The 144,179-nt window shown below is 45.8% G+C and overlaps 1 protein-coding gene across 1 annotated transcript; it reads left to right on the top strand.

Annotated features, from left to right (window-relative positions):
• Positions 1-44,733: 44,733 nt before the first annotated feature.
• On the top strand, positions 44,734-99,003 carry Fndc1 (fibronectin type III domain containing 1). The gene is made up of 24 exons (XM_042689758.1): positions 44,734-44,920; positions 48,200-48,286; positions 48,752-48,820; positions 57,737-57,943; positions 60,515-60,613; positions 61,393-61,510; positions 63,568-63,755; positions 64,800-64,907; positions 68,469-68,657; positions 70,294-72,261; positions 73,140-73,240; positions 73,757-73,868; positions 74,835-75,133; positions 75,200-75,353; positions 78,167-78,169; positions 80,259-80,324; positions 82,396-82,536; positions 84,545-84,775; positions 86,344-86,452; positions 91,843-91,922; positions 94,668-94,697; positions 95,354-95,515; positions 97,221-97,343; positions 98,267-99,003. Exons 1-24 carry the CDS (start codon positions 44,773-44,775, stop codon positions 98,380-98,382), a joined length of 4,908 nt encoding a protein of 1,635 aa, XP_042545692.1. The 5' UTR covers positions 44,734-44,772; the 3' UTR covers positions 98,383-99,003.
• Positions 99,004-144,179: the final 45,176 nt, after the last annotated feature.

The raw sequence follows: 144,179 nt of genomic DNA, 5'->3' as shown, positions 1-144,179 counted from the left end.
CATCCAGCCCTCGTTGCTCCTGTGTGGCCCATGCTAACAGCAGTAGGACCTGCAGTGGCCTGCCTTAGCTTCCTACTTCCTTTAGCCAATCTCTGAGTGGCCAGCAGACTTTCAATCTGTGGCTTTCCTGTGGACGCATCCCTTGTTACCACCTGTACCCCAGGCTCTCTGCCCTTCATAGGTGGGGCACATCGCCAGCTGTCCTGAAGTACCCCAATATCCCTTCCTTCTGTAACTCCAGGACAGTGGCAGCGATTCCCTGCCCCTCTCTGCCTAGAAGACCTGGCCCAGTGTCACACCTTCCTGAAGCTTCCAAGCCTCCTTGCCTCCCCAGGTGGGAAGCCTCCTTTTCAGTCCTGTCCTGAGCACCTGTTTCACCTGGGCCTGCAGCTTTGCTCTGGCCCCGAGCTCCATTCCTTTATTGGGTGGGCTCTGTGTCACACAGGCCACACACACCTCACCAATGCTCCCTGCATGAGCATGTGTCTGAATGACAGAAGTTGCTCAGTGTCATTAAAAAGAAAAAGCCAGGCACCTGTGGCTCATGCCTGTACTCCTTGCTACTCAGGAGACTGAGATCTGAGGATCCTGGTTTGAAGCCAGCCTGCAGGAAAGTCTGTGACACTCTTATCTCCAATTAACCACCAGAAAACTGGAAGTGGTGCTGTGGCTCAAAGTGGTAGAGTGCTAGGTTTGAGCACAAAGAGGCTCAGGGACAGTGCCTAAGCTTTGAGTTCAAGCCCAGGACTAACCAAAAAAAGTAAAGACAGAAAACCCAAAGCTTGTCTTAGAGAACACAGGATGGTGAGATGGAGCTTCTGTGTGTCTTTAAGTCAGTGATGAGCTGCTGCCACCTTACCGTTCAACAAACCCCAAGCCTCCTTCTTAATCAAGTCTTGCAGAGCCGTTGGATATTCTCTAACAGCTTCTGCATGGACTTTGGGCCTGGACTAAATCCGTATGCTTGGCTCCTGTGGTCTAAATTCAAACCTCCCATTCTTTCTCTACCCCTTTGTCTGGAGATGGATACTTACACATTAAACACTACAGGCATCTTCCTTTTCAACAAGTCTCCTGAACTAAAGTTGCACCTTATTCAAGGAGTGTTAGTTTAATACCAACAAGTACTATTGATATAAATCAAACATCTCTTTTAAGTGAATTAGATGAGAGGTGTTATCTGGGCTGCTGCTTTGCATGCCGAGCTGCAGTTGTTTCTGATTCTGAACTAAATCAAAGACTTAAGTTCCTGAATACACGGTGACTTATGTTTCCTTCCCTCCTGTCTTTTCCTTCCTCTTTCTTACCTCCCTCCCTCATTTCCCCCCTCCCTTCTCCCTCTCCTTCCTGGGGCCTAGGCTCATGTTACTCTCTAACAAAGCTTGAACAATCATTTTGGGAATATTTTGTAACTCCATTCTGTGTGGTGTACTCCTAGCACTTGGGGGAAGATATGTAAATCTAAGCAGGAAAAGGCAGCGCACACACGCACATGCACACACATCACACACATACGCGAGCACACACACGAGGTTCTTGGTTAGTGTTTGAGATCCCATCTCTCAGGCTCAGCAGATGCCCCCTACCTCCCCATGTAGCCTTGAGATTTTTAAACAAACACATTCTTTAAAAAAGAAATATATCTTCTAGAAAACTAAACATACGAACAATGGGGAACAAAATCTGCAAACATTCCCACGTCTAAGCGCATCGAAGAACGTGGCGCACACCGCAACCATTTCCAGAAAATCATAGAACACATCCTAGATGCCTGCTGAGAGCCACATTAACCAGCTTGTCAACTGACAGGCAGCTTTGGACCATCGGGGCCCCTGCCTGCCCCTGGGGCGGTGATTTGTCATGCCCCATGTCCAGTAGCACTGGAGACCGAAGGCTTACCGTGCTCGTGGCGGCAGGGTCGCCATGGCACCTGTCCTCTTGGGGTGCCCTCAGACACCGGACACCGGGCACGGCCGTGCCACTCCAAGTCGCTGCGCCTGCGCAGTCAGAACACGCGCAGCCCAGTCCGGCCGAGGACTGGGCGAGGGGCCGGCCCGAGGCGCATGCGCACGCATGCACGCTGCCCCTTCTTTCCTCCCTCTTTCGCCCTTCTCTCTGTCTCTTCCATCCTGAACTTGGACTGACCTGCCACATTCTCAGGAAATCCAAGCCGCAGGACCTGTCTATTTTCAGCCGGTGTGGCCCGAAGGGCAGAGCTCGCTCGGCGCTCGCCAGGGCTGCGGCACAGGTAGCTGCGTGCTGAGGGCCGGGGGTGCTGAGGGCCGCGGGGTGCTGAGTGCCGCGGGTGCTGAGGGCCGCGGGTGCTGAGGGCCGGGGGTGCTGAGGGCCGGGGGTGCTGAGGGCCGGGGGTGCTGAGGGCTGAGGGGTGCTGAGGGCCGCGGTGCTGAGGGCCGTGGATGCTGAGGGCCGCGGGGTGCTGAGGGCCGCGGTGCTGAGGGCCGCAGGGTGCTGAGGGCCGCGGCACAGGTGGCTGCGTGCTGAGGGCCGCGGGTGCTGAGGGCCGCGGGTGCTGAGGGCCGCGGGTGCTGAGGGCTGAGGGGTGCTGAGGGCCGCGGTGCTGAGGGCTGCAGTGCTGAGGGCCGCGGCACAGGTGGCTGCGTGCTGAGGGCCGGGGGTGCTGAGGGCCGCGGCACAGGTGGCTGCGTGCTGAGGGCCGCGGGTGCTGAGGGCCGCGGGTGCTGAGGGCCGCGGGTGCTGAGGGCCGCGGGGCCGCGTGTCCTCGCCGGCCTCAGCACCAGCCTGGGCGGGGCCCTGACTCCCCCCATGCATGGCGGTGCAGACCGGCGCTCGCCCGCGCAGCTTCCTGACACCGCAAAGCGTTCCGAAGCCGACCTCCTCTCTCAGGGTGGCACGTGGAGCAGCCGTTCTTCATAACCTCTGAGCTTCCTGCGCAAGCCTGGGAAACCTCCGCCCCGGCTGGGCCACAGCGGGAGGCTGTGCTGACGGCAGACACAGCTCTCCAGCTCGGATGGAAGCAAGCCTCGGGCTCGCGAGCGCCGTCCTCCCGGAACCCACTGTACACGAAGACGAATGGTCAGGGTGCACCGGAGGGCCCTTCATCTCGGCTGCCTGGCACTGCTCTGAGCCACACTCGAGCCTCTTCTGGAAGGCAGAGCGGAAGCTCAGAGGCTGTGTGTGTATGGGGGGTTGTTCTGGCACCCCAGAAGGTGGTGTGCAGAAGGCTGGAATGCATGGAAGGCAGTAGGAAAAGTGATGCTGTGTCTCTACCACCCCCGAGCTTCCCCCTGCTCTGCTGCTGCTGGAGCTAGCTCAGGAAAGAGCAGCTGGGAACATCATCCTGACCTGATGAACTGAGGCAGCCTCTCGGGTCCCTGCCCTTCCCCACTCCAGCATTTTCCCCTCTCTCTTCTGGGGTGCCCCTACCGTCCTAGGAAGGTAGACTGGAATTCACAGCATACACAGAGCCAGAGAAATTGGTCCCAGGCTAACATCTATTCTCCAGGCCCATGGTCTCCCCTAAAGATGCTCCTCTGCAGCTTTCTAGGCCCTGACTCCCCTGGGCCCTAGGAAGAGGGTACTTTGAATTTTCATGCTCACTTGATGCCCTCCCACCTCTGTGTTAGGCAATTCATGCATTTTTCTTCTTCTGCGTTGTCTATCGTCAGTTTATTTCAACAAACTCAATTATCAAAACTCCAGAGGGGAAGCTCCTTAACCCTAACACCTTCCTTCTCCAAACTGTTTGCCTGGATTATAACATTTATAGCATGTAACATGTAATTACGAGCTCTTCTTGGGTAAGAATCACATCATACCCTTCACGTTATTAAGAAAGTGCTATGAACAGCATGAAATACAGTTGCACTTGAAGGAGCTTGTTGGATTACTTCATTTTCACTATAATAACACAATTACAAATAAGGTGCAAACCACTTAGTCTCGAAGCCCTTGGGCAAAGCAATAGAGCCTGCTTCTCTCTCCAGTGCCTGTAGTTTCGCCAGGTCAACTGTAGTCAAAAACATAATGGTGTAGTGGGGAATTAAGACATTTTTGGAAGAAAGAGAAACCACATTCACTTAGCTTTTATTACAGTGTATAATTATGCTTGTTCTATTTTACTAGTACTTATTGTTGCTAATCTCCTACTTTTGCAAATTCATAGATTCAACCCTATCACAGATTCATATAGACAAATCAAAACATAATACATGAAGTCTCTGGCAGCAGACAGGACCCCTAGGAGTCATAGCCACCAAAGAGCATTTTCAACATAACAGCAACAATAAAGTCACTAGAAAATTAGTGTGAGAGAGAACAGCACATTTCTGAAACCACAGTGCCACTTACCAGCAAAGGTACAATGCCAGGGCAGGCTCTTGGCAACAGCTCACTCACACCGTAGTGTGCCATGCCTCATTTCCAAACAAACTTTTTACCCTGTAGAGAATTTGGAGACTTCCTAAAATGTATCACAACACCTTAGCTAGACTCGCAGGGACTCCCCCAGCATTCACTAGCCATTCTATTCCCTTCTAGTCACCTCTTGAGGAGCCTGAGATGCCCACTGCAGTGCAGATGGCAACCACTAGAGGGAAGTAGAGACCCTCCTCTGGAGAGGGGAAGACCTTCACCCTCTGGTCAAGGCAACACAGCACCCAACTGATAGAAATTCGTTCTGTTAGTTAGCTGAGGTTTTTCCATTTCGTTCTCATTAGCTATACGCACTAATTTAACAAACATTGGGTGCCTATTGGTATGCAAGAAAAGAGGAGCCTGGTATGCTCCCAGGATTGTTTGCTCCCCAAACTCTGAGGTGGCCCAAGGACATCCCTACCGCAGGAGACCAGGGTGTGCAGTTTGAGGACAGCCAGGTGCTGCCCTGAGGACAAGTCACTGCGCTGCACAGAAAGGAGCCCTGGCCCCCTCGCCTGCAGGCTCACGACTACAGCGCAGCTTTTCTGAGACGCTTTTCAGGTGACCGTGTTGTTTCTTAGCATATTGGGGAACAGAGAGCTCTGGACTGTACATCCTCTTACAAGGAAACAAATCTTATCCATGTGGGCTCCAGTGACCTCTGCTGACCTCACAAGTCACCTTCAGATACCCGTCCATGCCACCCCTCCACCTCCAAATCTAGCCGTTGGGATGGACTGGAGGGAGAGGGGAGCACTGACAGTTCAACAGTCTTTGCAGCCTGCCTGGGACGTCAGTGCAGAGGCCCCGGAAGGCATCTGTGTGTACCCCAGGGGTGCGCGGCAGGGGTGCAGGGCCAGGTGCACCTCGGCATGCAGCATGGCTCTTGGAGTAGTGCGCAGGTAGGCTGTACGCAGGACTGGTATTCCACACTGGGCCCAACTCCTACAAACACAGGCCTTTGGTGCTTCCTAAATCTGCAACGTCCTTCAGAATTGTAGAGTCTACAAGACAGATGCTGTGTGCACAGCACGAAAAGATCTATTAGCAAAGGACGTGTGAAATGAGTGCAGTGCGGCCCCTCATGTAGACAGATCCAATGCATCCACCCCCCACCCCCCAGTGGCACTCTGTGGTTTCTCTCCGTCCTGTCGGCCTCTGGGCCAGCTGCTCTATTCTGTCTGTCCAGCATGGCTCATCCACAATTGTCGAATGTGAGCTGTGGCACAGGCTGTGCTCTCGCAACTGGCCCGGGTGCCATAGCACGGTGCTGGGACCTGGCTCCTGGACATGCTGTTCCCCGGGCCCAGATGCTCATGGTGAAGCCTGGCTCCGAGGTGGCCAGGGGGAGATGGTGCTCACCACTCCCCACTTGGCAGGAGTGACTGCCAAGTCACAGTGCGAACGCTAGCAGAGGGAGGGCAAGCATGGCCGGTGATTCTTTGGGAATCCAGCCAGCGTTAAAGGTTAAAATGCTGTCCCCACCTCCCAGGAGTGACAGAGATTAGCCTGCCCCATGACCCAGTGTCACAGTTGCCTGAAGACCCACAGTAGCCTTCCAGGGGCTCCATTAGGTGGTGCAGTGCAGTAGATGGTAGAGTTGCCCTGTGGGGAAGTCATCTTCCATTGTCCCCAGGTTCCACCATCAGTGGAGGATGGGACAGAGGGCACGCCGGTTGGTAGTGTGGCCTGGAGGCACAAGGAGCCAGAGCGTTGCAGACTACAGAAAATCCAGCCTGGCTATGGAAAGACCACTGTTTCCCTGCACTTCCTCTCTCCCTCTCTCCCTCCTCCCTTGCATTTATTAGTGCGAATGCCACAGTAGAATGGAAAATATGCGATGAATTTATGTTCCAAGTCTTAGGATGATTTGTTTAATCCCTTTTCAACTTCAGACGCATGTTGATAGTTCTGTGGGAGTTCCCCATATTAACCCAATTATATGGTTAAAGAGAAAACATTTATAAATTTGTAATTGAGTGGGTTGTAACCTGGGCTTTTCTGATTAAATTTGGCACAAGGATTCTGGCAGTTGAAAAGCTGAAATTGCTGGTGATGTATTTATTATGGCCTGCAGCCACTGTAGCAGACAGGGAGTTTTGTTTGAGATTTTATATATATATATATATGCCTGAGGAGTTATGGAAGCCCAGCTTAGTTGTGTGGGTATCTGTGTGGAGGTGTCAGATGTGATTGCACCCTGGTGGAGAGCTGATGCCTTGTGGGCTCTCCACCCCTCCTACTCCTCTCAATTCACCCTTTCATTCTCCTCTCCTTTCTTCTCCCTCTTCCTCTCTGTTGCTTTGCTCTAAGACGGAATAGTCACTTATCACTTCTGTTAATAGCAAATGTTAAATCTTTTGTCTCTCCCTCCCTCCCATCCTCCCTTTCTTCTTTCCTTCTTTTCTTTCTTTCTTTTACCAGTACCGGGGCTTAAACTCCCTTAGTTTCGTCTTCTTCTTTTTTTTAGCCAATGGCTGGAGGTCTACCACTTGACCTCCACTTCAGCTTTTTGCTGGTTAATTAGAGATAAGAGTCTGATGGACTTTCCTGCCCTGGCTGGCTTTGAGCTGTGATCCTCAGATCTCAACTTCCTGAGCAGCTAGGGTTTCAGGTATGAGATGCCTGTGCTCAGCCTAATCTGTTAATTCTGAATAGAATAGACAAGACCTCTCTTGGGGCTCAGTGGAGCAGGAGAGATTACTGACTTACTTTCCACAGACCCAGACACAAGTTTTCTTCAGGAGATAAAGACAAATACAGGACGGGACATCAGAAATGAGAGTTTTTTAGAGCAAAAAGGGTTAGAGGCATGTTCAAGCAGTAGAGGGCCCACGTGGCAAGCAGGGTGTTCGAACCCAGTGCTACCCAAACAAGCAGCAACGGTGCTGCTTGCATGTGGTTTGAGGGCCCCAGAGTCGAGTGCTGAGATTTGGCCCCCACATGAGGTATCCGGGGTCTTTGGGAGATGATTAGGATGAGACAGGATGAAGTCATCCAGGCGGAGCTCCTCACTGCACCTGTGTGGCCTTATTAGAAGAGACGATGTCCTTGCTCACGCCTGGCTCCTCCACTGTGTCCCACAGCACGGGGATGAGGCCGTCACCCAAGTCACCAAACGTGCACATCCCAGCCACACCCTCAGAACCAGGTGCTCACAGAAATCTCCTCACTGAGAAAATGACTCAAGTAGAGACTTTTGCTATTGCTATTGTTGTTGTTTTTTGTTTTGTTTTTTGACATAGTCAGGTTCTGTCTCATCTTTCTTCTCCTGCCCAGTCTCAGAGCACAGAGTGACATGGAGTGAAAATCAGTGGAAGGAGTGGCTTTTCCCATACAAGAAGCTTCTGCGAGAGAGAGACAGAGAGAGACAGAGAGAGAGAGGAGGGGGGAGAGAAACAGACTGAAGAGTGAGAGAGCTAGAGAGAGAAAGGGAGTGAGGAAAGGGCAGAGGAGAGAAGGAAGGGAAAATAGGAGAGAAGAAGAGGGAGGAGAGGAGGGAACCTCGGGAGATGCCTGCAGGAAGGGGCAGAGCTTTGTGTCCAGCCTGGCTCCACGTGGAGTGGGGACCATACAGTCTGGGGAGGGCATTTTGCAGCATCTGCTCGGCACACAGACATGTTGGTGCAGGGATGAGCACACAGCATTGTTTATGGCTGGGGAATGCTGGAAACATCTATCTGCAGTAAGAAAGCAGTTATAACGATGGCCATTTTCCTTCCAGACATTCAAATAACACAGTAGATCTCTACCTATTGGTATTGCATGTATTCATGATGTCCTTTCAGGTTTAAACAAGAGCAGTTTGAAAAACTGTATGTCATATGTCTAGTGTGAGCCTATATTTTTGTAAAATAATATGCATGGAGCAAATCTGGAGTGATAAACAGTGAAATAACAATCAGTGTGCTTTTAATGTTCTTCTCTCTCCATTTCTTTCTGAATGGCTTGACATTTTAAAAGCAGATTTGTGTTTTGGTAGCTGTCTAGACTCACAGCAAAATGATACTGAAATGCAGAGTCCTCACACACAGCCTCCACCATGCAGGCCCCACTCATGCCCGCACCTCTGGGGTGTCTGTGGTGCTGTCCTGAGACCCAAGGAGCCTGCCAAGAGAGACTCGCCGCCACCATCCAGTGTCTAGCATTACCGTCCCGTTCATTCTGGGTGTTGTACATGCTATGTACAGAATTCTGTGTACAACAGTAGACAGGATGGACAGATAAGTATCATTAGGGTGTCATGCCATGTATTTTCATTAGCTGAAATGTCCCCTGGGCTTCGCGTGTTCATCTCTCAGCCCCTGGCACGCACCGATACTTTCCCCCTTGTGGAAGGTCTTCCAGTTGGGGGTCTCACAGTGGGTGTCCTTTCCTGGATTGGATTTTCTCCCTCAATATGCAGACTGGGTACTTCCAGAATAGCTAGGATTATAAGTAGGAGCCACAAGGCCTGACCCCAAAGGGTCTGTTTCTGCAGCGGTCTTTAAGGTGTGGTGGGAGCTGAAGACATTCCTGCACCCATGCCCTCTGAATGGGGTCACGATGAACAACAAGGGCATGTTGGTGGGTCCTGCCTAGGAAGCAGTGACAGAGAATCTGAGGCAGGGCGAAGGTCTTAGAGGGGATCACAGTCCTATCAGGAAGATAGAAAACGTGACAAAAATGAAACAATAACACATACTGGCTCCAGTTGGGACCTCTGGCTCTTCATGCTCCTTGTCCCCTCTTCAGCAAGAGTGTGTGGGGGTAGGTCTGTAGTCTCAGCCTGCTCATCCTCTCTGAATCTGGAACAGCTGGACAGTACTGTACTGGAAAGTCAGGTGTCCTTGAGCGTGGCACAGAAGTCATGAGGAGCTGCTAGGATGAAGGGTGTGTGATTAGGATCTAGTGGAGATCAGGACCAGGGGATCATCCCCAAAGCCCTTGTACCTGTGGATGTACTCGAACTTGGACCCAACTCTGGGAGAGGGAGAGGGGAGATCCTGAGCTTATTTAGAGCACATTGTAGGATGGGATATCAAACTAGAAATCCAACTGGACTACCCATGCCCTTGAGGAAAGAGACCCATAGGCAGTATAAATACAGGGGCACCTGTATTTATATATATACATATGTATGTATATATACACAACTTGATGGTATAAATACAGGGGCACCTTTCATGTTGCTGGTGTCGCCCTGTGATTTTGGCATATTAAGCAATGCATGTATGTTCTTGTATGAGGTCCCTAATATCTTAACTCTTCAGGGAAGTAAAAGAAGTTGGTTCAACCAATAAGTAAGAAAATTCCTGTACAGAAATCACACCCCCATTCTCTGCTGTGCTTTGACTTGCTTCGCCCGAGGAGGCCAAATAATCCCCCAATTCAAGGCTGGCTAGAACGAATCAGAGGAGTTTTATTTAACCAAGTAGAGGGAGGTCAGCCGTTTAGAAGCAAACTATTCAAGGGATCAAAAAATGTTTAAACACAAATGTATTATATTGACAGAGTCTCTAATCCAGCCCAGACACTTACCTAGAAAGGTAAATAAGGGTGGTGCTTGTTTCTCCATGGTCATTCCTTGTATTTCCTTTGTAGTAACTCTTGAAATGAAGCTAGTGTGTAAGACCCTTGGTCCTTAATGGGAATGATACTATAGAAAGGCTGATTTCCCTATGAAGTAAGAGACCAAGAGAAGATTCATTTTTGTGTATGTGTGTTGGTCATGGGCCTGAACTCTGGGCCTGGGTGCTGTTCCTCAGCTCTTCAGCTCAAGGCTGGCGTTCTACCACTTGAACCACAGAGCCATTTCCTGCTTTTTCTGCTTATGTGGTACTGAGGAATTGAACCCAGGGCTTCATGCATGCAAGACAAGCACTCTACCACTGAGCCAACTTCCTAGCCTCGAGAAGATTCATAAAACATTTTAAAGATATGGCTTATACAGAGCATGACAGCATGACCTTAGAGATCTGAGTCTCAGAATCCGTTGACACAATTGAAACTGCAGTTGGAGACCCCAGGCCCTGACTCGAAGAGCTCCAGACGTCAGATCCGCCCACTCACCGAATCTGCCAAGTACAGCGAGAGTGTTGGCGAAGGTCAGAGAAGGGACACATGTTACACGGCACAGGCAGCCGAGGAGAGAGGTGGAGTTCCCACTTCAGCCAGCTCTCAGCTATCTGCTCATGTCCTCAGGTGACAGACATGAGCTATAGGTTTAAGAAGACAGACACCTGAGGGCAGGGGAGAGCGGTAGATATAACCACTCAGCGGTTCTGGTCTGAGTCTGGTCTGGTACATCATTGTTTCAGTTCTTGTTTTGGGGTTCCGGAGAAGTAGTTACGTATGTTGTCAGTGGTCATTGCTGCCTGATGGGCCGTGTGTCCTGAGGATTCTCTAGGAGTCCTTGGGAGTGATTTCCGCTCCCTTGTCATAAAGGTGTGATCCATCCATCCTGTCCTTCCTGTCCTTCCCAGATTCCAAGGTGACTGCGAGGTGACTGCAGAAAGAATGGCTTAGAGAGAAAACATTGGTGAGATGGAAACAGGTATGTCAAGCTTTTCTCCTGCTTTTAATTTGTGGCCCAAGTAGGTAGTCAGTGCTTTTTACCAAAATCAGCTTCAAACACCTCTTATAATACTGCCATTTATGCTAGCTATGATCATTGTAACTGGAGAGGCAGAATCACTGGGAAGGAGAGACAGTTATAACTCTGTCTGTCTGTCTGTCTGTCTATCTATCTATCTATCTATCTATCTATCTATCTATCTATCTATCTATCTATCTCTGTGTATCTGTCTAATCTATCTTCTATCCACTTAACTATCCACCTTTATTATATAAATATCACACCTCCACACACCGATCTTAAGAACTTGGTCATTGAGATTGGCTCCTTTGTTATCCTGGGAAGCTAGGTCTGTAGTCTCTGCAGAACCATTGCTTTTGTGTCTGATTCTGGAGGTTAAAGTCTACAGGCAGGCAAAGGGGAAGAAAGATGAATGGAATCTCTTAGGATCTAAAGACACGCTGAAAGATCTGAGCAGGATGGGCGAACACGTGTGCATAGTCTCGCTTTGCTCTCGGTGGTGGCATGGGTATCCTGCAGAAACCAGAACCCTGGTCATGGAGCCAGGCATCGCTGGGGCACCACAGGCCCGACAACACATCCCTGGGCCAAGACAGGTGCAGCCTTCAGAGGACAAAATGCAGGCTATGAGATGGAGGTCTGCGGCTTCATTTCCTCCTCAGAATCTTGCACAATGGTCCCTCTTGTAGTCTAACCACCCTAATTAGAAACTCCTAGGCAAGGGAATTCTGGGAAACAGAGTTCATCCTCTGTTGGCTGACACCTTACACAGTTATCACATCCTCAGTTAACCCAATGCCTTTGACCTGAGTGCTTCTTCAGATCACTCTAGAGGTCTTTCAGACTTCATTTGGTCCCAAGCATGTCCCTTGATGCCTGTTTTATACATGCAAAATCCAATAATATTTCAGAAGTGTATTTCCTTTTTTTCTATGTGAATTTAAAAATTGTTGCATTCTGCAGGTATGAGTTATGTCCTTAGAGATACAATCTTATGTGCTTCTATTTCAACATTATTTAACATTTAATTGTGTAACTGTATAAAAATTTATACTATCCTCATCCTGTAGTTAGGTTTTTAGATAGTCTGAAATTTTCTACATTTTAACTGAGGAAATGGTATCTTTTTGCATCATTTAATTATTCCCTAAAAGAAATGGAGTAGTGGTAGACATTATGTCTTACGCTGTGCTTTAGTGCACATGTAGGCATTTATTTAATGAATTTGGGTGTGTTTTAGCAATTTATATTTTCATCACAAATATCAAACCCTTGCACTTGGAAAGCATGAATGTCTTTATTGTTTTTGTTCCTTGTGCCTTAGGATGTAGCATGCTTTATTGATACTAAGAACTTTTTCTTTATTGTATCTTTAAAGTTTGAGTTGATTCACATTTGATGGCATTTTATAATATAATTGTCATTGTGTTTCACAAAATAATAGTATTTCTAATAGTCCAGAGCAGTTTACTCTGAATGAACAAAGTCTTTCTCCCCTCACACAAGCCTTCTGTTAAGGTTCTTAGTAAAGATTTATAGGTTCCTGGTTTAGGTCTCATTAAAATTATTCTTAAGCAGTTTATGATGTAATTGCTTTTAGAACCTTTTATTTTTCAACTAACAATAAATTATTGTTAGCATATAAGGGAAACCTATAGATTATATTTACCTGATATTCCCATGTTTATAGTTTTACTTTCTATTTTAGTTATTAGGTTGCTGTCCACTTATTTTTAACTTTGTTCTTAGGAAGTTTTAGTTTGCTGCTTTTCAAAATTCTTGCAATTTTGTTTCTATCAAAACATTTATGTGTATGAGTATATATGCATTGCGGATGAGTGTGTGTGTGTGTGTGTGTGTGTGTGTGTGTGTGTATGTGTGTGTGTGTGTGTGTGTGTGAGAGAGAGAGAGAGAGAGAGAGAGAGAGAGAGAGAGAGAGAGAGAGAGAGAGATGGAGGGAGGGACAGAGACAAAGAATGAGTCATTGTGTAGCCAGGCCGGCCTCAAATCCCATGTTCTTCCTGCCTCAGCCTCTCAAGGGCTGGGATGATAGGCATGTCACTACCCTCCATTCTATTAAAAAAAATACTAAATGTGTGCAAGTTGTAGAGATTGCTGCAGGCTGTAGACACAAAGATGAAGATGGCACTCTTTTCACCCTCAGGTAGACTGGACTACAGTACTTTGGTTTATGAACTAGAGTGCTGCCTGTGCATGTTTGGGTGCCTGTCCCTAGCAAGTCTTGCAGCAGTGTGCAGCCCCTCTCCCCATGGCTGAAGACAGCCCAGAGCATCTGACCTCCTGTTCATAGTTGCTCCATTACTTCCTCCCTGTAGTGATTATTTTTCTTAAATCTCTTTCCCTTTAAGAAACAGCAGGGAAGCTGGGTACCAGCAGCTCATGCCTGTAATCCTCGCTACTCAGGAGGCTGAGATCTGAGGATTCCAGTTCAGAGTCAGCCTGGGCAAGAAAATCCTTGAGACTCTTATTTCCAGCTAGCTACCAGAAAACTGGACATGGAGCTGTCTGTGGCTCAAAAGAGCTCAGGGACAGTACCCAGGCCCTGAGTTCAAGTCCCACAACCAACAACAACAATAAAACAGTAAAAAAAATCACCAGGGACTGAGACTAAGCACACAGTGGTGGTTGGGTATACAGAGGCATCTCTATCAGTTGTATCTCTAGTGAAATTTTGACTGGTCTTGATTGGAAATTTAAACCAAATAAATCTGACTGTAATGAAGCTTCTTATATTCTGAGTTTATTTAATTTACTTGGAAAACAGTGTAAGTCTGTTTGGGGCTGTTATATGCGAATACCTTAGCTGGGCGCCCATGGCTCCAGCCTGTAATCCTAGCTGCTCAGGAGAGTGGAATCCAGTGGATTGTGGTCTGAAACCAGGCTGGGCAGAAAAACCTGAGGAAATTGTTTTAGGAAGACGTGACTATACTGTGATTAAAAAAAAATCCTTCCTGAGGTTTCTGTGTTGGGGAAATTCCAATGGGAGTAGACACAAGACCGGAGTTTGGTTGTAGCCATGAAAATGTTGCTTTTAGAAAGAGTCTTAGGTCGAGCTTATGCTTACTGAAGGGTTCTGAGCTTAGACATGTCTGCTAAAGAATTGAGTGGAAGTGACTGCGTGCTTGCTGTGCATTTTCAAACCCGGCTTTCAGATGCTAACTAACATGAAACAGTGCTAACAAGCTCACAGGTTTTGTCTTACTTAGACTGGACCGCCTGTCATTTGCAATTTCTGTAAGTAAAAATGGTTGAGTATTAGTACGTTTCTGGGACTCAGTTGACTAGGAATCCATTTTCATCTTCACAACAATTCTGTGAGGAGGCAGCCGTCTTTAGTGTTGTTGGGAATACTGCTAAAGCATAGGAAGTTAAACTACCCCGCCGGGTTCCCAGTTGGGATGGTGGGAGGCAGGCCAGCCCAAGCAGACTGGCAAGTCTCGCTCTTAGCTTCCTGCTCCAGCAGTGGCTATTGAAATGTGTCTAAAGGACCGAATGCTTCGTTCTTAAAGCTGGTACCACTGGACTATTGTGCCACATGGTCTGAAATGAAGACGCAGTTCCAGATATCATCTATTTTTTTTTTTTTAACAATACTGGGATTTGAACGCAGGGCCTTGGTTACTACTCAGGTGCTGTATCACTAAGTCGCGCCTCCAGTCTTTTTTTGAGCTGGTTAATTCTGAGATAGCTTCTTGTTTCCTTCCTGAATGGGCTCCTAGATTGTGATCCACCTCCATTTGGCATTCTGTCATGACTGAAATGACAGGCATGCACCACTACGCCCAGCTTTTGTTGAGGAGAGTTACAGAGTTTTCTACTCGGGGCTGGCCTGGAACCTTGATTCCCTCAGTCACTGTGCTCTGAGTCCTGAGTATCATTAAGAATTCTTGCAGGGCATGGTGGCTCCTGCCTGTAACTTCAGCTCTATGGGAGGCTGATATTACAGGGGGGATCATGGTCTGAGGTGGTCCCTGGACAAAAAGCACCTAAAAACTAATAAAAAGCAAAATGGGCTGGGGACATGGCTCAAGTCATACTAGGCATATGGTTCTGAGATCAAATCCCAGTTCTATAAAGACAAACAAACATCTTGAGCTACTTTCCATCTTTTAGGCTCATTAATGTTTGTTGTGATTACACTTGCTTGATTCACTTGCGAGTGAACATTGAAGCATTATCTGAGCCTGTTTCCTAAATATATAATGAAAACAAGGGTGAAACTTCACAGAATTGCCCTGAAGAGTGAAATATAATAGTGTAGATTAGCTAATTCTCAACATGATCAGTTATTACCAGTGTCTGGTGTGGAGTGACCCTCAGGAGTGGTCCTTCTAAAGTTAATCTTTAAACAGCACTCATGAATAGATAGCCTTAAAACACTTTCTTCTGGGTAGATTGGGAGTATAGGAAAGAATGTTTAAAGGGTGACTTTGATCAAGACACTTTGTATTCATATACTTCTTTGTTGAATGGCAATTCCTTTGGATAATGACTTGAAGATAATAACATTTTTTTTAAAGAACAAACCTTTCTTCTATCTTTACTACTGTACCAGAAGTGGGTTTGGTGATCTGCCAGAAATGTCTGCCCAGGCATGTGGGAAGGGCAGGGGGAGTTGGCTTGAGCATGTTGGGTAGGAATGGCCGATAGGTGGTTGGATGTACAAGCCTTGGATAGGCCAGAGGGACAGTAGATAAAGCCAAAAGCACATGTAAAATCAGAGCCATGATAAGTGTAGAAGGTATTTTGGGGAGATCACTCTTACACGAAGGTCCAGAGTGGTTAATAAAAAATGCAAGAAAAGATGATCGGATAGAAAGTGATTAGACTTACATAGACATGAATTGAAAAGTTAGGCTAGGGTATTTATTAGTCATGACAATGGAAAGGAAAGAGAACCATGATATTCTGCAAGCAAAAAATGAGAGGACTTAGCGATGAACTGGCTAGGCAAAGTGAGATCACACCCAAGATCTTGAGCCTAAGAGCTTTGGACTTGGGCCATTAATGGGAATAAGAGGGGTTCATCGTTAAGAGGCAGTGGTTGGGAGATGACACTGGAAATTATACATAACATTGTCATTTGGATTTTTGCCAGTGCAAAAGGGCATTCAAGTGGAAATGTCCACCAGGAAGTTAGGAAACTGAAATAAAGAGGACTGAACTCCAAGGAAAGATCAAGACTGTATGTACATTATCTTCGTAATGATGAGAAGTTGAAACAGGAGTGATTTCCAGGGGAATGCATGAATCCTTTAATGTGAGCTTAACAATTAGAGTACAGACTTTTAACAAGTAAAGTATGGCTGGTTCTTATTATTCATGGTAGTTATGGTTTATAAATTTTCCATGGACACTGAATTAGCAGATCTTAAAGCGTCATTCCTAGGGGAAAATACAGAGTTTGGTTTCTGTGTCTGAACAAGATTTTTATCATAGGATCATCTCATGACCTGTTTTAAATTGTATGTTTCTGTTTAAAGACATTTTATTTAATATACGTTGTGGAGTTATTATTGTAGGCCTTACCACTGACCGGCAGCATGCAATTCAAGCTTGAATGAACCTTCCCTAATATGTGTGCATTTCCTCTCGGAGGCACACTGCAGCCTTCTTGCCCTCATAACGCCAGACAGGACTTCAGCACTATACACAGGGATCATCTTCAATGGTAAAATCACCAACAAGGAGCAAAAAAGAGTCAAGTATGGTGTTCAATAGTGGAAAGGACACTTGTTTACAGCTTGAGGGCTAAAATGAGCAGGCAGAGTGCTCCTTTACTAGATTCAGTGCTACTTTACTAGTTGCCAGGTGGGCAACTCAAGCTCTTCATTATAAATGGCAGGTCTTTGGTAGGATTTGAATTGTCATGAGCACTAATTTTGGATCACAAATAGATGTTATGAAGAAAGTGAACGAGCAGGTTGGAAGCTATAAATAACGAGGATGATTTGTATGAGATGAACCTAAGGTGTGTGACAATTAACAGTCTTCACTGTGCGTCCCCAGCTCCAAAACTTTACATCTTGGAGATCATTTTGAGAAGGATTCTCTTGTAAATATTTAAGTCATTGGAAAGGACAAGAACTGGTGTAAAGTCAATGGATCAAGTTCAACTAGAATTCATTCTTTTTGTATTTCTTACCACTTAAACAAAATTACGTGTTAGTTCAAGGGGTATTAGCACTAGCCTTTTTAGCGAACAGCGCCAGGTGCTTTGTGATGTGCTCTATATGAGAAGGTGTATTTCTTGATTATGGCAGAGTATAACCCAGGAAGTGGTATTAGACTTAGAATGCAGGCCTTTGGGGCCTCATCGGATGTTCTCCATTCTACAGGCTGACCACTAGAGGGCACAGGAGATCCCGTGGATTTTTAGGAGTCGGGACTTGAAGTAATTAAGGCAGCTACTTCCTCTACACTACACTGGCCAGAGGGCAAGGAGTCTGAGAAATACAAAGGATTAACACAAACTTTGGTTGTAAGAGCTTCCTACTAAAGTTGTAAAGTTCATTTTTTGACATAATGTCTTGTACATTTCATTGTTGCAATGGGTCCACCTGTATCCCTATTTAAAATTTTTGTTTTTTCCTGGGGGGGGCGGGAAGATGGGAAGGGATGGGAAGGGGAAACAAAGGAGGAGACAACAATGCTTGATGCTTGATAAGAACTGTACTCATTACCTTGCCCATGTAATTGTAACCCCTCTGTACAGTATTTTCACAATAAAAAAAAGAAAGAGCTTCCTACTGAGGCTGTAACAAATTGCTACAAGTATGGTAGCTCAAAACAAATTTATTCTCCAACAATTCTAGAGATCAGAATCCTAAACGGGTCCAGTGGGTCTAAATTCTAATGAGTGGTCCACCCAGAGACTCCATGAGGTCTGAGTTCCTGACGATACAGCAGGTAAGCATCGCCATCTGAAGATACTGTGGAGGATTAGAAAGGGCCCTGTGAGGCTCCCAGGAGAGAAGGTCAGCCTACATCATCAGCTTGCCCCATACTTTCCTCCACTTTGATCCTAGAAGGCCAGAAATCACCAGGCTGGGGAAATCTAGACAGGAAGACAGAGGAAGGAGCCTTGCGGAGATGTACTAGGCCCAGTTGTGGATTTGGGAGAAAATCTAATTTTATATTAAAATGGATTTGTGTGTGTGTGTTGTGTGTGTGCATGTGTATGTGTGTGCCAGACCTAGGGCTTGAAAGCAGGGCCTGGGTGCTGTCCTTGAGCTTTCTTGCTCAAGGTTAGAGCTCTGCCATTTGTGCCATACCATCACTTCTTACTTTTTGGTGGTCAACTGAAGGTAAGAGTCTCATGGCTTTTCCTACCTGCTTGCTTTTGTAAGGTAAATTAAAGTAGGTCGCTGGTAAATGAGATGAGAGGCCATGTGGTATTCAGGCAGGAAAGGAAGTTTTATTTCTGAACCGCCTTCCCGCGCATGGTGGAGGGCACAGGCAGAAAGGGGTGAGTTGATGTCCTATCTGGGTTTAAGTAGGGAAGGGGCAGGGAGAAGGGGTGGCCCGGTGTGGACAGGAGGATGTGACCTCAGAGTCTGGGACCCTCCCATTGTCTGATGCTCCCATTGTCTGGGGCAGTCCAAGATGTGAGGAGGGGGAGGTGACCACTTCCAGGTGTGTCAGTTACCTAAGTGACACAGGAACTGGACAGAGACTCAGTCAAGAGGAGGGAGGGGTCAGCCAGCATTGAATCCTGATCCTCACATCTCAGCCTCCCCAGTAGCTAGAATTATGGGCCTGAGCCACTGGCACCTGGCTAAGTATGGAATTTTTTTTTAATATTGTATAGGATTCAACGTTTTTGGCCACTGAGTTGACCCTCTGCTTACAGCATAAAAGGACTCTAAGTTTGCTTGTTACTCAAGTTGACAGCAGTCATGACTCTGCCTGAGTTTCTCCCTGAGGCAGAGGAAGAAATTTACCTACTGTATATATTTTAAAGGAACAGTAGAATGGTATTTGAGCTTATGAGCTTTGCCGGCTCAGATTACCCCTTCATATTTTTTCATCAATATCATACTTTCCAGGCTTCTCTGCTAACTCCCCTGGCTGACTATAGAATCCAGACTGGCTTGTTTGACCCTCCACGTGACCTAAACGGTGAGTTGTGGGGCAGAGAGAATGTGTGTGTTTGGTCCACCCAGCTTCCATTCTTAATCTTTCTAGTGATTGCACCTTCATATTCCTGCAGAGGATATAGAGACATAATAAGGAAGCATTTCTAGCTTGTATCTTCTATTTTTATAAAACTGTGACTTCAATATGAGGAATGTTTGCCCTATTTGATCTGGACTAAGGAAGAGAATTCCACAGCCTACCATTTTGTAGAGAAAGGAGTGAAGGACACAGAAATGGCAGACTACTGGAGATGGTGTGTGCAGAATCAGGTGACTTAGAGAAGCTGACAGATATATCTGCCCTACAGCAACCCTGGGTCCTCTTTTCCCCCCAACACTTTTTCTTTGGTGTAACACTTAAAACAAATGTAACCACAGTTTGTCTCTATTCTTTGCCAGTGATAAGATTTAATATTCCCTTCAAGATTTTGGTCAATAGCTAGAATTGGTCTCCAATCTGAGGCAGCAACTGATACTTCTATCAATGGTTGTGTCTGCGCTTTTAAGTTTTGACTAATAAATGCTTCCATAGTGTCATGAACAGTCTTCTTTTGTCCAATTCTCCACAATAGCGCTTTGACTTCTTGATAGAGTGAGTTGTTTGTTTCTAAGTCCAATATTGTTTGCTGCTGTGTATTGGCTAACAAATAATGCACTTACTATCATTGTTAGAATGTAACGGATTTGTATCACCAGAGTGGTATGGTATATTAGATGGAATGATCTAATGTCAAATTAATTTTGTCAATAAGTAGGCTGGTTCACCAGCATACAAGTACAAACTTGGACATTAAGTATTCTCAAACTGAGCATTCTTATACTATCACCATAGCAATGGCAAATAATGACATAATCCTCAAATTCCAGCAAAAAAGAATGGCCAAGGCATGATATAAAAAGTTCCTTCAATTAATACAATGTCTGCCAATGTCTTTAAATTCATCTTTTAAGAAACCAGCTCAGAAGTAGAACACTTTGTGGTTAGAAATGGAGGCATATGAAAACAATTCAGAGGATCAGCAACATCATTAAACAAGATATTTCTTATGTAGGGTTTCTTGTCTTTTGATTTTTAAAAATATTTTTTAATTATCTTTAATGAGTTGTACAAAAGGAGTTCAACCTGAAATACCAATTTAAGAGTACAGTGTATCCTGAGCAATGTACCCTTGTTTGATGTGATGAACCCATCCACCGTTGGTGAAGATGAGATGTAGCAAGTACTGTCACCAAGAATTGTGAGTGCGAGGCAGAGTATGCAGAAATGAAACCCTGCCCACAACCAACTTCTTGAAACAATTCATACAAGGAAACATATCTCTTTTTCATGCACCATCTACTTTAGTTGAGAAATTTAAATAAAAATGGAAAACGTCTGGAGGAGAGAGATGGATGGTGTTGGAACGAGGCCTTTGCAGAGTCTTGCACGAGAGCAAAGATGTTATGCAGAGTGTTTGATAGTTGCAATGATAATGTAAATGAATAGGAAGAGCAAATTTAAATCAATAACTGGCATGTGTTTTATAGGGTTTCTGGAAAGAAGATTACTTTAGTAAATCAAGTTGTGTTGTGTTGTTACTATGATACATGAAGAGATTGCCTTTCATGCGCCAAGCCCTGATACTGACAGCAGAAGAAATTGCCAAGTGCCTGGGGGTAGCGAGGAGCCCGTGCCAAGGCCACCAATGCAGTGTGGGACAGAGCTGGAGAAGGAAGCTGTCCATGTGCTCATCTTTCACAAGGAAGAGCCAGGCTTGCCAGAATGCAATCATCCTTTGATGGCTACGCAGCAGCCCATGCGATCTCCTTTGAGTTTTGAGTTCTGTTAAGATTTTTTTTTTGGTACCAGTACTGGGGCTTGAACTCAAGGCCTGGGTGTTATCCCTTAGCTGTTTTGCTCAGAGCTGGTATTCTAGCCCTTGAGCCACACCTCTACTTCTGTCTGGAGATAAGAGTCTCATGGACTTTCCTGCCTGGTCTGGCTTTGAACCACAAACCCTTAGATCCCAGGCTTTTGAGTAGCTAGGATTGCAGGCGTGAGCCACTGGTGCCCAGCTTGGTCCTTGCTGGATCTTGAGGATGAAGGAGCACCCCATTCATACAGAGGAGAATGTGTGCCGCCTCCAGTCACATGTTTACATATCAGAAAGAGGAGCTGGAGCCCTGATGAGGATGTGAAGTGTATAGGCGTAATGTGTGCTGGAGTAGTGTGTGCCCGGATAAGTGACACGAGGGGAGAGCCAGCCAGGAGGAGAGGGCCATGGTCACTGTGCAATGTCTTCAGCACCTCCCCTGGGCCGGGCATGCTGGAAAGCATACCCTTTCCTAGCCGGGGAGGGTGTGTCTTTGGGAGACAAGGATCCTGAAGGGACTCCTGGATCTTTCTGGCTCTTTCCATGGCTTGCCAGAGACCAGCTCACTGGGTACTGTCAGCAGAGCCTTGGTTACATGGCTGCTGGTCCAGATGGCACTCATAGGTGACCACAGGTCTGTTCCCCCTTCATGGGCCAGTACACAGTGAATCTCACCACAATGACCACCAGAGACTTCGTCTGCCCATTCTGGGAGTGAGTGCCTGTCTGCCTTCTTGTCTCAGACATAGGGGCACCTGTTGAACATGCTCTGGGAAGGGCGGCGAGCAGCTCTGTGGCACGAATCACTTCTCAGTTCTATGTGCTCTCAACCAGGGGCCAGGAGTCTGTGAGATAGTCTAGGAAAGGGGCCAGACATATGCTTTCCTGGCACAGTGTCTGGGCCAACTTTCAAGACCATCAGCTGCCACGTGAGGACTGTACATTTCAATCTCTTGCTCCTCGCACCCTGGCTGAGCTTCCTTACAAACTGCGTTCATTATATTTCCCGGGGACTAGAGTGCGACCCAGTGTGTGCCTACGGTGCGCTCACACACGGTTAAACTCCTCCAGTGGGGGATACGTGAAGGAGGGGAGTGGTCTCTTGGGTTTCTCAGCCTATGGCAATACTTGTCATGTAGGGTTGCAATGTGCTCTTAGCTGATTGGCTGATCTATTACATTCCACCTTGAACTGTTTGAGGCAAGGGCTCTGTGGGTTAGTGACACTCAAGGGCTCAGACCCTATCACATCACTTAGAAGGAAAGTAGGTGTTGAGTAGAGGTTATACAAAGGTGAGGGAAGTGAATGGCTTCATCGATACATTTCAACCCTCTTGCCCATTGCCCAGGGGTAGCGGAGTGGGGTGGACTATCAGCTTCCTAGTGGAGCCCATTTGTCTTATTTGACCCGGTCATTGGTGAGAAGTGTGGAACCCCCATCTGTGGGCTTTTATTACACCATCAGAAGCAGTCTAGCAAGAAGGCTCAGGAAGGCAAATTCTAGGCGGGGAATATGATGTCTTAATCCTTTGGGGTGTATACTGATTCCAGCATATTTGTACAAAAGAAGATAATCACCTTGGCACTGCCTGGAAACGCAGCAAGTTGGAACTGTGCATAGAGGGTGTGCTCCCAGCACGCGTGGAGCGACCGGAGGATTTATTTATGCATGAGCAACGCCTGTTCTCTGCACCTTTCAAACTGGAGGAGGCCCCTGATGAGCACTGAGGTCTAGCATGATTCTTTGCTGTGGAGAATTGGCCTCCATGGATAGTAAGAAAGTGTGGAGTTTTTTTGATAAATCTATATTGAACATGAATATGTAAAATAAGCTTTTATTTGCACTCTGTGCCATGGTCCAGATTTATGGGAAATCTGTTAGCGGGACGTTCTTAGGTGTCATGGCGGTGTGGGGTGAGACCCGTATTTGATGTGGACTCTGTCACGCTCACTGAACCAGAAGACATTTGTGCAACTGTGTCTTCTCTTCGTAAAGACAAAGAAATGCTTTGAAGAAAAGGAATACTGTTCAAGGAGAGCTTTGCCATTCTTTTGTCATCTTGCCAGGGAAAAGCAATTTCTGTCTCCTTTCTCCCACATCTAAGTGAGTTGAGATGGTGAACCTGACTGGCTGACTTCTCGTTCCTCTCCCCTTTCCCTGTTGATGCCACCTTCCTTCTCATCTGTGGTTCTTGAATTATTGTTCTCCCCAGTCAGGCCAAGCACTATAGGCCCATGATATTTGTTGTCTTTTAAATTTTATGTGCACATTTCTGCTGAGTAATGGGTATCGTGCAATGATCAGCCACTATCATGATATATATTCAAATGTGGCACTTCCAAAGGAATTGAAGAGCCACAAGGACCAAACCCAACACTGCACAGGATTGGATGGCAGATGACTGGGATGAGACAGAAACTTCCAAACTATCTTGTACTGTTGGCTGTTGACCATGCCTCCATTTATCCACAATAGAATGTGAGAACAGTATTTTAATCTACTCTATCGCATAGGAATGCCATGACAATGTGTGTGGAGAGTGTTGAACTCTTTTGATGTGTAGTTATTTAAGACACTAACTAGAACCAGAGGTACTGTGTGGATATAGCCTGGTTTGTAGAGCTACACAAAGAGCATAGAACAGAGATGGAGGCTGGCTAGCATAGGTCACATTGACAGTTGAGTGGCAGTCACTCAAGTTAGCCTTGGAGAGACTGCCACTTGATTTGCTTTGACAAGAACAACAGAGGCAGTTTTGTAAATTATGGGGAAAGAGTAAAACCAGTCACTACAATCAGAGTGTCAGAGTGTCTGTAACACGAACTAGATGCAAGAAAACTCCAGTGAGCAGCGTGTGTATGTGTGTGTGTGGGGGGGGTAGGGTGAGGGAGAAGAGGGAAAGGGAGGGAGGGATGGAGAGAGAGAGAGAGAGAGAGAGAGAGAGAGAGAGAGAGAGAGAGAGAGAGAGAGAGAGAGAGAGAATAGTGGGGTTTGAACCTGTCAGGGCCACAAACTCTTGCTTTGATGTTTAGCTCAAAGCCAGTACTCTATCACTTGAGTCACACTTCCACTTCCAACTTTTTATTGCTTAATTGAAGAGTCACAAAGACTGCTCTGTCTGGATTGGATTTGAATCTCTAACCTCAGATCTCAGCCTCCTGAGTAGCTAGGATTACAGACATGAGCCACCAGCGCCCGGCACTCAGTGGGAGGCTGAGATCTGAGGATCGCGGTTCAAAGCCAGCCCGGGCAGGAGAGACCGTGAGACTCCTATCTCCAATAAACCACCAGAAAACCGGAAGTGGCGCTGTAGCTCAAGTGGTAGAGTGCTCGCTTTGAGCTGAAGAGCTGAGGGACAGCACCCAGGCCCAGAGTTCAAGCCCCACGGCCGACCAAAAAAAAAAAAATATTGAAGAGAGGTTATTGACTCTTGGGTCAGTACTTTTTGTCTTAAGTATTTTAAAACTACTACTAATGATCTTAGAAGTTCCTTTAGGATTTTAAAGAAATTAAACATGTACCTCAAGTCTGTAATCAAGTCAGAATTGGGATTGGGACTAGTGAAAATTAGTAATTTCATGGAGTATCTAATAGCCCATAGCTGATTGCTCTGATGTAGTCATCAAAACTCTAAATTTGGAAGGCCATTGCATTGCGTTTCATTCTAAAGTGTCAGAATAAGAAAGTTGCTCTGGTAAGTCACATTCAGAGGCAGGGATGAATGCACAAAGAAGGAAACCACTCTTTGAGGAGCTTGCTGTCAGTGGGATAATCTAATTAAACCTAAATTGAGGAGTGAAATCATGCAATTGCTACAGTCCTAAGGGGGTCAGTGGCACAGTTGGGACGGCATGACTTGGCACTTCGTCACCCCCTCTATCTCTGCATTGTTAGTCAGGGAGTCACCCTGGCTGTCCCTGGCATGTGTTACTGCTCTCCTCCTAGCCTGAGCACCCCTGGTCTCACCTGGATTGTAGAAGTCTGCTGACTGGCTTGCCCTGGATCAGACCTCGGTGCCAGGACTCTTTCTCTGTTTGGCTGCTTTCCAGAGCAGTCCTCATTCTTTTGGGCTGGTGTCCTTGAGGTTGGAATCAGAGTGGTGGCTCATTTTGGCTTTCTTATGTGCCTCTTTTGGCTACTGTAGCAGAGGACTAAATGCTTAGTGGCTTAAGCAATGGAAATATATTCTGTCTGTTTGGAGGCTGAAAGTCCAAAATCAGTTCTGCTGCACTGAAATCAACCCTCACAGGCTCTAGGGGAGAATGGTTCTTTGTCTCTTCCAGGTTCTCATGGCTGCCAGCATCCTTTGGCTTTTGGCTGCATCACTTCATGCATATCTTGTGGTCTATTGTCACACATCCTATATGTGCGTCAAATCTTCCTTTCTTATAAAGACACTCATGATTGAATTTAGGGCCTACCCTGATAATCCAGGATAATTCCTCCATCTCAAAATGCTTAATTTGATCACAATCCTTTCTCTTATCAGGTAGCACCCATGGGTGTCTTGGAGGAGGAGGAGAGCTATGTTTCAGCCAACCATGTTTACTGCCCTTCGTCTTCAAGTAAAGACTTGGTTAGGGAAGTCCTGCCTCTGACCATCCCTGATGGAGCCCTGCAGTGGCTGAGCAGTTAGAGGGAGGGCACTGTGGAGAAGGACAGTCTGGGGGAGAGGACATGACACTTGGTTGGAGCTCTGGTCGCCAAAGGACAGGCTGGGGAGGTTGCTGTTGGGTGGATGTGAATGGCGAGTTAGGAAATACCACACCAGCCAGGAGGCGCCTAAGAGAGAGTGTGTCTGAACACGAGATCGCCTGCAAAAGCAGCTCACGGTCTCAGAGCTTATAAGTGAGTGAGGACAGAGCTCTGGATGGCAAAGTGGCGAGTGGTGTGCTTTTACTGGGTGATCATCAGGTGAGAGGGCCAGCCTCAGCACAGGTGCAAGTGCTGTTTTGTCCTTTCATTCCAGAAAAGAGGGTCTGTGCATTCTGTGTCCACACATACAGATACATAAACACCCATACATTCACATACATACGCAAGCACACACATACGTGTGCAAACACACATACAAGCACACATATACACACATGCACACAGGTACATATACATATACACATGCATATACAGACATATACATGCACCCATACACATAGACACCAAACACATACACATATATATAAATATGCATGCATACATATACATCATGCACACATGCACACATACATATACATACATATTCACATACCATAATACATGCATGCATGCATGCATACATACATACCAATCTCAAATTCATGTCACAGCCTTCCTCCTCTCTGTAGAATGTCACCAGTCGGGTTGGGTTTGGGATTGGCAGGTTGGATGGTAAAGTTCAGACAGCTCAGGTTTGCCCCAGGGGCGCAGGCTTTCCAGCCCTGGAGTCGGGACGCCGGCGGGGGGTGGGGGTAGGGGGCTGTGGCAGCTTCCCAGGCTCAGAGCCCTCCCAAACAGGCTGGGCTCCGGAGAGAGACCCTAGGTCAGGGTTCAAAGGGCAGCCACGGGAGGGCTCTAAATTGTTGGCCCGGATTATAAGGCGATCTTAACCCCCCTACACCCCCAAACCAGCGGAGCCACAGCCAGGACCCCAAGCAGGGCGCGGGCGGGGCGCGGGACGGGGCTGAGCGAAGGGGACCCAGGGCACCCGTGGGCTGGGCAGGGGTCCGACGGCCCGACCTCTCCGGGCCGGACAGTGTGAGAGGAACTCCCAGCGCCGCTCTGCCTGCCGCGGGGCCCGCGGGACGCTCAGAACCGCGAGCTGGGGTTCCAGGACCCGGGGGTGGGGTCACGGGGTCGCGGGGGCCCCACGCCCCGCCCGGCCCGCGGACCCCGGGCCCCGCGCGCGCCGGCAGGGGGCGCCCGCGCGCGGCTAAAAGGCGCGGCGGGCGGCGGGCGGCCGCAGAGGGCGGCGCGGCCGGGAGCGAGGTCGCCCGCGCGGGAGCGCAGCTGTCCGGCGGCGGCAGAGCGGAGCGCGGAGCGCGGAGCGCGTGCGGACCGACGCCCCGCGGCGGCGTCCCCGACCCCGGCCCGCGCGCCCCGGGCTCCCATGGCCCCCTCGGCCCTTGCGCCCCGGCGCCCGCCGCCCTGGGCGGCGCTGCTGCTCCTGGCCGCGCTGCTCCCCGTCGGCTCCTCGGCGGGGGCCCCAGGTAGGCGCAGCTCCTCCGGGGACGGCTTCTCGGGGGACGTGGCCCCGCTCGGCGGGGCTCGTGTCGTGTCCGCGCCGCCCCGGGCGCGCTGGCTCGGGCGCCCTCGACGTGGGCTGTTCACCGCGCCGTCCACGCGGCGGCGGAGGGGGTCGGGGCGGGCACGCTGCCCCGGGGTTCCCCTGTCTCCGGGCGGGGTGCCGTCGGAGGGGCCACGCCGGGACGGGCCGGGCCGGCCCCCCCCCCCCCCCCCCCGGGAAGGCCGAGTTGGCGCGCAGCCGGCTCCGACGCCCAGGGAAGCCCGGCGGGCGGGCTGGGAGGCGGATGCCGGCGTCCTCGCCTCTCCCTCAGGCAGCACCGAGGCCCTCGCCCGCCTCTGTGGGCTTCCCCCGGGAGGCGCTTGCGGCAGATGGCCGGCCCCCGCCTTGCATTCTCACACCCGCGTGGGGTTTGCGGAAATCCAAGAAGTCGACGTGGGTGTGGGAAGGCGAGGAAAACCAGGCGCTTCCCCCCTCGAGGGGGCTTGGCGCTGTCCCTGAGCTTTGCTTCTCCAGGTTGGTGCTGCACCCCGGGAGCCACAGCTCCACTCCTGACTTTTTTGTTGGTTACTTGGAGAGCGGAGTCTCTCAGCTTTGTCTGCCTGGGCTGGAGTCGAACCCCGGCCCCCAGATCTCAGCCACCCCAGTAGCTAGGATTACAGGTGTGAGCTGCAGCGCCCGGCTCGCAGGTGCTGTTCTGAGGAGGGCTGTGTGGTCTTTGGCGTCTGCATCGCTGTCTTACTGGAGGCACAAAGGGAGAGAAGCTGGGGTCCCATTGTTCTGTGCCTTTTGGGGGGTTGTGTCATGCGCGATTGCTTGGGCCAAGTTGATGCCAAGTACCGACTCCACATGCCGCCTCTTAATAAAGGCTCAGGCCAGCCATCGGGTCTCCCTCCAGTGATGTCTAGGAGAGCACTGGCCACATGCTTGGACAGCGTTCATCAGAATAAAGCTGTTTAAAATCTTGCCCCCTCCCCATGTACAGTCCACACTTTCAGTTTTCGAAGAGAATTTTTTTTTCTGAAGGTTGAAAGAGTTTTGGTCTCAGAAAACAATGGGAAATGGGTCCCAGTGCTAACTAAATCGGCTCTGAGGTGATTGTGGTTGATTCCCTCTAGATCCCGCTGCCACCTGTCCTGGAGTGTGTGTGTGTGTGTGTGTGTGTGTGTGTGTGTGTGTGTGTGTGTGTAGGCTGTTCACTCGCCTTCCAGAATCCAGCCCCTGTGCACTCTTCCTTCTTTTGCCTCTGCTCTGTAAATCACTGAGCAGTGGAATGTTCCAGTTGGAAGGCGTGCTGGCACTTCGGCACTGTGTTGACGTGGGATTTGAAGGAAAATGATGACCAGACTGGAAATGGACAAAGGAGACAACCCCATTTTAAAATGAATCTCTACCATATTGAAATCAAATGCTACAAGGGAAGTACTAGACTTCCTAACCTGTGTGAGCACCCCAGGTCGGGCCCCCGAATCCCGGGCCACATAATTACTTCCATAGGGCCTTGGAAAGGCTTCCGGTCTGTCTTGTCATCCACAGCTGCTGTCGCTGCTCTGGCCTCGGGTGCCAGGTCTGCAGCAAGACCAAGCACAGATGGTTTCCTCTCTCTGGGTGAATGAAGGCGTGGATCCAACAAGCTGCTGTGTTAGCCCTCCCCCTCCCCCACTGGGACCTGCACCTCTGTAAGGAAGCAACCCATTGTCACACGAATAATGGATGACCACTATAACTTCACAATGTCTTTCTTTACAGTGGATGTGGTCATAATGCACACTGAATATCTCAACAAAGCTAACAACTGAGGGTCAGTTCACACACACACACACACACACACCACTAAGCAAACAGTTCCTGTCCCCTCCCCCCACAACCCTCCCTAGAAAAAGCTACTATGCAAATATTAAAGTTACATGGACCATCAAGTCTAATAAGATATAGAGAGATAGATAGATACATATCTATCTATCTATACACATATCTAATTCATGTCCCTGTATGCCTACATTTGCAGTAGATATTTTGTTTATTATTTACTTATTGAGTCAGTCCTGGGGTCTTGAACTCAGGGCCTGGATACTGTCTGTAAGCTTTTTTGCTCAAAGCTAGTACTCTACTACTTGAGCTACAGCTCCACTTCTGGCTTTAGGGTGACTAATTAAAGATGAGTCTCACAGACTTTCCAACTAGGGCTGGCTTTGAACCATGATCTTCAGATCCCAGCCTCCTGAGTAGCTAGGATTACAGGAATAAGCCACTAGTGCTCAGATTTTTATTTTATTTTTTAGAGACCCTTTTAGAGAATCCATAAGGGCAGAATCATTTGCAAAGCAATACAGAACTATTTGCAGAGCAATACAAGGACTCATAAAAGCCACTGGATTTCCCCCTGAATTGACAGTGTTTTTGCCCTGAGGTTTTGAACTGTTTTTACAAAAGCTTAGTGGGTAAAGTGCTGGTGCCTGACCAGGAACAAAACGGGGACACCATAATACCCTAGCAATTACTGACGGTTTTTTTGTTTTGTTTTATTCTGGTCCTGAGACTTAAACTTGGGGCCCGGGTGCTGTCCCTGAACTTTTTTGCCCAAGGCTAGCACTCTACCATATGAACTATAGCTCTACTTGTGGCTTTTTTTGGGGGGGAGTAGCTAATTGGAAATAAAGAGTCTCGTGGGCTTTTCTGCCCAGGCTGGCTTTGAACTGTGGTCCTTAGACGTCAGCCTCCTCAGTCAATAGCATTGGAGGCATGAGCTACCAGTGCCTAGCTCCGATAGACTTTCAGTGGAAGAGCAGGTGAAAATTTCTTAACATGTTTTCAGATTCTGCAATGCAATTAATTCTTAATTAACTTTGATGAGTTTTAGTGTAATGTCCAGGATTTTGCAAAGTTATTGAATAACTTCATCCTGTTAAGATATTCTTCCAAATACTCATCTGTATAAGGCCACATTTCTCAAAACAAAGTATCTCAGTAGATTGAATGAACAAGCAGATGCGGGCTCCTGTGACCTTCCACAAAAGAGATCCAAGGAAATAAAACAATGCTGCTCTGCCCACTGTTCCTGTTTGGGGAAAGTTACTTTTCTTAAAATACGTGTTTATGCCAACATTCAAGACTTTCTTATTGTTATCCCCCAAACACACATCTTTGATTTTACTTCTTTTTGTGGTGCTAGAGATCGAACTCACGGCCTTACAACCTGGAGCTGTTCCTCAGAGCTATATCTCAGCCCAACATGTTTTAATTTTGTCTTGGTTTTATTTCTAGTATGGTAGATAAGGACAGAGACTCTAATAAGCATAACTTCCGAGGGAATCCTCATAAGTTTAAGAGTAGAAAGAAAAACCCCAAAGCCCCAAATCTTTAACCTGCTTGGAAGCAGGTCGAGATGAATCTGCATTTTCATTGACTCACGGCTGGTCTTGGACAGTCAGTGTTTCTTTAAGAACAGACCCAGTGAAGAAGGGGTCTTCTCTCCTCCGAGGCTTTGGGGCTTCCTGTGGGCCGTCCTTCCTCCAGTTCCACAGGGTTTCCCTCCATTCTTGTCTTCTTTGCAAGCAGGTTGTGAATGCACTCTTTTATTTTGTGATCTGGTGTTGGAGCCTGGCAAATGGAAGGCTTGCTCTGTTCATCCTCCGAGTGTGGGATTCACAAGCATGGGGTTTGAGTTGTAATAGGACTGCAGGTGAACAAGTCATAAGCCCCAGAGCATTATCAAGGCTTCCTACTAAGGCCTCTCCTCCCTACAAGGTAAGACTTGAAGGCCCATCCCCAGAAAACAGCGGGAAGAGTGGGGAACACAAGAATGTATCAGTTTCTCACTGCTGCTGTAAAAAATGACCACAAACTTTACGGCCTGAAACAACTCAAAGGTTTATTATGTGGAAGTTGTAGAAATTGGAAGTCCAAGGTGGGCCTCCGTGAGCTAGCCTCGAGGGACCTGTTCCTTCTGTCCAGCCCAGGGGTGGGGAAATAGGTTTCTGTGCCTTCATGTGCCTTTGGTGCTGCCCTCATTACTCTGCTCTAAGACAAGGCCGTCTTTACTCTGCCCAGCTCAGGGTGAGCGGAGCGGGAGTCTAGAAGCAAATATTCCAGGTGAGCCCCAACTGCGGTGCCGTCTGCGGATTAAGGAGATCTCTTCTCGTTATTCTCCACAGAGCTAGGGGTAGCTCATTCTTCCACCTCTGCACTCAGAGCTTTCATTTCTTAGAAAATGTAGAGGCGAGCATTTAACACTATAAAAGTAAAGGGGAAAAAAGAACGTGTGTGCGTGTGGGTTTGTGACTGTGTAGAGCACTGAGGTCAGGAGACACCACATACTGAGAATAGTGGTGTCTCGGGAGCAGCAGGTGGTTGGGGGCTGGTGGTGTTGCGCCCACATCGTTTGCCGGCGTGAGGAGGTGCACACCAGGGCCTGTGGAGCCGGGAGACATCGGCTTATTCATTGGAGTAACTTTTTCCTTCCTCCTAAAATTTGTCCCTGCCTGTGTAAGACTTGGCATGCATCTTCCTCCCTGGGTGCTGTCTGCCGGCGCTGGCGCCCTGCGGCCCTTAGAGGGCGCTCCCGGCTTTCTGGAGGCGTTCCCGAAACGCTTATAAGAGAAGGAGCAGGCAGCCCAGTGATCTGCTTCGCTTTCCCTTAGCGCTGCCTTTTGCAGTTTTGTAGCTTCCTATAGATGTTAAATTGGGAAGGAAAAAAAAACCTCACTCATGACTGTATGTCTGCAATATTTGTCTTCAACATCAATAAGAAAGGAAATTGGATGAAGCCTAAACCTGAAGGCGAAGTAAGCTGAGGGCCCAGGCCAAAGCGGCAGCAGCCCGAAGATGGGGAGACTGAGGACATGGAAAGAGGGTGACCTTGGTAACTTTAGGTAGTGCAGGTGAGTTCCTCTCCCCCTCCTCGCCCCCCTCTCGCCTTGCTGTGGGGTTCCTGGCTGTTCATTACTGGTGGCCTGAAGTGCTGTGGAGTGTACATTTCCCTGCGGGTTCTCACATTTACTTTTCACTGGCTCCTTATGTCCTTGGCCATCTCATGACTCTCCTGGAAATGGATTCTGAGTAGTTAAAATCACCGGGTTCTCCTGATGGCCATGGCATCGTATATGCTGGCCTTGACCTTGGAACCTGAGCTCCTGGACCAAAATCCCACAGTTGGCTCCCTGCTGAGGGCCACCTGGGCTCCAGTGGGCCTGGGCACTTCCTGAGCTCCCGTAATTTCTTTTGTGCGGTTGGGCGGGCACTTTCGCACGCATGTCCATTCTGGCTGTTAAGAAACGGTCTTGTCACACACCCACTTGTATCCAACCCCAGCAGGGATGAACGGGAGGTTCAGCTACCAACCTCTTCCCTGTGTGTGACAAAACAGATGTGGTGTGTGGCTCTGAGCACTGTGGGAAGCACTCTTCATCCGCTGGCTCTTCCTCATACTTGCCAGATTCCAGCTCCTCAAGGCCAGCGTGGTGTTGTCTACGCCACAAATACTGTGGCTGTTTAACGCAGAGCTCCTCTGAGATCTCTCACTTGCACAATGAAAATCACAGCTGAGAAGCTCCCAGGAGCGTCCCCTACACCCTCCCTAAAGGGCCACACTGTGTGCTAAAACTTTCACTTCTTTTCAACCGGGAGCTAGTAAATCCAGGGAATATGCTGATGTATTATTTGCTAATCAGTGGAAATGACGGATCTGTGCCTTGCTCACACGGGATGAGAGGAGGCCAAGTAGCATTAAAGTATTTTGGGTTTACTGGAGGAAGAGTGTCACGTCACTGCTGGCTTTATTTTTAGGGATGGTTTTGTTGAGTCTCATGTCTCCGCTTAGTCTTCTAAGTCCTGACCCGGTGCCACATGGCTTTGACAGGTCCTAAGTCTCCTGGCCTCATTTTTCTTATCTGCAAAATGAGAGGTGAGAGCTAGTCACGGGCTTTCTGATTCTAGCTTTCAGGCGTCCGCATTTGAATGCGTGTGTCCCGTACGTTCCTTTGGGCGGTGGTGGAGCTGACAGTTAAGGCAAGCCCTGGACAGTTGAGAGCCTGGATGTTGGCTCTGGGGCCAGGGGTGGAATCTGGTGTGATTTCGAAGGGAATTCCTTGTGGGAGTAGCCAGTGGATACGATTTATTTTGTGTTTCTAAAGTCTGCAAGCACAGAGAGGTAACACACACCGCTTTGGGGCCGTGTAGCTGTGGGTGCCTTCAGCACCTGCGGACTGCCTGCCCACCCCATTCCTTCTCAGTAGGCAGAGAGTTCATGCAGTGTCCAATACTGGCCACTACCAAGAAGCCACTGAGTTATAAGTTGTCAACCAAATTCCGAAGACCTATAGATATTCAGGTGGACTTGATTCCTAGGTACATTAAGTAAAACTAACTCAGATGTTCTATGGGTGAGTTACTGTGTGGGGCTCTGAGGTTTAGGTTATAAAGACTTGTGGATGAATAAGCTGGGGGCTGGGGACTGACCTTCATAATCCTTGGGAGGTGGAGATGGGGAGGATCATGGTTTGAGGCCAGCCTGGGGCAGAAGAAATGGGGAAAGAAGAGAGGCAGTCAGAGGATGAGCTCAGACACACTCTGACATGTGAAGTTTGGATAAACAGACTAAGAGGGAGAAGTCATAATGACATGGGAGAGAACCCAGCTACTACCGAGTGCTTTCCAGTGTGTATCTTTGGTTTGGATTTCTCTCCAGACCTGCCATTTATTGTTTTTAGTTACAATTGCAGCTGAGAGACAGCCCAGTATTGTGGATAGAGTTTACTCTGTGTTTTTAGATCAGTTTCCTGACTGTCCCTTACGCTCTGTGTGATTCTTGGCTCACTTTGAGGAATACCAGAGTGTACAAAACTTAAAACACCTTCGCTCATGAGGTACAGAATCCATAGGCAGAACATGCACATGCATTCTTGACAGATTATTTGCCTAGGCCATTCATAATAGTTGATTATCTGAGATATTTAAAAATAAATATTGAAGATATTTAAAAACCTGTAGCATCTCCAGGTCCTTGTGGTGGCCTGATTTTGGCTGCAGGGATCGCCTTAGCTCTCTCTAGTTCTTGCTCTCTTCCCCAGCCTTTGCCTGGCCTCTCCTCAAAGGCTGAGCTTTCTGAGTTAGATGAGTGGAGACTTCGGGACATGCATGCCCAAGTGTTTAAAATAGTTAGACAGTAACTTTCACATTTTTTGGGGAAAGGAATGGATTTCAGGGAGATTTCATCGTTGTTGTTTGTCTGGCATCTCAAGCAGTTCATAGTGGGCTGAGCTGAAGCTGGCCCAGAAAACAATGGCAAGTCTTTAAGAAACTATTTCTTGGTGGTGAACTGAATTTGAAGAATGTGCAAAAGATCCCACAGAAGCCTGGAAAGGACTGGTTGATGATTGGGTCTCTGAGGCCTTCATCAGCAAGAGTAAGTCCTGCATCCCTTTCTCAGCTTCTTTTGAAGGCCTTCATTTTCATTTTCTTAGGATTGATATATCCATCTCTCTGTCTGTCTGTCTGTCTGTCTGTCTGTCTCTTTCTTTCTATCTATCTGGACTCCCTCCAGCTTGTCTCTATAAATGATTCTGGAAAGCTGATGATATAGATGGTAGGGTAGCTTTTGCTTACATTGATTGCTAAATAAAATAGCTAAGTGTTTTAAAAGCTCAGACTCTAATTATCAAATTTAGTCAGCTCTCTTGGTTAAATAAACTCCAATTTCTGGCTACATCATTTTCAGGAAAGATGTGGTTACTCAAGTCAAATAAAGCATTAATGTTGTCAAATTTAAATTCCCTCAGTAGAACCTTTATAAACAACAAACAGAAAGAAATCTAAGTTTCAACAAAGCACCTTAGGGAAACATGACTTTGATTTATGAATCTCTCTCCTCTTGACCTTCCTCACACACATCCAAAACATCTTCCTGCTGGATGTGACCCTATGTATGTTACTGTGTATGTTTGTAGTTTAGATCTGATTTCCACATATAAGAGAATATATGCATCTTTTGTCTTTGTGGGCCTGACTTATTTCACTTAACACAATTCTTCCCAGGTCCATCTATTTCTTTGCAAATGACGCAATATCATTCTTCCTAATAGTTAAGTAAAATTCCACTGTGTATATGTACCACATTTTTTGGATCCATTCCTCCATGGAGGAGCATCTGGGCTGTTTCCATACCTTGACTATGGTGAATAGTACAGCAGTGAACATGGTTGTACAAGTGACTTTACTGTACCTTGGTTTGTAATCTTTTGGATAAATGCCAAAAGTATATGACTGGATCATAGGGTAGTTCTATGTTTAATGTTTTGAGGAATCTCCAAGCTGCCTCCCTCAGTTTCAATCCCCACCATCAGTGTTTTGGGGTGCCTTTGCACTTGCATCCATGCCTGCATCTCTTGTTGTTTATATTCTGATGCTGGCCATTATGACTGGAGTGAGATGGAATCCCAGTGTTCTTTTTTTCTTTTCTTTTGTCTTTTTCTTTTGCCAGTCCTTGGGCTTGAACTTAGGGCACTGTCCCTGAGCTTCTTTTTGCTCAAGGCTAATACTCTACCACTTAAGCCACAGCACCACTTCTGGCTTTTTCTGTGTATGTGGTACTGAGGAATCGAACCCAGGGCTTCATGCATGTTAGGGAAGCACTCTACCATTTGGTCACCTTCGCTTCTCCCAGTGTTGTTTTGATACACATTTCCTTTATAGTCAGAGATATTGAGCATTTCTTTGTGTGTCCATTGGCAATTTTTACTACTTTTTCTGAGAAGTCTCTATTTAGCTTATTAGCCCATCTATTAATTGGGTTGTTGGTTTTTTGAGCTTTTTGAAATTCTGGATATTAGGCCATTGTCTGACACACAGCTGGCAAAGATCTTTTCCCATTCTGTGAACTGTCATTTTTAGATTATCAACTATGTTCTTTGTCATGCAGAAACTTTTTAAATTTGGTACTGTATCATTGGTTAATTCTCTCTTCAGCTTGCTGAGCTCCTAGAACTTTTCTCAGAAAGTTCCTGCCTGTGCCAAGAAGTTCTACTGTTTCTCTTACTTCTTCCTATAGTAATTTCAAAGTTTCAGGCCTGGGTGTTCAATCCATTTTTGAATTGACATTAGTCCAAGGTGACAGGTAGGGATTTAGTTTAATGAATAGTCTTTTTCTTCACTTCAGTTTTTTCCAGATCAAATAAAGAACATTCTATGCCAACTTTGTCCATAGGAACCATTGACCCTTGGGGCAGTAGCAACAGAAAGGAAGGGAAGGTGTTGCCTGTTAGCATCTCAGGATTATGCAGGTGGCCTCACGTGGTGACCTTTGCCTTAGACACTCCCTTGTGGTAGTCTGTGTGTGACTGGCTGTGTGCAGAGCCAGGTGAGATGGGTTTGGATGCAGTTTCTAGAGTCTGAGTGTGAGAATCACCTCTTGAAACTGATATCCTCCCTCCATGAAGATCACGGGGGAGGGGGGTATCTTATATTTCCTTTAATTATCACTAGGTAATTGTACCAGGGATTTCAACTCACAGCTCAACACATCAACTTATGAGTTCAATGCATCTTGACCAATGCCACCTCTTCCATCAGTCTCCTTGATCTCTCCCAACCCTACACATCCCCTCATTTACCTGGCTCCATTTTCACATATGCACATTGCATATTGTAGCTGTGTCTGCTGCCCTTCCATTCTCCATTTTCACAGACTCTGAAGGTTGGCAAGTGGCGTCTGCTTTGTTGATGTGTGTAGCTTTGCCATGTGGCTGCTCTGAGCTGATGAATCACAAATTTGATGACAATTGAATTCAGATCCCATCCAGAGCCCTCAAGAGCACACAGGTGTGCATGCATGGCAACTTGGAATTCTGGAAGGATCCAATGATGCTTGTTGAAAATAGCCGAGGACGTGGCTTAGTGGCAGAGCACTTGCCTAACATGCCTGTATTGTGGGCATAGGGGAAAAGAAATTGGAAACTGCTGGAAGGGCTGGGGACCACCACAGGCTTAGGTGAAGTGGCTGGAAAGGTGCTCCCAGGGGTCCATTAAGTGCCCGTGTTCACCAGGGAGTGTAGAGGGCAGTCTGTTGCTGAACAGGAATAGGCCACTGTGCTGCCCGTCAGGAGCGTCCCCCGTCACTGGGGTCTCCAGCCGCTCTCTCATCTGGCACGCATCTTCGGGCCTGGGGTGGAATCCAGTAAGCTAGGCTTCTATGGGAAATGGATTCAGTTCGGAAGAATATGCAAGTCTGCCTTCTTCTTTGGCTGCCCTTGACCTTGTGGGGGACCTGAACTGCCAGTGGGTCCTGATGTTTCTCCCCAACCTGGAAACAAGGCCCCACAGCTTCCCCAGGGCCAGGCCAGAGGCTTTGTGTACAGAGTTGTTTGTGCTCCCTGTGGTGCTTTCTACTACAGACTCCAGAGTCAAAGAGTTTGAGTGCTAGAGAATATGCCAAGGGCAGACAACACTTTTATGGAGGCCCATGAGTGTTGAGAAACGTCAGAAGAGAATCCAGGCTATTGTTTTATTATTCACACTGTGTCCACCCAATACCAGTCTCCCAGAGAAAGGTGGGGGTAAACCAGCTGTGAATGGGACTAGGCATAGTTTTATTTCACACAGACACAAGACAGCTTGCTCTCACCTTGGCAGGAAGTGGGGGGCTCATGATTATTGGGCAGATATAATTGCCAATGTCTATTTGAAAAAAAAACATTTAAACATTGGTCAGTCATTTCAGTGTCTTGCTCACACATTGGAACCATATGGATGTCTCTGAACATTGCTGAGCTATCCAGCATTATGTGAGTGATAGCAGATCTTTGCTACCTTTCCTCTCAAGTAAGAAACTCAGGCTTATACATCCCGTCGATTCTCACGCTCCAGCTATACGGTGGGTTTTGTGCATCTAACCTTTCCTGGCTTATCTGTGGGATTTTTTAAAAATTAGATTCATGGTTATGCTGAGATCTGTGTTTTCATCATTTTAGTGTCTGGGAAGCATTTGGTGGTTTCCAGTGGAAAGCACAACTTGACTCCAAACAAAGAAGAGGTAGGCAGGCTTCTGTCCACAGGAAGATTTAAGTATCTCTGGAAACTTTAGAAATAATGTTAGTGTTTTGGGATTTCAAGGACTGGTCTATTTCAAAAGCGGGCAGGGGGAGGCCAGCCTCCAATGGCCAAACCTTCCAAGTGTTGGTGGCTGTAAAGCCACAGGCCTGTGTCGGCTTCCAGCTGCCTTACTGTGAGAGCAGCTTCCATGTGAAGCTTGCTGAGTTGGGGCCCCAGCCTGCTGATCTCTGTCCCTGCTGGGAAGCAGCAAACTCACTATCCATCCCAGTTCTCCATGGTGGTCCAGTATTGGAGACGGGTGCCATGGAAACAACTTCAAGCAAACAGACTTCATGTACCTATCAAGTGAAGTAAAACTGTGATTTATTATTTATTGGTCCAGTAGAAACATATAGGCCCTTTCCATTGCTTGTTCAAAATATTCTGTTCTCTATTTATGGTATATGGAAGTATAGGACAGGGTTCAAAGAATAAGTGCGTTGTGCAGGACAGTGTGACCATGATTTCTTATAGCTAAAGAATAACTCAAATCTACTTTCACACGTGATTTTCAACAAGTCAACCAAGTTTTTGTTTTATTCAGTAAATATTCAGCTAAAAAAACCCAAGGAAGAAATGGCATCTGTTTTTCCTACCACTGTTGAATCAGTAATTGCTTCAGAAAATATTTGGTTCTATCCAGTCAACATTTTATTAGTGGGTATTCCAAGAGCCATGTTTTTAGCTTCAAGATCTAACGTGATTCCAAATCGCAATGGTGCAGATTCAAAGTAAGTGTGCCAAGCAGGGGAAAAGTTTCCTTTATTCCCCTCCCCTCTCCTCCTTAGGCTTCCTCTCTTTCTTTCTTCCTTTCTTTTCCTTCTTTTCTCTCTTTCTTTCCTTCCTTTCTTTCCTTCTCCTCTTTATGTCCCTCTTCCCCCTTCTCCTCCCCTTTTTTTCCCTCCCCTCTTCACATGAGTAACATTTAGAACTCAGAAAGATTCTATTGCTGTTTCAAATTCCAGTTTTTCTAAGTGTAACTTCTCCATAAATGGTGTCATTAAGAATTTGTTTTATTCGCTGCCTTTGATCTTTCTTTCTCTCTACTCTTAAGAAAGAGCCCTGAACAAAGTTCCCATTTGGAGAATCTTTTTGTTAATCTATTGTAGATTTGCCTGTATGCTTAAGGGTGGCTCTGGGCATCTACCTTGGGTACTTGGGTTGTGATGTCTATGGACCAACGCACTGGCCGGTAAGATCTTGATTTCCAGTTTGGAACTTGCACGAGACTCTCATGTAGGTGTAGGGAACATTGGCCTGGAATGATGATAGTCATCCTTCTGGCTGGGCTCCAAGCCCGCGTCACATGCTGCACGCCTCTCTCAAAACCCAGGCCAGCATGAGTCTTAGTTACTTCTCAGAGCACAGGTCCAATGTCTTCTGGAGGCCTGGAGGTAGAATATGGCTTCTTGGGCAGATGTGTACCTTCTTTCTGCAAGGGGTGGGATTTTAGCCTACTTCTTATTCAGCCTTTCATCTTTTTTTTTTTAAATTGTCACGTTTATGTACAGAGAGGTTACAGTTACATAAGTAAGGCAATAAGTACATTTCTTACCAAACGTTACCCCTTCCCTCATTTTCTCTCCTACTTTCCCTCCCCCTCTCAGCCTTTCATGTTTACTTTCATGCACCCATGCTCTTCGGAGCCAGATTCACAGAGGGGTCTCTGGGTTGAAATGAGTGTGGGGACGCCTTGTCTGGACCAGCAGTGGAAAGGTAGCAGGGTCTGGCAAGTTGATTGCATGTGGGGATGTTTCTCCACATAGTGTTTTGTAAAAGTGGAATTAATTGCTAATGAACATAAAATTGGGAGATTTCACCTCAACATTAGGATTTCTGCCATCTTGGGGAATAAACAAAAACAAACAAAAAACATAGGACAGCTGTCAATCTGGGGCCTGAATTCCCTTGCTCCATGGATCCGTGAACCAAATTGTGTCTCCGCATGCATCTCTCCTTTCCGTGGCAGGCCCTTATTTGCTCCATCCTTGTGGCCTGGGTAACCGATTGAGTTAGAGACCTCTAGCTCTTCTCCTTGCCTGGCATCCTTTCTTTCAAGTTATTTAAGTCTTGAGTTGTGATGGGTGATGTCAAGATATCAGAGTCAAAAGGTAAGGAAGTGGCAAGTGAGGTGTTCCATCCACTGAAGAATGGCCTTGTACACGCTGCTTAGGCTGGTCCCGAGGACTTAGCTCTCCAGTCAGGCTCTGAGGACCTCCATCAGCCCTGGAGACCTTCGTGAGCTCCATCACTGGAAGATGGAGGCCACATATTACAAGTGTTAGAATGTAGAGTCTATCCTTAAGCAGATCCATACTCTGATCTTAAGCCACACTGGCCTCTGAAGGCTCTCCTGAGTAGAACCTGGAATCTGCTGTTGGATAGAAGTAAGCAGTCTGGACACAGGCTCTGTCCTTATTTTCCAATCCCAAGCAAACCTAGGCTGGGCATCTGAAAGATCACCCAAATATGTTGTTGCCATTTTGGTACCTGGCAGAATATTGTTTGTAATTGTCCAAACTATGGCAAATGACTTTGAAATCCCTTGAGTCCCAGCAGAGTCCTGCTGGCTGCTGCTTGTGTCTGGAGCATCTCACCATCTGTCTCCATTCAAAGATAGCCTTGCATGGGGGGGATGGAGAAGGAACAGACAGGAAATTCTTCTTATAAATGCCGTCCCTTCTGCTGCAGCTGCAGCTCATTTCCTCATGCTGCAAGCCGTGGCGATGAGAAGGCAGCTGCCGTGGCCCTACCTGTCATCCTGTCACGTGGACGCTGTGTCCCCCCCCCCTCCACCCCAGTGGTCCCCACGTCAGGCTTTATGCTTCCTATGGCACTGATGTTTGGCCGTGACCGTTCTTCCTAGGAGCTGGCTTCCTGGCAGTGTAGCTTGAAAGGTCATCTCCAATAGCTCTCCCGGCAGCTTGTGTGTTGTTGGCATACAGAAGGGTCCATGCTAAGTCCCCAAGAATACTTAAAAATAAATTCAGGTCACGGTGCCACACTGCAAGCCTTACGCTGCCAGGGTGCTGGTTCCTTACCTGGGGTGTAGGGGGCAGTCTGAGACCCGAAGCCACTCTCGTGCTCCTATTTCTTGATTTTATTCTCATGGGTCACAGTCACCAATAAATGTTCCTGCTTCTACCCTGGGAATGCATTTTCTATCCTGTAGCTTAAGCCACACTCATCTGGACCACTGGATGTGCTGGTCTCAGTCATGCTGGTTTGATGATAGGGCGTTGGCAGGTGAGGAAGGGGCTGGAATGTCTGACAGATCACCCTGTTCAGCCTCCCTGTTCTTCGTCTTGGCCTGTTCTCTGAGTCAGCCATAGGCAGTGTTTATTAGAAAGCTCTGAAAGTGACACTCGTTTTTAATAGCAGAGTGGATGGGAATCCAGGAAATACAAACACCTCCTAATGAAGACAAGGGGCTGTTTCACTGATCTGGTCTGTGTGTGTGTTGGGAGGTAGGGTGAAGGGGGGGGAGGGGCCTGAAATTGTCACTAAACCCTGGCTGTATCACACTTTTAGAGAGTAACTAAGCTAGTTCACTTGTAGTAGATCTGACCCTTGGTCACTTATGACTAGGGACAGGTTTCATTTCAGGCAAAGTCACGCTTGCACTTGGCTCCATCCCTGGTGGGTTTGTGTGGCTCTGGGTGGCTCACCTAACCTATCTGTCCCAGGCCTTCTTATCTGAAATCTCCATGGAGTAACAACTCTTCCTAGCGTATTACAAGCACCTCCTGTAATGTTTAAGTTCCTGAAACTGAGTGTCACCCACTAAGACCCTTTCTGGTCTTGTCCCCTCTCCTCTTTTGATACGTTTCGTAACAGATTTATACTACGTGCTCTTTTTGTTAAAATGGAGGCTGTGGTGGTTTTGGATCACAGGCTCCGTGCATGGACACACTTAGAAGCACTGAGTGGGTAAACAGGTGGAAGAATGCACAGTAGATTTGGGGGGAATCATAGTGGTTTCCCCTGTCCCTCCTTACTGTGTTGTCCTATCAGAGCTCCTTGATGGGCTTAGAGTGGTTCCCATATACTGAGCTACCGTGTGCATTTCCATGCAGATTCTCCTGTGAGCTGGGGGTCTGCTGTGTCCAAGGATAAACTCAAGGCTGCTTGGGTTTGGATAAGTTCCCATAGGCTCATGTATTGAAGATGTAGTCCCCACCTATGGAACTATTGGGGGATGGTGGAATCCTGAAGAGGTGAGGTTTAAGGGGCGGTTTTAGTTCACTGGGGGCGTGTCCATGGACGGGATGGTGAGACTCCAGTATTGTTCTTCCTCTTCTTTTCTTCCTGGCCACCATGAGATGGTGTGTGTCCATTATGAAGAGCTGCCTATCAAGAGATCCAAGAGCAATAGGGACAATCGATGATGGACTGAAACCTTGAAAACTCTGAACAAAATAAACCTTTCTTCTTTATAAGTCGGCTATCACAGGTATTTTGCTATAGTGACAGAAAATTAGCACAAAGACATAGCAGGGGAAAAGAATAAGTGTATTAATAGATTTCACTTCTTTCCAGATGTTAGTAAAATAAAAGTAATGGAATCACTACTACCTATTCAGTGTTTTGATTCCATAGTTTCACACACTCGGACTTCTGTTCAGGAATGAGGTTTTTGTAAGAGAGTTTTGGAATTTAACTGGAAGGAACAACATCATTTACATCTTCACTCATTTATTTTCTTCCTTGGGAAAAACAGCCACCATGAACTTCCCTTTTCAGTTTCTGAATATCTTGTTTTGCTTCTATGCATCTTTTGGTCATTGTGAGATTTGGATTTCTGGGGAAGATCCCTGCTGAAGTTTCATAGGTGAGGAACAGTGTAAGACAGCTACCGACAAGTGGTCTCTTGCTCACTTTAAACGCCCAGGAAGTGACTGGTGTCTTTGTGCATGGCCTACTGCATCAGGCCACTTACCTGTAGTTTCTCCATCACCTGGTTCACAGAACCTTACGTTCCAGTTGGGAGGCAATGCTTTGTGGACTTCAATCTGTGCACATAGTCTAATACCATGCTTTTTGTCTCCAAAAAGGACATTCATATTTTCATGCTTTGAAAATTATCAAGTTTATCTTCTTCATTCATGCCATGAATTTGTTCAATGAGTTCCCTCACAAGTTGTCTGGATGCCCCAGAGGTGCAGGGAGTGCAGGAGGGACTGAGTAGAATCTGTTAGACTCATTTGTGTGCATTCCATTCAGAATTTTTATGCAGTATTAAGGTCACATGCTGATCACCGGATTGTGAAGTGGCTCCTCCTCCTCTTCCATGGGAAACACATTCCATGTGTCTTTTTCTTTTCTCTTTTTCTTTTTTCTTTCATTTTTTGTTGATCATAGAGTCTGAACTGTAGGCCTGGGCACTGTCCCTCAGCTCTTCAGCTCAAGGCTAGCACTCTACCACTTGAGCCACAGCGCCACTTCTGGATTTTTTTTTCTGCTTATGTGGTGCTGAGGAATGGAACCCAGGGCCTCATGCATGCAAGGCAAGCGCTTTACCACTGAGCCACCTTCCCAGCCCCTCCACATGTATTTTTCTTAAATGATATTAAATGGAAGGTTTCTCTTTCTTTCTCTTTTAGGCTACTTTTTTTTCTTTTCTAACTGGCTTCACATCATTGAGTATTTGTTTTCAGAGCAAATCTTCTGAAAGTGTCTAGCTGTTGCATGAATACTTCACATCTGTCTCTGGTGTTCCACATGACCATATCCATTACATAGTCAGTCGGCATGTTTTGTCTGAAACAATATTATCTATCACCTTGGTTTAGAACCTTATAACAGAAGACTATACAACTGAAGATATTATGATTGTTTCTTTACTTTTTTTCTTCTGGTATAAAATATAGAAACATTTCAATCAATATGAGGTTCACTTCCCCAACATTTACAATGGTTGTGTTCCTGGCTTACTTTCTTTTTGGAAATGAGCAGGTCTGCTTATCTCAGTCATGTGGATGCAAAGGCTGTTCTTCCTTATCCTGATATGTATGCTGTTCTTTTCCGAGGTGTGCAGACTGTCCAGCTTGCCGTGCAAAATGCTCAGTATTCCACTTACCATGCAAAAGCTCAGTACTCACTGAATATACAAATGGCCCTGGGGCTATGTGAATCTCTCAGCACTGGCATATCAGAGTAACCGAGGCAGAGAAGGAGAGAATTTGATTTGTTTCTCGTTTGGTTTAAATTTGCCACCCGCGGTTATCCAAAATACACAAAACTTTGTGGGTTTCATCTGTTTGTTTTGTTCTCATACTGTACCGATGTGCAAACATGACTACACTTAAAGTCTTCTGGAGCAGACAGATTAAATGTCATTTGGCTTTTGGTTTTTGTGCTAACCCTATCCGAGAACATTCAAAAACTTCTCCCCCACCCCTGCCATTACCGTAAGTTGATAGTTGCACTGTTTGCATAGTTGACCACCCACTGAAGCCAAGACACGTGAGACTGCTGTCCACTAAAATGGGTCTGAAAGTCACGTGGGACCCACCCAAAGATGCCACCGGTAGACCCGTGGAGCATTACAACATTGCCTATGGGGAGTCACTGAAAAGTCTTAAGTACATCAAGGTGAATGCGGAGACATGCTCCTTCCTTATTGAGGATGTGGGTAAGTGACGCCACGCCCCTGTGCCCAGCCCAGTTCCCGCAGGGAGGCCAGCGCAGGGCACCTGGTGCTCTTTGGAAATGAGAAGTCAAGATCTGAGGCTCTCGCCCTGAGGCTGCTGTCAAACTGGTGTCATATTGTCCCTCCACGCATTTGTCCCACCTTCCCCTCCATGCAGTCAAACTCAAACATTCTTCTCTCCACACCGAAATAATATACACAGATCTATTAGAAAAAGTTAAATTTTGTCAAACTTATATATGCAAATGCTGTAAACCATACATGACACCCTTTTCAATAGAGCAAAACATAAACCAAATTAGGAATTCAGCCTTCAACCCTGACTGTGGGAAACTCACCACAGTGCCACTGTACTGGGTAATGCTGTAGCCACCTGCTGCCATGCGGTGTGAGACCTCCAGTGTTGTGAACACCCACATTCAGTGCTGCTGTAGGTGCTTGTCTCTACAGTGCATCTGCCTAGGGTACACGATGTCCCAGGAAAAGATCTCTCAACTAGGCTCAGGCCTGTAATCCCAGCTACTCAGGAGGCTAAAATCTGGGGCTCCTGGTTCAAAGCCAGCCCCAGAAGACAAATCTGAGAGACTCATATCTCCAACTAACCAGTAAAAAAACAAAAGTGGTAAAGCATCAGAACTTCAGTGAAAAAGCTAAAGGACAGTGCTCAGGCCCTGAGTTCAAGCCCCAGCAATACCATTTCCCCACACCTCACCCCCGCCTCGCTCACACACACACACACACACACACACACACACACACACACACACATACAGAGTGACCTGTCCTAGTTCTTGCTTCTCTTTTACCCTGTACATGTGCATAGCACACAACTATGTGTTATTTGATTGCTTATGTGTCTGTAAGCTTCTGGTTAATGGCAGGCTCTTAGTACTTAAAAGGCACAATTAAATTAGATTTTTTTTTGGGGGGTCTGGTCGTGGGGCCTGAACTCTGGGCCTGGGCGCTGTCCCTCAGCTCTTCAGCTCAAGGCTAGCACTCTACCACTTAAGCCACAGCGCCACTTCTGGCTTTTTTTCTTTTTGCTTATGTGGTGCTGAGGAATCGAACTCAGGGCCTCAGGCATGCAAGGCAAGCGCTCTACCACTGAGCCACCTTCCCAGCGCCAGATTTTTTTTTTTATTGCATGAGCTCCTAACACCCCAGTTACTCAAGGTCCAACTTTAATATGCTTCATAAAAGTAGTTGTAGAGGCTGGGTATTGGTGGCTTATGCCTGTAATTCCAGCTACTCAAGAGACTGAACTCTGAGAATTGTGATTTGAAACCAGCCCGAGCAGGAATGCCCATGAGACTCTTCAATTAAGCTTGCGTACACACACACACACACACACACACACACACACACACACACACACACACACACACACACACACACACACACACACACGCACGCCAGAAGTGGAGCTGTGGCTCAAGTGGTAGAGCATTAGCCTTAAATGCTCAGGAACAGTGCTCAGTCCCCAAGTTTAAGCCCCATGGCTGGCACACAAAAAAATGTATATAGAAGGTCATATTTAGCTATGACATGCCACATTTTCACTCATTTCAATTTTAGCTTAATTTGATTCTGGAGGTTGGAAACATCTTAAATTCTGCCTCAATGTATATTGTCTGATAAGGACAGATGTAAGTGGTGGTAGGCTTTGTTGTAAAGCTGCCTCCTCTGTATCTTCTTTCTTCTATGGAAGATTCCGGTGGTCTGACACTCCATTGGTTTGACCTTCAGGATCTAGCCTTGACACTGATGAAATGTAACCAAAAGTAATCTAGCTAGCATAGAGAAAACCCAGTGTCTACTAAGTCAAGTTTGCCTTCTGATCCTGGAACAAATCATAATAAACTCGTAGCTCCCAGCATGGGACCTCTACCTACTTACTCTCCTCACGTCCTGTAGTGATACATTATGTTTTCTGAGTACAAGAGCACAACACTATGGTCCCCAAAAGTCCAGCTGTGAAGTTAACGAGAGATCCTAGCAGACCAAAGGCCTGCGCAAGTCATATTTGCTCTAACTATGGGTTTTTATGATTGCTGCAGAGAAGAAAAACACATGAAAGAGCCACACATTCACAACAAACTAAATAGTACCTCCCAGGCGACTTTCTGTTGTGTTAACTCAGGGCCTCAGAGACATGTGCACCACATTTCTTGGCAATACAAGTAAGCTCAGAGTAACGCTGTGCCTGGGGAGGCGAGCTTTTGCATTCTGTCAGAACCTGGATCATTTTCCCATGAGTGGAGCAGGTTGTGCCAGACCCCAAATACCACGAGGCCTTTGCTATATTCAGAGAGAGAGGTCACACCAGTCTTCAGGACAGCAGGTGTCCAGAGGATGGCAGCTCAGTCGCTGGTCCTGAGCACAATGCTGGTTTGAGAACTGAGTGAGTTTCTGTTAATGAAATGCTCCTCACTTTGAGAGATGTCACAGTCAGGAGCGCCTTCGGTAGAACAGCCCTTTCTCCCCTGCAGTGCCCACAGACTTCCATTCTCCATGAATTGGCACCTGGACTTACTGGTCACAAGATAAGAACTCATGTTTTGAGGAAAGCCAGTTTTTGTCTGGAAATCTGTAAATTCAGGTGCATTCTCTTTGTAGCATGGTCTCTGGGTTGATGGTGTAGCCCAGCTGTAGATCAAAAGTTATGAAGCAAAAGCCTCATTATTTCCAGATTAGCAGTTCCAAGACTTCAGGTCTAGCTTTGTGTTAAAATGGCCCAGACCAACATGTAGACATAGCTTAGGAAACACTTCACTGTGAATAATTTTTTTTGGTGAAGCTTTATGTAGTATAACCAAGAATTTCCCATATGTTACATTTTAAATTGCCTTTATTTCCTCCTGCCCCTGGAGATCCATTTGGAACATCCATGTGGAAATATTTGTAGTTTCTGACACTGTTAGTCCAGATACCAATTAGTAGACTGTGACTTCCTAATTCCTATACTGATCTTACATTAAAAACTTTAAAAGCCCCTTTTATTGACTGCATAAGAATCCAGATTTATTTCATAAGGCCTGTAACTTGTGCTAACGATAGGATTCTTTGGATTGGGTGTGTTTCAGATGCACGAGAAGATGGCAAAGGGTTTTAATAAAAGTCACACAGAAGGCCATTAGACTTGTCACCTAATTTAGGTTTTTATATTTGGTTATAATTGACCTTGGGGAGGTAGTTAGTGACTCAAAGTGTGTCATTCTTGGAGATTTTTGATGGTGGCTTGACATAAACCATGTGTTTCAGAGCCGGGGGTAGTGTACTTTGTGCTGGTTACTGCAGAAAACCACAGTGGAGTGAGCCGTCCTGTTTACAGAGCTGAAAGCCCACCCGGTAAGTCTGACCTAGAATTTCAGACTACTCAGGTTAGGAGAGACCTCTCCCCCACCCTCATCTTGCTTTTTCCTGTCACTACTGTAAATTTAGAATTGTTAGGATTTCTGAATCCTAATAGATTTCTGAATCCTTTTAGATTCCTATAGCAAGTAAAATATGGAAAACTAGAAGAGACTCACCCCTTTTAAAAGACAAAACAAAGTTACAACAACAAAACCCAGTAGTTTTATTAGAATTTAGTCCATATTTTTCCAAACATGCAGATAAAAAAATAAACCATGAGCAGAAGACTCCACATATATATTGTCCTTATAGTTTAGGTATGGAGTCACTGTTGTGGCCAGAGAAATCCTTGTGAAGACTGTCGAAAAGAACCTTGAACTACTCATTACGGATGTAGCGAAATATGGACAATCCAGTAGACCGTGTCTCTAACTATGCAGTTGCATTTCCCTAATTTAGGAGGTGAATGGATCAAGATTGATGATTTTCCCATTAAGGGTCCAGGACCGTTTAATGAGACCGGCACAGGTACTACTCGCTCGTTGGTTCGTGTCTTCACTGAAGTAACAGCTCACAAGAGGGTTGTGCTTCTGTCATACACATGTGCTCACAAACCTTCACCTCATTCCCATCGCTAACTAACACACGTGCCGTCCAATCTCAGTCCATCGCCTCTGCGCCCCACAACCCAGACTGCAGCCAGTGTTGCTTGTTGTTTGTTGTTCTTTCATGTCCTGGCAGGGTGGTTGCAGGAGGAAGAGCATCTGTGTGCTCATCTGGGGACACTGTCACCTTGTTGATAGGCAAATATGGTGACTGAGGTGGTCGTACTGGCCCCATTAGGCTTTCCTGTGAGTGGCAGAAATGCCTGCGATTCTCCAAACTGTGGGTGGCATTGGCTACTTAATGTTGCCTCAGTCTCATTCTCTTTTCTGATCACCTTAGGATGATTTGTGACGTTAGATAACCTACTTTCCATCTCAGCTCCATATTTGTATATGTGTATGTTGTATTGTGTGGTGTGTCTGGTCATATTATTCTAGTTTCTTGGACATTTTTAATTGATGGTAAAAAAAAATCCAATACCTAGTGAATGCACTTTTTTCAGAATGTGGTTGGACAATGTCCCTAAGGCAATATGGCAGGGAGCTATGGTTTATTTCAACATACTATGTGGTTGAAAACATCTACCAGGTGTTACTGTTGGGAGGAAGGTGAGTATGTTGATGTGAACAACTGTAATAGGTTTCCAAACTCCGTTTGGCTCTGGCTCTATGTGACAAAGGACTGGAAGAACAAAGCAATCCACAGAAGAACCTGGGCTGTCTGTTATGTTCGATGTGGGGGTCACTGTAGGTGATTGGAGATGAAGGAATGGAAGTTGGAAGAGGAGATTAAGAGGTAAACATGATTTAGGAGCCATTTGAAGTGCAGAGAATGAGTGGATAGGAAAGGATGGATGGAAGAGAGGGAAGAGGAGGCCAACAATCAAACCAAGAAAACAGACAAGTGTAGTAGTAATGTTCCCTTATCTGTAGGGTATGCTCTAAGACCTGCAGGGCTTACTGGAAACTGCAGATAATACTGAATTCTCTATAGACCATCTTTTCCCTATGCATACCTACATATATGTGACAAATTTTCACTTACAAATTAGACACAAGATTAACAGCAATAAATAGTAACAAAACAGTAACATCCATGTAATTGTGATCTCTCTCTTATCTCTCTTCCTCTCATTTAAAATAGCCTATGTTACGGTATTTGCCCTTCTTGTGATGGTGTGAGAGGCTACAAAGCCAACATGTTTAGGTGAAGTAAGGTGATGCATGCATGGTGGCAAGCGTTACTTGGACAAGCACACCGTGAGACTGCAGCAGTCCATGTGATGACCCTGAAGGTTGTGAGGCGACTAATGAGAGCGTAGTGTATACACCGTGGATCCTTGGACAAAGACACGGTCCTGAGCTGGGGAGGTGGAATGCCCTGATCCTCCATCATGCCTTGCAGAATTGTAGGCCATTTTAAACTTCTGAAATGCTTATTTCAGAGATTTCCAATTGAGTATTTCTGGGCTACAGTTGACAATGCTGAACTGAAACTTGGAAAGGTGGAACTGGTGAAGGGGAGACTATGTAGACTTAGGATCTGTGCAGTGGGAAAGGGTGTTTATCTCGGTGTTTACTCCGGCACACACACACGACATGAGACATGTAAACACCTTACTGACAGATGTGTACGTCTTGTGCTTGAATCTCATATTTTGTATTTTAAATGACTGTTTTGTTCTTATGATCTTCCTGATAGTAGTAAATGATAGTAGTTTTAGAACAAGTAATTTTCTCATTTTTGTGTAGGTCATTCATTTCTGATGCTTTAAGAGAAACTTGTGAGTGCGTATACCTTGTACATGCATGTGTGTGCACATGTGTGTACATGTGATCTCTTTGAGTAAGAAAATTTACAGAAATGTAGGTTGGGAGTTGGAGAGAGCCATGTCCCAGCTCATTACTGACTTTATGTGCTATGAGGCTTTTAACCTCTCTCTGCAGGTGCTTTGTCGGCATTGTTTGCTAAGGCACTATGTTTGCCCCATATCAGGATTTAAATAATACACTAGAAGAAAATGCTAGCAATATCTGATACCAGTCAGAACTTTAAAAATAAAACAAGCCAGGCACTAGTAGGCTGAGGTCTGAGGATTGTGGTTCCTCAAAGCCAGCCAGGACAGGAAAGTCTGTGAGACCCTTATTTCAATGAACCACTGGAAAACCGAAAGTGGCACTGTGGCTCAAAGTGGTAAATAAATGAATGTATGAATAAATAAATAAAACAACTCATGAACATGTATAGACTTAAAGTACTCTGGGTAAAAAAAAGTATTGCATTTCATTATGAATGAAAATAGTAAGAATGTATCAGAAATTATCAACGTAACATATATCTCTCCCTAGAGATCCACATGTAACTACCTTTAAAAAAACACTTGGATTCTTGTTCTGGAAATGGTTTCATAGATGACAATTTTGTTGAACAAAAGAAGCATTCAGATTTGCACATCTCCTTTCCCAGGAAGGAATTTACCCTAAAAACTGCCACGTCAGCACTGGCACTGGGCCTTAGGCCTGGCCGCGTCTCTGCCTCAGCAGATGGCATCTCTTGTTCTGCCAGGGATTTCTTTGAAACCAGGGGAGAACTCATTCTTTCACTGTGCCGGAAACAATGGTTCCCATTCACATTCCACCAGGCCTCCTTTTCTTGGCTTTGACCTATTTGGAACGAACTTTCTTAACCTAAAAATAGAATCTCAGTTATGTACTTACTTCCTTGTGCACTGATACCAGGGGAACTTACAGTCAAGGACCTGCTCGAACAACACTGAAGAGGCAAGAAAACCAGCTAAACAAGGAAGCAAAGAAGAATGCATGTGGCCTACTAGTTTGCTAGGGTTTCCATAACAATATACCACAGAGTAGGGGGAAGGGAGGAGTTTAGACAACAGAAATTTATTTCTCGTGGCCAGTGGTTCGGATCTCCTGGGACCGCTCTCCTTGGCATGCACATGGCTGCCTCTCTCCTTGTCCCTCACACAACGCTGAGATAGTGATCAGTGTCTCTGGGTATCCAGATTTCCTCTTTGTATAAGGATATCATTAATTAGCTCAGGACTCACACTCATCATTTAAACTTAATTACCTTTTTGTTTTTTGCCAGTCCTGAAGCTTGAACATTGGGCCTGGGCGCTGTCCCTGAGCTTCTTTTGCTCAAGGCTAGAGCTCTACCATTTGAGCCACAGCACCCTTCTGGCTTTTCTGAGTAGTTTATTGGAGATAAGAGTCTCATGGACTTTTTTGCCTGGGTTAGCTTCGAACCACAATCCTTAGCCCCCTAGGTGTGAGCCACTGGTACTCAGCTACTTAATTACCTCTTTCCCAAAGCCCCATTCTGAGACAAGAAGATGAATACTTTAGCATATGAAATTTTGTGTGATCACAATTCACCTGAGAACATAACCACAGATATGTTTGAAATATAACTTGCACTGTGACATAGATAGCTGGTGGGAAATGTGGGGATTTGGAATCCTGATGGTGATGAAGTATGCCAAGGAAAACATGCCAGGACCCTAGAGGTCAGGAGGGAAGAGACTCCAAAACAAGAACCCTGGATTCAGAAGTGATAGACTAAGCAAAAAACGCAACCCCAGGGCAGAAGTCACAGCTTCCTCTCCTGCAGCTTACTCCGTCTGAAAGTCTTCTTTGTGTTGGTGTGGAATCCCTCTCTCTCTTTTCATCAGTATCATTTAAAAACATTTTTAATTGTAAAGATACTGTACAGAGGGGTTACAGTTACATGAGTAAGGTGATGAGTACATTTCCTATGGAGCATTGTTACCCCTTCCTTTGTTTTTCCCCTACCATCCCTTCCCTCTCCACCTCCCCCAGTGCCTCCCTCCCCTCCCCTAAGTTGTAAAGTTTGTTTTCAACATAGTGTCTTGTATGTCTCATTGTTACATGTGGAATTCCTCTCTCTTATCACTGGAGTGTAAACCTGTAGCCTCCTGTCCCCAGGGAAGAGATGGTTCCAGTCTCTTCACTTTTTGGCATACTATCACCTAGCATTTCTACAGACTTCTGCTAACTGTTTTAATTTTATTTATTTATTGAATTTTATTTTATTTTGGGGGCCAGGCCTTGGGTTAGCTTAGCTGAGCAGTCAGGCCCTAGGAGCCTGGACAGGAACGTGAGCCACAGTCTCAACTGGTTTGGTTATCCTGCATTTGCCAAAATGTCTTCTTGAAAACCATATTTGAGTCTGGTTGCTTTTAGCTCCAACTATGTTCACATCTATTTTTAATAATGTTTATAGTTGTCTAAAGTTCTAGCTGTCTGTGCTTTTCTCAAGCTGCGTGACTAAACCAGATGAAGTATAGAAAGAAATCTAGATTCTGTTCCTTACTTCCTTTATACCATTGCATTTTAGTTATGAAAGAGCCTCTTTTTCCTTTTTACATAAACAGTAACTTCAAGTTCAACATAAACTGAAGTTCACAATGACTCCTTGGCCATTTCCAGGCAGTAGCAATGGGCTGCTCACCCAGGGCCCAGCACTTCTTCCTCATACAACCACCCCCTGGTCTCCAGGCAGCTCCCTCCATCTAGTAGCATGTGGACACTTGGCCTGTGATTGTCTCCACATACCGGACATCCTGGGCCTTGCCAGTCTCCATGACAGGTGGCCCATTAGGTGGCCCTAATAGTTTCCAACTACAATCTCCTCTTAGAGTTGCTCCTCCATACCCAGAATTCTGAATTCCCTGACGTCTTTCTTCTATCCATCACCTCATGCACTTGTTTTTAGATCCTTAATCCTCCTGGAGGTAAGGTGGAGGGTATATTTTCACAGGACCAAGTGATTCTGATGAACACTGATCTTTGAGCTCCTTGGCTGTGGTATAAGTGTGCAGACTTCCTCCTGCCCTGAGCTCAGGGTCCACAGCTATGTTTAAGGCCGATGTTAGGGACACATTGGGTAGCTGTTTGCAGCAAAGAATGAGCACCAAGGTCTGTGATCACATAGGCCTGCTCATGCAGCCTGTGGAGATGGGGGGAGGGCCACCAGTGTGAGCCTTTGTGACCAGCATGGTGGGTCCTCAGGCTGGTTGGCGGGATGATCCATGAACACTTCCATGCTATGCATTGAGTAACTGTCTTCTGGAGAAACATCCTGCTAGCCATGTCCTGAGACACCCAAAGAGGCCAGCAGACAGCAGCAGTGAGCCCTTTGTACCAGTGAAGAGTGGGCCCATGGAGTGACTGATCCCTATAGACACTTGTGAAATGGTAAATAACACTCCCAGTTCATGGTCATCTTGATATAGACAACTTCTTGTCTGAAAAGGTTTTCAATGATAGGGTATTTTTGGTAATAATTCCGCTCTTGCTCTCACTTGGTTTTCAGTGACCCCATGTACTGGACACTCTCATGTTCCAAAGGGAGCTTCTCACTTGGATGAGAGATCTAAGAAAAAAAGAGAGAGTCCATTATTATTATTATTATTATTGGTTGGTCGTGGGGCTTGAAATGGGATTCCATTTTTGTCATGACCACTGTGTTAGCTTCCCACCATGAACAAACACCAGATAATGAGGTTATGAAGGAAAAAGGTATATTTTGGACCACAGTTAGAGAGGTAGCATTCCATGATGAGTTGGCCCTGTTACATTAGACCCATGGCAGAGTAAAACTGCTTGCTTCATGGCTAGGTCACCCAGAGAATAAAAGAGGCTGTGGTGTTACTCTCCCTTTTATTGGTGAGACTTTAAGCATCCTATCAGCCTCCTCTAGGTCCCACTCCTTACAGCTTTTCTATACCTATCAGTAATACCACACCAGGGACCAATGGACTTTTGAGGGATCCTTAGGATCTAAACTGTGGCTTCCATAAACACTAGTGACACTAGATACTTTGCCTGGATTATATTCTCAAACCTGATGTGTTATATACTATTGTCCAGGCGAAACTGAAGTTCATGGAGATTGAGATAAGACAACACTGCATAATAGATTGGATATAGACTCTGAATTTAGATTCTGAATCAGCTCAACTTAAAAATGTTCACATTTAACTAACAGAATTAGAGGCGAAGCAACATGTTGAATTTTTTTTTTTTGGCATAAAGAATACATTTTTGATTCCGTATAGAATGTTTGATTCTATATGTTTTGATTCCATCCGAATGTTTGATAATTTGTGAGGCTGGTGAATCAGAAGAAACATCCCCCTCAGCCTGAATGGCTTTCTGGTCTACTTCAATCAGGTGGCGATTGCTTTTCCTGCTAGCCTGCCAGGTAGATGATGTGTAATAGATGCTACAGATCTTCTGTTCCCCACCAGCTCTAAGTATGCCTTACCTGGTTCTGTTGCACCAAGAACTGTCAGAGCAATGTGTTCTGCCAAGTTTGCAATACACTCAGCACTGGTGGATGGGAGCTTGATTGTTCTTGGCAGTTGTGACTTCCTGTTTTCAAGATAAAAGACCTACAGAGATTTATGAGAAAAATTTAGAAGGCTTTGGTGAGGCGGTCACATACAGCTTCGAGAAAACACTTCAACGGTTTAATTGCAAATGAATTTGAACCATCTGGAGAGTTTGCTTAAGTGAACATCAGCTGAAAAGGGGATCATAAAAGATTATCTAAAAAAGATGCCTGATGGTGTGTATTACTCAGAATTTTGAAGAAAGGAAAAATGTGGTTGGCCTTTCTAAATCCAAAGATCTGCAAGAGAGATCGAAGATTGTGTTTGATGGGTTTCATTCTCGCTTGGCTCTGTGGCTTCACCCACACAGTGAATTCCAGGTGGTCACAGGAGCAGCCTTTGAGAAGAGTCCTCCTCTTGTCCATTTTCTGCCTGCTGAGGAAACCAACTGGCTCATTGCGTTTAGTGCCTGCTGGATAGGCCAGAGTTTGCCCTCTGCAGGAAGCATGTCCAGACCCACATCCTTGTTGAGTCTCAGGGTCTCGGGTGGCTGGTGAGAGGGGTTGGTTTAAATGGAAGGGGAATTGTTATGAAGGTGCACATTGGGAAGCGGAATGGTTGCATTCAGGTTCCTGCTTCACTTCTGAGTGACGGATCCCTTTCCTCCTTGTCGTGGGGCTGCTTGCCGGAAGGGCAACTAGACAAATCGTCATTGTGAACAGCCAGTTCAATCTAGAAAAGGCTTGATACTGAGTTGTCAGAGGAAGCGTGACTCTCTTCCCTGCAGCTGTTCGGTGGCCTGGCAGCATCCTGAAGGTCCAGGGTGGAGTGGCTGGACACAAGCTGGTGCCCAAGGGTGTGGGAGATGTGCAGTCCCTTGGGGCAGCTCTGTCCTGCCACTGGGCAGGACCTAGTGTGCATCAGGACAGAGACCGGGGGAGGCACCTCAGCCATCTGTGACAAAGTTCCTTGCCCTTGGAATTCACTTCTTCCTCCTCAGTGATCTCATCTCTGCAGGGAGAGGGGCGGTATGCAAGGTCTTTTGGTACATCACCATTTTGATTCTGCAGTTTCCTGGCGAGCACCTAGGGCAGCCATCAGAATCATCCCCCAGGCTGGCAGTGCGAGAGCCCCGGGTGCACTCTCCTCTCAGATGCTTGCCTGGAGAGGACACGGAAATGACGCAGAGCTGTGGGCAAGCGCGCCATCTCTGTGCAGCAGTTCATTTTCTAGACTCGCTGGAGCTTGTGTGTATTTCATTTTGCTGAACTATTCCAGTGTGTCACACACAAAAACTTTCAAACAATCACCATTTTGTGTATTAGGGAAAATAACTATTGAAGCTCAGCTACTACTCCCCCAGTAGAAGTTAGGAATGAGGTGCCCAATAACAGAAGGGAAAACTCCCGCTGACCCATGAAAGGATATTTCTTTGGTTAGATCTATGACCTGGGGACTATGTGTCTGACACTTCAGGTAAATCAACTGCAATGGCTAATTATTTACATGTTACCGAGGTTCACACTCATTTGTGATATTCATTTTTGTTTTTAGGTCTTATTTAGCTTAGCTAGGAATTTTCTAGTCTGATAAAATTAGTCAGAAATGAGGATGGAGTTAGTGTACATAGTAAAGGAAGCAGCTGGCTTACATGACTGGAGAGAGAGTCATTCATCCAGTGGCCTCCTCAGATGAGGGCTAGATTGTAAAGGCAAGGTGGTAATAGTTGTTTCCAGCTCTTCCTTGATGCTAATTTAGATCTGTAAACACTAGGCAATGACCACCAGAGCACACTGCTACGAGAAATCTAACAACAGATGCATTTCCCGAGATCAGTCTGCAAGAGGATTTCTTATAGCTTGTTGGTTCACCAAGAAGAAAATAAGAAATACTGAAGACAGCATCTTGGTATGCTAGAGCCAGGGTTTGCCTGAAGGAGAGGCAGGACTGGCACATGGAAGAGAAGCTCAGACCCCACACAGCAGTCAGTTAGTACCAAGCTCTTAGCAGTTTAGTGCAAAGGCAAGGTGAGCCTGTGTTTCCAACACTGCAGTGATAAAACCCTTTGGAGGAGGGATCAAAATTAGCCCATAATGGGGCTCTGTATTTTTGTCTCGACATTTAGCTGTTGCCAGAGAATATATAGTTTGGGCCTACGTATTGGGGGGGGAGGGGCAAAAGGAAATAGATGAAAAGAGACATCGCGAAGCATCCAAGATTTTGGTCTGGCAGCCTCAACACATGGTATGTTTTCATTTTAAGTTCTTGAGACCTATTGGTTATAAAATGGGGAAGATAATCCTGCAGGGGAAATGAGCCTACTGGAACTGGTTACCGAGAATGGATGCTGAAGCCCAGCAGCTAATTGTTGAGGCTCAATGTTTGCATGGGCTTTGTGTACAAGAGGGCTAACCTCCACTCTGTGTACTGTTTGATGGCTTCTGTGTCATGTCCTCTTTAAGAAAAGGAAGTGCCCAACAAGCCCTTGCGCATGCGTGTCCGGTCTTCCGACGACAAGCTGTCCGTGGCGTGGAAGGCACCCCGCCTGTCTGGAGCCAAGAGTCCACGCAGGTCACGAGGGTTTCTTCTGGGCTATGGAGAAAGTGGCCGGAAGATGAATTACGTTCCACTCACCAGAGATGAGCGGACACACGAGATTAAAAAGCTAGGTGAGTTTAAGATTATTTGATATACATTCTTTGCTGAATTCTGTGATCATTTTGGTATCTAGAACTCACTGGTGCTAGAACACTATCTTAAGATGGAATATTCATTTTCCAGAGATGACAATGATTCAAGATGATACTCTTTTGTTCTTGTCTCTGTCAGAGCCTCCATCACTATAAGTTGTAGTTAGTGACAGGTCAAGGCTGCTTTCTGAGTTGCTGTCAGATTTCTAAGTCAGATCACTTTTTTCAGATACAACTGGGGACTAGTGCTTTACTGTCTTGGCTTTCCTTTCATCGTTGTGTTGTTTGAAGCTTTGTCTTTGAATTCCGGGGCCCTGAACCTTGAATCCCATGGAGATAAAGCATTGTGGCTGCTGAGTGAAGCTACAAAGCAGGCCTTCCTTCCTCCCTTTCTGAGCCCCTGCCTGGAAAAAAGAAGACTTTCACATAGAATGCTAATGAAAACATTTGCTGAGACCTGGAGACATTATGCGCATAGTCCAGTCTGGGATGTCTGTATTTATTGACAGGCCTAGATGGGGACACAGGCCACATTCTGAGAGAGTACCGCCTCCCTCTCAGGCTGGTGCTTCCCTGTGTCTGGAAACAAGGTCATGGTTTGCCCCACTTTCCTTCCCTCTATCTACTTGGTGAATTCAGAGGTTGGGTAAGCAAGGCTGGGTCTCTTCTCATGACCTTCTCCTGGAGGAAGCCTGGCTGCAGAGAGCCCAAGGGTTCAGCAAAGCTGTCTCATCCTGAGGCGTGTCCGCCATCTTGCCTTTTACAAGTAATAAATATTTAGGCTGGTATCTTCTGTCATTCAGTAGACAGGCAAGGGAGCAGCTCTGGTTTATTGGGCCTTCTTGGAAGACTCAGTAACACCTGGCAGTGTGTTTACTCACATGGGGTCTGGTATCTCTCAGCTTCCTCCACTTTGGTGGTGTGGGGGCTGGAGGTGGTGCTCACCTTCTGTCAGTGATGTGAAGTCTTGGGCTAGAAAGGAGGACCGACAGCCATGGGCCTGTGAGGAAGTGGGGTAACTGTGAGGAAGGCATCGCGGTGCTTGTTGCTTAGTGTTTTATTCTGGAATCTGGATAAGCATCTCCACAGTCCTTGGGATTCCCAAGGCTGCTTTTCTGAGCTGCACCACAAGTGCTGACCAGCATGGATTTGGCCTGGTGGAGATGGACAGAAACTAAAGTAATCTCCTTGCAGCAGCTAGAGGTGCCTGCTGCATTGCTGGTGTTCTGGCAGCTGCCAGCATCTGGACTAGCACTGCGGGCAGTTAGATGTACCTGGAAAGGTCAGCCACATGACATCCTTGTCTCCACATTGCCCCTGTGGAGAGGAGGATATAAGGCATCTCCAAGCCAGGTCATTTCAAGTACAGATTCTAGACTTCCTTCAGGAGAGAGACCAGCCATGTCTCTGTTGCTAAGCCATAGGAAATGAGAGGAGACATCTGGGCAGTCTGTGCCTTGTGAAGCTTGGTGTCAGTATTAGCAGCGAGACCTACTCTTAGAGACCCAGTTCCCTGAAGCTGCAGAGTCATTGGGAAGCGCATCAGCCCTTCGTTCCGGAGCTGCCTCTTTGATGTGGATTGGCTCTGTGTTGGTGAGGCAGGCCAAATTCTGCAGTAGGAGAAAAGAAGCCCTAATTTTGCATTCCTGATGTTTCAGGAGGGCATTTTTTTTTCAAAAGGAATGTTTTCATTGGGTGAGTCTCCATCTTAGCCGACTTAAAGGAAGACAGGTTGGTTTTGGCTTACCGTTTCAGAGGGCTTTCCGGTTTAGTCCCTCATGTGGGGAAGGCATGGTGGTGTAGGCCTGGAGAACCAGCTCACGTCCTGGTGGACAGGAAAGAGGGCTGATAGGAAGGGGCAGATAGAAACCCGGGAGAGGCTCCCAGTGACCTCCCTTCTCCAACTAGGCCCCATAGCCTCCTCTTCACGCCTCTCAACAATGTCTCAGATTCTGACTCCATCAGGGTGTCACCTGAGCCTCAGACTTACAGTTCCACAGTACTTAAGGGAAAGGGAACAAGTTCTGGTCTAGTATTGTAATGTTTTTCCAAATGCAATTTTGATTAAATTGGAGAGTAGTAGGATCTATCTCTGAGGGGGAGGGATGAGTAACTAACCAAAAGATGAATCTGGAATAAAGGATACATTTAACTCTCCCAGGCTCTCTTAGCAAAGCTGCAGAGACTCCATTTCGAGGATATGCATTGTGATGGACACGGTATCTGAGAAGATTACAAAGACGTTCTAAATTGCTGACGGGTGCCAGGGCTCCTTTCCTTTCCTCCTTTCCTTTTGATGGCAGATAGAATCACATTAACCTCCCTCTTTTCTTTGTAGGAAGTAAAAGGAAATTGGCTAAATATAGTTTTTAAGCATTCTTTACTTCTCTGATGTTGAAAAATAAGAAACTGATTTCTCCCCAGGAATTACCTAGGTAAAAGTGGAACCAAGTAGTGTTCTTTCTGAGTTTAGTTCCTGCAGTACTTGGACAGCTCTCTAGTTGTCTAAGGGGCTTGGAGAGACAGTCTCATGCCTTCTTTGGTCCACAGCCTCAGAGTCGGTGTATGTGGTCTCCCTGCAGTCCATGAACTCCCAGGGGCAGAGCCAGCCAGTCTATAGGGCTGCCCTCACGAAACGCAAGATTTCAGGTACGTTTCCCAGGATGCACTTTGGGAGGCCATGCTGTGTGTGCTGTGAGCTCCCTGCTGCTTCCTCATGCTGCTGGCAGTGGAGAACCACACCAGTCCCTGGGGGATGGGAGGGCAAGAGGGCAGAGCTGGCCGCATGCTGGGTATACGCTTCTTTCTTGCATACTCCGAGGCTGCAGCATTCTTATGATGGAATTGATTTCGCTCTGTATTTGAGGTGGCTTCACTGTGTGGTAGCTCTGCCACAAGAGGGAAAAGGAGGCACTACAGTATTTTTTTTTCTTTTTGTTGGTTATGGCGCTTGAACTCAGGGCCTGGGCACTGTCCCTGAGCTTTTGTGCTCGAGACTACGTTCTGATACTTGAGCCACAACTCCACTTCTGTTTTTTTCTGGTAGTTACTTGGAAATAAGAGTCTCATAGACTCCTCTAAACATTTGCTTTCCATGAAATGCTTATTGTTTCTTAGAACTTTACAGTGTCTGTTGAGCAAACCCTGAGTTGCTTATACCCCAGAACAGCACCTTCCTTGCGCTGGTCTATATGTCGATTGGGTCAAGCGGTGAACTGCCATTCCTTAGGTTGGGTTTACGAACAGGAGAGTCTGGTTTTCTACACTGACCAATCAAATAATTGCTCAGCTTTCTATTTACTTCATTATACTCACCTTAAGTACAAACAATCTAAACATGATACAGGATGAATTACAGGCTCAGAAAGCCAGAGGAAGTCAGGGCAAAGCCTGTCAGTAGAGACTCAGGTCTTCCGATGTCATTTCAGAAGAGGATGAACTGGATGTACCCAAAGACATCACTGTACGTGTTATGTCCTCTCAGTCTGTGCTGGTGGCCTGGGTGGATCCGATTTTGGAAAAGCAGAAGAAAGCTGTTGCATCCAGGTACTTTGGTTCATTCCTTCATCCTTGTGTGTGAGACATGGGCTTTCCTGGCCTAGGAGTAATGTGTATGTAATGATTCTATTCCTTATTTGACTGCTGGACCTTCTATAGCCGAATGGTGCACATGCTGTCCTGTGACACACTAGTTCCTGCAAACTGATGGTGCACACACTAAGACCTCACATCCCACTTACCTGGTTTACCCTGTGCCTGGAAATTTTGTGGATTCTGTCTCTTCCTTGCCCTGCTTGTGATTTAATTTTGTCTCATTGGTGTCCCGTTTTGGTGTGGCACATACTTTGGGAAGTGTCTTACTAAAAAGACAGCAGCAGGCTGGAATTTTATGTAGAATGGTGGTCATTTGTCCAATGCCTCACACCCAGACATTTGCCAAACATTATGTCTAGCCCATATCTAGCTCTAGTCTAGTCTAGCTTTTATATTCATTTGCAAAAACAAAGACAAAATAATCATAAGGTTAAATGAATTTGTGTATGTTTGTTTGCTAATGCATGTTTGCATGCTAGTGTATATGTGTATGCTAGTGTATATATGCTATTGTGTGTATATATGTGTATATGTTAGTGTGTAAGTGTGTGTGTACTAGTCTTGAGGCTTGATTTTAGGGTCTCTCACGCTTGTTTAGCTTTTTCATTCAAGGCTGGCATTCTACCACTTGAGCCACACCTCTACTTTTGACTTATTACTCTCTTGTGTTTGTTGCTTTGAGTCTCAGATCTCAGCCTTGAGATGCAAGGATTACAGGCAGGTTACTGGTGCCTGGCTGATTAAACTATTTTTTTTGCTAAAAGGCTACTGGTAAATATGTCTATCAAAAGTTCCCATGTCTAATCAAGGAGCAAATACTTTATATAACCAAAGGAGGGCCAAAATGTGGTGGACTACTGAAACTGAGTCTATCTGCTACCTGGAAAGGGAAATCTGAAATTAGTGGACTCCCATGCTTAGACTATGTATATGTATATGTATAAGTATACGTGTTTGTATGTCTACATATTGCACATCATATTATACACAGAATTTCCTTCACTACATCTTCATCTTTGAAAGACCTCAGAAGAATCACAGTGATCCTCTAGCCATATAGCTTTCACCAGCCCAAAGTGTTCCAGATTACCACTGGAGCTTGGTTTCTGACATCTTGATGAGAACCAACAAAGGCTTGAGTTTTCTTGGAACTCCACTGTTAATTGCTGTGCCAGGTCTTCAACTGAAGTCTTCTCTTGTCTTATGAAATATAATAAGTAGCACATTTTTAATGCACCAAATACTTCCTATTGCAAAGAGGCTGTGAGAAAAAAAAGTTCATTGAAGAAGAATCTAGTAAACAGCCTTTGCCACTCTTAAAGCACTGCGGATGTCCGCTGTCTGGGTTCTGGGTATTACCATGTTTGGTTGCACTCAGTTTCTCTCCCTGGAAGTCACACCCTGGGCCCCTTTATTATATCCTCTGCCCTGTTCTATTTGTTACAAATATTTTACTCCATTTCATAGTCTTGAATCTACTCAAAACCACATGCTTCTTTTCCTCCTGAGTCTATGGAAATCATGCCTGCTTTTTCTGAATTTAATCCTTTTTGGTCTTTATATTTTGGGAAGCCAGGATACCATTACTTCCATTTTGGTCCTTACTATTGTTACTTCCACAGCCCCCTGCAAACCTGCAAGACAGACAGACACACAGACACAGACACATACATATACACACATACACACACATACAGGATATATGAGCTATTGCTTCATAAAAATTAATTCCTAATTTGCTTATTCCTTTTGTGATCTGTGCTCAGTCTTTCCAATGATGAGATTTTTTTTTTGCTGTTAAAAGCCTCAATGCTTCGTATTTCCTGGGTTATTTTTGACACTGGAATGTGAGCAGTCTCTGAGAAGTCGGTAATGTCATCCAAAGCTTAGGCTTTGTGCCTCTTTGCTCTGGCTGCTTCCTGCAGAAGCTGTCACTTCAGGGCAGGACAGCAGCAGGGCCATGGGTTCTCCTGCTCAGCGGGCTGCACACTTTGTTGTGTTTCTTGTAGACAGTACACTGTGCGCTATCGAGAAAAGGGGGAGTCAGCCAGGTGGGACTACAAGCAAATCGCCCACCGACGCGTGTTGGTAGAAAACTTGATTCCAGACACCGTGTATGAGTTTGCAGTCCGTATTTCACAGGGGGAAAGAGATGGCAAGTGGAGCACCTCCGTCTTTCAAAGAACGCCAGAATCTGGTCTGTATTTGAATTCACTTTTGGTTTTCCATTCTGGGAATTACTCCTGTAATACGATTTAAAACCAATTAAGAAGCCAGTAGTGACCACGGCTAGCATAAGTGCTTAAATCACATGAAACCTGAATTTTGGTAATATTTCTTAGTATGTCTTTTTTTTTTTCCTGGCAGTACTGAGACTTAAACCTTCAACTTGCCAAGGAGGCTCTCAATACTTTGAGCCACACCCCAGTTCTTTCTAATGTTTTTGAATAGCCTCAAGTTTTTGCCCTAGTTGGTCTGGTACAGTGGTCCTGTGATCCTTTTTTTTTGTTGTTGCTGTTGTTGTTTTTAATCTCTCATGTAGCTAGAGATACAAAAATCTATTACCATGCCCAGTGTTTTACTGGTCAAGACAGGATCTTTGTGAACTTTTTCCCTGGGTTTTCCTAGAACCACAGAATCTTCCAGCTCTCTCTGCTCCTCCCCATTCCCCAGGTGCAGAGGAGTTAGGGAATCTTGTCTTTCTTACTCTTGGACATTCCCTAGCTTGTGGTTCTGACCTGTGGAGCCATTAGGCCTCAGTGTGCAGGCATGCAAGTCTCCGTCCTATGTGGGGATCCCGGTGGGGATGCATGGGTCTCCAGCCTGATGCCATCTATTTCTTTCCTGAGGCTGAAGTTCTACTTGACTCTGGGGAAGATTTTTCCTTTGTAGCCAAGGCTGATTTCTTTTACATCATATCTTTAAAAGTTGTAGTAAAAAGGAGTTGCACCTGGGTTTCTTATTTATAATCTTTATATATTTTCAGTGTTTAGTTATGAGGGGGAATCCTGAATTCCCAAAAGCCTTTCTCTAGCTATGTCTAGACTCCCTGCCTAAACTGGCACAAGTGGCATACATCACCCTATTCCTCAAAGAGCAAGTGCAAAATTTCCTCTCACATGCCATCCAATGAAGACATGGGCTCTCCAGTGATCAGTGCACACACTCGGCCTGCATGCCTGTTCCACCCAGGCTGACCATGAGGGTGTTGTAAACTGGTCCATTCCATGTCACCTTGCAGCTCCCACAACAGCTCCTGAAAACTTGAACGTCTGGCCAGTCAGTGGCAAGCCTACAGTGGTCACGGCGTCCTGGGACCCACTGCCTGAGACAGAGGGCAGAGTGAAAGGTAGGCCCTCTCTTCCTTGAAACCTAAGTGGTACCCACTATGATGATCCTGCTCTGTTCCCAGCTCTGGTGTCTGGGGAGGAACTAGAGGACGTGCTAAGTGTAGGGCTGAGGGCCTTTCAGGCAGGGTTTTCATTGTCTGACATGTAGGTGGTCTCCAAGGTGATTATCCTTGATTATTCCTGCAATCAAGGATGCTCTGAATGACATGGTATAACTATGCCTTGATCTATCCTAGTTTCATGCTCTGAGCTTTTCAGTGTGCCAAGAAAACTGAGAGTCTAGGAATCAGCAGGAACCCCACGGGGCCATAAATATCTTTAATGAGACCATAAATACTTTTAATGGCTTTGAAACACTCAAGTAATAATTTCCAGAAAATGGATTTATTTTCTGTTTATCATCTGTATTTATTTACTGAGGTTGGAGAAAGCATAACACTAAAGTATTAAAGAGTATAAGAGCTTTCAAAGAATAGGATAACATATTCACAACTAGTTAAAGTATAGTCTATTGAGAATATTAAATAAACCCAGAAATCATTTCGCTGCAATGTAAAAGGATTTAAATAGCTTTCAGGAGTCTGAGGACATCATAAGGAATCAGATCATGCCTAGACAAAAGCACTCTTGGGGTAGGAAAGTAATGAAGAAGGAATATCCTTTCTTGTTACTAGGGACTGAGAGACAACCAGAAAAGTTTATATAAGCTTAAAGAAATCTAGAATATTACTGCCAGTCTCCTTTGAAAAAATTGTTAATTGGAAATATCAATGAACTTTTTTTTTTTTTTTTGCATTTAACTCTGAGTTCTCGGGGCTGGGAAGGTGGCTCAGTGGTAGCGTGCTTGCCTTGCATGCATGAGGCCCTGGGTTCCGATTCCTCAGCACCACATAAGCAAAAAGAAAAAAGCTGGAAGTGGCACTGTGGCTCAAGTGGTAGAACACTAGCCTTGAGCTGAATAGCTGAGGGACAGCGTCTAGGCCCAGAGTTCAGGCCCCACGACCAGACCCCCCCAAAAAAACCTCTGAGTTCTCTTTGCTGCCATTAGGGGGTCTTTTCAGAGCACAGTAGAAGGTGAGGAAGTAGATATTTTGTCATTTCCTAGTTTTCTCAGAATAGGTGACACTGCTCCTCTTGCTTGCTCCTCACCCCTCTGGAACAAGTCAGACACCGAGGAAGAGAAGAAATACTTAGTTGGCTCTTTTAAATAATGGTTGTTATGATAGTCTGCGCATTGGTTCCTTCTGTGTCCAGCACTGAGGCCGTAAAGCCTCTGTAAATGGAATAAAGACTTTTTTTGGCTGATGATAGTTTTAGTTTCAAAAAAGACAGTTATTATTCTCTAGTAAATTTATTACCTATTACTGATTTGGCCTTCTTCTTGCCTGCATCTTAGTTTATATTTATAGCTCTTTGCTGAAAGAGGCCCCTAATCACCAAGTAAATATTTCTAGAAATAATGATAGCTACTAAGTATTAAAAAATATTTTGGGAACTACTGGGGTTTGAACGAAGTCATTGTGCTTACTAAGCAAGTGCTCTACCACTTGAGCCATTCCCTAAGCCCTTTTGACTTTTAATTACTTTTCAGATAGAGTCTCACTTTTACATAGAACTAGCTTCAAACTTCAATTTTCCTACCCATTTCTCTTATAGAGCCTGGATTACAGGTGTATACCATCACATCCCAACTTGTTTGGTTAAGAGGGTTTTCACTAATGCTTTACCTGGGCCGGCTTTGAACTTCAGTCCTTCTGATCTCTACCTCCCAACTAGCAGAGATTACAGGCATAAGTCACTACACTCAGCAAATTGAGTTTCCATACATGAAAATTCATGTATCCTATCTCTGCTTGGTTTTCACAAAGGTGTAGTAGTGGGGCTGAAATTTATAATTAATTGGAGGCATTTTCTACACAAGAAATATCAAACATAGCAGAAGAATATATACTTTACATGGTTTAATACTTTTTCCAGATGAAGGAATCTCTTAAAAAATCAGAATTACAAACTTCCAAAGAGTGGGTTCTCTTAGTTCTTACTTTGACCACCACAAATGACTAGCTTACTCATTTTCAGTGAGAAAAGAATGCTGTGTTTTGTGGATAAATGCTGTAAAAACATTTTGTTGGAAAGTTTCAAAATTAATGTTCTTTTGAAAGATTGGAAGTTAGGGAAAATAAAAGAGCCTTATCTTCCTTAGAATTGGCTGATTTCTCTGTGATTGTCTGTGATTATTTTCTTAGTTAGGTTGTTCTCTTATTGAGTTATTAAATTTTGCAAATCTTGGGTTGACTGAGGAAAAAAAGGATAGTTTATAGTTGAGGGTTAAAAATCATACTCTAAAATATGACTATGTTACAGTATTTCTATGCAATCAAAGAGGTATTTTAGTTCCTTGGACTGAATTCTATGGTTTTTGAAGTTCAAGGCCTTAATATACTTATCTGTAGGGCTAATTAAATGTGAAAACCTTGGAGATCGAATAAATATATTGCTTTGCAACTTTACAAATTCTGTTGAGTATCAGGTGCTGGTGACTCATGCCTATAATCCTAGCTACTGAGGAGCTGAAATATGAGGATCATGGTTTGAAGCCAGCTCAGGCAAGTAGTCTATGAGGCTCTATCTCCAGTGAACTAGCAAAAAAGTGAAGGTGTGGTTCAAGTGGTAGAACACAGCTTTTAAGCAAAAAACAAAACAAAACAAAACCCCAACAAAACAAAAAACAAATGAGAACATAAGGCCTTCACACACAAACACACACACACACATACACAATTTTGTGAAACATCCTTATCAGCAATGTGGAGTAAGAATTTTTTTATAATTCCTACAAAAGTGAAGAATTTATATTTCAAAAAATATTTTCTCCTGGTTCAACTTGCTAATAGAAGTAATTAAACTAGACAAACTGAAGCTCTTGAAGATGTGAGTGTTTATTTAGAATCAGTTCTTAGATGTCACTTTTTTTGGTCTTGTAGAAGATTTGTCAATATAATCATAGCATGCTAATAAATGAATATACATCATGAGGCTGGGATCTAAGGACCTCAATTTGAAGCCAATCTTGGGCAGGAAAGTCTGTGAGACTCTTATCTCCAATTAACCACTCCCCCCACTCCCCTACCCCCCCAAAAAAGGCTAGAAATGGAGCTGTAGCTCAAGCAGTAGAGCACTAGCCTTGAGCCAGAGGAGCTGAGAGACAGTGTCTGGGCCCCAAGTTCAAGTCCCAGGACCAGTGCAAAAACTAAAACTAAAATAAAATTAATATACAAAAAAGTGTACATATTCTTTGATGAATGTTTTTCCTGATTTTCATATGCTTCAGCATCTTAAAAAAGCAAATTGCCTGTTCATAACCTTCAAAGCCTGTCTGGTGTCCAAATAAGAGAGTTCACCTCTGCCCCTTCCTGCTTCAGCTGTGAACTTGGCGTGCATTGCTAGTGTGTTTAATTTTTGTGATGTGAGTTCTAACTCATGCTGCCCATCCAGTCCATCTGCTGGACCCGGGACTGTTTCCCATTCCTTCCTTCCAACCGTCTGCCAAATCATTTCAGAATACATTCTTTCCTACGCCCCGGCTCTCAAACCATTTGGAGCAAAGTCTCTCACCTACCCCGGACACACTACTTCTGCCCTGGTGGATGGTCTGCAGCCTGGGGAACGCTATCTGTTCAAAATCCGGGCTACAAACAGGAGAGGTCCCGGGCCACACTCCAAAGCCTTCATTGTCGCTATTCCAACAAGTAAGCACTGCATTTGTGGCTGTCTCCTACCTCTTTTCATTTGCTGTTTGTTTTGTGTGACTTTGAATCATGCTTTTAAGTTTAAAGCTTCTTGGTGAATGATTTCACAGGACTCAGTTTGCATATTGGTTACTAAGATATTTCTGTGATCTTTTTAGGAATTGATCTTCCCAAAGACTAAAATCATTACAGGACTATTAAGATGCTACTTTTCTGATGATTTGTATCATGGTTTAATGGAGAGGGGGGGCTTATTTTGATAGGGAGAGAACATTTTTACAGATATACTGGGACTTGTTTTTTTAAACTATTGGTCCTCTTGTATATAACATTTAAGAATTTTTAGTTTTTATTCCATTATTTTGGAGTACAGCTCTACTCAGAAGAATTCCAGTTGTCTAGTTCATTTGTTTGGCATCAAAACCAACTACGGAAATGATTGTCTTCTTTCCTGCTTCTCTGCATTTTTGCCAGAGATGGGGAGCTCTCTGTCCACTGTGTGCTGTGAGGGTCCCAGCAAGGCTGCAGTAGGAAACAGATTTATGCTGGAAAAATCTCTGGGAGAGATGAAATGTGCTCCCTAAGGGCCCCCAGTGCTATGTGACTACCCCTATCCCCCGCCCCCCAACAGCCTTCCTTTACCTGTCCGTTCTGCTCTCCAGCCAAGCTATATTCAATAGAATATTTTCTATACCAGTCTTCTCATTGTAAGCCATGGAACTTCAAATGTGTCTATTATGGAAGGAGTTTTAAGCACGGAGGAAATAAGTAAAAACGTATTAGAGCGAATCTGAGACTGTAGTGCCCCAATAATTGGCATATGTGTGTGTATATATATATATATATATATTTCATGCCTATTAGTAACAACTATATATATGGTTCCAGATAGAGAAGGATAAAGATCTGCAACTATAGTGGGGCATAAATTTTTCATTTAAAGATAATGAAGACAAAAATAGGAATAAGTGGCATTTGCATTTTTCATTGCATAAAATCTGTTCGTTTTCTCTACTAAAGATGATGTATGGTAGAGCACTATTCATCATGTACAAAAAGAAGAGCTCTAATGCATTTAGAAACTACTATTTTTTTTTAACTTCCGATGTTAAGATTTTCTACTGTCAAAAAACAATGACTTCATTCACTGTTCAAGATTCTCAGGACCCTTCAGCATGCCAAGATCCAAAGGCGCTCAGGCTCCTTACATAAAATAGTAGAATCTGAGCAGCACCTGTGCACATTCTCTTGCATACCGTTAACGATCACTAGTTCGTTGCAGTGTTCATTGCAGTGTTGAAGGCAATGGAAAGGCGATGCCAATGGTAGTCTTTCAGTGTCATTTAGGGGGAAAGAAAGGCGAAGGCGCCAGTGCCTGCTCCAGGGAGCTGTAATTGTCTCCCTCCCCCCCGCCCCCACAAGCATTTTCCAGAAAGGCTGAGCTGAATCCCAAGGCGAGAACCCACGGATGTGAAGGGGCAGCGGCCCTCCATCAGGAATCTGATGGGACAGAATCAGACTGCATGTCCTTCAGGCAAACCGTCCTGGAGCCACGTCCCCTGTGCTGAAGCAGTGGTGTCGCCTGAGCAGCCTGTAAGTGCTTGTTCTGTAACGCTCGTTCTGTGAACTCTTGCAGCCAGTACCAGCAAGTCCGACGACCGGCAGGGCGGGGATGACCGGCAGGGCGGGGACGACGCCCGGACGCGGGGGAGACCCCGGCCTTCGCCGCTTGCCCCCCGCGCCCCGGCCTCGGCGGAGCGCGCGCCTCCTCCCCCGGCCTCCACCGCAAGCAGGAGCGCCAAGGACGCCCTCCTCGACCTGAAGAACAGGATCCTGGCCACCGGCGGCGGCGGGCCCAGGAAGCCCCAGCCTCAGCCCGAGAACACCCGGGAGGCGGGCCTTCAGTCCACGCACGTCACGGAGGCCGAGGAGCGGGATTCCCTGGAGGACCCACGCCCGTACCCCTCGGAGACCCGAGACCAGCGGCGCACCCCGCGGCCCCCAGGCCGCCCCTGGGTCCCGGCTCGGCCTCCGGCCAGGGCCCGACCGCCAGTGCTGCCCCGAAAGGAAGGCGCGGGCACGCGGGGCTCCTCCGCGGCCTCCCCCTCGGCCGAGGCCCCTCGGGCCCCCCAAGACCCCTCTCCGCACCCCAGCGTGACAGACCACGACGGGGAGGTCCGGGAGGAGCCCCACCACCCTGGGAGCCCCGCTGTGGCCCGGCCCGCGCCGCCCCCCAGCCGCCCCGCCACCCCCACCTTCCCGCGGGACCGGAGCCCCGCGCGCGGCTTCCGGCCCGCGGCGGCCCAGGAGGACCCAATCGCCCGCGCCGCACCGTCCAGGCTGTCCCCGCCCCGCCGAGGCTCCTCCGACCCGCCCCCGGGCCCCCCGCTGGCCAGGGGCTGGAAGGACGGCCCGGCCTCCCACGTGCCCCCTCGGACCCCCTCGTCCAGGACCGAGGCCCCCAACGGGGAGGACCCAACGGGGGAGGACCGGGGTGCCCAGGGCGCCGCGCGGCAGGCCGAGGCCTCCGCCCCGGCCCTGCGGGCCCGGCCGGCCGCGGGCCCCGCGAGTCCGCCCAGGAATAAACCCTTCCCCGCCGGTGGCCGGGCGCAGGCCTGGTTCGGTGGCGGCCGCGGGCCGAGGTTGCTGCCCGGGAGCACCCCGCCTTCCCCGGGGGCCTCCAGCGCCGCCTCCGGCATCCCCGGGAACCAGGACGGCGAGAAGCCACGAGCGTCAGGGGGTCGGGAGCCCCCGGGCCGGAGCCCCCAGAGGGGAGCCAGCCCGGACTCCGAAGCCGCCGGCGCGGGCGGGCGGCCCCATGACAAGTCCGAGGCCCAGGACGTCCGGGGGAGCCCCGACGTGGCCCCCGATCGCCCGCTGTTCCCCGCGCGCCCCCAGCCCGGGCCCCCTGTGCCCAGGAGGCTGGCCCCCGGCCGGCTCCCCGAAAGGCCGCCCCACCTGCCGCCTCCGTCGGCGCCCCTGCGCCCGCGCCCCTCGGTCCACGCCCCTCGGTCCACGCACGAGGACGCGGGCCGGTCACTATCCCAGCCCGAGCTCTCGCTGGCCCACGCCAGGCGCCCGGCTCCCCGGGGCCGGGGCCCGGGCCGGGACTCCTCCGGGAGCAGCTCCGAGGACAGCAGCACGGAAGAGGAGGCCACAGATGTGGGCGCCATGGACGCCCTTAGGGCCCCGCCCAAGCCCCGCCCGGGCGCCCCTGTCCCTGGCCAGCGCCCCGCGCTGTCCACATCCCCGCAGTCGGTCTCCACCGCCGAGGACGAGGGCCGCGAAGGGCCGAGGACAGGAGGAAGGGCGAGCGCCCCGCGCGCGCCCGGGGACGGCGAGGTGGACGCCGCGCACGAAGAGGAGGACGCCCCTCGGGGAGAGCGATCCCCTCCTGCAGGCAGCCCCCCGAGGGCCTCACCCCCGGCCCGCGTCCCTGCCACCCCCGGCCCCCCGCCAGGCCCGCGATCCTGGCCGCAGCACACCACGCGCGCCCCCGCCAGCTTCTCGTCCACCACGCCCATGCTGTCGCTGCGCCAGCGGATGCAGCGCCGCTTCCGGACGCCGGTGGCACGCGCGCCCGCCAGGCTCGCCCACGCGCAAGGTGACCGCTCGCCCTTGCTTTTGGGTCCGGGTTCGAATTTAGTTAGTTCTGTGGATGCCCCATAGCTGAGGCTTCAACTCCAGACTTGGGCACTGCTGCCCCTTGGCTTTCTTGCTCGAGGTTGACCTCCTTCGGCTTGAGCCACAGCTCCATTTCTGGCTTTTTGCTGGTCTGTCGGAGCGAATGGACTTTTCCCGCCCGGGCTGTCTTGGGTCTGAGATTCCCCAGAGCTCAGCCCCGCAGTGGCCAGGATCACAGGCGTGAGCCGCCAGACCCATCTGTCCGCTACCCTCACTTTCCCCTGAAGACCAAATGGGATTCAGGTCCACTGCCCTGGCACCCCAGGTCTGGTGCTCAGTGTGGGGCCCCAGGCCCGACAGACGCAATCCTCCTCCCTCAAGCGGTCTAGAGTCCAGCCAGCTTCCAGACAGCCTCGCACTTGCACCTGCACCTGCACCATGGGCAACGGAGGATAGGGCTCAGAGAGCTGGACGTAGTTGTCCTGTTGGGTGGATAGCCTGAGGACCCTTTAGAGACCAATATGCTCTGTCCTAATCATCCTGTGCCCTCCAATTGGCTAAAATTCATTGGTAACCACTTAGGCCTTAAGCTCTATGAAGAAATTTTCCTTGTGTAGCGCGTGCTTATTCTTTTAATCTGGTCAGAAAATGGATTTGCACTGTCCTTTTGTAGCCATTCTTGCCCTGTGAGGTTACCTGTAGGACTGTTGTCATCTGCCACATAGGAGCAGTGAGTTTAAAATTGTCTCTCGTGTTTGTTTGAAATGATGTTATAACTTAGAGTTAGGGATGAAGCCAGTGGCTCAGAAATACAGAATTTGTGGGGCATTGTTATTTTTTTGTTATTACACTATGCAGGTTATAATGGCAGACCAAATATGGAAGAAAATGTGTCTTCTGGCAGTAATGGGAAACCGAATGGACAAAGAATTATCAACGGCCCTCATGGAACCAAGTGGGTAGGGTAAACTTCTTTACACATTTTGGTTGCTCATGTGCTGTTGGAAAAGAGAAATCATAGACACTAGCTGGGTGCTGATAGCTCACGCCTGTAATCCTAGCTGCTCAGGAGGTTGAGATCTGGTGATGTGGGGGTAGAGAGGAGAATGGCAGTCCAAACCAGTTTCATTTGTGTAGGTGAATAGATAGAGAAGTCCAATATCCCTTTTAATTGGCTTCTTGAGGACTGTAATCTCTTCCCTCAGTTGATGGATCCTTAAGATATTTCCTATGTGGCATTAGATGCAGTGTACTATGTGGTAAAAATATTTGAAACACTCTTGTGTGTTGTATTTTTGAGAAAATAACATCGATAAACAGGATAGCTTTGTAAGTCTTGGGAACGGTAAGAAGCATTTTTCCCATTCAAATAATGGCTTTTTTCTGTGGAAGCTCTGCGCATATGCATAGGAAGTTGGATTAATGTGAACATTTTCAAGTGTTGAATGTGTTCTTCAATCTGTGCGTGTGTGTAGGTGGTGGATCTCGATCGTGGGCTGGTATTGAATGCAGAAGGTAGATACCTCCAAGATTCACACGGCAATCCCCTTCGGGTCAGACTGGGAGGAGATGGCCGCACTATTGTAGGTGAGTGAGGATGGTTTCCTTTTTATGTTATTTAAAGTAATTATTTATATTATTTGTATTTCTGGAGATTGAATTTAGGGCCTGGCCATGCCTACCCATGAACATACTGCTAAAGAAACAAAAATGTACTGAATTAGTCATAGAATAACTCCTGTCATCTCCCCTCATTTTTAATGGTTGCCTTGACCAGTTACTTTCAGCCATGTGGGAAGAAGTTCCCCCCGAAGAGGCAGGGCTCAGCATGTCCCTTGTACAGTTTTAATTAACTGCTTCCTGTGGACTCCACCCCTAGAAATGTAAGAGTGTAGTATAGTATGTGAAATTAGCCACTGAGAGCAGAAGGCTGAAATCTATGACCCACTATCCACTGCCTATTTCTGTAAGACCCACGAGGTCAGAATAGTGTATATGATTTCAAATGATTGCAAAAAAATCAAGATACTATTGATGATTTTGGAGCATGTGATAATTATACAAAATTAATATTTCAGTATCCAAAATCCTCATTATCCAAAGCATTTGTATCTGTGTCATCTAACATGTTTGCTATGTATTGTAGAAGGGCTGAGTTGAATGGTCGCAACAGAGACCATCTGGCCTTTAAACATGAAAATATTTGCTCTCTGGCTCCATACAGAAAGAGTTTGCTATCCCTGCTTCAAACTAACCTGTTCCTCCTTAGGAGTAGGTAGGAGTGACTTCCCTTAGTAGATACTGAGTTTTCTCAGAATGCATGATGGGGCGTAACAGTGAAAGAAGTGTGCACTTGTATAAGGAAATGCAGAGAGGAGGTGCTACAGTGGGCTGTACATGTCTGGATGGCAGATACTGCCTCCTAGACTGTTACGCTTTTCATTATTCCACTACCTCTTCCTGATTAAAATATAATGCAGAAACGCATAGAAGACCCTTTCTACTTACTTCTGATTTCCTCTGGATGGCTCCATCCGGTTGATTTCATTTCAGATCTGGGAGGAACTCCTGTGGTGAGTCCCGAGGGTCTGCCCCTCTTTGGGCAGGGACGACATGGCAAACCGCTGGCCAGTGCCCAGGAGAAGCCCATCCTGAGCCTTGGAGGGAAGCCCCTGGTGGGCTTAGAGGTCATCAGAACGACCACCCATCCTCCCACCACAACCATGAGGCCTACCACCACCACAACCACGAGGCCTACCACCACCACAACCACAAGGCCTACCACCTCCACAACCCACACGGTGACTACCACTACCACCACGATGGCTGCCACCACCACCCGAAGGCCCACAGCTGCCACTCGCCGCGTGGCCACCACCCGTCGTACCACCACCCTGCGCCCGACAGCCACACTCCAGACCACCACTCGGACCACCACCACCACCACCACGACCACCACCCCTGCGCCTCCCACTCCCACCCCTACGTGTCCCCCCGGGACCCTGGAGCAGCACGACGACCACGGCAACTTGATACTAGACTCACATGGGATCCCCGAGTGCTACCCCGAAGGTAACCAGCTTCATCCTCCCGGTAACCCAGCCCTCTGAGCCAGCAGGCTGCATGTCCAGGGTGGCAAAGCCTGCCGGCAGCGGTAAGTAATGAGCACGACGGTGACGAGGGTCACCTTTAGTCCAGGTGGGAACTGTTGATGGTCCTGGGTCCCAGAGAGAGTTCTCAGAGCGAGCTAAGAAATACTGCATGGAACATGCTGTACAAAAATGCCATGTGTTGCTTATCTAAAATTCAGTGTTGACCATAGTTCCTGTGTCACAATCCAAGTCACAGATCAATCAGAAATTTATGACATTAGTTTGAGCTACTGTTTCCTAAAGTGATTTCTGGGATACCAGTAGATTAATAGTTGTTATATTAAAAGAAGGAAGGAAGGAGAGAAGGAAGGAAGGAAAGAAGGAAGGAGGGAAGGAAGGAGGGAGGGGGGAGGGAGGCTGGCTTTGTGAATAACTGTGGGATTTAGACATGGTGAACCATCTGGACATTGAATGGTCAGTCTCCCTGTGAATCTAAGGAAAGTCGAGTTTCCACAGCGAGGCTGGCAGCCGACGTCACCAGCCTTCCCTTTGGAAAATGCTAATCCTCACTTGGCTGGGCTTCTTATGGATCTGCAAGCTTCCTGTGATGAACTCCCCCAGCCTTGCCACTCTCCATCCCGGCAGTCAGCTGCCCTTCATGTCGTTCTGTGTTCGTGCGGAAGAATGGAGCTGGGATGTGATGGTCCAGGCTGCAATGGTGCCGCAGGTCATCATCATCTCTGTTCAGGCCACTGTTCAGACTGCTGTGGATGGAGCCAGCCAGCAACAGGGATAAATTTCAGTTGAGATGAATTGCACTGTCTGCTGTGAGCTCAGTATTCGAAGCTAGTACAGCCTGGAGACCCTTCCTTCCTCCCAGGAATCCTTTCCATGCTTGGAATCCTTGCTGATCATGAGAAGCTCATGTGCCTGTGAATGCAGTTTCCAAAATGAAGATGCTGTTTGAAGCCGTTCTGTTCATGGAGAAGTACCAAAGAAAGAGGAAAACTTGACAACAAATTCACCCAGTGGAACAAGGAACCACATCACTGGGGAGGAAGTACTTCTGCTGTTTATCCAGTGAGTACCAATCCGAATTTACCTTTGAATTTCTAGTACCACAACTTTTCTTCTGCATGTGTGGATGTGTTTGTTTTTAAACAGAAGCCTAATTAAAATAGATAATTGCTTTAAAATTGGTTGTAAACAAGAATGATTAGAATCTGATTATAATTATGTGCATTTTATTTTTGTCTTTTAAAAGTCTTATGGCATGTTATTTTCACATACTTTTTCTTTTAGCTTTAATTTAGCAAGCATGGAAACTTGTGTCTCTTCTCTGTAAGTCATATTTACTTATATGTTTTTCTTTACTTAGATGCATTCTTCAAATTCCCTAGTTCAGGCTGAAGAATAATCTACTCAGAGGCAGAATTTTGAAAACTAGTACAAATAAAGGCAAAATCTTGTGGGGAGGGAATTAAAGTTTGGGAGTGCAACGTACCCTTATTCAATATTTTCATGTATTATATGTTATTATTTTTAAGATACTCTTGTGTGGCCTTTTATTTTAAAATTCCTCCTGCTTCACTAGCAACTCAAGCACTTTTTTGCATGTGTGCAAATTGTAGTTATCTCTTTCCTTTAAAGAGATAACTTTGGTTAATACCTGAAGAGTGGCCAGTGTTTAGTGCCTACAACTTGATGAGTTTAGGGACGAGAAAATAGTCCTGAATGTACCACAGTCACCAAAGTGATTGGCACCCATCACTTCCCAAAGTGCCCCCTTCTCTCCTTTCTCTTTCCCTCCATTTTAGCTCTTATAGTTGCTTTGTTCTCACCATCTCTAAGTTGACCCCACCAGCCAAACACTCTTGAGAGGAAGAGACAGAGGAAGTATTTGGTTCTAAATGTGGCTTGAGGTTTGAACATAGTGAGTCCAATTGCTCAAGAAAAGTCTGTGCACCCTCTATAAAATGAATACATCCAGTGTTTCTTGGCTGAGTGCTTCATTGTGGCCACCATATGCAGAAGTGCATTCTGTGATTTCTGCACTAACACTTGGAGTAGAGAGGTGTAATGTTGGAAAAATGACCACTCTAAGGACTCTTCTGCAGAGCCACCAGTGACTTACTCCCCGCCTCCCTCCCCCTGCCCTGCCTCTCACGTTAACGCTTCTCTTTCATCATGCTGAGTCCAGTCCAGTCCATGCTGCCCTCTGTGAATGCTGGGCCTCCGTGTGTATACACTGAGCTTTGCTCAGCAACATGTTGTCCAAGGCTTTTGTTCACTTGCAGCATTTATTGTTGATTATGTAGTGATTATGACTTGGTACCTGCATCAGTGGCCACTGAGGAGCCGGGGGGAGGCGGAATGAAACCCCTCCTCCTCTGCCCTCCTTCGGCTGATCATCTGACATCCCATTCTAGTTGCAGAGTGCTAATATTCTGTTTATAGCTCTCTAGTTTTGAAAGCATCTTTCCATATCTGAGAGTCTTGGCTCACTTTGTTAAATCACACCCCTCTCATTTCCTTGAAAACACTGCTTGCAAATGATGTTCTGGAATATTTTTGCACCACCCAGTCATGCAGTCATTCAAGCTGTATTTCTGGGGATTTCTTCAGTTGTATGGATGTCATATGTCTCTGTAGGCACAGATGCATTTTTTATGCTTCTCTCTTCTTACACACATGCACAGGCACGCATGCATGCACATACACATACACATACACAGTGTTTTTTGCTTGACCTGAGTTTTCCATGAGATAACGTATATTCCTTGGGTACCTGAGAGGGTGGCTTTTGCTCCATCTCTAATTCCTCATGGTACCCAGTCATCTTTTGAATATGTAGGTCTTGTCTGTTTTCCAGCTGGGAAGTAAAAGCCATTGGTCTTTGTTTTCCAGGTTCTCTTTCTACAGTGCATTGATGAAGTTGTGTGTACTTGGAAATGTTCTGAGCCAGATGAATATTCAAGAGTCTGTAATATAACCTTATTCCATGGTGCAGAAAAACATCAGCCATGATAGTAAATAGCTCCACCCTGCCAGACTTGTTCTCCTGACAGAGGATACAGAGAATCACTGATATTCACTTGAGCCGGACCCATCATCGAGGGTGAAAATACTCCTGGATTCTAAGGGCTGTTACTTACCCTTCCTCTTTTCCTCCTCCCCTTCTCTCAACTATGAACAGTAAATCTTTTTTTCATATTTCTGTTTCTCTGTAGGGCTCAGATTCTCTTTTTTTGGTGATATTTTTCACCCATTTTTATGACCATGAGTAAACTACTGAAGGGAATAAGAACTCCGCCACTATGGTTGAAGACTGGCAGCTGAATTTACATGGAGAGGTTCCAGCTGGTGGCATGAATGTCATCAAATGTCCAGTTCTGCATGGTTCCAAATAGCTCTGAATGGCATCCAGGTGGAGCAAAAATCAAGCTTTTCTAAAACAACTGTAAATATACTTCATTACATCTGGACATTACTTTTTCTTAGAGTCAAGACACTGATTTAGAAAATTTTTTCCTGAGTTGATTTGGTCTTTAGGAAAAAAAAGTATTGTTATTAAATAGGATGTTCCTTTATTCCAGAGGCCACAACCATCACTCATCTCAAGAAAAGATCAGCTTGCACACATCTTTCTGTGAGCTAATGCATGAAACGTGTATTTCAGCACCTCAAGGAATTAACCTTAATGCCAGAAATCAATAAAGGAAACAAAACACTTTTCCTCTTCTTGGTCATCCCAGAATGCGAAAGTTGCACAATTTATTCATTTTTGACCTGGATAAATCAATGAGAAGATTACACTGCTAACCAGGAAAAGTAATACTAAAAGTCAAAAGTCCCCAAAGTTCCTAAAAGTTATGTGACAGAGGAAGAATACAATAGGCCAGGAACCAATGACAAAATAACTCCAAACTTCAGTTGGTATAAACCTGGAAGCTACTTTGTACCAGCTCATTAGTAACTGGGATTTGGACCTCTTGACCTATTTGGACCTCTTGGACCTTGGAGTGACCTATGGAAACATCCAATTGTGTTGAATGGCTTTTCATGAAACGACCCACCTGTCCCTGAAGACCAGGTGATCTACAACTTGTAAACATCCACCGGTCCCCAGGACATGCCAGGCAGAGGCTGGTAATGCCTCAAGAGTTCTTAGCTTCTCACTGGCTGTTGTGGCTTCAGGTCATCATCTTCCGAAGGGCTGGACAGCCAACTCTAGATGTGCCACTGCCCTTGGCGAGGCCTGCCTGTGTTAGCACATGAACACTTTTTGTGCCAGGACTTGGGCTTGAACTCAGGCCTTATACTTTCATTGGGTTTTTTTACTCAAGGCTGGTGCTCTTATCACTTAAGTCATATCTCTACTTCTGGCTTTTGGTTGGTTTATTGGCAATAAGCATCTCATATATTTTCCTTCCTGGGCTGACTTTCAACTGTGATCCTCAGAACTCAGCCTCCTGATGAGCTAAGATCACAGGCCTGGGTCACAGTGCCTGACTAACACTCATGATATTAATCAAACTAGAGTCCCAAAAGGCAGATAGACTCATACCAGTGGAATATTTCTGAGTAATGATTGATAATCCTAGCTGATTAATGGGTGGGTGGGCTGTGTTGGCAGAGGGATCCCCAGGAACAGAGAGATGTTAGCTCCTGGTCAGGGGACATTTATATCATTCCTTTCTGATCCCAAAGAAGAGAGCACCACTCCAGAGTTCTGCTGGTCTCTGGAGAGGTGAGGAGATGCTGGTATAGCTGGCTGGTCTCCATGAGCCACTCAGGTGGATAACTGTTATATTATGTCCTGGGCCCAACTCAGACAGCACTTGGAAGAACCACAGGATGACTCCTGCTCTCTCTTCCTCCCCAGATGATTTCTCAGGCCTGGAGACAGACATAACACCGACAGAAGAGGCTTATGTTGTATATGATGAAGGTACAAGTGGATTCTAAAACACTTGTGTATTTTCTTTCCCTCCCCAAGGATCTGATTTTGAGTGGATGATTTCAATTGCAATTTCCTTTGGACTGACTTGAGATGGTGGTTAGAGCCATCACTCCCCTTAGAGTCCCTCTTGAATTCACCTTTGACCTAAAGGAAAGCAGTGTGCTTCACAAGCAAATGCAGCTTCTCAACAAATCCTTCACAGTCTCTTATTATTGTGAAAATACCTTACAGCGGGGTTACAATTACATGAGCAAGATAATGAGTACATTTCTTATCAAGCATTGTTGCCTCCTCCTTTGTTTCCCCTTCCCATCCCTTCCCATCTCCCCCCCCCCCACATCTCCCCAACCCCTGTCCCCCCTCACAGTCTCTTTCTGGTGAAGAAATACTAGGGCTGCTACTGTTTTGGCTCTCTCCCCTACCTCTGCTTGCCAAACCATATGGTTTAACTATCATCTGGACTTCCTCCCTGACGGTCTCTCTCTCTCTCTCTCTCCTCTCTCTCCTCTCTCTCCCCTCTCTCTCTCTCTCTCTCTCTCTCTCTCTCTCTCTCTCGCATCTCTCTCTCTCTCTCTCGCACACACCTTTTTCTTTCCTCCTCTTTTCTAATTACATACAAAATATGATACCGCTAGATGTGTTGCTTCTTATTATAGTATCTTTTCAAGTACAGTACGTTCAGGAATATAAAATGAGCCAGGAATTGTACGGTGGTTCACATTGTAATCTTAAGCTACTTGGGAAGTAGAGATCTGGAGAATCTCAGAGACTAGACCTTGCAGAAAGCTCAGAAACTCCCTGAGTGTGTTGGTACATGCCTATCACCCCAGCTGTGTGGGAAGATTAAATAGGAAAATCAAAGTGCAGGCCATCACTCCAGATCTTATTCCAAAAATAATGAAATCCTTTCATTCCATCCCTTTCCCCCAAAAGGCTATAAAGTATGGTTTAGGTGGTACAGTACCTGCCTATACAGCACGAAGCACTGATTTTTAAACCCCAGTGTTGCAAGTGCGCGTGCGTGCATGCACGCACACACACACACACACACCACACACACACACACACACACACACTCACACATGCATGCACATGTATCTGAAGTGCCTTTGGCAGGAATTAGAACGGCCTCTCAAGAAATGACAACTGATGCTGTTATTATTGGGGCCTATAGAACACCTTGTGTGCTGTGCACGCTGCCTCTGTAGTTCAGAAGTTCATAGGGAACTTGTCCCCACCTGCTGAGGACTTTGACACCTAAGCTCAGGATGTGCTCAGGATTTGCAAAACCCCCTCTCACCCCAGCCTATCACCAGCCTTGGCCCCAATTGTCTTAAGCTATAGCTGTGTGAATAATGTCACCTTTGATGCTGTATTTATTTCTAACCAGGTTTGATGTAGTGACTTAATCCACTACGGTATGGAAAGAAAACTTGATTTAGAAAAACAGCACATGTCAGGAAGTTGAGGAGGATTTCTTGGCACCTTGGAAAATAACCAGTCTTTTTATGTTTGGACAATTGAAGCATGGTTTTACTGTTTTTTTAATGTTAAAAAATGAGTTCTCTTTAGATCTTTAATCCTACCTTCCTCCTCAGCAGAGGAAAAATAGACTATACCCAGATTTTTTTTAATTCAAGTTTTTTTATTCACTTTTAATAACCTTTTATGGCTCTACAAGGGGAAATTATTCTGGTCAGGAAGAGTATTGGGTCAGCAACATGAATCACTGACAACTGATGCTGTTATTATTCTTGGGACCCCACAACTTCTAAAGGTTCTAAGTTGCAAGGGTCCCCACAGCTATTACCGTAAAACCCTGTTTTCGTGGTCATATGGTTTCTTATTTCTCTTCCTCTCTTATTATCTGCAGCCGTTCTTATAAAGGGACAGATGTGGAAAAAAATGGTATATTACTAGAGACAAAGTATGTGTAGCCAGAGCAGTTCTTTCAGTGGGGGAGGGGCGCTACAATTGAATCTTAAGAAAGTATCTTTTGACTTCAAATGGTGCCCTTCTCCTGGAAGGGCCCCATTCCCAAGCTTCCCTCTCCTTTCAGATTATGAATTTGAGACCACACAGCCACCAGCACCAGCCACCACCATGCCCGCCACCACACCGCAGGTCATCCAGGAGGAAGGCACCATCAGCTCCTTCCCTGAGGAAGAATTTGATCTGGCAGGAAAGAAGCGGTTTGTTGGTAAATATAACTTCCTTGATTGGAGAAACATGGCTGTTTAACTTTCCCCTTTTGAAGAAGAGTGTAACTAATTCCTTGGCCAAAACATTGCCCAGAGTGAAGTTTCCTTCCATTTGGGGTGATTTAGCGAGTCAGTCTTGTTGAGATGCATATGAATTTACTTTCTGCAAAAGTCAGAAGAGGGGAAGATCTCAAGGACAGATGGTGTCCAACAGAGGAGCATTTAAAGAGGCTGCTGCCCTTGTAGCCTAAGAGCCAGAAAGAAAAATCAGGGGCTGGGAAAGTGGCTCAGTGATAAAGTGCTTGCCTTGCATGCATGAGGCCCTGGGTTCAATTCCTCAGCACCACATAAGCAGTAAAACTGGAAGTGGCACTGTGGCTTAAATGGTAGAGTGCTAGCCTTGAGCTGAAGAGCTGAGGGACAGCACCCAGGCCCAGAGCTCAGGCCCCAGGACCAACCAAAAAAAAAAATCAGGTTCACTAGGGATATGTGTCATTCTATTTTATCAAAGCTAGTTTCCCTAAGATAAGATTAATTACCAGGCCTTATCCACATGTAGTTTGTTAAATTCTCCCCATAGGGTTAACAGCTTATGGAGTGGTGTCACCAGGAACCACTAGCATAGATATAAGCAGAAACAAAGCTGGTTTTCTCCAGTTATTTCCTATAAGTTTCTCTAGAAACTCATGTTTGTCCTCTATCTCAGTAATTAAATCAATTTAAGTAGGAAATTCTCTGTAGCTAAACTGTATTTCATTCTCTTTCCAAGTCTTTTTTTCCCATGCCCTGAATGAACTTCACTGATGAGACAGTTAGATTAATATGTTAGCAAGTGGAGACAAGCAACAGCTTAAATTAATATCACACTTTTCTGTTTCCAAAACAAATACCCTGCCATAAGCAGGAAAGTGTTCCAGCCAAGATGCAGTAATCGATTGAGTGTCTAAACCTCACGTTCTTGAGGAACAAGAAGATTACTCTGATGTAGCATTTCTGAGCTAATGCCAGTGCTTGCCCACAGTGTGCCGATGTCCGGCTGCATTCACCAAGTGCTCTCTCTGTTCTTAGAGAGAGAAAAATGAAAAAGAATTCAGTGCTATGATTAGCTGTCCTACAGAGCACTTCCAAAGACTGAAAGACTTACCATGGGTTGGCTATTTTTCTTATGACTATAACTTTCCTATAAGATGTCATAACCCACTTCCCAAAACTTTCTGAGGAGATCTACAGACAATCCCGATAGGCCTAGTTTTATACTAATAATTGGAAGTTGGAGGAGCCAAGAAATTGCATTCAGTCCCAACAAGTCCTAAGAAGGAGAGCCTAGCAGTCAAAGATGCAGTGGACTCTAGGAATGACAAGAATTGTGATGCAAAAACACTTGAGTGTTCCATGTGTGCAAAGCCCAACCTCGTTTCTTGGCATTTCTAGCTTACAGGGTGGAATGGAATTAAACAAACTGTGGGTTGGGCAGATTTTCCTTTGGAGCTTTTAATTGTGGGCATGCTATCTGCACCAAGAAGTTCAGGTATAACAGTAATGCCAGCTCACACCTGGCCCCATCCACAGACCCCTTGAAGTGACTGAGATCACAGGGGTAGAAAGAGCTATGACCCAACCATAAACAGGGGTAGTTGCTATGACACTGAGGAGAGATGGGTGTTGTAGAGAGGTGCTTGGGCTGGGCCTTGTGCACAGACAACCCAGGTGGTTGTGGATTCATGAAGTACTAGGGAAGGTACTTCCAGCTGAAGCTTGAAATATCTTGCTTAATGGATGTTGTCTTCTGGTCCCAAGATGGTTGGGGAAAGCACTGTTGTGAGAGAATGCTAGTTAACTGTTGGGTGACTGACTCACTCATGCACACTCTTACTGGCTCACACTTGTCCAAATGTTTGGGCCTAGGGATTGGAAAATGCTGCAAGGTCAGACTTCATGGAGTAGATGCCATGATTCTACCTCCAGAAGCCATCTGCAATCTGATTGTGTACCTCTGCTCTTTTCTAGCTCCATATGTGACATACCTAAGTAAAGATCCCTCGGCCCCCTGCTCTCTGACGGATGCTCTGGATCATTTCCAAGTGGAGAGCCTGCATGAAATCATTCCCAATGATCTGAGGAAGAACGACTTGCCTCCCCAGACAGCCCCTCGCAACATCACCGTGGTCGCCATGGAAGGCTGCCACTCGTTTGTCATTGTAGACTGGGACAAAGCCACCCCCGGGGATGTGGTCACAGGTGTGTCTTGGGCAGATGCCCACACAATTTCCACTGATACGCAGGTAGTAAATATAGACCGTCAGGGGCGGATAGACGAATAAGTGGGTTCACAGATGGGTATGTTTGATGGAAAGGGCAGATGTCGCCTTCAATGGGGTGGAATATTGGCAAGCCTGAGAGTGGATGGAGTTGAGAGCCTGAGTCCTAGTCCCAGATGGGTTGAGTTGGCTACTTTATCTCCCTGGGCCTTGGCTTTCCCATATGCAAAAAATAATTCCATCTCTCACATCCTGCCACTCTGTAAATGGCCAGGAAGCCAGCTGAAAGGGTCAAGAAGGAGCTTCTACTGAATCCTGAATCTTCTGCTCACCCTCATTCCATCCTGCTGGATGCTTGCTGCGTAACCAGCTCGAGTACGCCCCAGTTCCTTATGGGGGAAGTGGAAGTGATGGCAGAATGTCCAAAGACTGAGCCTCCAGACCTTGGCTTATGAGATGTGTGTCAGTTCAAAACCCAGGCCTAAGGATCAGCAGACACGCCAGTTCCCCATACAGAAAGCTCCTGATTCTGACGGAAGCCGGAGGTCATCAGAGGAAGAAGAATTTTAGGGAGATAGCAGCAACTGTGTTAAGCTTCCCACCACTGTAATGCAATACTTGAGACAATTAACTTATAGATAGTAAAAGTTGGCTTTAGCCTCTAGTTTGGGACTTTTGAGTTCAAGACATGGTGGGCTCATTTCTTTAGGCCTCTCATGGGAGCTCCGGATGGGGGTGCTGGGGAATGTGTGGAGCAGCAACACTATTCATCTAATGCAAAGAAGAAAAAGAGGGAGAGCCCAAAGTCCCTTTGAAGGAATACCCCCAATGACTAAGGACCATGTGCATGTCCATCTCCTGAAGAATCCCAGGAAGGCCACTCTGGGAACCAAGCCTCTCACAAAGCTTCCTTTTGGGGAGAAATCATGTTTCCAAACCACAGTAGGAACATTTCATTGAATGACAATGAACATACTCATTGAACAGCAACAACAAAAAGACTCCCCTTCAGGAAACAACGTGGGAAGGAGGGGCTTCAGAGCCTAGTTTACCTGCCTTCTGGTACCAACATCCTTATTTATTATCTGGGGGACATTAATGGGTGATACAGGTTGCCAAGTGAAATAAAGGCTGCCTGTCCGAGGTATTTAGTGCCGTGGATCTTTTCCTCCTTCTCGACTTCTGTGGTCTAGTTCATGTCTTTCACATAGGTTAGCTCTCCCTACACTGCTCCTGGAGCCCCCATGGACTATTCCAGAAGGAGTCCCACTGCTCTTGACTTCTTGGTGATTAGTTTATCTCCCACTCTTAGTATCAAGTAACAGTTGCATGACAGGTAGTTATTGATTGAGTTAGTGGATGGAACTTAGACAAGGCATCTGTTCCATGACTACATTTTCTCATGTGTCTAAATGAGGTTAGCAAAACGTTCTCTCCCTGCAGTTCCCCCAGAGCTGCCTGTGCGCGCTGCTGCCCCTTCCCTGTGACACCTCTGGTGCAGTTTGGTTCCTTGATGCTCACTGGGTTCTTTCCTATTCCCATTTCCAGGGTACCTGGTCTACAGTGCATCCTATGAAGACTTCATTAGAAACAAGTGGTCCACTCAAACTTCATCGGTCACCCATTTGCCCATTGAGAACCTGAAGCCAAACACAAGGTATGGATGTCTGAAAACAAAAGAGATGATTGGGCATGTTCCCAGAGACCCTTTGCTTGAAAACAGAGGGTTAACCAATGCATTTTTTATGGTTTCCTTGAATCATCTGCATAGTTCTTATGGATGTCAGTGAATGCTAAACATTTGTCATTTTCACTTAGGAGAAATTACTATATATGTTGTAATGTTGTTATTGTGCTTATATCTTGTTCCTTATTATGGTAAACACTTCATGCCATCAAAGATAGAAGTGTTGAAGATTAAGTCACCAATGTGATCGGCACACTGGGGAGATGGGACATTAATGGAGCAGCAATTGCTAAATATTTTAAGTACTATGATATGGAAGTTCAGATCATTCTAGAATGGTACATTTCAATATGAATAAGGGTTACATAGCAATGATTCATGTAGGTAATCCTAGCTACTCAGGAGGCAGCGATCAGGAGGACTATAGTCCAAGGCCAGCCAGAGCAAAAACAATTAAGATCTTGATTTCAGTCAATGAGCTATGCATAATTGTGTGTACTTGTGATTCAACCACACGAGAGGACACAGGTAGGAGGATAATGGTCTGAAGCTGGCTCAGGCAAAAATGTGAGACCTCACCTGAAAAAATAAAGTTTAAAGGATGGGGATGGGGTTACAATGGTAGAACACCTGACCAGCAAGTATGAGTCCCTGAGTCAAAACCTCAGTACCACATAGCCAAAAGTAAGGGTCACAAGCTTGTCTTCATAAAGTGAGCAGTGGCTGGCTGGTGGGAGCACCGTGATGGAAGAGTTTGTAACATTCAGTGAGGAACAGGCACAACTGTTTCCTGTGGCTACAAAGAGGATGAGCTGTTATTCCTGGTTTGGGAAGTAGTGACCCTCAAACACCTTCCATGTGTGAACTGGCAGGTGCCTGTTCTCTGGCTCTCTGGAAAATGAAAATCTCTGGTTTATGCTGTTTTCCAATTCCTGTTATGTCACTATTCCACCACAGCCAATTTCAAGCTACAGGTCCTGCAGAATTCCCGAATAGACTGCAGATGGCTGTACCCCAGCATGGTTGCACAGACCCTACAGGCTTGCTTAGCAAATAGCTCAAAGTGGCAGGCGGGTGGGTCTGAGGACCAGATTGCTCTATACAGGCAGAGGAGCATGGAGAAGCCTGGAACAGACTCTTCCCATGAAACAGCCGTTTGCTGCAGAGCAGAGCATCTAGCCTTTGCCCCGGCACTGAGAGATTTCCGAGAATGCCCGAGAACTTTGCTCAGAGCATTGTAATGTACTGTATAGGCTCCCTATGATGGAGCAGTCATAAGTTGTTTAGAATTTCAGATTCGGCAAGCGAGTAGCAAAACAGAAAGTTGAGAAAGTACTTTATTTTTCCCTGGTAGCAATGAAGAATTGATTAGAGAAAACAAAAACGACAGGATGGGAGAGGCAGGATTAGCATTTGTTTTGTTGTGTGTAGAATGACAGAGCTGTGCTAGCCCAGCCACCCACTGCTTCAGAAGCTGAAGATGCGCCCAGAACTGTGTCACAAAACTGTGACAGAATTGGAATCCCATGCCTTCCAGAACTTGTGCTGCCCTACAGAAGGAAGTTAACTTTTGAAGAAAATTAGGTAGTGGTTCTGTGCAATGGTGGATTATTCGTCCTTGTAACAGGCATTGTTTTCCATATTAATTCACTAAACTCTTCCTGAGTGTTAACGTTGGACCAGGCACCACCTAAGGGGAATGCAAGGATGCAGGGTGATGTACTTGTGGCCCTCATAATCTGACAGTCCTGATTCATGAGCTGACAGTCCTGATTCATGATCTTACAGTCCTGACTCATGAGCTTACAGTCCTGTCCCCAGGAGCTTCCAGTCCTGTCCCCATGAACTTACTGTCTGGTAGAGGAGACAGATTCAATAAAAAAAAGAGTATAAATATGTCTACTTCCACTGGTCAGTATCAGTAGGAAACATAAGAAAATACTGGGACAGTTCCTACTTGAACTTTGCTGTTGTTGTTTTAGCCCGAGCCTGGGGTAGAAGAGAAAGTTAGGAGAACTTCCTGGGAGTGGGGGGAGTTAGATCTAAAACATAAGAAACAGTGAAGCTGCTGGGCTCTGGTGGATCATGTCTGTAATCCTAGCTACTCAGGAGGCTGAGATCTGAGGACTGTGGTTCAAAGCCAGCCTGGGCAGGAAAGTCCACAAGACTCTTATCACCAATAAACCACCAGAAAATGGGAAGTGGCGCTGTGGCTCAAAGCAATAGAGTGTTACCCTTGAGCTCTAGCCTTGAGCAAAAGAGCTCAGGGACAGCCCCCAGGCCCTGAGTTCTATTCTCACAACTGACAAAAAAAAGGGAAAGAAAATGAAAAAAGAAACAATGAAGCTGGAGAGAAGGTGTGAGAGGTAAGGCCAAATTGTTCCAAGAAGACACAGGAAGAAAAACAAGTTTCAAAAGGAGGTAAGCGAGGAGGGTGAGAGGAAGCTGGACAGACAGTGCGGGTTTCACCTCCACCATCCTCAACTTCCCAAGGTCAGATTCCTTCCCAGTTCTCTTCTGCTTCCCCCTAGAAGGCAGCCTTGTGCTCTTGGGGTAGGGTGTGCAGGCTAGGACACAGCATGTGTGGCTTTTCCTACTCCAGTCTCCTCAAAACCCTTGTGACAGTGGCTACACCATGTTATGACATGGAGCATTTCTTTCTCCTGCATTTCCTGGATGCAGATGTCCCTCTTGCTGAGGGAACATTTCCCTGATGGTCCATCCTGGAGCTTGGGCCTCGAACCCAGCCTGGGAGCCAGTAGGAGAGATAGGAAGTCAGTCTCTGTAGCATAGAAGCCAGTGCCTAAGAATCAGCTTTGGTGATTTGTGATTGAATCTTGTTTTTGACTTGAAGTGAACGGAATCTGCTTTATTCACTAAACTTAGCCCGATCCATCTTTGGGGGCTGTGTGCACCAAGTCCTTTCTTCCAGTACAGATTTGTTGCCTCTGAGAGTTTTCAAAAGAGGTGCCAACAGCTTACATAAGAAGGCAGGCCTTGCGGCTTGCATGAGACAGGCTTTATTCACAGTATAAAAGGCATATTTTAGGTGATGGAAAAAGTTGAATGTAGTTTTTGAAACTGAGAACTTCATTTTTCACTGTTTTGTGTTGCTCTCTACTCAACACACTCATGTTTACTTTGACACGGTAGGTGTGGTTCTCGTGGACAGGAGTCTAAGGATTTGGCATGCGTGGACTCTCTGAAGAACTAGGATCTTGTGTGAACAAGGAGAACTCCCCAGTGTCAGCGACAAACGAAGGCATCCCTGAGGTCCCTCAGCCTGTCCCAGAGTGACCCAGGAGTGCTTCTGTGGAGCTGGGACCAGGGGTTAGAACAGGTCCAGCAAGGGCTTAAGGAACTGACTAGGCAGTAGAAATGCCTCCATGTATGTAGCTTCTGAATATAAAAGCCAACCTTTATGCTTGTTTTCCCCTTCTTTAAGGAAAAAAAGTGTCTTTAAATTTTGGCCAGGGGCTAGGAAGGTGGCTCAGTGGTGGAGCACTTGCCTTGCATGCCTGAGGCCCTGGGTTCGATTCCTCAGCACCACATAAGCAGAAAAAAAGCCGGAAGTGGTGCTGTGGCTCAAGTGGTAGAGCGCTAGCCTTGAGCTGAAGAGCTGAGGGACAGCACCCAGGCCCAAGTTCAGGCCCCACGACCAGACCCCCCCAAAAAAATTTTGGCCAGGATTATTGACACGTGCCAAATACCCTGCTTGAACTTTTGGGTTAAATTACCCCACAGTCACTGATTAAGTTGTGAATAACTGCTGCGTGCCCGTGGCTCACATGTGTGATCCTAGCTACTCAGGAGGCTAAGATCTGAGTATTGCAATTCAAAGTCACCTCCCCAGGCAGGAAAGTCCCTGAGACTCTTATCTCCAATTAACCACGCAAAAGCTGGAAATGGCAGTGCGGCTTAAGTGGTAGAACACCAGCCTTGAGCAACAATGCAAGGGACAAATGACCAAGCCCTGAGTTCAAGCCCCAGGACCAGCACACACACACACACACACACACACACACACACACACACACACACACACACACACACACACACACACACACACACACACAAGTATGAGTAATTAGGAAGCACACAATGTTAAGATTTGGATACACAGATGTTCTTAATTGTGGGTGTCTTTTGAAAATTTTGAAATTAAAAAAGGAATACTCCCAAATAAGACAGGAATGACTTTATGAAGAGTAATTTTACCAAATGCTTTTCCTTTGCCAATTAGTCAAAGTTACGGGAAAATATCTGCTCACTGTGAGGCCAGGAGAGGCTCTGTGGAGCTACTGGCTCCACAGGCTTCAGGCTCTGGGCCCAGAAAGGTCAACAGGAATAACCTTTCCCCATTTTAAGTAGTGCATGAAATCTGGGTGCCTTACTTAACCAGATACAGAACTTTGGATGATTGAATTATGACACTCTTCCTAGCCAAGCCGGAGGAAAAGATTATAGTATGGAGAGCCGCTACGCTTATAAAAGGACATCCTAAGAGAGAGATGACATCTGGAATCCAGGGGTAAAGAAATCACAGTGAGTTCTAGCTCACTGCAGGGCCCCTGGACCTCTCTCACCAGCACTGTTATCCTGCAGCAGTACACAGCCACTTTTGAGACCCAGTCTCCCTCCAGATGAGCTAGCTGTCTCAGACAGTGTGCTTTCCAGAGCATCCTCTGTTCCAAAACCGTTTCTTCCCCAATCACTCTTCCACTACTCCTTTTCATCCCTTTAGACCCAGAAGCTCAAACCCCAGTGACTTGAAGGGTGTCCATTCTGGGCTCCAGAGTCAAGTACAGCACTTCTCAAGGAAGCCCAAGACAGCACTGTCTGATTAGTCCCAGTGAAGGTGCCAGCCTCCAGCCAGGTTCACCCTTTGCCTGCCAGGCATGAGTTCCACCATATGGGACTCAACATCCTGCTTTTCTGTATGGACTTCAGTGATGGGAGGATTGGGTTAAAATTTGAATTTGACTTTAAATTTGACGCTCTAACTTCTCTCTGTCAGGCTGTAGAGCTCAGCTGGGACCTGAGTCTTGAGCTGGAACAAGCAGGTGTCATCAGGAATCAGCAGAGGGGAGACAACCCAGACCAGGGGTCATCTGATGACCCACCTGTTTGTCTCATGTCCCTATTCTATTGCCAATACCATGTCATCTGTGCTATAACTTTATCAGCTCAAAAATTATTAAGATGAGAAAGTTCAGAAAAAATGCAAAGATCACTAGCGATTAAAATGAATTAGGATCTAAGCATGCCACAAAATCTTAAGTGTTCAGTAGCTTGAGTCTGCCTCATATACACAAGTCAAATAAATTTCTTTTTCAAAAGTGTTTTTCTTCCTATTTCAGATATTACTTTAAAGTTCAAGCCAGAAATCCTCATGGCTATGGACCAGTCAGTCCTTCGGTCTCATTCGTTACTGAATCAGGTATGAGTAGCTGCACTTTCTTCTTGTTTACCCTTTCTAAAGAGTAGAATCAAGCCTCCAAAATAATAACTACAGCTGAGTGAAAACTCAGTCAGATCTTTTCTTTTCCATTTGAGGAGTTTCGCTAAGGCCCTCTTTATAACATAAACATTCTTTCTTTCTGTTAGTATTTGTTGTAACTGTTGTCACATGGGCCGTGGTGCACAGGAACAAGGAGGGGTGGTGAGTCTAGCTGGCAAACGGTAACACAACAAAAATGCCTGGGCCTAGTCTTACCTCAGGTTCCCATATCTTGGATTCATATTCCCGGGAGCGCTGAAGAATCTAGTTGCTATGTTGTGAACTGCCCTGTGGACAGGGTCATGTGGCAAAAATTGAGAGCATCGATAGCCAGTGGAGGCCCTCTGTGAGGAACGGAATGCTGCCAATCACAGGAGCTTGGAAACTGAGCCTTCTCCAGCCCAGCCTTACATGAGAACCTCGTTTGGATCCATGGCTTGATTACAGCCCAACAATGGGCCTAGGTCTCACCTGGACTCCCGGGATGAGAAAACTTACTGATCAGTGCTAAAACAGATGTCCCAGAGCTCTGGAGTGGTTGAGGGCTGCCCCAGAACCTGGATTCTAGACACAGTGGACATCATTTGGATGCAGCTGGTTAGCTGACTACCCAGCTAACAGACTGACTTTATTCTGGAGCAGCATTTCTCTCCTATGATTATATGTCTGAATCCTCTGAGATCACCAGCCAGAGTGTGTGGAACATGTGCTATGGTAAGATTTCATTGAAATGTATAAAGAAGATGATCTCCACTGCCTCAAACTCCCTTTAGCCTAGGAAATATTTGCTATGCATGGCCTATGTGTGCTGTATGCAGCGTGACCAATGTACATGGAGAAGAGGCCCAGGCCTGTGATGTCCCTGCACCATCCAGACCCAGAGCAACTGGAAGAATAGGTTACATCAAGGCCGTTATGAACCCCAGTGACTTGTTGGTCAGAATACAAGTGCAAGCAAATATGGCCAGAACAATAGAGTTAATTCTGCATGGAGTGAAGACATGAAGACATTGGATGTGGCCAGCTAGTTGTATTCTTGATGCCACTTCCTGAAAGGATAGTTGGAAGTCTAGTGGAAACTCTGGTGACCATAGTTGTGTCATGGGTGTTTATAAAACTATACCATCCAAGCTGAGTGTTGGTGGCTCATGCCAGTAGTCCTAGCTACTCAGAAAGCTGAGATCTGAGGATCGCAGTTCAAAGCCAGCCTGGTCAGGAAAGGCTGTGAGACTCTTCTCTCCAATTAACCACCAGAAAACCAGAAGTGGCACTATGGCTTAAAGTGGTAGAGTGCTAGCCTTGAGCAAAGAGAGCTCAGGGACAATGCTTAGGCCTAAGCATTGTCCCTGAGCTCAAGCCCTACAACTAACCACCCCTCCCCCCCAAAAAACCCCCACAAAACGACATACATCCAGTAAAAGCAGGCCCGTCATGCCCCCAACCAAACTGGACAGGGTATTATGGGGAGGGGCTGTAGGAACTGCTTTTATTGTGACTCCACTCATTCTTCCTGGATCACTAATTTCTGGCCACGCCCCCTATTTTTCATGTTCTCTCTGACCAATAGGAATCAAGAATTGAGGCCACACCCACATTCCTTGCTGCCTAGTAGCATTGTTATTTCCTCAGTTGACTCATATCACTACCAGCAATTGAGGGAAGTAAAGGGGCTGAGTGGTAAGTGACCAGCCAGGTGCTGGTGGCTCATGGTTCATGAGATTCTTACCTGCCAGAATCACCAGAATCACCAAAAAGCCAGAAGTAGAGTTCTGTCTCAAGTGGTAGAATGATAGCTTTCAGCAGAAAAGCTCAGGGACAGTGACCAGGCCCTGAGTTCAAGCCAAGTGACCAGCACTTTAAAAAAGGGTTCTAATTCAAGAGCTCTCAAGAAACTCAGATTTGACTAGTGATGTATCTAAGCAGCGAAGCTCTCCCCTAGCATGTACCAGACTCTGAGTTTGATCCGTAACACCACAAAACTAAAGAGTGATAAAAATAAATCCAGATGTGCTAGCTCAACACCCGTCACCCCAGCCATGTGAGAATCATGAGTCAGACCGCAAGGCTGCCCGGGGCTTGTCAGCAGCAGCCATTTCTCTGCTCTGTCACTGTAGAGTAGTACTCACCCTCTAGAGCGTCCCCTGTCATCTGCAGTGTGTCCCATCGACTGGCTTCCTAGAGCAAAACCATGTGTCATCCCATCAATACTTCATTCTCTTTTATTATCACCTGTCAGGACAATTGGTGCTATTTCTACTTTGTGACTCTTACAAAGATACCAAAATGTTCATATCTAAATGTTGGCATGGACCTACATCTTACCTTGGATAAACACCCAAAAGTGAAGTGAATGGATTATATAGTAGATGATCTGTACTCTTTTAGGAAGCTAACACATTGTTCTTTAAATATAGAATTTATTAAAAATGAAAAGGTATCAAACTATTTTGTAGCATCCAATATTACAACTTTATCATTTTCAGAATCCCACAGCTTTTATGTGAATAAGGCAGCTAGCAAGAAATGAGTATTCCTCTAAAAGAAATGCCCAGAAAATTAAAACAAGAAAACCTTTGACAGTTAAGAAATAAGCCTCACTTCTATTCTTCCATTTATTTTCTCCCACATGTGCATAATTTGTGAAGTACGGTCCAAAGTAATTTTTTTATTCTTTTCATTTCACAGACAATCCTCTGCTCGTAGTGAGGCCCCCAGGTAAGTGTCTCATCCTAAGGATTTTGGCATCCTGGTTTATCAGGTTGAATATGGGAGGTGAGGTTGCTGTGATTACTCACAGGTAGAAATTCTGGGCCATTTTTGAATTTTCATAGTTTTATGACAACTTCTACCCATTCTCCATCTACCCTCCATCTTGATCTATGGAACAAAATGACCTGGAAATGTAATAGGACCCTTGTGGATAATATTTGTGAAAACCCATGATGGAGGTAGCCAACATGCATAAAATAGATATTTATTTGCACAACCCTTGTGAGTACTCTCAGTTGGTGAAACAATGGCAAGATGAATTAAGTGTCCAATTGCTTAAGCTCAAGACTGACTTTGTAAATGACAAGAGAACGGGAGTCTACGGTGCGGGGCTTGTGGCAGGATGGCATGCTCCAAAAGATCAAATCTGCTGTGACAGCTGGTTTCCCTGTGAAGCTTAGGTCTTAATACCAAACATTCCTTGATGAAATCCAAATACTGTCAACATGCTCAGGTAAAAGGAATTCACAAGTTGTACTGCAGAACTCAAACAGGAGAGTGAAGAGGGGAGGCTCAGCAAATAGGTTAAGCTGTGACACTGCAAGAATGATGATAGGCCACGGGAGGCTGCATAACCTAGAGCTGTATTTTTTGTTGTCAAGGTGGTGAGCCCATCTGGATTCCATTTGCTTTCAAACACGACCCGGGCTACACAGACTGCCACGGTCGGCAATATGTGAAACGGACGTGGTATAAAAAGTTTGTGGGAGTCGTTCTTTGCAATTCACTGAGATATAAGATCTACCTCAGTGACAACTTGAAAGGTAGGTCCATGAGGACGGTGGCCACACGGGTATGGAGAAGTCTGGTTTTATCAGACACAAGCTTGACAGAGAAGGTGCATAGAGTTGAAGCCTGGACCTGTCATCATTCAAACACTAACCAGTTTCACAGGCTCTACCATAAGGTTGTTACTTCTGACCTTGGTATTCCTCTGTGTGTGTGTGTGTGTGTGTGTGTGTGTGTGTGTGTGTGTGTGTGTGTGTGTGTGTGTATTTTAAATTCACTTACTTTGGGAGGAAAGTCTGAAATTCAGTTAGAAACTTAAAAGACTGTTTTATTGGTTATTAATTCAATAACAACTGGGAGAACTGAGGAAACCACCCCCTCCATCACCACCACCATCACCACTTAATAAAGAAAAAAATGCAGATTGTGAATGAATGTTAGCCATGCTGCTTGCTCTGTCAGAATTAAAATCACCTCATTTTCAGCACGGTTGGGGATTCAAACAAAGAAAGACACAAGAACCTTGGACTCCTAACACTTTAAAAATTCATTTTCTGGCCAGTTGGTTTTAACTCATCTATTCCAATTTGTTTTGGTAGTTTGCTCTTGTATAAGTAAGGGGGCTTGAACTCAGGGTCTTCATCTCCAACTCACTTGGCTCTTTTTACTCATGGTTGATGCACTACTATTTGAGCTACAGCTCCAGTTCTGACTTTCTATAGGTTCATTGAAGAGAAGACTTTCAAGGACTTGTATGCCTAAGCTGTCTTTGAGCCCTGATCCTCAGATGTCAGCCTCCTGAGTAGCAAAGATTACAGGAGTGAGCCACTGGTGTCCAGCTTTAGCATGTTTCATATTTCAAAACAACATAGCTATTCATTTTTTAGTTGATAATCTTTTATATTTCCTTTTGACCATTCTGTATTTTATTATGTCATTTTTATTTGTTTACCCTCTTAAGATATCACTTTTAGTAGGGATCATTTCAAGACAATGTCAAAATACTGTCTCCCTTCCCCTTTCTTGCTCTGACAATTTCTACAAATCTGCCTTTCTCCCAAACTTCTGGAATTTTCTCTCTGCTGTTGCCTGTATCTTCCAACTGTGTCCTTCTGTTTCAACATCTCTGAGAGAGGTCACACATCCTCTCTGGTTCCCACGGTGGGAGACATAATTTTGCCATCCTGTGCTGTAGTGGTTCAGGACCACGGACAGCACCTTCTGCTACAGATTTGTGCCCTCTCATGTATAAAACTATACATCTGCGGATTTATTACAGTGAAACTCCCTCATAGTATACATGTTTGCTAAGTCAAAAATTTAATTTGAAAATGAACATAATGCAATCAGCCAATTCTAAAAAAGGGTTTTTTCCTTTTTGTATAGACCTGTTTACTTGTTTCTCACAATTATTTGATTATATATTTTCTATCCCAGTTTTCTCTATTCCTTTGGCAAAACTAAGGAACAAGTCCTTCATGTATAGACTAGAACTGCCAATGTGTCACTCATGGTTTCTCCCTTCTGACCATTGCTTAAATATTTAGGATATACCATCTTGCTGAATCCTTACAATGCTTACTGATATTGTGCCATTTTAACCATTTTTTTTTAATGTGTGAAACAGGCTACTTAAGTAATGTGCCCAACTGTAATGGTCCTCAAAGCTTGTTCCAGCTTCCAAGCCAGATGCAAGTGACATACTTCACTAGTCATTCACTGTCATATTCCTTTATGTAGACACATTCTACAGCATTGGAGATAGCTGGGGAAGAGGGGAAGACCACTGCCAGTTTGTGGATTCGCACCTTGATGGACGCACAGGGCCTCAGTCCTATATAGAAGCGCTCCCTACCATCCAAGGTAAATATGAACACATGCTGACTCTGTTCTGCTGAGGATAGAAGAGGAGGGAATAACAGAAGGACAGGATTCATCGTAGCTTCTCCTTGTTTTGTCATTTGAAGATGGATGTTCGGAATGTTTTAGGTCCTAAAAAATAAAAATAAGAAGTCAAAAAATCTAGAATAATATTGGATCAGATACCTAACCTAGCCTACTTGACTATCACAACAAATATACACAATATATCATAATTTTCCAGGCTCTTATAGCTACCCTGAGCTACAGTTACATGCCTATATTGTCTGTACCCTACTGTGTTTCTTTGCCTGTGATCATGGCCTGAGTCTTAGAAGCTGGTTAATCAGTAGCGTCATTGGTAGTATCACAAGGAGCCATTTATTTGGCATGACTAAATAGGCCAAGCCTGAGAGCAGTTGTTGAGTTGAAACATTGTGGGTAGGTTGGAGCATCATGTCTATTTCAATGGTGAAGTGGTATTAATGCCACAGGATTATTTCCTGTGAGAGATACCCTTGAAAGATCTAAAAGTCCAACCCAAGTCCTGATCATCAAACTATAGGGTTTTGAAGTTCTGGCATATTGGAGGCCTTAAGCTCCATGAGAGGCAAGTGTGAATCCTACTCAGTTTTATTTACAGAGCTCAGGGGCTGCCCCAAGGTGAGAGTGCACTGGTGATTGGCTTAGGCTACCTTGTTTGTTGAGGAGAGAGAAATAGAGCAATTAGATCACCTCCTACTGACCCTGCCTGAGGTAAACCTCAGGCTACGGTGAGCCCCTCCCACCCAGTGGCTCTGCTTATTTAGAAGTAAGAACAGTTTGCCAGAGGGCTTTGGTCTGGAGGGAGATTGGAAGGATGCAGACTTTGCCTGACAATCATTTTAATGCACCTTGTTCCCCTCTTATTCCCATCACCCTTCCAGGATACTATCGCCAGTATCGCCAGGAGCCCGTCAGCTTTGGCCACATTGGTTTTGGAACCCCCTACTACTATGTGGGCTGGTATGAGTGTGGGGTCTCCATCCCAGGAAAGTGGTGACCACAGGACTGTCCGCTTCAGGTTCGCCCACACAGCCATGTTGACTATTTTGCACTTGGGGCCATGAGCAGGGGAAAGACAGTGTCCCCAGCCCTGCTGGCCCCCATCTCAGGAGTCCATCCCACAGGTGCACTCTGGACATCACGGACATCTTCAGCCTAGAGCTCAGTCCCACTTGGTCTGGACTACAAACAAGATTCAGTTTTGCTGAGATATTGCTTTTCCACAGTTTTTTTCCCTACAGTTCTTTTTGTCTGTTTGTTTGCAACTGCATACGCTAGAGCCATCTGACACCGGCTGCTGATCCTGTGTGAAGACCAGAGTCTAGACACAGAATCCCTACACTCCAGCATCTTCAAGGAGCAGGATGAGCATGCAAGGCTTGCTTTATTGAGCACTGTCTATTTTTCTCATTTTCAACTCCTCCAAAGTCAGCTGAACTTGAGCTTCAATCTCAAACTCAATCTTGGTATGCAGTGGAATTGAATTTCTGAAATCATAGTCAAAGACACTACAGGACATTAGACTAAATGCATCGGGTTTTATTTGTAAATTCTCAATTTTGATATATATATGTATATATGCATATACATATCCACACTTCTCTGCAAGAATACTGATTAAAATCGTTGAATTTTTACTTGTCCACTTGATGAAAGTGTGTCCAGGTTTTTGGACAAAGATGTTTACTATCATTGCTTTGGAGTGGTGTAGGTGTTAGACACTCTGTATAATGTAGCATCAAAACAAAGGTTCACATTCTTCCTGTAAATGCTGCAGGACTCTGGCAAGTATTTCCTTCTTAGGGAGACAGTCTTTATCCATGAGGAAAATGCCTTTCTGGACTCTTGAGGTACATATAGTATGTTTCCAGATGTGTTCAGATTTTAGGTCCCCAGTGACTTAAAAATCTTGTTTATAAAAATTCCATTTCACTTCCAGCAAAAAGGTGATCATTAAGAAAATCGACCACAAAAAATACTTGTGAAGATACAGGGTAAAAGGAGCCCTCATACACTTGGTGAGAATAGAAGCTAGTACAGCCACTATGGAAATCTGTTCGGAGGTTCTTCAACAAACCTAAAACCTACCTGTGTCCATTGCCACTCTTGGACAAATATCTGAAGGAGTATCAATCCACATACAAGAAATACCCACACCTCCATGTTTATCACAGCATTAGTCACAGTAACCATACTGTTTATAGTAACAACATGGAGTCTTACTCAGCTATGAAGAAGAATGAAATTAATATCCTTTGCAGGAATGGATGGAACTGGAGACATCATGTTGAACGAGATAAGCCAAGCTCAAAAAACCAAATATCCCATGTTTACATTCACATGTGGAATCTAAAAGGATGATGATGAAGATGTTGATGATGATGATGATGATAGTAATAAAACATGAGTGTAAATGAACTTTCTGAGTGGAAGATAAACAGGATGGGGTGGGGGAGTGGAGTCAGTAGTGGGTAGGAATGAGGAATATTGAATGATAGTATACATACATATGTATGTACATATATATGGGTATACATGAGCTATACCTGTATATATCATAAAGATATATACAGCATAATCCAACCAAATACAGGAAATAAAAACAGGCAGAGAATGCAGTAGAGAGGGTGAGCTTGTTCAAAGTACATTCTATGTGACTATGGAATTATCACAAGTCCTGGAGTCCAACTGCCAGAGATCCTGGGTTCTGATACATCCCAGCTCCAGGAGAAGGGAGATTTTTCCTTTTGTCTAGTTAGATTCTGGCAGGACTCCGTCTGATTAAATGATGCCCACCACACTGAGGGTGGAACTTCCCCTCATACCAACTACCACCCCAGCTTCCTCGGGAAACCCTCACAAACATGTCTCTGTAACCACTGCCAATTCTCCAGGTAATTATTAACCCAGTCACGTTTGCAATGGAAATGAACCACCACACAGTATTACTGGCAGCATTCTGTTCAAATGAGTCTCTGGTGTTCAAATCAAAACTTTGGAACTGCTAATTCTGGAAGCTGTGTTTTACAAAGGGCATTGGCAGCAACATGAGATTGAATATAAAGGGTGTGGAGGCAATTTCATGGCAGGTCGGATGGCCTTGAGAGGAGGTTCTGTTAAAGACAGGGTACTTCACCTCTCACAAAGCTGCTGAGCAGGAGAGCTTGACAACTCTACTAAGGTCAGAAGCAGATCCACATAGCAATTACAGGAGGAATGCTGAGGGACAAAGACTTTTAGGACAATTCAACCATCAAATGAGCTTGGAAAGTGATGAGATGTCCATCCCTGAGAAATTTTAAATATATCCTGGAATGCCTAATCCAGCTCAAAGTTCTATGTCATTTGGTCTATGAGACCAGAATGGTTTCTACACAAAGTACTGTGAACAATGCAAACAAGACATATTGTTTTAAAAAAATTAGCATGGAAATAGAGACCATATGTGGCTATTCCTTTAATAAAATGTTCACACAGTTAGGAGCTTAATCTTTCTTGAGGTTTAAAGAAGGTTTAAATTAATTCCTAATTTTCAGATAAGTACATGTTGCTTAATAGTTGTTTCCTCTCTTCTCTCTTATTTAAATGATATGCATTTTCTGAGCATTGTCTCCCTGTTCCCCAAACCTGAACTCCTGGGTTCCTGAGCTTCTGGCTTTGCAATCACTGTGTTTGTGTTGTCTCAGGACTATTACACTCTTTAGGCAGCTTCATGCATATTGAATGTGACCATATTTAATATTCATATAACCATTATGCTAAACCTAATTTTCAGGGTTTGCCACATGATATTTTTCTCCTTTGAGCCACTGAAGCCACACATCTGAGCCACTTCTGGTGGATGAACAACTGGAAAGTATGAGGAGAAATGAGGTCAGGTGGGCTGGCCACCCTCAGCATGGAAAAAAATTCATAGTTATACATAATTTCAGAACTTTCCCACTCATCGTCAGCTCAGGTTTCTGGAACCTCATTCATGTTATGATACTATAACATTGTCTCCAAAACCTGCAGCTGTTTTGCAATTCACCTACTTCTGCCCCCATGCCTCCTCCACTGGGCACCAGCCGATCACAGAGTAGGTACTTGACAAATACTTGTCAATGGGGGCATGTATGGCCAAGACATACAGCCATTGAAAAGACCAAGCGTTTCAACCTAAGAAGTCGGTGAAGCAGAAGGTGCCAGCCCTTCTCCAGCTCCCAGTTCCTTGCAGGTCTTCAAATGTCCCTGTGGTCCTCCAGCTCCACTCCCTGCTACCCACACGACCACTCTTGCTTCTGCTCTCGATTTTAGGAGATAACTTCCCAGCACAATGCAAAATGGAATGGCAACACAGATACATGTGGAATATTTTTTAAAAATAGTTTTAGCTGGTCGCTGGTGGCACATACCTGTAATCCTAACTACTCAGAGGCTGAGATCTGAGGATCATGGTTCAAAGCCAGCCTGGGCAGAAAAGTCTGTCAGACTCTATCTCTAATTAACCACTAGAAAAACTGAAGTGATGCTGTGGCTCAAGTGGTAGAGCGCTAGCCTTGAGCTGAAGACCTGAGGGACAGCGCTCATGCCCAGAGTTCAAGACCCATGACTGACAAAAAAAATAGTTTAAAATATTTGTTTATCTTTAGTTGTGCAAAGGAGTTACCATTCAGCAACGCAGTTTATAAATACAACAAATCTTGATCAGCACCCCCTCTTCTATCATTCTCCCCATCCCTCCCAATCCCATCTCTTCCCCTTCCTCTTCTGTCATTCTCCCCATCCCTCCCAATCCCATCTCTTCCCCTTCCTCTTCTGTCATTCTCCCCATCCCTCCCAGTCCCATCTCTTCCCCTTCCTCTTCTGTCATTCTCCCCACCCCTCCCAATCCCATCTCTTCCCCTTCCTCTTCTGTCATTCTCCCCATCCCTCCCAATCCCATCTCTTCCCCTTCCTCTTCTGTCATTCTCCCCATCCCTCCCAATCCCATCTCTTCCCCTTCCTCTTCTGTCATTCTCCCCATCCCTCCCAATCCCATCTCTTCCCCTTCCTCTTCTGTCATTCTCCCCATCCCTCCCAATCCCATCTCTTCCCCTTCCTCTTCTGTCATTCTCCCCATCCCTCCCAGTCCCATCTCTTCCCCTTCCTCTTCTATCATTCTCCCCATCCCTCCCAGTCCCATCTCTTCCCCTTCCTCTTCTATCATTCTCCCCATCCCTCCCAGTCCCATCTCTTCCCCTTCCTCTTCTGTCATTCTCCCCATCCCTCCCAGTCCCATCTCTTCCCCTTCCTCTTCTGTCATTCTCCCCATCCCTCCCAGTCCCATCTCTTCCCCTTCCTCTTCTGTCATTCTCCCCATCCCTCCCAGTCCCATCTCTTCCCCTTCCTCTTCTGTCATTCTCCCCATCCCTCCCAGTCCCATCTCTTCCCCTTCCTCTTCTGTCATTCTCCCCATCCCTCCCAGTCCCATCTCTTCCCCTTCCTCTTCTGTCATTCTCCCCATCCCTCCCAGTCCCATCTCTTCCCCTTCCTCTTCTATCATTCTCCCCACCCCTCCCAGTCCCATCTCTTCCCCTTCCTCTTCTGTCATTCTCCCCACCCCTCCCAGTCCCATCTCTTCCCCTTCCTCTTCTATCATTCTCCCCATCCCTCCCAGTCCCATCTCTTCCCCTTCCTCTTCTGTCATTCTCCCCATCCCTCCCAGTCCCATCTCTTCCCCTTCCTCTTATTGAGCTCTGGCTGAGACTGACACACTCAATGCTCTGAGTGTCTCATAGTTCTCTCCCAATAGCCAGACTTCCCCGGCCTTGCCCCTCATTTCAGGCATCCTGTGGCTGCCTGGTCCTTTGCCTTGTCTTTCCCTGTGTCCGGCCCCACGGCCCCACGGCCCTGGGGCCCACGCTCACTCTGCTCTCCGGGCTCCCTGATCACTCATGGTGCTTCCTCCAGAGACACTGGTGTCATCCCACCCCCGCCCTTCCCCACTCCACAGGGGCTGAGGCAGAAAGGCCTCTGCCCTCAGGAGGCTTGGAGACTTGTTCAGTGGGCTCAGAGTTGGACAGCATTCACTTCTCACGCATGAAGCAAGTGGCAGCTGAATCCAACGTATTTCCAGACACACTCTCAGACACTGCATCTGTAGGATGGTCAAAACATACACAGCCATTTCCGTACAGAGGGCATACGCTAGAGCGCACAGGCTGAACACCAGCACTAGGGTGTCGGGTGGTGAGAGGGGGCAGATGCACGTGCTATGTGGAGAGAAAACAGTGGAGTACATCAAATGCGGCTGCTTGGAGAAGTTAGGATACCAGATGGCTGCAGAGAACCAAGGCCAAGAAACCTGAAGGAGGACCAAGGTCAAAGGGTTCCGGTGAAATTTCAGGCTTGACTTTGGAATGTGAGAGTTTAACAATGCCTATCACCTGCCCTTGATCTCAGTGGGAACAAGCCTTCAAGTCCCTTAAATTTGAATCTCTGGAAGGAAAGAGTCCGGGGAATGTTCCACTCAAGGAGTAACTCCAACCCAAATTTTCCCATCGAGGTAGTCATCTAAAGCTCAGACACAGCAGGGGAGGAGAGAGCCAAAACCCTAGCATAGTACACAGGGCCTGGCCCATAGCAGGAAACTTGAATAAAAGAGGGAAACAGTTTAGACGGGTCCATGAGGCTATCGCTATGGGATGATGAAACAGACAGAAAGAGAAATTCTATGTCCATCCATCCATCCATCCATCCATCCATCCATCCATCCATCCATCCATCTATATTCCCATCAATCATCCACCTACCTATCCACCCAACCACTTTCCCAGCCACCCAGCCACCCAGCCATTTACCCTCCCATCACCCCTCCCATCCATCTGTCTGTCCATCCATCCATCATCAAGGAATATCCGCCAGAACATTCACAGTGATTTTGAATGAACAAGATAGAGAGCAGTGGGCCTCCAGCATAGGCAAGCTGGGCTGGGCAGTAGGTAGGCATCTTTTCCTTTGGTCCTGAGCTGTTTAGGTTTCTTTTTTTTGGGGGGGGGAGGTCTGGTTGTGGGCCTGAACTCTGGGCCTGGGCACTGTCCCTCAGCTCTTCAGCTCAAGGCTAACGCTCTACCACTTGAGCCACAATGCCACTTCTGGCTTTTTTCTTTTTGCTTATGTGGTGCTGAGGAATCGAACCCAGGGCCTCAGGCATGCAAGGCAAGCACTGTACCACTGAGCCACCTTCCCAGCCCCCTGTTTAGGTTTCTATATGAAACCTCAGTCCCTGTTCAAAATTCTTTCCTACTCCTGCTTCCCATATCGCTTCATAGACTTCTGCGAAGATGATAGCACTATCTAAACAGATGTGGACCTTGTGCATACTTCATTAATAAAGCAAACCCTCTTTATATTTCCTAACTTTGCAAAGATCCATATCCCAATAGCAAGCAGACATCACATTCAAAGTGACTCAAAATGGGGCTTAATAAAGGGGCCACGTGTGTGGATATGGGACGGGGGCACTCCAGCAGCAAACTGTTGCTACCTGAGATACAAAAGCACCAGGAGAAGGAGTGGTGGACAGAATCTAGAAGGACAGTCTTGGAGAAAAGTCCAGTGTTAGATAAATGATGGTGTCACTCAAGGACAACGCCAGCTGGAGGCAGCTCTGTGGGGGGGAAGCCTGGGCTTCCTCTTCTCTACCCTCCTCCCCACCTCCCTCCCCACCCTTCTACTTCCTGCCAATGCTCCCCATTGGCCAAGCCCATCTGGAGGCCAGCCGGTGAGGGAGCGTGTTGACAAGGTTGACGCCGCTCAGCCCCTTGTACCTCAGAGAACAGGGAGAACGGGAAGAGACCAGAGCCGAAGGACAAAATAAATGCCTTCCTACATCTGGGAATTGATGGTGCATTTTCCACAATCATGGATTACTTTTAACACATTATATCATGAGATAAGGACCTATCTGTTAGATAACACATTTACAAGATATAACCTCCAAACTCCCTCTTCAGCCTGGAGATTGGTAGAAATGACACCCATTTCATTGAGTAATCATACATTGACTTAACAAAACAGAATGACCCAATCTGGCGACGTCATTGGCTGGTGAGAGGTCTGGGAGGGACCTTCAGACCCTGCTTCTCCACCAGCACGTGGCCGCCACACCCTTGGCCCACAGCAGATGTCTCATCGCCCAGGGCGTTTTCTCCCCTGGAATCTGTATTGGGTTATGGCGTGGCCATCACATGACCCCAGGGTTCTCTCAGGACAGTAGCGCCAGAGATCAAGTTCGAGTCCATATGCTCTCTGTGCCTCATCTACGGCCTCAATCACTGGAAACAGCTGTGTGGATTTCTAATAAAAATGAACCTTCTACCCTCAGAGACCCAAGACCTCTGGGCAGAATCCAGAACTGAGAGGATTAGTGAAGGGAATGTTTTTCATCCAACAGATTCCTGATTTCAGTTTACAGCGTCAAATTCTGACTTCCTTCAGTCTTCAGTACTCGCTTAGTTTCATCTGTCAAGTAATGGTTCAGCCCGTATCGTATACTCAGCATGGTCTAGCTGTGCAATGGCTGACCAAGAATAGTTTAATCAAATCATCATGCCAACGTACATCGGTAAAGAGCCCATTTAGCCTATTCAGAGTTGGTTCTACAGAGAAATGGCACACCTCTGCAATTTCCGTTGCAGGAAAAAAAATTCTATTCTTTTCTAAGAGAAACTGACATAGGTCGAAGTTGGTCAACAGCAGAGCCTAACACTGCCTTAAAAAAAAAAAAAAAAACCATCTGATTTCCCCCTTTGGGTCTAGGAAACATCTTCAGAGCAAGAAGACATGAGCAATGTGGCACGGGAGTGGACAGACACGGCCATGGTGGCTGTGGCCTGGCTATCATCTACTCCCAAGACCACCTGTGCAGGATGGGCACATGCCTTTCCGGCCTTCCCAGAGCTCCTCCTCCCGGAAGCTCCACCCCGCTGTGACGGCCTCACTGTGGGCGCTAGCCTCCTGTCATTGAGACTCAGGCCACATGTGAGTAGCTCCTGTGCTGAGACAGCAAATGATGCTCTTTGTTCTATTCTCCGCCTATCCTCGGTGTATTTGATTGGCTGAAATGATGAACTTTCAGAGGAAAGAGAGCTAATTTTACACCTTCCTGTGTCGTTCTTTTCCAATCTCAGCTGGCCAAGGTTCCCTTGAGTTTGGAGGAGCTTTGTGTTTCTCCCTCTCCCCTGCCTTGGCCGAGACACCAATGGACATTTTGCACGGCCACTTATTTGTCCCAGACAAGCCTCATTTGCATCCTCCCCCCTCCCTCTCAAGACCCTAGTGCGTCTCGCCCACTATCACCTCCTGGGAAGGGTTGGAAAATCTACAGATTTGCTTCAAGATGCAAAGATCGGCGGCTATCAAGCCGCAGGGGCAGCTGTTGAAGGTTTCATGCCGCAGCTGCCTTGCTAATGTAAGTTTGAGGTTCCTGTGGGGTGTCAGCCCTCATGCGGGTAAAGTGGCAGAAGCGTGATTTCCTTCGGAGGTCCAACATCACCACTAGGGCGATGGATACAACCAGATTTCTTCCCTCTGAAACCATCAGACTTTCTTCACAGCCCAGCTTTCCCCCATTTTCTCTTCAAATCAGCGAACTCGGCACACGCTGCACGTAGCAGGGCATGAACGGACGCGAAGCACAAACAGCTGGTACAGCCATCTCAGAGCCTGCTTAGCTTATGTGACAGACTAAAATAAAACAACGAAAGAAGACAACTCACCAATTGTTTTATGAGCCTGGGAAAATCATACATGCACCATGGCTCATTTTGGTGTGTCCTTCCTTGTGTTACCATCTTCAGTTTTTCTCTCTCCATAGGAGGCACAGCTGCTGTGAGACTCTCTCCTTTAATGTTTGTTTGTTTTTAAACAATGTTTTTGGGTTGTCTTGTTATGTAGAAAATATTTATTTGGTGACCACAGCTTCTTTCTGGTTTTGATGCGCAATTGGGAAAGGCTGTTTATCCCTTGGGAATGCTTCAGTTAATGAGAAGCAAATGGTGGTCTGAGAGGTACAAAAGTTGTTGGCCGGTCCAGGAGATTTTCTTGGGTTTCATCTGAACTCAGGATACTAACTCTGAGTTAAATTGTAATTATGGAGTCCAAAATGCTTTGCACCTTGATTCCTAGTTCAAACAAATACACATTATTAATGTGTCTATCCATACATCAATAGCAATCCATTTTAAATCAGTACTTAGTAAGTACCAGAGAGAGCCTTCTCAGTACAGACTTACTCTGTTGTTTGGTTTTACCTACTTTTTGAAAACATTATGCATTCTTTTTAACACAGAGATCTATGAATTTAAACAAATGCCTACAGTCATAGAACCATCACTAAAATTAAAATAGAGAAAAAGTCTATCACCCCAAATAATCCCTCTGTGCCCACCTCTGGCCCTTCTTCCAGCCTTTATGTTCATTTCCAACTCTAGCTTGGAATTCGCCATCCTGTTGAGTCCTAGTGAAGAGGAAGGTGGAAAAACACATGAACAGACAGGGCATCTCTCATTGAACAGTCACTGGGGTCTTTGCTCCAAACTTTGGAAGTAGACATCTTAGTGAATGCCTCACGATGCTCCCTGTGACACTCACATTTGACCTTGCCTTTAATCTTACTAAGTTTACCTCTTCCAGGATGGAGGCCACCAAGATTCAGATTGTAGCCAAGGGATTATAAGTCTTCGGGATTCCTCTTAAATTCTCCTGACCACGCATGCTAACCCTTCTGGAGTCTTTCAGGGTGGTCCACCAGAATCCCGGGGGCAGTTGTCGGGAACATGAGTCCCTGTGAGGCAGTGTCTAGTATCCTTTTCCAGCAGAAAGGAAATTCAACACCTCCAAAAGATTCTGGAGGTACATATCTCTCAGGGGAAACATCAGGCAGGAACACTAGATAAGGGTAGTGGGTGCCATGTGGATAAACTACCCTCTGCTCTGCTCCACCCTATTACGGGTGATTTACAATCACTGACATCCCTTGAAACAAAAAAGAGCTGCCAAAACCGGATCAGAACTAGGCATATCTTGCACACAACAATCAAGGACCTGTACTCAAAAGGACTTTTTTGGCCAATATCCTACTTAAAACTTCATCATCAAACGCATTCATGCATCTGGTTAAAAACCAGGGACTGATATTTGGCATAAGCACAAAAAGAAAAAGATTTTCTGTCAAGCAAGAATCACTGAAGCCCCAGGCTTACCTCATAAGTCTGCCCACACATAACCCTGATAGAAATAAAGCCCCAGCTACACAAAGCATTGGGGCTCTTGAGCCATTTTGCTCAGGCCTACTATGCTCTCGCAGTGCATCTGACTCTCACTTGGATAAACACTGGTGCTCTTTTGCTGCCATCCCTTTGTGTCTTGCTCAATTCTTTGATAGGACACAAGAGAATCTGGTTACAACTCATGGGAAAGAGAGCCTCTGTTCTCAGTGAACACTACAAATAATAAAAGCCAAGACCCAAGAGGAGGAGAGTGAGAGAGAGAAAGGGAAAGCATGGAGCACCAGGCTGGAGTGGAGACTGACTTTGGAACTCCCTTCCATGGTGAGGTCCACAGTGATTAGCATGGGAAGGCCCTAGGAGAAAAACGCAGTCATGTGCAGGGGCTTGAGAGCCACAGAGGTCCAAGTCCTTGACTGTAGCTTCCATCAGAGACTGTCCCTTATTGGCTATGGATGTTCCCATAAAACCTGACAGACAGATTCTGTGTAGTTGCTAATGGTGGACCTGACAGAACTGGTGCCAGCCTGTGTCTCAGGCTCTACAAGTGACCATGGAGCCCAGGCCTGTGTCTCACGCTAGGCCTCTACACATGACCATGGAACTCAGGCCACACAGGAAATGGAAGCCCACATATTGAATCTAAATGTGAAGTTACAGATCAAGGTAGTTAAAATTTCTTCAACCTTTCTACCTCAACAGAAATATTGCAATAATTAAAAGTAAGCATGCGTAAATAAGGTATGAAGCTATAGTTGTTATATGACTAAGTGGCTGCAGTTCATAATTATTGCAAAATTTTGGTATCATGAATGGCCAGAGATACTTGCATGAGTAGCAAAGAGATTCCTAAACTGTGTGATTTTCTATTTATTTCTTTGTATTCATTTTTCTTGTCCACATTTCAGAAATAATAATTTTCACAGATTTTGTTTTCTTTTTTTTTTGGGGGGGGGGGTCCGGTCGTGGAGCCTGAACTCTGGGCCTGGGCGCTATCCCTCAGCTCTTCAGCTCAAGGCTAGCACTTTACCACTTGAGCCACAGCGCCACTTCTGGCTTTTTTCTTTTTGCTTATGTGGTGCTGAGGAATCGAACCCAGGGCCTCAGGCATGCAAGGCAAGCACGCTACCACTGAGCCACCTTCCCAGCCCCAGATTTTGTTTTCTACTGACAGTATCAATCTAAGCTTTAAAAATTGAAATGTGACTTTAGTCTACACACATAAAAATTTAAGATATTTCATAAACATAAGATAAAAACTGAAAATCCAAAGTTCTTTCACGTTTTAAATGAGTTATCATTTTAAACTGTTCAAGATTATTAAAATATAAGGTAAATTAAAATACAATGCTTTATTGGATAATTTTAAATGCATAATATTATCCACATGAATACTGATTTAAAAAACATAAAGCCAAAAGTTTCAAACTTAATATTTAAGGATTGCCACTAAAAGATGCTAAATATTTTAATAAAAATTGAATCTTACATTCTGCAGCTTAAGATTTAAAGAGCACTTAGGTGCTAATGTTTCATGCATCCTTTGTTTACATAGGTGCGTGCAAACTAGCTGTGGGGTTCATTTAATATTGCAAATAGTATCCACTGCAGTTTGCAAGAACCTCCAGTTCAATCTTTAGTACATAACAAGAAGACAAGTAATAGACAATTGACACCACTAGGATGAAAACAAAATAATCTGCTGTGTTCAAAGACAGCATTTGAATCTGCCGTGTTGGCACAGAGCTAGTTGATTGACTGCTCTCTGGCCTGGGGTTTCTGCTGCTCAGGGTCTGGCCACTTTGGTGTTGCCCTGAATGTCTTATCAAATGCTACTGACAGTCTCCTGAAAGGAAGCCATTTACATTTGGTGACTATTATATAATTTCTAATCTATGAATTGAAATAGTATATATGTATACATACATATATATATGTATAAAGTAGAAATTATCAAGAGTTGTGTATGTTTCTTTGGTAAAGTCAAGTTGGTTGTTTGTATAGTGTCTTTTGGAGGAAATTGCTTTCTGAGCAAATACCATTTCTCTTTAACTTCTTTGGTGCAGCAAACAGCCTGCAGTGAGGTCTAAGGACTGAGACAACTTTTCAGGCGCTTGTATTTAATAACACTGGCTACAGGGTATTTGTAAACACTGAAGAGCATGTGAACTGAGCTGCTCTGATTTCTGCATGGAGCACTCGCGGTATAGACTGCACAGTAAGCAAGGATGTGGGAAGACTTCCTTAAAAAGAACTCACTGTCTGCTTTCTATTAATTTCCCTCATTTGAAATAATCAAAACCTGTTATTGGTTTTGAAATAAAATGGAACTGTTCATTTTCATAAATACCAGAAGATACACAATATGTTTATCCAACATACCACGCCACACAGATGTCCTTGAACCACTGACTGGCTTGTCTGCTCTGTTGGTCAGCTGCCAGAGTCCCGCTGACGGTAGCTGGAAGCAGCATGTAGGCCCTGCGAAGCTGGAATATTGCAAGTATGGCTTCAGCTTCATCTCAACGAAGCTCATTTTATCTTTGGGACTGAGGAGACAATACAGATGTGGCAGAATGGAGAATCTTAGAGACACGGTAAATTTCAAGTAGAAAAAAACAAAGAGAGAGGAACAGAAGGTCTTTGGCTCTGAGTTGGGCCTACAGCTGTAAAAGTCTACCTGACACTATTCGCAGGATGTGGGCGGTCCATGTGAGCCTTTGCAGGCAGGTTCAAAGTGTCAGAGCTCTTCCCTGTAACAGACATTACTGTCTTCATACAGACACAACGGTAACTACCGCAGTTGTTTCCAAATTCTTTTATGTTGGTTAAAGAAAATCACATGGCTGAAGACTCTTCTTCGTTGTCTCAATGCAGTGACGTTCACACTAGTCACATGTTTGAATTTGACTAGAATAAGCCTTTCCCACATTGTTTAAATTCACAGCTTCTCCCCAGTATTATTATGTGTGCATGAAGGTCATCAGACAAGTGAACACCATGTCTTGTTCCTGATATACCCAGGGTTACTCTCCACTGTGTAACTTTTTGCGGATTTATTTGGCAGTACTGAGGAATGAGTCACACCTCTAGCCCCATTTTATGTGGCTTGTTTTGGAGATAGGCCCTGGGTTTTACCTTGGTTATTTTTGAGGGCTGTACTGGAATCCTCCTATGTGTGCTTCTCCATATTTCTAGGCATGACAACCATGCTCCACTGTAAACAGCCATTGTGGCGATGGGACCTCATGAAACGTTTCCATGGGGTGGGTTCAAACCACAATCCCCACATCACATCTTTCCAGATAAGTAGGGTTATAGACTCAGTCCCCTGGAGTGGCCTTTTAGTGGATTCTAAAGCATGAGGATCAGCACAGTTTTCTCAAAATGATTACTCCCATGGGGTTTCTCTCACCCGTAAGGTCTTTTCCTGTGAAGTTACTGGGAAAAGGAAATCATTTTCACATTGTCTGTGAGAGTTCTAGCATGTGTTTGAAGGTTACTAGAACGAATGAAGGCTTTCCCACATTGGTTACATGAAGCAAATTTCATGTTCTTGAAGGCAGAAGTGAATGATCTCCCACAATGCTTACATTTATGTAGCTTCTCCCCATCATGAGTTATTTCATGTCTTTTATCTGTCTCAGGACCAATAAATGATTTTGACATTGCTTTTATCCATATGGTTCCTCAACACTGTGAATTCGTCCATGTCATCAAAGGTCACTAGAACAAACGAGTGCTTTCCCACATTGCTTACACCATGATTTTGCTGCCGTGTGGGTTCCTTCATGCTTTCAAATGGCACTGAATCTAAATGAGGCTTTCTCACATTGATTACACTACAAGGTTTCTCCAGGTGAACTCTTCTATGTGTCTGATGCCCACACAAATGAGTGCTTTCCCACAATGCTTAGCTCTGAAGAGTTTCTCTCCAGAGAGTGTCCTTTTATGTATTCAAAGTACAATGGAAAATGTGACTGCTTTCCCACATTGTAACACCTATAGAATTTCTCTCCAGTGTGAATACTTTCATGTATGAGAAGTGCACTAGAACAAGTGAATGCTTTCCCATATTGTTTGCATCTATAGAATTTCCCTCCAGTGTGAGTTCTTGCAATCATAGGTCATCAGAACAAGGGAATACTTTTTTGCATTGCTTATATCCCAAAGGCTTCTCCCCAGTGTGAGTTCTTAAATGTCTTCAAATGACATTGAAGTTAAAGAAGGCAGTCCTACATTGCTTACATCCATAGACCTTCTCTCCAGTATGAGATTTCCAAGCCTTTGAGAGACTCTGGAAAAGTGAATGTCTTTATATATTCATTAAAGTCATAGACTTTCTTTCTAGTGTGAGCTCTTCCATGTCTTCAGAGACCACTGGAAGAAATGAATGCTTTTCTATATAGCTTACATCCATAGGATTTCTCTCCAGTGTGAGTTCTTACATGAATTTGCAATTCATTAGAAAAAGTGAAGGCTTTCCCACATTGTTTAATCTGTAGGATTTCTCTCCAGTTTGAGTTCTTGCATGTATTTGAAAGTCACCAGAACAAAAGAATGTTTTTCCACATTGCTTAACTCCGGAAGGCCTCTCCCCAGTGTGAGTTCTTTTATGTCTTCCAAGGGTAGTGGAACATGTGGATGCTTTCCAAGGTTGTTTACGTCCATGGTATTTCTCTCCAGTGTGAAGTCTCTTGATTTTGAAGGCAACTAGAAGTGAATACTTTCCCACATTGCTTACATACACAAGAACTCCAGTGTGAGTTCCTCCATGTGTTCAAAGTCCAGTGGAATGAATAAATGATTCTGACATTGTTTCCATCGATATAATTTCTTTCCTGTGAGAGTTCTTTCATGTATTCAAAGTGCATTGGAAAAATATAAATGTTTCCCCATGTTGTTTACAACAACAATAAGGTTTTACTCCAGTAGAAAATTTTCATGCTTTTGAGGATGACTAGTGAAAGCTTCCTACAGTGCTTACACACATAGGTGTTTCTCTTCAGTGTGAGGTACTCCATGCTTTTGAAGGACAGTGAAGGCTTTGAAAACCATAGGGTTTCTCTCTATTAAGAGTTCTTTCATGTTTTTGAATGGCACTGCAACAAATTCTCGCATTGCTTACAGCCATACAGTCCTTTCTCACTAGAAGTCCTTTCATGACTTTGAAGGGCACTGAAAAAAGTGAAAGCTTTCCTCTAGTGCTTGAATTTTTTCAATTCTTGCGGGGGGGGGGGGGGGAAATGGGATTCCCAGAGCGCTCTCCCCATTCTGCACGTGTGAACAGTTTTTCTCCAATGTGAATTCTCTCATTTCAATTTCACTGTAGCTCCTGAGCCCTTTCAAACACTGATTACATTTACGATGTTTGAATTCAGTGCTTTCACGATCTTGATCAGAAATGATAACTCTGGAAGCCCATTTTCATATATGGCCACATGGCTGAGTTTCTTTCATGTCTTTGAAAGCATTGGAAGGAAGTGCAGACTTGTTCACATTTCTTCGAATTTTAAGGCCTCCTTACATATTCCTCATACACGTTTTCTGTCTAAAGTTAACTTTGAATGGTGCCTTTAAAGGTAAATGACTTGTGGGGCTGGGAAGGTGGCTCAGTGGTAGAGCGCTTGCCTTGCATGCTCGAGGCCCTGGGTTCGATTCCTCAGTACCACATAAGCAAAAAGAAAAAAGCCGGAAGTGGCGCTGTGGCTTAAGTGGTAGAGCACTAGCCTTGAGCTGAAGAGCTGAGGGACAGCCCAGGCCCAGAGTTCAGGCCCCACGACCGGACCCAAAAAAAAAAAAAAAAAAAAGGTAAATGACTTGTGATTTCTCCACATGCATGCTTTTCAATTGATATTACTCTGGGAAGACGTTTCCTGTTCACAGTATGGTCTGCTATTCTATCCAAAGAATACCTTCTCTTCACACATCTCACACCTTCTCTCTACCATGTCAGTTCTATATAGGCCATGTTCCTGAATGTTTCCAAGTCATACCTTGTAGAATTTCTTTGGGAAGAAGCAAACAAGTCCCATTCTTCCAGGGTGAAGTTTATGGGCGCATCCTTAAAGGTCCTCTATTTACTGCTTCTGACAAGTCCTCTGTATATCACAGAGCTGGCAAAGCCATCACCAGAGGACTCTGAGCAGTAGCTCTTGGCTGAGATGGCTGCTGTAGTCCTTTTTCAAATAAGGTCTCGTGGTTTTGCCTGGCCAGGTTGGATCATGATCCTTCTATTTATGTTTCTATTGTAGTTGTGGTGGCAAGTGCACCCCATCACACTCAGCTTTATTGGTTAAGATAGAGTATCCTTAGGTTTTTGCTTGGATTGGCCTTGGGCCATGATCACATATCCAGCCATACTCATCCACCTTTTAGAGTCTGACTAAAGGAGTTCTGAAGAGAGAGATGGAATTGGGAGGGAGTGCTGGATGACGTGGGGAGAGGATAGGGAGCATCAAGAGGCCGTGGTCAGTAGGTTGAGGAAGTAAGTTAGGGAGTGAGGGATGAGGGGAGTGAGTGGGGTTGGCAGAGGGCTTGGGCTTAGCCAGCGACTCTGGAGTCTGAGCCCATGTGTTTGGAGCTTATCTTCTTACTTAAAAAGAAGTCAGACAATGAAGGAAGACTCTCTAGTCACTGTTAGCATTTGAGTTGCGCTCCTTGGATATGATCCTGCTCTATTTCTAAGCTACACCCATGACTGGGCAGATAAATTTTGTTTCTATTTGAAAAGCCTGGTTTTCACTGACTGCTCAAAGTGAAGCTCTGTCTTTCTCCTCAATTGTAATTCATCTGTTTATAACTTTTCCTTTGTCTTGAGAAGTCTTCAAAGTTCGGTACTTACTTAGTTTTGTCTAGTATTAAGATTAGGAGAAAAATATTAAAGTATTAGGAAATGATACATAGAAAAGTTATAAAATAGCTACCTTTTGAAGATAACTTTGTTTTTTATAAATAAACTAAATAAAGAGATTCTGTTTGATTCAGAAACTCCTTCCAGAAAGCATGAAAAATGTATTTCACAATGAAGTCAGGGCTGAACGAAGGTCCTTTGTTTTTGTGACCTTGACTGATTGGATATATTTTCTGGAGATGAGGTATTGCATAGCTTTATCAATAGATAATGATTTACTCAGGCACTAATTACCCCAGAGACTTAGAGCTGACACAGCCAGAGAGTAGGCTTCACATGATTAAGTAAATGCCAATCCAAGTAGTGTAAATGTTACTTAAGATCAAGTAACACCAAGAAATATGTGTGTCTGAAGGCACAGAGGCAGAAAAGACAGTTAAAAGTTAATGTCCATTTTTCTTGCTGAAACTTTACAAATGAAAGCACCTAAAGAAAGAGGTGAGAAAAATCTGAAGTCCTTTTAAAGACATGGATGCATCTCTGCAGAAGAGAAGGCCAAGTAGGAACAGAGACTGGTTTAGAGAATTATAGTACGTGATGCTGGCAGGTGGTGATCAGTAGATCTCCACCTTGAGACAGACAAGCAGCAGTGGATGGGTCACAGTTGACTAAAAGGATGTAGAAGAGATCTGAGGAGGTATTTAATGGGGAAAGTGCTTCTGAAAATCCATTTTCTCATCTAGGAAATTTAAGTGCAATCTAAGTTACAGACTCGTGGGTTTCTGGCAAGGGGGCTGGGAAGAGTTGCTTGTGAGATGCATTGGTGGGATCCAGGGAGGGTGTCAGGCTGCAAAGTCTCTTCATGAATTCATAGAGCTCACAATTCCCACAAAAGAGCTTGTTGTCAGAATGTGGGACCTTCAGATGGGAAACAGCAGAAGCAACTATGAAATTACAGAAGTTGGGTACTAGAATGGACGTTGGTACCCTCGTAATCTTTGTGTACTTGTAAATCACATTTGTAAATCAGTACATGTGTAAATCACACTTGTAAATCAGCACATTTTGCAATTAGGTATCTATTCATGTTTGATGTCCTCACTATACTGTGAGCCAGGACCCCTGGTCCTTAGAGCCTAGAGCTCTAAGTAGTTAACCAATACTTGTTGGACTGTGACAATAGAACCCACTTTCTGGTTCTATTATTTCCAGAATCACTAGTGGAGCAGGGAGAGAGTTCAATATATTTTAAAACAAACAAATAGAACAAAACACATCATGGTGGAAAGTCTGCAAGCATGCAGCCCACACTCCTCTTTCTCCTACCCTGGGTGGAATGGCCATTCACCCACCATCTTGGCAAATGGCAATATCTGGTGCACATTGAGAAAATCTCTGAGTATCTCTGTGTTGACCCTCAGGAGGGGAGAGTAAGTGTATACAATCTCATCAAGTTTCCTAAGTTCTAGGAGCAGAGTAATCCTGAGACTCCAGGGTATAAAGTAGCTAGACCCAGGAACTTCTGTGGATTAATATTCACAGGACTACACTAGGAAAATACTCAGTATCCCTGCCATCTGCACACTAGCTTATGATGGTAGATGTCTCACAGAGCTTGGCCACAGCCCCAGAAAAGAGAGATGAGGAAACTAATGCACTGAAGTTCTATTTGTGCCACTACTGGATCAGTAATGTGAGTTATAGTTTCCTTCACTTGGTGGACTGAAACTCACATTCACTGCATACATGTATTTCTTTCTCAAGACCTTCTGTACTAGAAACCTATTCTAGTTAAACAAATGTAATGCACCTATAAACAGAAGTCAGCAAGCCTTGGCCTCACACCGATGTGCAGAAGATGGTCAAAGAAGGAATGCCAGGCCTAGGGCTTGGCCCCAGCAGCAGGAGGAGAGTGGCATACAAGGCTCCTCATACCTGTGTAACATCACCCCTCAGTTTCCCTTCTGCCTCAGTGGGGTCTCCTCACCTGATCTCCAGTGTCCAGAGAGTCAAGAAAGGAATCTCCCTCAATAATCCATCAGGCCCTGCTTTCTTCTTACACAATAGCAAAATACATTTAATTTTGTTGTAAGGCCTTGTTTTGGAAATCATATGCTAATTTCAATTACATTTTTTACATTTAATTTTAAAGTATTTCTGAAGTGGTGAATATAGCTCAGTGCTAGGCTTGCTCAACGTGTTTAAGGCCCTGCAGTATCCCAAGTAAACAGTATCTCAAGGAAACAAAAACTATGCAAAAATAAAATTTATTGCTAAAAAATAGTTTTGTTCTCTGAGTAAGTGTGAATTCTTGGCCAGGTATTTATTTTGGTGTTCCTCTAGAGAGAAACCATTCCACTTGATTCTCCTTTAGTTGATTCAGTTTGATGCAACTCAGTTCTATTATAATTATTAATGGTTGTTAGCACCAACATTGATATTTGACAATTTGCTATGTATTTTAGTTATGATCCCTAACTTTGGAAGCTAGTAGTCTAATCAGGAAAATGGAAAAATTCCAAGGTAACTTGTGAGCCAAACTATATCCTTAGGAGAGGCCAAGGCTGGCAACGATGCGGTAACCACACCATTCCCATCCTCATACACACATTCATAACAGACATTTCTCTCTTTTTTTGTTGTTGGTCATGGAGCCTGAACTCTGGGCCTGGGTGCTGTCCCTAAGCTCTTCAGCTCAAGGCTAGCACTCTACCACTTGAGCCAAAGTGCCACTTCTGGCTTTTTTCTGCTTATGTGGTGCTGAGGAATCAAACCCAGGGCCTCATGCATGTGAGGCAAGCGTTCTACCACTGAGCCACCTTCCCAGCCCCAAACAGATATTTCTAATCATTGCTGCATGATCTGTGGCCAGGTATGGTGTGAGGATCTCTCTCATCAGTCACTGCCCATTGACCCATGTTGGCATGCTAACTAAACCTCTTATCTATCTCTGGAATAAGTTGCGTAATGGCTCATAGGATTTCCAATTGGAGAATTTTGTTTGAGTTTGTGCCAGTAAGCTTTGTGCTTAAGAAAAAAATGTAGCTTGGTAATGATAAGGATCTCTTGGTTGAAAATGAATTCAGGCAACATGAATCTTCACCAGTTTTTTTTCCCAATTGGCTCACAGTCTGAATTTATATACTACTGTGAAGAGTCATTGGAGAGCCAGGCACTGGTGGCTCACACCTGTAATCCTAGCTACTCAGAAGGCTGAGATCTGAGGATCACAGTTCAGAGCCAGCCTGAGCAGAAAAGTCCCCATGAGACCCTTATCTCCAATTAACCACCCAAAACTCAGAAGTGATGCTGTGGCTTGAGTAGTAGAACACTAGCCTTGAGCACAAAGAGGCTTAGGGACAGTGCCCAGGAAGCCCCACAACCAACTGAAAATGAAGAAGGAGAAGGAGAAGGAAAAGGAGGAGGGGGAGGGGGAGGGGAGGGGGAGGAGAAATAATCATTGGAGAGATTAATCTGAGAGTTTTGAAATCTGAATTTGAAATAAATATGGAAATGCTCTTGAGACCAGAAAGACAAGGTTCCATAGTATTTTGCCATGAATTAGCCATGAGATCTCGGCAATTCTCAATCATTCTGTACATTTGGATTTCGTCATGGTGGTAGGGAGGGTCAGTAACATCTTTCAAAGTATTTTTTTCCGAAAAGATCTGGATTCAAAAAATGAATACCAAAACAAAACAAAAAAATCAAAAATAACCTGGTCTTGGTCCTGCATTACTTTGCCCTTATTAATGCTTTCTCAGTCTTATGGAAGCCTCTGAAACATCTACAAGAAGTATTAGCAAATTGAGAACCAAATTTAGAAAATCTCTAGACAAGAGATTCTTTGGATTCTCTTCCAGCTAACCATATGTTGGTGGATGTAAGTCAGTGAAACTGGATTCGCTCAGCAAAACACCCACACATGTACACAATGCATGTACAGACATACATACGTATGCATACACACAACATACATACATTCCTGCGTGCATGCAGACAGTAAGAAACTAAATATAGTAAAGCAGTAGTAACACCCAGCCATGGAAATTCCTGCTACTAGGGACACCTTGAGCAGGTGCAGTTGGGGTCCGCTGCCTCTTAGAGTTGCTCACTGTGCACTTGCTCACGGGATCCTGCTTTTGGAATGTGTGAAGCCCACTTGGGTCTTCTGGCGAAATCCCTTTTCCAGTTACTTTGCTCGCACTACCATGTGTCAACATGAGATGACTGTGTATATTAAATGAGAGGAATGGATAAACTTTGAATGGTCTCAGAGGCCAGGTTTTTAACTTCTGTCTTCTTTTAGTATTTTGGTGTTTTCCTCTTGACACCAGTTCAACAACACATTAAAAGCCTTTCAAGCTTGAGTTTATTATGCTACCATCAAATGGACTTACTAAATCGTGTGTTCCAGTGAGCCACTGAGCTCAGAGTGAAAGCTTCTAAAACTGTTTTTCGACATTTATTTCAATGTGGTTCGTGCAACAGTTTTTAATCAAAAAGCAGAGGCATGATCCAATGAAAACAGGGCTGGTGTCTAGGGATTGGCCACTTGTTTCTGGCATCTAGAGCTGAGCAGGCCTTGCTGGCTGACTGGGGACCCTGGAGAATTCACCAGTTACTGCCCCAGATCATTCTCAGACCCAGTCCTGTTGGAGTCATGTAAGCAAAAAGGACAAAGTAACTGGGTAGTGGCTCATGCCTGCAGTCCTAACTACTCAGGAGGCTGAGACCTGAAGGACTGCTGTTCAAGGCCTGTCTAGATAAAAATGTCCATAAAACTTAGTCTCCAAAATAACCAGCCAAAAGCCAGGCTTGGAGGCTTGTCTCAAGTTGTAGAGCACCAGCTGAGTGAGACCCTGACTTCAAACTCCATACTACCACCAGAAAAAGAAAAAAGAAATTAAATCACTTACCACATTCCTGCTTGCTCCCTCCCTAAGTAATGAAGTGGAACTTTGGAGTGGCCCTTCTGGGCTCTATTCTCACGATAAGTTTTCTGAGTCCAAGAATGCTGAAAAAGTTGGATCAGAGTTGCCAACTTTAACCTGAGATTCAGGAGCTGAGCAGAAATGTTAACATTTATTTATGTATTGCAAAACTGCCTTTAAACTGGAACATGAAACAGAACTTCATAGCTCAGGACTAGAAATTTAAAAACTGGGAAGGGAAGGCACTCAGGAAAGGCTTCACTGACAGAGCATGGGGGCACAGTGTCCCCTTGGCAGGGGCAGCCAGGTGAGCCCAGCCCGGGGCCCAGTCAGGCTCCAGGAGGGGTCAGGCCCTTGGCAGTAGGGTCCACTCCGTAACAAAACCCACTCTTTGAGGTAACCTCATGAAAAGATAATTGCACGTTGGTTTTGTCCACAGAGTTCAAATTGCTTAAAACTATTCAAACCTCTAGATCAAAATAATCACCCTCGTCAAGTTTTTCTTTAAGCACATAACTGAAAGAAAAAGTACATTAGAGAAATTTCCAGTGTTGATTCTGAATTGTATTATAGACATTTGCCATTGTTCCGTTCACCTGGAAGGATCAAGATGAAGCCAATTAAACCGATTTGCTCCCATGAGAACTCCAAGTCTCCGTTTATGAAGTACAAGGAAGAAGAGAACAAGGGAAGGGGTGATACTGATCAAGATGCATTGTCCTCATAAATTGATATGCTGTCAGAACTCCTGTATTCAACTGCTTACAGATCGCTTTTTAATTGAAGAAAAATAAAGAAATTACACAGTAAATTTTCTTTTCAAGATAGAGCCTAAAGAAATCAAGGGCCTATGGAATACTTTTGGAATTCATTGGTACCCTTTATACTTGTACAGTTTTCACTTTGTTAATAAGGTTTTTGGGGGGTTTTGTGCCTTTTTTTTTTCTTCAGGTCTAGTGTACAGGCTCTTCAAGACAGCTCCTCTATGGTGGGGACTCATTGTTATCAGAAGGCCAAAGATGGTCTAGGAAAACATTGCTTCTAGTGCCAGAATATAAATCACTCTGTTATATTAAGGCATATGGTAACTAGGCCCATTGGTTGATACCATAATCCTCGCTACTCTAAAAGTAGAGATTGGGAGTATCACAGTTGGAGTCCAGCCAAGACAGGAAGTTCATATGACCCTCATTTCCATCAATTAAAAAGAAAAACTGAGCACTGTGGCATGCACTTGTGATCCTGGCTACATAAAAAGCACAAATAGGAGGATCAAAGTCCAGGCCAGCCCAGGCATAAATGTGAGACCATACCTCACCAACAACTACAGTATGGTCCAAGCAGTAGAGCATCTGCTAAACAAGCACAAAGCCCTGAGTTCAAACCCAAGATCTGCCAGGAAAAAAAATGAAAAAAATGGTAATGAGTTACCAGGGTAGCACAAGAAAGTCAATATCTGAGCACACAGAGACAATGATATATTACACGTTACATAAAACTGGCTGCTGCGGCAAACAGATTTTCCTAAAGCCTTGATTCTAACCCTCTTCTTCGGGCCTAGGATGGGGTTTCAGGGACACTCCGTGCTTGGTCACTGATCAAACCTTTAAAAACAACAGCATAAAAGTTTAGAGCTTCAGCAGGCTTGCTTCCTTTCAACCCAGCCCGGCTCCCAGAAGTGCTGATATGCATCTTTGCACAGTCCTATAAAATTGTGGTGAGAAAAGGGAAATTTATTTTGGAAACCCTTCACTCATCGAATGAGTTTCCGTGACCCTGCTTGCTAGACTGTCTGGCGAGCTGCTGGATGACTGCGGCATGGGTGAGGAGCAGGCCCAGACTCGTGGCCAAATACGGGAGGCTCAGCCTCGGCTGACTGCCGGCACGGTGAACCAGAGAGGAAAGGTGAAGGGAGCGGTGGGACAGGGAAGGCACCTGAGAAGAAATGACTGACAGCTCTATGGGAGAAGCAATCCCCTGCCTGCTGAGAGAAGAAAACAAATTCCTCTCATGACCTTCCTGTACGTGGCCCTGAGGGGCTGGGAAATATTCACACAGTGGCACTGCTAGGGGCGTCCCTGGCAGAGGAAACACACGGCTCTGTTTTCTCACCCTCTGATGCAGAGGTGTGCTCACCCCAGGGGCTCCCTTGGATGGCTCTATTGGACATAGTTCCAGTGGAGCTGGGCCCATTGAGCTTTGCTGAGCTCCGCCTCTGGCTTGGAGCAGCCTGTCTTGACTGTCTGTCGTGACGCTCTGGTCAGCACCCACCTGGCCAGCACTCCCAGGAAGAGGCTGTCATGGTGGGGTGGGCTTCTCTGTCTTGTTGATTCTTTAAGTCCCCAGAGGCCCTGCTCTGGGGCCAGGAGGGACTTGGAAAATGGACCAACACAAAATGAGGACACATATCCAGCTGGAATGGCTGAGTGGTCCAAGGCCATCTGTGGCCTTCACCTGTCTGGTATCAGCTTAGATCCTCTGTGTGTGTGTGTGTGTGTGTGTGTGTGTGTGTGTGTGTGTGTGTGTGTTCCATGAGGGTGTGAGTCCTCAGATCATGCTTAAAGTCAGCTGAGGATCCTGTTGGGACAAAGCCTCCCAGAATGCAATGCAGCAGAGCCACAGCTGAGGTTGGTGTGCATGGAGCCAGTCCTGGATGGTAAAGTCTGGAGGTGGTATGACGGCATAGTGAAGGTGAGCAAGGCCTCCCTCCCTTCCTACTCTGCCTGTGTCTTGAGCTGAGGCTGCTGGGAGCTGTGGGGTGCTGGGCTCTGGAAACCCGGTTAAGGACTCTGGCTCAAGCACAAGATGGGCTGGGAAGAGCTCTGTCGTTAGAAAGAAAGTCTGATCCTAATCCCATACAGAGGACACTCCTCCCAAATGGCGTCTTCCTTGTCACATTATTTCCAAAAACACACCAAGAAGCAGCATGTCTCTTTTCCATCCCATGGATGGTTTTTCAGTGAGATTTTCAGGAGGTCTGTTTTCACTTGCTTTCATTTATGTTTTCTCCTGTCAACCCCTTTCATCCATCTCTGCCAGATATAAAGAAATCTGTGTTGCCTTGGTAGCAACGAAGCTTACAAGCTGTTATGACTGATAAGCAACCTCAGAGTATCGCCCCCCTAATGGTATCCACATAGGCGTGCTCATTAAGTGAGCTAAGTCATTTTCCCTGCTCATGCATCTGCTGATATTTGAGGCGACGTGACTGTAGTCTGGGTAGGGTTGGTGACCCGTCAACAAAACAACCATGAGCATCAAGCAACAAAAGCAGGATGAAGGAAGCAAGATGTGAGAGCTAAGCCATGACAAATCTAATCGGAGTTGCTCAAGGAGATTCTAGCCTAGAGCAATGCAAGGTCACCAGTAGCAATTTTAGCGGGAAACACATTCTGCTAGCACCAGGTGATACAATCATAAAGACACTGCTCTAGGAATCTAACACACAACACACACACACACACACACACACACCTATCTTAAATAGATGCTTTTTCAAAACTTCTTTGTAGTTATTTGATGTTCATGCATCATGCTTTCTCATCAGATTTAAAGGAAAACCATGCATCCAGGATGGTGTGTGCTCTCTGAGAGTTCCCCAGCGAACTCTTTGGGATGAGCCTTCAGGAACATGAGCTTCTAGACACTGATGTACTTTGGGCCGGGAAGGAAGGTTGTGTTGGATATTGTTAAACAGCAGGATAACAGCAAATGTTTTCCTAATGGAAAAAAATATTCCTGCCCTCATGCAAGGACCTTTCTGAGGTCCACCCACTGTTTGATCCTCTCTCTTATGTCTGGATTTGAAACAAATGATCCCGAGCAGTGGCATGAAAATCATGCTCTGTGGAAGGCTGAGTTGGAAGGTAGCTAAGTCCTGGTGCCTTGTTAAATCAAACAAATGTTCTGAGCAGTTGGAACACCCTTGGAGACACAGTGTTTACACATCTAATTCCAACAACAAAGGAAATTGGACTGGAACTCTGGGCCACATGGCAGGCAACAGCCCAGACCTATTGCTTTCTTGTTTCCTATCATCGCTCTGAACAAAGATCTCCTCCTTTTGTTTCCTAGACTCTCGTGACCTACAATGACTTCATGGTCTCTAGGCCTGTGGTAAAGCAGGACATTGTGGTGGAAGACACTGGGGATACAAGCTGCTCACCTCATGGTGGCTAGACAGCGGTATGAGAATAGCAGGAAAAGGCCAGGGCCCAGTTCGCCCTTCAGAGGAATGCCCGCAGGGACCTGCTGCCTCCAAGGAGGCCCCAGCTTTCAAACTTCCATCGCTTCCCAACAAGCTAGTCAGAGTTTTTATCATTGCACAAAACCATTGATGAAGCCCGAGCCCCCATGTTCGTTTGTTTTGTTCTGTTTGAGAGTTTTGTTTTGTTTTTTGAGATCAGACCATCTTTTACTTCACAGTGCGTTTGCTCAGCCTCCTCAGTTCTAGAATTACAGGTATGCAATCCAGCTGTCATTCAATTCTCTCATGCTCCTATCTTCCCAGGAAATGCCTTTATACAGGCACATCCAGAGATGTGCTTTACTAATCTGGATATTTCTCAATCCAGTCAGATTTACAATCAAGATCCATTATCATACGCCCATGCCTTGTCAACTTGATGCCCAACCGTGACCAATCACCAAAGAAGGACAATGACACAATTCTGCACAATGATATACTTAAATGTACTAATTCTTTTCCCAGTTGACTCCAAGGATGGTGACCCCGACACTCTGGGCAGCCTCCCCTGAAGTATTATCCCAGAGCTCTCAGAGGCTGGTCCTCCCTGCTGACAACACTTAAATGAGGGCAAGGGCAGCAGAAAAATGGCCTAATGAAAACTTATAGATCTGTGGGTTTCTGCTTAGAAGTAGGAAACAGGTGACCACGAGTTCAATGGTCAGCCCAGGTTCTGGCATCTGCTGCTCACCAGGGTCCTGGTTATGCTTACTGTGCTTCTGTATCGCTGCCCTGTCATAAAGAACTTGCATCCACGGGGCTGGGAAGGTGGCTCAGTGGTAGAGCGCTTGCCTTGCATGCCTGAGGCCCTGGGTTCGATTCTTAAGCACCACATAAGCAAAAAGAAAAAAGCCGGAAGTGACGTTGTGGCTCACGTGGTAGAGCACTAGCCTTGAGCTGAAGAGCTGAGGGACAGCGCCCAGGCCCAGATTTCAGGCCCCATGACCGGACCCAAAAAAACAAACAAACAAAAAAGAATGTGCATCCTGACACCAACCTCCAACACATTATCCACCCTGACTTCTCCCAGAGAAGTATGTTCAACTCACAGATGTGGACTTCGGGGTGTTGGGCCTTTAGTTCACAGAAAAACTTCTTAGAAACCTGCGGGACCAGTGCTGCGGACTTGCCCTATCCTCGCTGGGTCTCTTTCCAGGAACCGTGGTGTCCACCACAGCCCATCTCCGCAGCGGACCCTTCTCTCAGCTGCGTCCAGGGCTATCTGCAGGTGCTTTGAGACCCTCCCCCTAACCACGGTCCCGGGTGAGCTGGGTCGTTTTGGAGAAGAGCTGCGGAAGCAGTTTCTTGAAGAGTAAATGCAAGTCCATAAATATGGAGCTTTTCAAAAAAGATTCTCATTGGCATGCGTTAGCTGTGTGACAGCTCACACCCTTGAGATGTTTTCACACACCGGGATTCAGAGCGCTGAGAGGCAGCACCATGTGCTCAGCAGTGGCCCCACCCCACAGGAGAGAAAGGAGGTGGGATCTGAGGCTCAGCCAATCAGACTGCAGAATAACAGAGCCTTGGTGGTCTTCCAGGACTGCGGTTCTCAAATGTGTCCTCATCAGCAGAATCCTGGCCTCAAAAAGATCTCAGGACTCGGGCCAGGGCCTCTCAGCCTCCCTGCTGCCAGCGCCTCTCCTTATCCAGCGTCACAGCGTGAAGACCCCCGAGCTCCCCAGGCAGCGCTCTGCAGCTGTGGATTTGAAAGCTGGGCCCTGAACAGCTCACTGATTTGCCTGAGGCCCTGTCAATAGTTAAATAAGGAAGCCAGGGTTCCTGCTGAAGCCAACCTTAAAGCAGAGGTATGAGGAGCAGAAGCCTACACCCGGGTTTGGGAGTCTGGACTGATTCCTCCCTAGCATACTTGCCCACTGGGTGACTGTGGAGAAATCTCTCAACTCCCCAAGTCTGTGTTCCCATTGATAAGATGAGGATAGCCCTACTACTACTACAGCTACCGCTGAAGGCTGACCTGGGCGAGCAGAAGAGTGCAGAGCATGAAGCACAGAGAGGCTGCAGCATGGCGACCCCAGGCACCGGCCAGCCGATGCTGGGGAAGAGTCTGTTCCCTGAGTTGGAAGCTTGATACGAGGCCTAGCACAGTCCACATCAGAGTCTCTTTTTGGCGATCCCGGTAGAAGTAGTCATGTTTTCTCTGTATGACACATCGTAATGGCTACAGTGACACAGCACCGCCAGGCGTAGTGGCTGTGACTGCAGTCTTCTTGCCTGTCGTTCTGGGCTGGTGGCTCATCTTCCCTCCACATGGTCTTAGCTCCAGCTCGCCGTCCTCACCTACCAGGCCCCTCTCTTTCCGTGTGAGTGCTCACTCCTCAGGGTACCCCTGGATTTGGGGGGTGAGGGGAAGGCTCCTGAGTGAGGACCACCTGGGTGGACAAAGCAAGGCTGCAGGTTCAAGCAGGGGAAGATGGACTAGACCTGGGGATGGGAGAGTAGACCTGGGGATGGGAGAGTAGACCTGGGGATGGGAGAGTAGACCTGGGGATGGGAGAGTAGACCTGGGGATGGGAGAGTAGACCTGGGGATGGGAGAGGCGGCGTGTGGCGTATGGACCTGCGGCGGGGATGCTGGGGGCGCTGGGGCTTCTCTCCCTGCAGACGAGTTACTAGGCTGCTCTTTCCTCATCCGTCGCTGCTGTGAGTGTGCCCCGCCTTCCCCTCCACTGCCCGCCTGCAGCCCAGCCCAGGCATGAATAACGAGAAGGGGGCAGGGGGCATCCTGATTTTTTACCATCACAACTTAAGACATTGAAAAAGATTGGCTGGGTTTTTTTTCTCTTAAAAATATTTTAATAGATGTACTTCTTTCTTGGCCATTATGTTTTTAGTGGTTGGCTTCTGGGAGACCGTTTTGAAAGGATTTTACACACACATGCACAAACAAACCAGCAAAAACACATAACTTTCTCGAGGTGGCAGACAGAAGAGAATTAATTGATGGATAAATACGGTATTCAGGGCTCTGGGTGGCCAAGTCGCAGAAGAAGCTGAGGTAAGTGGCACAGCTATGCTGAAGTGTAAGCAGCCCGCAGTGGGGTGTGAGCTGAATGTCCAGGAAGGGGACCGCAGGGGAGACAGAGACAGGCAGCACAGGCTTGGGACTCTCGGTGAGCTGCAGCACTCCCCAAGCTGTTCTCACAGCTCTCCTGGAGGTCAAACACAAGCAAGACGCGCGGCCTGGCTTTGCCGATGCTTGGTACTTGGTACTTACTCTCCTTGTCCTCAGCCAGGGAAGCAAAAAGGATGGAGCAAGGTGTGAAGGACTGGCGATCTTTCCATTTTACAATGCACTTGGAAAAAGACACAGCCCTAAACTGTCACTGCAGTTTAAGCAACTTTGGCCATGTAGGCTCTCCAGAGAGGCCTATCACCAGGACCATTTGTCAAGCATATGGGGTTTTGAATGGGAATCGTAATGGTCACTAGTGAAGTCCTGCAAACTTCAGGAGAGAGCCAGGGGTTTCAAGAGCTGGGAAGATGGACCTCTCCTTCTCCTCAACACATTTCCTTCTCCATTGGAGGTGGTCTCCTATCCTGGGCATGATGCCAGAGGCACTTTAAGGGCTGGCAAGACACAGGTTGGCTAGGTTAATTCCTGTTCCAAAGGCACAATGCAACGGAAGTGAGCGAGGGCTTGGAAGGGAGTACCGTCTGGTTACTTGCAGGGAGCGATGCTGTCGCTGAATGTGTTGAGCTCCTTTCTGCATGAGAGTGAACGAAGCCCATGGCACAACCAGAAGACAAAGAATAGGGAAAAGGGCCGGGCATAGGATGGATGCCAGTCGGTACTCAAGAGATGGGGAGGGAAAATCTCAAGTCTCTTACCTTAGCTAGTCAGCCACATACTCGGCCACAGATCTATGGAGGCCCAGCTTTTGAAACGAAGGCAATTCCTGTGCTCAAGGTCAATATCACTAGGAAAGTGTCTATTATCTGTCTGAAATGGAGGCTTCTCAAGGCATACTTGGTTCCAACAGGAAGAATATGGACAAATTGAAAAAGTTCTTTTTACTTTGACTTACAGTGGGAATCTTTTTTTTTTTTTTTTTGCCACTCCTACGGTTTGAACTGGGTGCCTGGGCACTGTCCCTGAGCCTCTCTGTGCTCATGGCTAGCGCTCTACCACTTGAGCAACAGTGCCACTTCTGGCTTTTTCTGTTTATGTGGTACTGAGGAATCAAACTCAGGACTTCATGCATGCAAGGCAAGTACTCTACCACTGAGCCAACTTCCCAGCCCATGCAGTGGGAATCATAAGTGACCAGCCAGGTGACAGAAAAGAGGAGTCGCTGTCCACAGATCTGGCCAAAGGAACAACTTTTTCCTCCATTTATAAGGGTGAGAGAAGTTCAGACAAGCCCTTGCTTCCAATGATAGCCGCACCTATTCTCATTCCATTTTTTGGCAAAACATACTCAAGAAATTTCAGCTGTATCCAAGAAGGCTCTGGGATTTGGGGAAATATGTTGAGAAATAGATGTCATGCAAAACTACAGATTCAGCTCAATCTCAGACTTAATTATTTCCATGCTCTCTTCTTTCTGCCTGTTGTGGCAGCTGGGAGCTTCATTTGGAAAACAATAGAGAGATGAATTTAGAAGTCGGACATGTCTTTAAAATGGCCTCCTGACCTCTATATGTATGTGTATTTTATATGTTTTATGCTTCACTTTCAAAGTTGACAAAAAAGACATGCATGTACACACACATGTGTATGCGCACACATACACACACACACACACACACACAAGCACTACTACTCCTACTGTAATTTCATTGAATTGGTCCATATCAGAATATTCTAGAACCTGTAGTTCATTCCGCTTTCTGTTTTGCTGATCTACCAAGGCACAGAAATTAGGAAAAGGAAATAGATTTACTCCAGATGGTCACTGAGGGAAATAGAGGAAGCTCTCCCATTTCAAATTTTTCATCTTGGGGCTCAATTGGGGTTTGGTATGTTGAGGGTCTTTGTGAAACACAAAGGGTTAAAATAACCCAAGACTTGGGCTGGGAAGATGGCTCAGTGGTAGAGCGCTTGCCTTGCATGCCTGAGGCCCTGGGTTCGATTCCTCAGCACCACATAAGCAAAAAGAAAAAAGCCGGAAGTGGCGTTGTGGCTCAAGTGGTAGAGCGCTAGCCTTGAGCTGAAGAGCTGAGGGACAGCACCCAGGCCCAGAGTTCAGGCCCCACGACTGGACCCAAAAACAAAACAAAACAAAATAACCCAAGACTGAGGAACAGCTGGCCCTGTGCTGGGCTTGTCTTTCTCTCCAAAGTCCAGTCTTCTTCCTTTTCTTTGACAGCCAATGGGAGCTGGGCCCTCCACTGATCTCTGGGGCCAGCACCTACATTTTCTTTTCCAACAAACACTTTCTCTCTAAGTCAAATCATGAGGAGAGGACAAGGTGTTGTAGATGCCTCTCTCTATTTTATTTATTTCTTTTTTAAATTTAATTTTATTGTAAAGGTGATGTACAGAGGGGTGACAGTGACATAAGTAAGGTAATGAGCACATTTCTTGTTGAACATTGTTACTCTCTCCCTCATTTTCTCCCACTTCCCCCTGCCCCTGCCTCAATGATGCTCGCTTTATAAACAAGAAAACTTGGTGACAGTAATGAGTCTTTAAGAAGTTAGGAAAAGCATTACAGAACGAAAGCAGAGGTAACAGACTCTTCTCACTGTTACATGACAAAGCAGACCCATAGAGATCCCGTCACCTTTCTAGTACAACACTAGAGTATTTTGGATGACTTTCTCATCTCTCAGCCTCCAAACCTTTCTTTAATTGCTGGCCATACCTGAGAACCCCTCAAGGTCTTGGAGTCCAAAGAAGCCACTTTCCTGATCAGAAATGATGAACCAGACTGTGCGGTCTATTTGAATAGAAGAAGAATTTCTTGACTAGACTGTTCTGCTCACTGTATATTTTATAGCATTGGCCAAACCATTTCTGAGAAGAAAAATAACTGTGAGTCTATCAATAATTTGATTATTAAATATTATTTCCTAGGAATTGTACTAATTAGAATAATAACAACTATCTACTTCTTCTTGCTAAATCATTCAAAATGCATTACCCATAATATGGGTAAATAAAAGGCAAGCCATAATTATGTATCCACACTAACTGATACACTTTGTCTAGTGAAGGATTTGCAACCAGTAGAAATAGCCACACGATTTTTTACTAACCTCAGAATCTTTCCTAACTGTGCTAAATCTTGAATTGAGACCACCAGGAACCATTTGCTACAAACTTTATTTGGTTGCCAACTCCACTGATGTAACCAGATATAATCATAATAAATGAAAAATAGTATAAAAATACATGATTATATAAGACCTCTATCTCGTGTTAAAAATCATTCACATGCCTTTCTGTGGTCCAATGTGATCAGAAGGAAGGGACTTAGAACAAAGGAGAAGTATACAAAGTGAAGTTTAGAAGGATTTTTCCTTCAGGAGCCTTTGGCCATTTATTTGGCTCATGAAGACCCATTGCAGCATAGGAGCAGTCAAATTCCATAATCCTCAGAGTTTTAGGAAATAGAATGATATACTTTTTCCTTAGGATCTGATTAGCAAAGCACAACCCGTTATTCACACGTGGAAGCCCGCCTCAGCTTGAGGGCAGAGTGGGGGATGGGACCGAGGGTTGGTCCACACTGGAAGGGCTTTCTTTCAGACCTCCCCTCTGGGTCTCCTTTTTGCTTCTTATATCTTTCTCTCACCAATTTCCTGCACATGTAGGTCCAAACTACAAGGGGACCTCATCTGGCCTTGGAGAGATTACTCTCCAACTGGAAGATTTCTGTTCTTATGTCCAAAATTGTATATCATAGCTATTGCACATACTACTTCATCTAGCACCATAAAACCAGAGTCAGAGAAACAACTATGGAAAATCAGATCCAGAAGAGAATACAAGCTGGGCTTGTAATCCTAGCTACTCAGGAGGCTAAGATCTGAGGATCATGGTTCAAAACCAGCCCAGGCAGGAAAGTCTGTGAGACTCTTTTTTTTTTTTAATTTTTATTTTACTGTAAAGATGCTGTAGAGAGGGGTGACAGTTACATGAGTAAGGTAACGAGTACATTTCTTGTCAAGCATTGCTACCCCTCCCTTGTTCTCCCACTATCCCTTCCCTTCTCCACCTCTCTCCTCCCCCACCCTGCCCCCTCCAAAGTTGTAAAGTTCATTTCCAGTATAGTATCTTGTTGCAATAGGTCATCCTGTGTCCTTGTTTCAGCGTTTTGTTATTCCTCTGAAGACTCTTATCTCCAATAAACCACTAGAAAACTGAAGTGGTGCTGTAGCTCAAGAGGTAGAGTGCTAGCCTTGAGCAGAAGAGCTAAGTGACAGCGCCTGGGCCCAGAGTTCAAACCCCACAACCGACCCTTCTCCCCCCAAAAAATGGCAGAAGAGAATATAGAGGCAGAGCAAGGGGACCAGCTAGGGTTATAAAGTAACAGAGTGTGAAGAGCCAACAGCTCTTCCTGTTTAGGAATCTTCACTAGGCTATAACCTAGAGGAATCAAATTGGCGGGGGAGGGGGGGTCTCCATAGACCAAGGACTTCCAATAGGTAATTTCCCAATGCAGGCCACTTCTGGATGGTTATCTATACTTCTCTACTCTTTGATGCTTGCAGTCTGAAAGAGTGGCTCTGAGGTTCCATGTTTGCATTTCTGCAAAGTCAAAGTGTTACTCCATGCAAAACATTATCAACACAGAAAATACTCTTATTACTCAAATTAGAATGTTCTGTTTCCCTATGTACTGTATTTACCATGGAAACAGACAGATAATCCTTGGGTAAGCTGTTGGCACTAGTGCTGGCTTGAAGATCTTGGTCTAGCATGGGAAAGATTCTTTGCCTAACAAATAGTAAATCATAGCCTTCCTGCTAGATTTCAAACGTCTCTTCTTCTCCTCCCACAGCCTACGAGGAATCTTCTATGCTTTTCCCTAGCTTTGCATTTCTGCCAGTTGCCCCCTGGTTATCTCCTCTGGAGACAGTGAAGTGATGGGAACTGATTGCCTGTGAACACACTGTGGTGTCTGCGTGCCTGTGGATGTGGGGACAGTTATGTGCATAAACTACATACTCTGAGCAGCAATTTTCCCCAGTGAACGTTGGGTCTTTGTTGGAAAGTCAATTTCAGTGAGAGACTTTGTGACATTTTCATCAATTCCTTAATTCAGGAGTTGATTCAAGATTTTTTTTTTTTTTGTCAGTCCTGGGGCTTGAACTCAGGGTCTGGGCGCTGTCCCTCAGCTCTTCAGCTCAAGGCCAGTGCTCTACCACATGAGCCACAGTGCCACTTCCAGCGTTTTCTGCTTATGTGGTGCAGAGGAATTGAACCCAGGGCCTCATGCATGCAAGGCAAGCACTCTACCACTGAGCCACCTTCCCAGCCCCGATTCAAGATTTCTTGAGAGTTGATCCTTGGTGTTGTTCTAGATGCCAGAGATTCAACAGCCCTCAAAAAAGCTACTTTAGTGTGGGGAAGGGGAAGAAGATAATGAACAAGTAAAAATAAATTATATATATATATATATATATATATGTATATGCCTATGTTACCTGATAACATATATATATATATGTTATATAACATATATATATATACATATATATATATATGTATATATATATATATATATGTTATCAGGTAACATAGGCAATGAAGAAAACAAAGTTTAAAGTCAGAGAGTAATAGCTGGCAATGACTGAGGTTAGCTTTGCAGAGGGTCATCGGGGAGCATCTGAAAATTTAAGCAGATATCTGAAGATGGAGTGAAAGTTCATTGACCACATATCAACCCTCTACCCCATCTCAGGAAGCTAACAACTCCACTCCATAGCCCATACAATTGGTCTGAAGACACCTCAGGCCTTTGGAATCAGGAAACACAAATGGAACATAATTTGCCACAGTTTACCCACTGACAGAAGGGTTTGGAAGGAGGTGTGGCCAGGTACTGTTGCCTCCCCTGCCCTCCCTCTTGCCTTCCAGACTTGGAAAGAGTTCCTGGGGCTAGGAGGAGACAGAAAGGGGGGCTGGATCCATTTGTTCCCCACTTGGAAGACAAAATGCAAGCACCTACAGGAAGCTCTTTCTCCCCAGAATAAGAAGCAAGGTTCTCTGGTACAGGGACACCTGGGGTGAGGGTGGGATACTGGAGGGGACAGCAAGCTAGTCTTCTTGGCCTTCACCTTCAACCTCGTTGAGACCAAGAGTATCCTGACCTCTCCAGGAGGTATCCACTGGGACAAGGCCATCATCATGGTGTCCAGCCAGGGAAAGCATGGAAATCCACTCAGCACACCTCTGAGAACTGCAATAACACCTTGGAAGTCTGGAAGGGGGTGGAAGTTGTAGATCTTCCCACAAACCATCCCTCCCTTCCCTGGCTGCGCCCCCCCCTTCCCCAGCCAGAGCTGTAGCTTGTTGCTTTCCCCACACACTCCATCTTGGGTTGTATCAGAAAATGGCACACATACACCGTTCTTGGTGGGTCTTGGCAGACTTACCCAGGAACTGTTTAAGAGGAGAGAGTTTGGGAACTTAAATGGGCCAAACTGGCCCAAGTTTGTGGAGGATTCAGATGAAACATCCATCTCTCACAGGCTGTGTATAACGAAAGATGAGATTTGTTTAGCTCACTGTTTTGAAGATTCAGGAGTATGGCGTCGGAGTGGGCTTTGTTCCAGTGGTCACTCCATGGCAGATGGTGAATGGCACAGATGGAAGCCCAGGTCAGACCAGGGCTCTCGATGAGCAGAGAGAAGGAAGGGTGGGGACCAGGGTTACTTCTTTTATTTTTTAAAACCCTCTGGAGGCAGCTGTTAAGAAGTCCCATGAAAACTGTGTCCCACGAGCATGCCCCCAGTGACCTAAGAACCTCTCACTAAGTCCCGCCTCCCAACTATTCCACCACCTCCCAATAATGCTGCACCATGACAGTCAAGATGCATGCTGGGGAGGATGCTGCACCATGACAGTCGGGATGCATGCTGAGGAGGTGGGTCAAACTGTGAGCCAGCCCAGGCTTTCTTTGATCAGAGACAGAACACTTAGAACTGAGCGCTGCCTGTGGAGATAGTTCCTTGAACATGAGACCAGTGCATCTTTTGGAAATCATACTTCTGTTCCTGGGCTAAAGTACAGTTGCTTATTTTCCAGCTCTTGGCTGTTTCCCATAAACAATTTGTTTTTCTTCCATTAATGCTTTTATCAGTAAAGTAGATGAAAAATTCAGCTCTTCACTCTTAAAGGGCTGATGGCTTGTGACACTTGTTTACAAAGGCCTGGAATGATCATGATGAGATCTTCTTTTTTCATGACTTCTTTCCTTCATTAACGAGAAGATGCTTCTTGCAATAAATGTTCTCATCACTTCATAATCCCACAGCTCTGGCGCTGAACTCCATCCAAATTCTTTCAAGTCTGGTGGGCGAGGAGTAAGAAGAGAGGATGGCAATAGGATAAAGACATCTTAGATGTGTGTCTTTTTATGGTCTTTTTGTTCCTGAAGGATTGTTTTTGCACAGGAGGAAGACTCGAATGGATTTATTGGCCTACTGTGGCATTCAGTGAAGGCTTTCTGCTGACTCTGTGAAGGAACTGTGGTAGGACAGTGACAAGGGACATGAGCATTTACCCAATAATCGTACCAAGACATATAGAACTGTAGACTATGGTGAGTTCACAGAAGTTGGAAAAGCTGTAAGCACATCACTCATCTCTATGAGATGGAAATGAAATAAAGCTGGCAAGGGAGATGTTGAGACACCAGGCAGAATGACTGGCATGTGCGAAGGTCCTGGGAGAAGACAGGAGCTTGGTGAAGGGTCAAGAGCAGAAAGAAGGTACAAGGGAGCAAGTGGAAGAAAGGCAAGCTGAGACTGGAAAGTCTGGATGGACCCAGAGTCCACAGTGAGCAGTGCGGGTTGTATTCTCTGAGAAGGGAAAGTCTCAAATTGTTAAAGCCATTCAAAAATGAATGGGGCAACTGCTCTTTTGGCCCTCTCTGAATGGAGAAGGGCTTTTCTTTTTTTTTTTTTTTTGCTACTTTTCCTTTCACAGATTTCTTTTCACTTCCAAATACACTTATTCTATTTTAACACTTTCCTGCCCTGAAATCATTTTTAATGAATAAAATTGAATAGGAAAGCTGGGTGTGTAGCAGGAGGGTGGCTTCTATGTCAGGGTCATCTGGAGTAGATGAAGAATTGGAGCCAGAGAAACTGTGGGAAATGGGGGGGACCTGCAGGGATGCCCCCAGGGCTCTGCTCCAAAGAAAGCGAGGCAGACAGAGATGAGAGATCCGGCGGTGAATGTGGACCTGGGGGGTGAGGGGTGAGGTCTGGGTCTCAAATCATTCTGTATCTCTGTTTGCTTCCAGTCCTTGACTTAGGCTCCACGCGCTCCCCCCCCCCCCCCCGTCCCCCATGCCACCACCTCCTTGTGTGATTAGGTCTGCAGCGAGTATTTCCACAGAACACACCCGGCAGGGATATCTTCTTGATATGTGGGTTGCTTCTTGGTATGTTTTGATAGTATATGTTTTTGAGGAACACAGCTTAACCCACGAGAGCATCTCAGTCTACTTCTCAGTATGGCGGTGGCCGCTGACATGTTCTCAGGATGTCTTCATCGCTCTGACTACTATAGTCCAAAATGTTGATTTCATACAGCAAGATTCAACTCAACAGCCCTACAAAGGCGTTCAGAATTGATGGAATTCACATTATGAATTCATTGTATAGCTCACTGGGTTGGGTTTTTTAAAACTACTAAAGACATTTTCTCATTTTCCTAAAGGTAGTTTGGTTGAAGTGTTCTGGGGTTAACTTTAGTGGTGACTATTTTTAAATAAAGAAATATAGTAAAAGATCTTACTCTTAAACTCAAGTCTCCAAAGATGTTAGCCATGAAATAATAGATCATGTCTGTGAAGGAACAACTCAGTGTCCTGGAGGAAGGCTATACTTGGTCCAAGTCCCAGACTTCTGGGTGAATCCATGTATCTAAGCCACACCAAAGTTATAACTGGCTCTCCATCCCACAGCCCCAGTGGATTTCTTGGAGGTTTTGTTGGTTGGTTGGTTGGCTGGTTTTGAGAAGATGGAGTGTCATGCACGCCAAACTGCCTAGAGCTATGAAGCCCAGGTTGGGCTCAAAACTGTAATCTTCCTCCACCTCCTAAGTGCTGGGATTACAAGTGAGACCATCATGTCTGCTTAAATGACACAACCCAAGGTCAACAAAGGCCTCAGGACAGAACCTGAGTTCTATGTTTTATAAAGTATTGTAGCAAGCCTCAGATCATTGCAAATACTGTGTATGCATATTTCACCTTACCAAAAACAGCAAGCCTGAGAAAAAGAAATGGCCTCCCACTTCTTCTCCCCAGAAGAAAATGGATGAATTGTTCTGATTTTTCCAGTGCTAGGAACATGTGTATTTTTAGGTTTCCTTGCCTTCTGGGCTCTGGCGTGGAAGGAGAGGGCTTTGTGACTTGGCCTGCCCCATTTGTCCTGGTCTGTATTGCTGCCTGGGTTGTATCAATAGACTTTTAACTTCACCCTCTGGCAATACGTACACACATTACAGTTTAGCCTGATGAAAGATTGTGTGTCCTTATTTTTTCCCATTGGTTGTGCTATATCGGCCTCCCAGCTCTGTTACAATTCTTACCAGGAATCACTGGATGCCTTGGTTTCTGAACATATCTCTAGGTCCCATGAAGTTCTAGCATCTTCAATTTCAATAGACAGCTTAAGTCTACACTCTTAAATCTCTCTAACCTTAAGAGTAAAACCACAGGTCAGCTCTGGTCTGCAGATGCCAGTTAAGCTATGATTTAGCTTACTGGTCCCTGACGGTGGCTGGTGAACAGCTTTGGCATCTATGCTGATGTTTCTCCTTTGCCCTCTGCTTTGTGTCCAAGGAGGACCCCAGGGTCATCCTCTGCTGCTTCAGCATCCCTCTGAGCCCTCTGATTTTCAGTGGCACTGAAAAACACTAAGTTAACAGGAGCTGGATCCAGGCTGTCAGTGGCTCCTGCCAGGAGCTCCCCCTCTCTCTCCTGATGCTGACGTTCAGGACTCTCTCCCTGCCCTTGACCCTGAAGGCTTAGGGGTGGTAAAGGCTCTTTGCTGGCACTAGCTCTGTGGTGCTTCCTTGGGCTATGTTGGCTTCTTTTAAAATTGTGCATACCTTTGGCAAATAATCAGACTGAGCTTTGCTCAGTTATCCCAATGTAATGTGTCATTTGTCCTTGCAAGGATGTTTGGGGTCGGTCTTGCCTTCGAGCTTGCTGCCGAAAGACATGGGTTGAAGGGATCCTCTGGAAGGAATGTGATAGGCTGATATTAAAGTAGCGAAGTGTGCAAAGGATTTCCTTTTGTATATCATATAGAATTGCTTCAAGCCTACCTCTGAAAAAGCAAGAAAGAAAGATTTTTTTCTGAAGAGGAGCAAAGCAATTGGAGTAGATGGGGATATACTCTCTCTCTCTCTCTCTCTCTCTCTCTCTCTCTCACACACACACACACACACACACACACACACACACACACACACACACACACATGCGCGCGCCTCCTGCATCCACCCCTTACTTTGCTCCAGAATGAATTCCCTAGCTCTGGGTGCTGTGGGTTCGATAATCCTCAGTGCACTCAGTGGGATGAGTGGCAAGTGTGTGGATGCTGGCTTGAGGCACAGCCTTTCTGTGGAACTCTGATCCACCTAGAGTTCTGTGGCTCCAAGCCTGCTACCGCCACCCTAGCTGTGTTAGCTGCCACCTCCTCGTGGCACATCTGGCTCCCCTTTTTGCTACTCCAGACAAGAAAGAGACGGATATAATGGAGTTCACACAAGGCTGTAACACAACCCTTTAACTGAACACACCCTGGGGAATTCCTTTGCAAATATTTCTGGGTTTAGGGGGTGGTGGTTCTGCTTTTTCATAAAAGATTCATTTCAAATGAATTCATTTAAGGAACTGCTATAAAGTTGAGATTGGAATGGCTATCAGAGTTTCAGTTGATTGACAGGTAAGGAATGATCAATTATCAATTAAAAAGAAAGCAAGTGAAGAGAAGGAGGAAAAATAGGGAGCAGGCAACTCTGCTGTGTAGGCAAATACCCTTCCAAGGAAACTTCAGGCAGTAGAGAAGTATGTTCCTCTGGCAAATTCCATACTTAACCACACGGAAGATGTGAGCCACACAGAACCAGAAAGTCAGAGATGGTCACAGTCTAGAGGCAGAGAGACGTGTCTCTTTGTTCCATATAAGTTGTAGGGTAGAAAGCATTTATTTCTTTCCTAAGAGATCAACTTACAAAAGAGCTAGGGGTGGGAGGGAATAAGCTGGGTCATTTTGGTTGAGGGATAAATTCCTTCTTCACAGTCAATTTCTTCTTTTCCAAAAAATTGTTCCTACAGAAGATATTGTCTTGATTTTTCCAATAAAAAGCTGGGTTTAACAGTAATTTAAAACAGATTATAATCGTACAATCAAATCCACCATTACTAACTAAACATGAGATTGGTGGAGTTACACTGTGACTAAATAACCCCTGTAGGTTTGTAAAGCATTATGCATGACAATTTTTAAAAAGGCCCCCTTTGAGCAATGTACGGCCATGCCTCATACCCAGCTTGGACTGGGCCACCCAGGAGAGTGGGCAAATAAATGACCCACAAAAGATGCATGAAAAGGATGGGAAACTCTCTGGGTGCTGAAACAGCAGCCCAGAAGCAGTCATTTTATGAGTTCTCCAGGGCTCCAGAGGTGTGTTTTTCATGGTCTCTCCCCTCCCTCCCGTGTGAAAATGGTGAAACCCTATAAATCCATGAACTGAGAAGGACCTCCTGTTGGTACTACAATGGCCCAGTTCTTGTTTCCCATCCACCAGTCCTCTGTGAGATTCCACTTGGAAATCTTATACTCTAAGCCAGCTTGGTAATTTCCAAAAGCTCCTACTCCATACACATGCATGACAATGCAAGAATAAATGAGTCTCAAGTGCAGTAGGTAGAAGCTAGTTAAAATTATGAGCTTTCAAAGCAGTATATTGAAGCCTCTAAATGAATTTCTAGTGGCCTCTAACTCTCAGTAAAAGAAAATACAAAAGGTTACTCATCATTGGTCTCACTCTCTAACCTAACCTTGCTCTGTACACTTCTCCATCTGGGCTATCACCCACTGCTCCCTCAGCCTGTCCTCATTAGCCACATAAACTGTTTAAAAACTAAAGTGTAGCCCTGTATAGAAAAGGCTCTAGTACAGAAGGAGAAGAAAGAAGAAAGAAGAAGAGGAAGAGGTGAGAGGAAGGAAGGAAGGAAAGATGGAAGAAAGGAAGGAAAGAAAACAGAAAAGAAAAAGAAGGAGGAAGAGGAGAAAAAGAAGAATCAAGCTAACACTAGAGCTAACATACAATCCAGCTAAGCTGCTCATAGGTGTCCACAGAAAGGAATCAAAGCTCGTGTACAATAGAGATGCTTCATGCTTATCATGGTGCTAGTCACATAGCCAAAACTTGGAACTAGCCTAAATGACCATCAATGGATGAATGGATAAAAGAAATGTGGCATACATACTCAGTGAGATATTATGAAGCCATAAGAATAGAAACACATCATTTGCAGAAAAAAAGGATGAAATTGGGATCATGATGGTATATGAAATAAAGCAAACTAGAACAACAAATAAATAAATAAATTTAAAACAAGTGCAAATTGAGACAGCAGAATACACACGCTTGAAGATCTGATATAAGAAAGAAAGTAAATGTTGCATTATAGCTCTTATATCGGTTGTGTCATGTGTTTGACATATGAAATAATAATATGTGATCAAAATCCATCGTGCTTGTTGCTTTCTGTTGCTTTTGAATGTGGCTAGTTGAAACTTATTCAGCACATGTTGCCTGCGTCCCCGGCTGAGCCTTATAGTCTTCCAGTCAGCAACGGTGCCCACGGGTCACCAGGTCAAATGGCCTCAGCGGCTATAAAGCCTCCAGGATGTCTGTGGGCACCGGTGGAGTTGAGCCATGTGCAGATGGCCTCATTAGACCTCTGAAGTTTTCAGAGAGTCTTGAGGAACGTGTGTGGCGTGTGTGTGTACTCACATGTGTGTGTGTGAATGTCCTACACTTGTCAGTGTTGACAAGAATGCCTCAGTTTAGCAAAGCATGGTAGCATCATTTGCGTATGCCAAGTACAACAGGCCTGGAGCTGACCGAAGCAGCGGGGCTGGGTCTGTGGTGGCTTCCTTCCTCATCAGCCATGAGCCCCCCAGGAGGTATCTCATTCCTTTGCATCCCTAGTCCCTGGGAGATGATAGCTATAGATGCCAAATAAATGCTTGTCAAATGAATGAATGCATGGGTTCTGGAATCTTCTTATTTGGAAGGTTTTTGCTTGCTTGTTTGGGATTTTGGTACTCTTTTTTTTTTTTTTTAAATGAAGGGCCTTGTGCTTGCTAGGCTCCATCTCCTTTTAGCTTTAGTTATTTTTTTGGGGGGGGGGTCCGGTTGTGGGGCCTGAACTCTGGGCCTGGGCGCTGTCCCTCAGCTCTTCAGCTCAAGGCTAGCGCTGTACCTGGAGCCACAACGTCACTTCTGGCTTTTTTCTTTTTGCTTATGTGGTGCTGAGAAATCGAACCCAGGGCCTCAGGCATGCAAGGCAAGTGCTCTACCACTGAGCCACCTTCCCAGCCCCTAGCTTTAGTTAGTTTTCAGATAAGTTCTCATGCTTTTTGCTCTGGGCCAACCTCAGACTGTTATCCTGTTACCTGTATCTCCCATGCAGCTGAAATAACAGGTACACGCTGACACATCCAGTTTATTTGCTGAGTTCTCATTAACTGTTTGCCTGGGCTGGCCTTGAACGGCGATCTGATCTCTGCTTCCTTCATTAGCTGTATTATAGCTGCCACCTCACCCAGCTTGAAAATTCTTAAATGGCAAATGCTTTCCCCTTTTCCCAGGACCGAACTGTGGCCCTGAACTGATGGGAGAATGAGGAATCAGATGTTTTAACCCTCGAGACTCATGCAGGCTAACTGCTCTGTCAAGTAGCTATGTCTTCTTGCTGGCATGAGGAATTACTGAAGGCAGGAGCTGAAACAAATACACTGATCTAAAGATGGAGTCACAGAACCTCTAGGACATTTCATATCTTTCCTTCCTGAGCAACTTGCTTGGACCCAGGAGAGAAGGACCCTGGGGTTTGAAGGCTGAGATTCATCTGTGTCATAATCTTTAAATGGCCAGGCTGGGAACAAGCTGTCCCCAGGCTAGACACGAGCTGGCTCTGCTGCCAGGAGCCCCCACGGTGCTAGGCAGAGCTGGATATTTTCCCCAAACCCAACACCCTGAGTCACTGGATAAAGAGTGAGAATAGTAGAATTATAAAACCGTACATTTCCCAGCATTCTACTCTTTAATGGCTCCAACATTGTAGAAATACTTGAGGTTTAAATTCTTCAGGCAGGTTTCTCCTTCTATTGATTTAAAATATAACACCAGGCTCTGGTTGCTCAAGCCTGTAATCCTTAGCTACTCAGATCCTAGTTGAGATCTGAGGATCATGGTTTAAATCCAGCCTGGGCAGGAAAGTCCACAAGTCTCTTATCTCCAATTAACTACCAGAAAAATAGTAGCAGGAGCTGTGGCTCAAAGTGGTAAAGCACTAACCTTAAGTAAAAAAGCTCAAGGTCAGTTCAGGCACTGAGTTCAAGGCCCATGTCTGACAATAAATAAATAAATAATAAATGAATGAATGAATCAACTTATTTTTGCACTGTGGGAGTTAAGTGGCCTTCTCTGAGCTCTGCAGCACAGACACATTAGAAATGGTCCCAAACCCACTGTGGAGAGGAGGACCAAACAGAAAGGTGAGGACACAGCCCAGCCCCTTGGCTGCCAGGTGAGCAGCTTGCTCCTTGTATTTGCATGATGGGTCGAGATCAACCTGAGCAACTTCCACTTTTGAAAAGTTTGCATCTTTAAGCTACAACAAACCAACAACAATGACCAAAAACATACCAGAAATAGTCCTGCTCTTTCCTTCTCCCTCAGGCGGTCAGATCTCAGCCTCTTCAGGGAGGGGGGACAAGTGTGAGGCGGTCATCGACACCCAGCTCTGCTATAGGCTTTAAAATGCGCACTGTATTATTGCTTCTTTTCTCCTTCCAAGGGAATATTTTCATCTGAACCTAATTTTATATTAAAATTTTAATATTCTTTTCTAATAACAGTTCTAACAACAAAATAACCACATAAGAAAATGATGAGAATTCAGCTCAGAAACACGGACACCCAAGCCTGGGTTTGTATCCTCACCCCTCAGCTCATTTCCTTCCAGCATCCGAAGCACCCCAGGCTTCAGAAGGCCCTCAGCACCAAACGGACATCTGGGGATATACAGTGCCAGCAGGACCTGAAGCAGGCACTGGGTAGACACCTAGGAAGTGCCACCGAGGGCCTCGCTCAGTGCCGGGCTTCTTCCCACCTTCCCATGCAGAGCTCAAGGCAGCGCCTAGAGCTCAGGCTAGAGTGGACCAGGCATGTCACACACCTCCAGCCCACACTGAACCCCTCAGGGAGGAGAAAGGGAACCTGGATGACGCCCCTGAGGTGAGCCCTCACCTGTCCCCATTTTCCAGCATGGGGCGGGGCTGGGGGGGGGGGAGAGGGGCAGATGTTGTGCTGCTGTGTGTGACACTTTGCGTAGGGCCAGGATGTTTAGGGAGAGGAAGAGGAGGCTGAGGATCCCTCCCTGCGGGCCTGGGGGCGGGGAGGGTCCTTGCTGAGCGAGGTTAAAGGGCCCAGAACCTTCCTGTTGAAGGGTGAAAGAATAATTCTTGCTTGAGCTTAGTCTGTGAAAAAGAAGATCGTATGCCCAAGGAAAGAGGTCAGGCACACATCTATTCCCTTCAGAGCATTCTCACTTCTTTCAGTCAGAGGAGACATGAAATCCCAGCCTCCTGACTCTCTCTTTCCAGTTGCAGATGGTCAACTTGCTGATGCTGCAGTCTCCCCCAAGTTTGTTTGGAGAAAGCAGCCAGTGGAGAAAAAGGAAAACGGGGATTTTACCCACATGAGCTCTCTGAATTGGTCGGGCGTATGATTAAGTGCAGTGTTGCTGGGACCAGCATCATTTACATTCCTGGAGGGTGACACTTGGAGACGCTTTAGTCTCAGGCCTGGCAAAAGCCTGGACTAACAACTAGGATGGAGAATTCAAAACCAACAGGGCCAGGGTTAGCGAGTGGGAAGGCAGCACGGGGGTGTGCAGGGGAGGCGGGCCGGCCGGCGGAGGGGACCTTGGCCCTCTGCTTGCCCATACGATGCTGGGCAGATCTGGAGGCTTGCTCCAGACAGCAGTCCCCCCCGAACCCCTGGGGGGTCTGGTCCCTGCCAGGTGTCCTAGTCAAGAAGAGCACGAGACTCTGC

Source organism: Dipodomys spectabilis, unplaced genomic scaffold, assembly GCF_019054845.1.
Source record: "Dipodomys spectabilis isolate Male_0828 unplaced genomic scaffold, ASM1905484v1 ptg000126l, whole genome shotgun sequence".
NCBI classification, from domain to species: Eukaryota; Metazoa; Chordata; class Mammalia; order Rodentia; family Heteromyidae; genus Dipodomys; species Dipodomys spectabilis.
This window is presented reverse-complemented; position numbering and strand designations above follow the sequence as displayed.

Excerpts from the sequence above, each read along its gene's own strand:
- Fndc1 (XM_042689758.1), top strand. The coding sequence starts at position 44,773 with ATGGGTCTGAAAGTCACGTGGGACCCACCCAAAGATGCCACCGGTAGA. Across the intron at positions 48,287-48,751 it reads CAGAGCTGAAAGCCCACCCG|GAGGTGAATGGATCAAGATT; the intron begins GTAAGTCTGACC and ends TCCCTAATTTAG. Across the intron at positions 68,658-70,293 it reads CATTGTCGCTATTCCAACAA|CCAGTACCAGCAAGTCCGAC; the intron begins GTAAGCACTGCA and ends GAACTCTTGCAG.